At 42.1% G+C, this 144,179-nt stretch overlaps 1 long non-coding RNA gene across 8 annotated transcripts; it reads right to left on the bottom strand.

Moving 5' to 3' along the window:
- Positions 1-44,576: 44,576 nt before the first annotated feature.
- On the bottom strand, positions 44,577-141,895 carry LOC121905787. Of its 8 annotated transcripts, XR_006098464.1 has the most exons (8): positions 141,431-141,895; positions 141,190-141,246; positions 122,824-122,953; positions 122,565-122,642; positions 122,349-122,460; positions 109,238-109,286; positions 82,576-82,898; positions 44,577-44,735 (listed from the first exon to the last, which is right to left on the bottom strand). It is a non-coding gene; the product is annotated as an uncharacterized LOC121905787 (long non-coding RNA). The 8 variants fall into 8 exon arrangements; XR_006098467.1 differs by lacking the exon at positions 109,238-109,286 and having other exon boundaries at positions 141,431-141,894; XR_006098465.1 differs by lacking the exon at positions 82,576-82,898 and having other exon boundaries at positions 141,431-141,891.
- Between the last annotated feature and the right edge of the window lie 2,284 nt (positions 141,896-144,179).

Raw genomic sequence — 144,179 nt, 5'->3', positions numbered from 1 at the left:
CAGGCAGCAGTGAGGAGGAGAGAGAGGACTGAAAACAACAATATAAAATGAAAGGAGGGGGACAAAATAGCGAGGCGAAACAAGAACAGTTTAAAGAATTCGGTCAAGCAGATGTATGACTGGAAAGTCACTGAATTCTCCAAACTTTGGCGGTCATTTTTTGGGGGACATAATAAACGAGTGAGGCCCTTTTCTCACTTAACCTAAACTCCACCATTACCTTGGGTAACCCACTGAATCTACTACTGAATTGGAGTCTGGTTGCCTCTAATATGGGTGTGTGAGACCATCCACAACAATCAAACACAATGCATTTAGAATGTATTGGTCACCTTACTAGGTTAAAAAGAAATTAGAATGAGGTTGCATGAAATTATGGTAAAAAACATAATAATAACAGCCCCTGGTAGAACTGTGCTTTGCTGTTTTTGATTTCTTAAATACAATATTTCCAGCACCAAATGTCTGGTTTGTTCTGTTCATCTTGTCATTTGTCCTGCAAATCACTTACATTTAATTTAGTGACTACAAAGTGCTTGAATAGCTATCCAGGAAGGTTGTCTTGCACAGCATAAAAGGTTATTCTAGCTAAATCAAAGCAAAACCTTATTTTTTCTTAGATTTACATTGTAGAGCAATGAGACACTCTGGGTGTGTGCGAGTGTGACAGATAAAAAGAAAGCTGAGGAGAGGGAGTACAAAAGCACAGTCTGCTTCTCTGGGTTACTGTACAGCTTGCAATGGTTCAACATGGAAACAATGTAAACAAATGAGGCAGTGCATTAAATAATTAGAGGGTCCACACTAACAGCTTTGACTCTGCCGACAAGAGTGTTGTTGGGAGCAATAGAAAAGCCAAGCACTGATGCACTGAAGTCATAAATCACACCAAACACAAACATGCATACACATGCACACAAACAAACAAACAAACACACAGTAGCCATGCGATGCCATAGGTTGCCTTAATTTTTTAATGGAGTTTTTGTTTTTTTTTCTTTCTCCTTTGTTGTTTTTATCTGCTGTCTCTGATGACAGTCATCAGTGTTGTCAATTTATGAAACAGTACTATTTCCTCTACTGGGGAGAAATCTTTTGACAGAAAGAGAAATTCACTCACACACACACACACACACACACACACACATCAAGTCGAGAAGAAACTGTGCCATGAAGTCATATTATATCTCCTTCTAGAAATGGGGAACCCAGGGAGCTGTAAGAGAACAGTTAGTCAGACGTTTATCTAGGTAATTTATATCACCTCTGACAAAGTGATTTTTGCACAACCTGAAAAATGACACTGCCTGAGGAGGTTTTTCACAAAGTGAAATAACTCGATACTGTAAGAGCAGCATTCTGCCATTGTGCCAAATGACAAGAAAGTTGTGCAATAGTACAAGGCATAGGAAAAAAAGAAAAACAGACAAGGAAGAAAAGGGAAGGTAAAAAGAAAAAAATAAGAACGCTCGAATAACATCAAGAAATGAACGTCGAGGACAGAGAGAATGAAATGGAGTGAGTGAGCAACTGACTGACTCAGTAACAAACCAGACGCAGACCACGTGAATTAAAAAGAAACAGCCACGTACATACAATGATACTGAGCGTCATTTGCATCTAGCGTCCACATGGGTGGAGCCAGGGCATTATTTACATTGGCAAGTGGTTTTCCCACAGGATTCCACTGGCAAACTACAGAACAAGCCTCCCTCCTTCTCCACCTCTCTCTCCCTGTATCACTCTCTCTGTTTACTTGCTCCTTCTGTTGTCACGGGGACAGAGGTGAGCGACAAGCCAGGGCCAAGTATTTGCATATAAAGAGCCTGCATTCTTCCTACATGTCCTTCCTGTCCTTCTCCCACAACTAATGAAACACAAGTGACATACAGTATCTGCCAGGTTAAAAGCCATTGGTCTTAGGCCAACTGCTGCCCAGTGCATCATACTAGGCTGTGATTAAAGCACAGATATACCGTACAGTATGTGCATGTGAGCATCCACTTAAACGTGCAGGTATGGGTGTACTGTACATACATTTTTATATGCTTATGCTAGATTCATGAATGCATAGGCACATGTGGACAGGCAGAGAAACACACACAGGAAAACACTTTTTTTCTTGCAATTAATTGAGTATTCATTACTTCCAGTGCAATGTCAATTGAAAGTGTGATAAATATTTCATATTGGGCCCACTGTTTAACACAAAAAGGTGCAAATTTCCTCCTTCTTATATTCCCTAGCATAGGCAATGTTGTCTCCCAACCTGTTAACCACCTTACAGCATTCTCAGACAGTCACGAGAAACCTCTCACACACACACCTTTCATTGATTTGTTTGTGTCGGATGCTATCTCAGTTTGCTAACAAATGAATATATTAGTAACCTACTGTTGGTAGGAATAAACAATTGCACGATTTTTCACAGTTTTAAGACTGCTTTATTGAAAATTAACGTGAAAGGATGTCATGTGGGTGAATTAAGTTGGATATGACTCCATAAGCAATTTTATTTCAAAGATGAGGTTCTACCTTTGATTCTGCTCTGTTTTAAAGTCCAGTGTTCCAAATCTGTCATAGTTGTAATACTTCATCAATATAAATTTAGCATTTAAGTGTTGAATGGCTACTGGAGTGAGTTTTTACATTTTTTTTATCTTGAGTCTCAAAAACACTCTTGCATTATAATTCAGTTGCCAACGGCCATTTTCCTAAGGCTAGATAGAGACTAGAGGATGTAAACTAAATTTTAATGTACAGTGTAAATAGGGATTATCTTATATTTAAATTTTAAGTCAATATATTGTGGAAAACAAGACCATATCATATTTATCACCTCAAAAGGCACTTTACATGTCTCCTATAAGAGAATCTTGATTTTCTGGTGCGCTCTTGTTTTCTCTGTAAACTCATTTTCTTTGTTTTCAGGTTCATCCATATTGGTGTGGACATGGCCCACATCTTCTAATCCTTTCAGGACAAATAAACAGGATCAATACTGTAATATAAGTTCACATATACACACAGTACAGTGGGGTGCAAAGAGGCTGATACTTGCCCACAATTGCTTTCTTTTTGTTTGGACGACTGAGTCTGACCTTTGACCCTGAGGTGTTGTAGACATATTTCTGTGACAGACAAAAGGGTGATTGGTGGAGGGGTGCGGGGCCATAACTCCCAGCATGCCATGTTGACAAACCAGAACCCATGCTTTTCAAGACTGTTTGTCCATCCGTGCCAAGGACCCCCCGATGAGGTGTACAGCTACAGCCACCCCCTCCTATACACACACACACACACACACAACCTTCAACCCCCCAACCCATTCACATGAACACCTCTCTCGTCTGTTCGTTCACACGCAACCCACTAGAACAAAAGAGAAGAGGAGGTCATGACAAGGATCAGCAGATATTTCTGTGTCTTTGTGAGCGATGTCACTTTTTATCTGCACATGTCTATATACACACCACTCCTCCGAATCACCTTCTTGTGCACACCTGCATGTCTTTTTTTACCTTCTCTTAGGCCCATGAGTGTCAACAAATACATATATATATATATACCTTCTTTTTTCATTAGGCCAAAATACAAACTAACAGTGAAAAATCAAGTGGGTGTGAGTATTAGAGAATGCCCTCCCTTCCCTTCTGCTATATTAAATATTGAGTCAGAAATGAGCTGGAAGGTGTCTGTAAATGCTAAATAATGGAGAGGCTGCCTTCACCTGGGTCAGAGCTCTCTCTCGCTCTCTGTCTTCTCTCTGATACATTATTAAATGAGGATGCACTTCCCCATCGCAGCAGGAGAGAACAAGGGGCAGGGGGGCACCCTGTCTTCTCCACAGGAATGGTGGGGGGGGGCACAGAGGAGAAGGAGAGTGGTAGTGAGGGATAGGTGCAGATTCACAGACTAGGTGTGTGTGTGTGGGTGTGGGTGTGGGTGTGTGTGTGTGTGTGTGTGCGCAGGGAGGATTAGGTGGACACGCCAAACAACGGGTAGGAGAGACATAAGCATCCTCCAGCTTTGTCCCCCTCCCCATCTACATCCCCATCACACACACACACACACACACACACACACACACACACACACACACACACACACAGCCTTCTTGCTGAAGTACCTTGAGCCCATTTGTACTAATGACTCTCTGTGCCTAATGCACTTTATGGAGGACAAGGCTGGATATTCATTTGGAGGGAGGGAAGGGGTGGGGGAGGTGTCGGGACGAAGTGCTCTGCCATACGGTTTCCCGTCCGCCTGTTTTAGCTGGCCGATTTTTCAGCACGGGGCTCGGCCAGCACTTGGTCCAGCGGTAATGCGATTCATCACAGGTAAAGTAGGTAGGAGCCCTGATTGTCTCGAGCTTTCCTGGGCTGTCGAGCAGCCCGTACGTACAACAAGAGGAAGTGCCCGGCGGATAACTAATCAACAAATTGCAAATACAAGTCTGCTGCACAGGGAAGACCGAGTAAACTAAGGAAGATGTTCAAGTTTGACACGCGTTCACTTAATGTATTCTGTTACTCTTCATAGTGACTGATTATCTGTCTTTTTCTTCTACTGTACTTTGCTTTGATGTTGCTTTTTTTTCTCTTGGCTGTGAATATAAGTTTATCAAAACCAACATTTTGAATGCTGAACTGCAGCAATTGCCAAAACACAAGGACAACAGAGTAAAATATGATAAGTGAGGGAGTTTGAATGTTTTCTTTGCATGTGTGTGCCATGTCTGCCAGGTTTGGAGGGTTTCCCGTAACACAGTTGCCTTTGTTCGGTGACTTTTGTATGTTCTGACTCCACCAGTGGGTGTTTCACATGTCAAGCGCTCCCAGGGTGTGTGGCAAGAAGCCAGTGTTAGAAATCACACTCATACAAGGTGACAGTGCCAATAAACATCTCTCTTCCTTAGTTTTATGTGTTCCTGTGTATCTGCCTACTCTGGAGTGATAGTTACAGCAGATGAGGGAGGTTCCTATATCCTTTGAACACAGTGGAGGCCGGAGCACAGAGACCACTGAGGGTCCCACAGTTGGAGTTACAGGGACCTCCCACTCTGCGGTTGCAGGAGGACGCTCGTGCAACCGATGGTGGCGTCTGGGGACAGAATGAGAAACAAACCAGCGCAGATGACAAATGCACAAAAGCCTATTCAAGTACAAACTCACACCCCCTCTTTCTCTCCCACTTACACACAGTGAGTCGGTATAATAGTAAATGGTAAATGGACTGCATTTATATAGCGCCTTTCTAGTCTTATCGACCACTCAAAGCACTTTACAATACATGCCAACATTCACCCATTAACACACACATTCATACACTGATGGCAGAGGCTGCCATGCAAGGTGCCAACCTGCTCATCAGGAGCGATACAGCGCTTCCTATCCAAACCACCCCACAATGTTTCTATGCTCACCCATTCACACACACACACTCACACACATAATAAATAAATAAGTCATAAAGAGAAGAATTGTTTGATGTTACCGTGTGCTGCCTGGGGCCAACACTACACTGGGGAGTACTGCCACCCCTAGCACATGTGCAGACACACACACACACACACACACACACACACACGCACACATACACACACACGCACACTCCCAGGAGAGGTAACTAATATAAGGGGTGGAGGAAGATGAGGCCCTGTGAAACACCTTTGGATCTTGGAGGGAGTTTCGATACAGATTGGAGCCAACAGTGTCGTGGTGTACAAGAGCATAGTGGATCCTATGGCCCTTGAGATAAACCAATAAATCACCAGGCCAATATATTAGTTGATGAAGATTAATGCCAATAAATTGGTATCAGTGTATATGTCAGCCGATAAGTAACAAGAAATTATACGTAAATGTAAAAAATGCAGGTTTTACAGATTGAAACAGGGTAGCTATTACACAGCTTGTCAACCAGAGAGTGTTAATATTTTTATAGGATAATTATGTCATTATGGGAATGGCCTATATGACCTTTGTTGCATGTCATACCCTCCTCTCTTTCCACTCATTTCCTGTCTGCCTCTATACTGTCTGCTATCAAATAAAGGCAAAATGCCTAAAATTAAAGAGAAAATGTAAAAAAGAATAACTACTTCAAATCAGGAGGGTAAGAGTAGGTATTGTGGTTCAGTTTGGTTCATACTTTACCCTATATCACAGTGTTGCTCAGTAACTTTTTCTCTCACTTTTTCCTTTCTCTCTCCAGAGCAGTCACCCGATTGTTGGGTCTGATTTATTTTGGCACTGCTCCCTCAGTGAAAATGACTCTTTCCTGGGGCACTGACAGCCACCTGCACCACTTGCCGGGGCTTTCTGTGTCAGTTGGTGTGCATTTTTGTATAAGCTGCATAACACGTCAGTGCATGCTCAGGTGTAATTTTGAATCATATTTTTGATTGAGAATGTATTGTGATAAAGTGTACTGGTTAAGATTTAAGACTGAATGATGAAGGACGGATACATTATTAAACTATTAAGCCTCAAAATTTAAAAGAAAGAGTTCTGAATAGCTACATAATAGGTAAATGGTGATTGAATAATACATACATACTTTATATAAATGAATTTGCTGGTTGTTTAATGTAGCAGAACCCATTTAGTAAATGTAGGACAATAACCCTACATTCAGGCTGTGATGATTTGGTTGATGTGTTCCTGTAGTTTGACCTCAAGTTACAGTACCTCCGTTTCAGCGTTTCAGCAAATTACCAACTGCTAATTAGGTTGCATAAATTGGAAAATAACTATAAAATTATGTCAGAGCACACAATTGTCCCCTGTAGATGAAATAAACTTTTTCAAGCATTGTTTAAAGTGTATTCTTACAGTCTCTAAACACATAATTAATTTGTTAATGAAGCAAGGGAAACTAGGAAGCACAGAAATCTGATATGCTCTTAACAGCTGATGACCATGGATACTTCAGCCATGTTTACAAGCTTGTTGCTTGTACACATATCCACTGAGTTTCCCTGTCACTCAGCTCTGCAGGAAATTAATGGACTTCTAGTGATTTGCTGATTGTGTTGCTTGTGCTGTTAACATGTGGTTAATTCATTCAACAAATGTCTAGTCATCTTGAGAAATGTTAGATTGCTGAAATCCATTCATTGATTTACTATATTTCAGTGATATTTCAGTGCATTTCAGAAGCAGTTACTACCCTCAACAAGAGAAAATGACTACTCAGTTGAAAATAATTTGTAGGATCTGTAGAGTATGGTAGGTAGCGACTGAACTGGATATTACTTTTTGTCATTGCTTTATTTTCTTAGCAGTACATCTATGATTTCCCAAGTATACTGTGGAACTACAATTGCTCAAAGGAGAAACAGAAATGTATAAGGAGACATCAGACACTGCCAGTTAATTTGTTATATGGGAAGCAATGTTCAAGTTTTCACATGGGCTTATAACTGTTTTAGAACCATTACTGGCTAAACGTCTGTTGTATTTGTTTTTATGTGCCTTGCATTCCTTTATTGACTCAATAGGTAAATGTATCAAAAAATGTGGATCCAGATGTGCAGGAATTGTTAACTACATTATAACATTACATTTTTTTTTTTTTTCCATTTTGGGATAACATAGGCCTTTATTAGAGAGTATAGTAAAGAGATGATTTCAAACAGAGATTTGCATCTGCCGATTGGTGAAATCAGTTCTTCAATATTATACCTATGTGGTGTTTAAATAAACTTAGGTTATTAATTTATTCATAGAAGTGTGTGTGTTTAAGTCTTCCTGTGTGTTCACACAGAGTCCAAAGTGAAATTTAGATGCGGCACAATTGCATATAAAGTCAATGGAAAGATGAAATTAGACAAAACTTGTCTCAGGGAGGAACGAATTGGCACAAAAACATGTTCGTCCAAGTTGAAAATGTTTTAACCTTAGTGAAAAATTTACGCTTATCCTGGGGGTTTACAAATCTGCTTCATAAACGTACAAAGATGTGAATAAAAAGGAGAGAGAGTGGGGGAAATAATGGAAAGAACCAGAGTTTTTGGTGAGCTCTGAGTTCAGTCAGAGGCTCAGCTGAACACAGACACATAGACACACTGCCTCAGACACGGTTGGTTCATCCGTTGCTAGCCAGTTTACAGTTCATGTATTTGCAGTTCATAAATTGGATGTTTGGGACGAATCAACATGGACTGCATAAAGTCCAGCGGTCAAACTTGCATGAATCACATGAGGTGAAAATTCACTTCACTTTCTATCTTTACACACCGTTAGAGAGATTATAAAAAAAAAAACCTACATTCAAACAGTTGTGCCCGGTCAACGGCAGTGTTGCAGGCTGCGCACAAACCCAAGGATAATGTATTCAATTAACTATATTTTTTTAGCCAATATATAATGGATTGACATTGAGTAGTGAAGTTTGGCCTGTGGCAGACCTATAGCTGCCACATTTGATCACTAAATGTTAATCAGCGTTAGGCTTGATCTTCTCAAAGGGTTAGAAAAGTATCATGAAGTACACGAGAGCTGCTTAACTGTTGTTGTTTTAGTCTGTTTTTGCCTGGTGGCACTGGCCCACACCAGTGTTAAAGTCTTTTAGCTGGCATATGTTAGAATGTGGGGGATTTAATCTTCTATGCCTCATAGCTGGGGCCTCGTTGAATAATGTAAGACACACAGGGGCAGTCTGTGGCTCGATTTTACTTTTGCCCTCTTCAAATACTTACTCTTTGCCAATGGTGCTGCTTTGTGAGAGTTTTGGGCAAATAACAAGAAAGAGATGATTGAATGAAGGAACATTTTATAACTGTAGGATTGGATCTTAGGATCTTGTCTCAGTTCTTTATTATCACAGGCACAATCATAATATATTTATAAACTGAATGGTGTAATTAAATAAGGGGGCAAAATGAGGAATGAAGGCTTAGAGGTGGAAACGCGTTTCCTGCGAACTTTCCAGCGTTACCATTTCTTTTGATTTTGAATATAAATGATGAACTGTGGTGAACTCCTGTAACTACTAAGAGTCTAGCATATTCTTGGACTGTAAAGGTTTATTTCACAAAATTCTGAAACCATCCTGAATGACACACGTGGTCTGTGCTTCCCCCTCAAACACTACAGAAGACGGTGGACTCACAAGCTCAGGTTCTGACTTTACGAAGTTTAGTGTGAATACAAAAGCGGAATCTGCAACAAAAAGCTCAATTCAGTTCAAACTATGTTTTTCCATTCTGTCTAAGGAGGATTTTCCCCAAGTTGTTTCTTAGTGTGGTAAAACATGATGTAGAGCAGCCAGATGATTTTTACACTCTCTCCAAATGACCATGACCCAGCCACAACACACTGTGTGGCCAATAAGGTTAGCCCACACGCAGGCCAGCGAGTAAGGGAATATTAATGACATAAATACTCACAGACCCCTAAATATAACACAAAAGCACCCAACAACATAGATGAACTGTATAGAAAAACTTTTCACCCTTTAAAATGAAGTTTGTCTTTGCATACAACCTTGCAAACCACTTTATCTTACTCCCCAACCTCCAGCGGCAACTCTCACATGACACAGGGATGGTAGCATCTTTGAATAATCCTTCAGTTTGTTTATCTGTAATGAGTGGTCCTCGACTGATGCGTGATGCTGATAGCTAAAGGGAAACGAATGGGCCTTCCATGTTTAAACAGGAGCATTAGGGTAAAGAGGTTGTTAGGATTTGCATGGATTTTATCCTTGTGTGTCCCTTAGCCCATGACTAGCCATAAAGATTGGGTTAAATTCCAAACAAACACAAATACAGACAAGGAGTAATGGAGTCTAGTCTGGGATGGGATGATGTCTGTCTGGATGCTTTGGTTTTGGAATAGTTGGACAGAGTGGGAATGTGTGTTTATGTATGCATTTTGAATTCTGTGTACATTTCTGTGTTTCCATGCAAGATTCCTATATGTATGAATGCATGTGTGTCCTTATGATTGTGTGTGTCTATACGTGTAACACTGTGTTGTATGTGTACCATGTGTCCATTTGATGAGGGCCAAAACACACAAGTGGAAAGCTGCCCAAGGGATGATTGAAGTTGCTGACATTTTAAGGCTATTGAAAACAAAAGCTAATAGGCAGCACCACGCGCTGGAATCGTGTCTGGTTCATGTTTAACAAAACAAGGTCACAGAGGTTGTCGGGCCATGAATTCCATAAATAACTTGATAATGGGATTTTAAAACAAGCCGTCCACCAGTCATCTCCCCTCCTTCTCACACCCTCCTTCTTCCTCTCCCTCCCTTTTACCCGTAACAGGCCCTGTGTATGTGTGTGTCTGTGTGTGTTTGTGTGTGTGTGTGTGTGTGTATGTGTGTGTGCATTTATGCATGTGTGTGTGTCTTTCAGAATAGAGGGAATATTAGAATGCAAATGGATTCACACCGCATCCTCATAAACAACGGTGTTCATTTAACCCCCGACCCCTGCATTTAACTGCCCATCAAGTCATTTGTGTTGGGCAAGACATGTGGAAGTAGGCTGAGGGAGGCCAGCAGGGGTGTGCGTGCGAGTGTGTTTCTGTGTGCCAGTAAGCACACTGTTGTGCATACTTGTGAGTAAGTGCAGAGTAATGTGTGTTTACGAGCGAAACATGTATGTGTTTGTATGCGTATATGAGTGTTTGGGTGTGTGCTTACGCATGTTTGTGTAGGTATGTGCATCAGCGTCAGCGCCGGCATCTTTCCTTTGAGGTGTGGGTTTCAGAGTTTACCATTTGCAATGCTCAATTAATCTTGTCAGCATGCATTTACAGGGGAATTGAACACCTTTTAAAATGGGCCTGGCTTTGTCACTCTCCTTCTCCATCCATTATAGAAACACAGACACAGTCCTTTGGAAGACCTTCTGCAGAATGCAGCTGATTAAAACATATTAGAGGCTCCTTTAACACAAAGCACTGGCAAGGATAAAAGTTACCCTCGTTTTAACCGTTTTCATTCTAATGTCAGTTACTATATGTGGTTCAATCCGTCTCTCCTCTCTTTAGCTTTGGCTATTACAAAATTTAATTGGACACATGCACCTTTTTCACGTTCTTGTCTCTGATGATCCTTCTTATTCTTTAATTCAGCACAAAGGGACAATTTTCAGGCATTGCTAAAGTTTTATGACTCTCCCTCTTCTTAGCCTGAGGCCTTTAACCAGCAGGCATATAGCCGTCTGACCCTCTCACTGTCAGGCTCTAAAACTCTAAAAACTAGCCTGTGAGGTTTAGAAACTGAACAAAATGAGAAAGGGACAGTAGCTTTTGTTCTAGAAACAACGAACTGGGAGGGGAGTTTAAAAACAGAGAGATAAATGGAGTGTAGACAGGTGGAGGGGACACAGACCAAACAGTTCACTAGAGAGAGTGAGGAAAAATTTTTAGGGAAGATCAGTGAAGAAATAGGTTGACTCCTCAGGGAGAGAAAATTTAGCGGGAAGAGAACATGTTGGTAAGGTCTGAATCCCCCCCACTAACCAGCAGTCCCTGCCCCAGAGAGCCTTCTTAGACTCAAATCTTTCTACTGCCTCGGAAAATATATATTATACATATAGAAAAAGAAAAAGTTCAGTGAATTATAAAAAAAGATGGCAGTTCAAGTTGTCAGACCAAAGGAGACAGATGATAGAAAAATGCAGTTAGTCATGCTGTTAAAGAGAGGATATCAGGAGAGAGTCAGTCAGAGAGAGAGTGAGAGCAAACGGGACCCATTTTAAGAGGGCACACTATGTTCGGCCCCCTGTCTCTTAATCCTGGGCGTTTGTCGTGGCTAATTATGGTGGACAAGCCTCTTTATCGAACCTGCTCCTGCCATCGGCATTAGGATGCATGAGCTGTGCCTGTTGTTTTAAACGCTCTCATTAACCACACAAATCAGTGCTGTTGACAGAGTGCTTTTGAATTAAGCGTCTCGCCCCCACCACTGCGCGCCAATGCTTGCAGGGCCCAGGACAAGGAGCAATTTATAACACCATTAGCCACACTCGCCGAGGTTACAGGCATCAAAATTGTTCCCGTCTAATTATTCTTAATGGATACAGGGAGGGAGCGACGCTCAGGACAGCTTTTTCATTAGCCCTCAATCAAGCGGGTCGGGGGAGAGAGGGGTGGGCCAAATGTACTGCTCAGGCAAACGGGAAATCAAAAATAATCGTGTTTGCTTTTTTCATAATACAACAAGAATGCATAGATGGAGAGAGAGAGAGAGAGAGAGAGAGAGAGTGAGTGTGTGAAAAAGAGAGAGAGAGAGAGAGGACGAGTGAGGAGATGCAGGGGGAAAAAAAGCAGCTTGGCTCTTGACATTAGTAGAATTTTGCTATTGTCTTGTGAAGGCACACGCACACTGAGACGTGACAGTTCATTTGCTTTTACTGCCTTGCAGACTGATGGCAGGGTAAACTTATGCTGTGTAATAGATTTCCAAGACATAGTTATTGGTTAATGAATGCTGAAGTGAAAACATTTAATTGTGCAGATATGGGAGTTGCTAATGAGGTTTCGCCTATGTGCGATCATGTGTCACTGATCATTGTTGATGATTACAGAATAGCTGTATTTTATTAATGAAGTAGCCTGGTGTGATGAATAATTTAGAGAGGGACAACTAATAATTTCCAACCTCATATCAGTTTAGCCTGTGGCTGGCCAGACAATGCTCACCCTAACGAGTCACCCGTAACCAAATTGTGGCTACAACTGGTTTAACGGTGTAACATATAGCCAAGGGGCCAATCACTTACCTTCTCTCAACTATCTCACTTCAAACACAGAGGTACTCTCTGCCTGCAATTAACTTCCCCCAAAGAGTGCTCGATCATACTGTATCTGTCATCTCGCTGTGGCGGAGAGAGGAAAAAAGGAGGGAAGCCAAATAGTGAGTGTTAACCATCTTTTTACAAGCCATTAAACGGGAGGACATTACAGCAAGGCACAGTCCCTTAACGAGGACTGACATATGCGAGGAAGGCAGTTAGCACCTAACATTAAGAAGCAGCGGCCCACTGATGAGATGGGACATTGTCCATGGGGGAGGTATCAGCGTTAATTAGGGGATAATCGGCTGCGCTCTACATCTCCCCTCACCACCGTAACCACCACTCTCTCCCCCCGCCTTGAAGATGATATGGTAAAGGAAAGGGGGGTGGGCATACTTCATTTGAAGACAGTGTAATTTGCTGCTGTTATTACAGTGGAGATTGGTACTCCTACTCTCTGCAGGAAGGAAGGAGAGCCAGCTGTCAATACCTACAAGAGGATGCATCGTGCCAGGATGTGGCATAAGAACTGCAGTACATTAATCACTCTCCTGCTGCGCTCTATGCCAGTCCTTCTCTTATTACTGATATCAGAGACAGAGGAGATTTCATGACTTTACAAAAAAAAGCAAAAGCAAAACAAAAATAGCAAAATTCTGCACTCTAAGGAATACAACTTTTGTTATATTTTCTGGTTGGATTATTCATAGACAAAACAGTGCACTAAGGACTGTTTTTGTATGCAACACAATTAAAAAGAGTAAAACAGTATGAGCAAAATATAATAATATGAGCATCAGTGAAATAACAGGCTTGCTGCTTCATTGGCAATTCATTCACCACTCAAGAAGACTTTCACTGGGGCTCGAACATCGAAGACCAGTGGAAAACATATAAAAGCAGTTAAGTGATCTATTTTTACAATGACAGACAGAGAGAGTTGCATAGTTTTGCAGTGCTAAGTGAGTGCACTGGTCATATATGATGGAAGCACGGCACATGGCAAAGTCTCCCAGGCCATCCTCTGTAGCCTGCAGGGCATCCAGAGGCACTGAGAGAGACAGAATCGGTCTAAGCATCCCTCGTGCTCTCCAGTTTGGCCCATAGCACTTTGTGTCAAAATCGAGAAACAAAAGAGGAGCACATGCTAGAGCGCACACTGTTTGCACATATGTGTATGTGAGCATGTAAAGGGGGGGAGAGGACACCGTGTGAGAAAGCGACAGAGAAGAAAGTGACGAGACAAGATGAGGAAAATCCCTGATAGGATGCCAACTGTTAGACCATGTTGGAATGATACAATTTTTCACCCAAAACTCATATTGATTGTTTTCAACTGATAGGCTTTTCCTTTATCTAAATCACCGGTGTTAACTGGACCAGGATAACACACTCCTCCCCTCTTCCCACAATGCCCCTGGGCCACAGGAATGTACGGTGCTGGACAGGCCGGAATCATGCCTTCCAGCAGAGCTAGCCAATCAGGTTGAATTATACTCTCTGAGCGCCGGAGCGACATGTCAGGGGATATTCGGGTTGGACACAGCGAAGCTTCGTTTGTGTGGTCAGTCAGTGCCCTGGAGACAAATGCCTCAGCTTCCACATGTGATAGGTTGGCAAAAATGTCCATCTCTTTGAATAGCCACAGGTAACGCATGGGAATTGGGAGTGAGTGGGAGCCATACTGTGTATATTTATGTTAAGGAGAAATTTAAGGTTGACTTGGGCTTTACTTGGGCAACGTAAATCATATTCACAATTTATCACTTTTATCACATGAAACCTTGAAGTACAGTGCACCAACAAATCATGTGCATAAGGGAAATTCAGAACCTATACACATCTTTACACAAGCAACATTTTATTTCAAATCCCTGTTTTCAGCGTCCACAGCGTGTTTATTCACAGTAGAGCCATTTTTTCCATGCTATTTTCCTATATTATATTTGAAAATACTTTAATGTATAGTATTGCAAGACACATGCATTCAAGGTCTCACCAATCCAGCATATAACAGGTTTTTGATGGGGTAAAATATAGGTGGATACAGAAGATAATCAAGTGTATTAGAAATAAAGGCAGTGATTCAGCCATGCAGAACACTATTTTGCCACTGCACATCCCAGAAAACAGACAGAAAGAGGCAAAAAGCGGAAAAAGCATGGTAATTAAGTGTAACTAAAAGACAACGATAAGCAGTGATTAATATTCGATTAAAGCCAGAGGAATTTCTTTTTAAAGTAATTAAGCGTTTATTAATCCAATTTGTAACCCCTGAAGTGTCGCGGAATATGCTGAATGCCAAAATGTAACTGGCTCCACACCCTAACCATCAAAGCAAACTTCTACTTCTATGCTGTTTGCTAACTCATTCAACAGTGATGTTGTAGACAGTGCCACAGAGTGTACAGACATTCACCTACTGTATGCAACAATCCCCACCTAACGGTCTGACCATGTCTATCAGCTAACCACCAACTTTTCACATCAAGGTTTTAGCTTCACACAGCACAATAGAGCATCTGACTGAGGGCTGAATGACATTCTGTAGCACCTTGAGGCAAACAAAGGAGGTTAGACAGAATCAGTGGATAGAGACAGAAGAGAACAACACACAAGGAACAAGGACATGTACATGTTACGTGTCTCAATACAGTATGATAACTGTGGAGTCCAATATTAGAAAAATGCAAGGCAATTTGGAAATTCTTAGACCACATTCATTAATAATTCTAAATTCTGAATGAACTTTAAGTGACTTCAGATGCAAATTGTAGGTGGTCTGGGCAGTTGATTTTGAATGTAAAAATATATCTAGCTTATGAGCATGATCACAAGGTGCAGCTCAAATAGGGGACAGCATCCCATCTGTCCAAACTGATTACTAGTAGACCAGCCGTATTTACTCAAATGCAGTTCTGGTGTCAGTTATGTTCACTTGTCGTACATGGGATTTAACAAATCAAAATCCAATATGGAAATACAAAAATGTCTCCTAAATGTCTGCAATAGGGCGGCTTGTCCACACAAGGATTAAGCATCATCTGATCACTTATTATTCTTTGTTAAAAATGTTACATCTTCGAAGTTCAAGTGAAATGTTTTCTATCCTTTTCTTCTTCTATTGTAATTATTATTGTTGCAGGTGTAGTTTGCATGGCTGTATAGAATTATAAAAGCATATTTCTAACAAAACTCAGCTAAAAATGAAAACGACTGAAAATACTAAATACTAATCACTTTGTTTACCAGTAACACTGATAATGCTATCCAGTTCTAGTATCCATGAACATGGAGAACCAGGTAAAACAGGAACATAGACAGCTCTGTATTCGTGTGTGGATTTAGGTGCTGGTGTGAAGCTGTTCTCACAAAATTTGTAACAAAATCTGGCAAACAGTTAAATAAAACATTATCATGAGGATGTTGAAAAGACTGCTCTTCATCAGCCAACTAGCAAGTGTTCAAAGTTCGACATGATCAGACCACAACAAGCGTCATCTTTGTGTAGAGGGCGGTCTGCAGTGGACTCTGGTCTGCATGTGTCATCACTCACAGTAATTAAACCAGATCTGATCACAGTCCTGGTTTTGAATAACTTGATGGATGCTTTTGCCCGGTGACACGTCAGGGGAAATATCCATTTTAAGTTAAGACAGTTCACACTGTTAGCACATGTTGATGTTTACTGCTGATTTAATGAGTAGTGCCACAGTTTGTCAGACCCAGCGGTCAATGCTTTGGTGATCAATAAGCAGTGTGGGTTTGATTGTGATAGACTTATAAAAACTTAAACATTTCATTATGATTTATCAGAGAAAAATCTAAAAAACTGGTAGAGCATGATGATGAGTTCCCTGTGCTGTCTCAGGTGGCTGATAAATAATTGCACCTATTTAAGACAGTTTAAGACAGATGTTTAGACATTTGCTCCTGTGCAAACTTCAACCATCCAATAGAACAGTTACAAATTGATGACATAAAAGTCAATCAATACATTTTTAAATTAAAATTTTACAAAATGTTAGGTTTCATCTGTGCTTCATCACATTCATCTTTGTTTATTCATGTTTGCCATAGTCCAATATAATGTATGTGACGAATACTTGGATTTTTTTTTTTTACTACTTTGATTTTCATTATTAAGCACATTATTAAACAAATAAATGCAGAAAGTAGAAATGGAAAGAGTCTAAAATGTGCAAAACTCCATAAGTTAATGGGGAAAGAGCTACAGATAGCGAGCTCATGGTTCCCTTTCCCTCGCTTGCCCTGTAATCTCTCCTCTTCCCCTGCAATGTGTGTGTGTGTGCATCTGTGTGTGTTTGCAAATGCGGTCATGAGGCCTGACAGGGCACTCCGGGGGGCACAAACCAGTGCCACGTCCATCCGCTGCACTCTCCACAGTGCCACGCCACGTCCTGACAAGGTCCCGCTACCTCCTTCTGCGTAATTTAACACTACTTTCCCAGGCTCCCCAGACGAGTGAAGCCCAGACACACAACGACACGTTAAACACTGCTCATATGTCTTGTCGAGTCTACTCCTAGATTTTCACTGCCTGACCCTTTATGTCTTGTTACTCCAACGGCTTTTGGTTCGAGATGGCAGCCGATTTCAAGAAATTAACCCATTTCCACACAGTTGTCCCTGTGACACTCAAGTGCTCTGCTTCCAATATAAATTAAGTCAAAACTGAGTTTAACCTAGTTTCTTAATCTGATCTTTGTGGGAATTATTTTGTGTTAAACTTTCCATTTCTTCACCTCATTGATTCTCCAGTCACACACTATCTCAGCTTCCTTTCTCTCCCTACCTTTGACAGTTTCCTGTAAAACAACCCTGATCCTCAGCCTAAGCTCTCTGTCTCTGCTATCCGCTGAGCTTCCCTGCCTGGCCTCCATCTCCAAGCTCCCTCTCCCCACGGCTCTCTCATCTCACTGCCCTGCTTGACAGCTTCATCTGATCCACAGGACTTTCAGCTAGAATATCTGGCATTCTGCCCTACCCACAGGACTCTAAATCCCACGGTTCATCCTCATAGGGCTACCTTCCTCTACCCTCTTCTTCCCACCAGCTCTCAATGTGTGGCAAGAGTTGTCGTTTCACTCCTGACTAGATCGTAAGTAAGGCTCTCAGGGGTTAGCTCACCTGTTCTCGCAATCCTGTAATACATGGACACATAAGAGGAGGCAGAGATTGCATCCTTCATATGCAGGAAATGGTGTGTCCCCATGTAAAGCGACAGAGGCTTTTCCTAGTGGCTTCTTGATGTGACACACTGACTCACGCAGTGCCGCATCTATTCATGAAAGAACGGTGATTTTCTGGGGGGACGAAAGCCAGCTGTACTTTGTCACCAAGAAGAGAAAAGTGAGTATGGATCTTGTGGCACTGGATAAATTAATCATGTCTGACAATCTAAACTTGACATAATATCTACGCTGGTGTTTTTATAAATCCTACAACAAAAACTGCTATTGAAAGACCACAGTATATATTAAGAACAACACAATTTCAACACAAGTGAGATGAAAAAGTGTTTTTCACCGTAATTTGGGTTTTCATAGACTAAACGATGAATCAAAACATTAATTCACACATAATCCACAATGTAAAAATAAGATGGACTTTGGAGATAGATTGGAGCCCTAATTATTTTTGCCTTTTGGTGTGATCCAAGTGCTTTTTGTTGCTGCTTAGCCATGTGCCTCTTTCTCTTCCTCTACCATTTCTTTATTCCTCTATGCTGCACTTGAGAATAGCTTGCAGTGAGACTCCACTGACCTCATCACATAGTGTTGTGCACTTCACAGATAGAAGAAGTAGTCAAGGCAGAATAGCTGACATGTCGATCCTGGGAGTGAATGAGATACAAATTACTGTAATGCTTTTCTGAAGAGTTAAAATGCGTCAAGATGGTGTTGGTGTACCGTACTTTATAATAGATGTGGGCGTTTTGATGTGCATCACACACTGTCGGCTAGAATGCCTTGAGAAGCGAATCACTCCCATCATAAATTTTACTTCACAATGCACTGCTTTCAGTAGGTCACTGGCCCAAAAAAAGCTAAAGTAAGTTCACTTTGAACAGTGTAATACTCTACAGTAACTCAGTTAAACTGCAGCATTTTAAGTTACAGCAACTGAAAACAGTTTGTATTACAAACATGAGGTCAAGAATGTCTTCCATCAATTGGTCAGGTGGAGTGTGGATCCCTGCAGGGACATTGTAACAGATCTGGTAGTAGAATTACACTACACCAGAGCTGTAGACTTTAGACTCGAGACCTGGTCTCGAATGAGACTTATTTGTTACAACACAGGGTCTGCAAGGAAAGCAGCACAGCAACAGCAGCTTCAGTCCTCTCTCAGTATCTACACTGGATGAGTTCAGGCACAGAATTGTTGTGTGGTCATCCATGTTTTGGCAGTACTCAAGAGCCCAATGCCACTGTAGTTATGTGTGTAAAATGAAAGAAAATAGGTGCTTTAGGTCTTTTTATGGGGGGGGGGGGGGGGTCCTTATCTGAATAAAGGGTCTAAGGATAAGAGGTGCCATAAGCTGTATGACTGTAAAACCCCTTCAGGCAAATTTGTGATTTCTATTTTGTTGGGCTATATACAGTAAGTAAAATTGACTGGACTTGGTTTTATGTCACTGTTGCACACATAAAGCTGAATCCTACTGTGTAGACACAGTGTTAAATAACAGAAATGAAGACTTGAGACATGACTTGGACTTGAAAGCTGTGAGACTTCCCTTAAGAACCTAAGACTTCAAAGCAAAAAGAAAGTCTCAAGTTTTTGACCTCTTAAATTCAGGAATTTTTTTTTTTCAATGACTCACAACAGCTCTGCGATACATAGTATTATATACACCTTTGCAAAGCACCTTGTGCCATAACTTATAAGTTCAAGAGTTTAAAGCAAAGTGTAAAATTGTATGAGTGAAATCCAACAAGTTTGTGGGCACACTCAAGAGCGGAGGAAGCTTTGGGACAATAACTAGTATTTTAGAGGTAAACAGACAGTAGGAACACATTACCCTGACTAGGCTTGGGCTGGCCAACTCCTCCCCCTTCTGGTCAGATAGACATACCCCCCTCCCATCCAAACACATGTAGACACACACTCTCTCCATCTCTCTCACGTACACACACAGCCTCTGCAACCCCCCTCCTTATTTAGCCAGACAGAGAGGGTCCCCACTGCCCCTAAGCCCCTGTTAAAACCACTCCTCACCTCCCATGTCACTAGGCCATGTCTGTCATTTTGAATCCGCCCATCCTTTCCCGCTCTCGCACAGAGGGCCAAGAGGTTAATAGGGACCGAAACAATGGTCCAGCGCAGACACAACAAACAATGGCCCGTGGGAGCAGTTTGCCTATGGGCTGCATCATCTCCCACCATGCACTGCATGTTCTGTTTCTGCTTTTTCCCCCACTTAATCCCCATCTCTCCTTCTTTCTCTTTCTTTCCCTCCCTCACTCTGACAGTCCCTGTCAATACCCTTGTCTCCTGGACAGTCATTTATACCTATTTGCAAGGTTAATTGCCATTTCATTGGCTGCTATTTATATTATAAAAAGCCTTGTTAGGAGACTAATGAAGTGACTGTGAAGATGCTGCAGAAAGGTAATTACCACATACGGTTAACAGTCGGGTGGTGTAAAGGGAAAAGGATGTCGCATTGTCATTTCAGTGGCAGAGTTGAGCGTAATTGTTTCTCTCTGCTGGTGTTGGGAGGGTGATAGGGAAGGAAAAAGCTGTTAAATATCCAGTTAGACAGGTGTGTGAAGCAATGGGGAGGGAGGCACAAGGTCCTCAAGGTGCAGTGTTACATATGTGATGTGTATATGTTTGAGAGAAAGAGAGACAGAGAGAGTATGTTGTCCCTGTCTAAACCCATTTTACCTCATTCAATTCATTTCAAAATTACATTTCATTTACAGTGTATTGTAAAACGTGAACACCTTACAGAGAAACAGTTGGGTATGACAAACAATTAATTTATGACATCAGTTATCAAACAGTCAAGTTAGAATAACTGATAGTTGGGAAATCAAGGTTATTTTACATCATCCTGTAAGAACGATGTCACCGCTTCAGGCTGTGGTTTACTGGCAAACTGAGCTAACTGAGTGTTGTTCATAATGCATATCTCATTATCTATCATTATGTCATTACCACTATCATTATCTTGTGTGTGTGTGTGCACATGTGAGGTCAGTAGGGAGTACAGGCATACAGAGAATTTGGAACTAATGGGAGATCAAATTACACAACCATCAGAATACAAATTTGTTTTATTAATTTAGTTTTGTACTGTTGAGAGTAAAACAGCCAATGCATGTGCACATACTGTACATACACATGAGCAAATACTAATATATTATAGTTAATGATATAATAATATACAGCAGACAATTGACACTCCTGACAGAAATAAAAAAATATAAGTTTACTGTGAAATGTTCTTGAATAAAGATGAACTAGTCTCACCTGCTGGTTGATTTAGCCTAAATGGCCTTTACCCAAGTAGATGTACCTGATCAATGCCAAACACTTTCATTCAAGTTCAGCTGCCCTCTGATGGACATGTCCTAAATTCAGGTGTGCAAAGATATATTATTTTGCACGTCTGAAATGTGAAGACTTACGTATGTAAGACATATTGAGCCTCAGTGGACTAGAATGCATACTATATAACTGTAACAAATTTTGCTGGTACGTTGGTGTGTTTTTAAAAGGTGAATCTCCCATTTTACATGTTTTATTAAGAGAACTGATACATCCTTCTAACATATCTTTAATTCTGTCTGTTAACCACGTTAAAATATCGGTCTATCTTCACTGTCTAAAGACAGTAAAACGGTAAAAATCTTTTTTTAATGTTAAACAGATGGGCAGCCTTTCTATGATGACATTGCTTTTATATTTATGTGGACTAGACAGAGTCCAGACCTAGACAGTGTGAGAACAGCAAAAGACAGAGAGAGGGGAGAGGTGAGAGAGGGAAGATGGAGAAGAATACAATGAAGTGGCTTAGCAGGCTGAGGCTTCCCAAATCCTTCTATGTGCCCATACGGCGAGCTAAAGCAGAAAAAGAGTCAACTCTTCTGTTTGCTCAGCAACCTAACCCGGCAGGGAGGAAACGGCAAGAGAAAAGGGCCCAATGTGTCGGGCGGTTAGGATGGGATGGCAAGCTGGTGTAGGGATACAGATGGGGTCGGCAGAGGTCACATTGTTGATTTCATTCTCTATTTTCCGTCAGCTTTGCTTTTCCAACCATTCACCTCTCCTTACACACACAAACTTGTTTTGCACGGCTAACACACAGATCTATAGACACACACACACACGTACCAATCCTCTAGAACCCCCCAGAGAGAAGTGATCAGGGGGTGTCCCCTCCAAACACATCCTCCCACCTCCACTACTCCCCCCCCCCCACCCCCTCCACCCCCTCACTTATTCTGCTCTGCCATCGCGTTTTGTCAGAGTCAGCAACAAAACGGACGGTCAAGAAAAAAGATAGGGAGAAAAAAAGGGAAAAAAAGAGTATCGATTAGCCTTCAGAGCTCCACGTGGGCCACTTTCATCGATTAGGAACGAGAGAGCAGCAAAGCACCAGCCATGTTTCTTCTCTCTCTCTCTCTCTCTCTCTCTCTCTCTCTCTCTCTCTCTCTTCCACTCCCTCACTCTCCCTCTGTCTCTCCGGGGTCCTTTGTCCATGAAGAGAGCGATATAATGGCCCTTTGAGAGGAAGTGAAGGAGGGAGGCAGGAGACGGAGAAGAGAGGCAAGGGACAAAGTGGAGGAGGAGGGAGAAGGAGGAAGATGAGGAAGAGGGGGGTGATGGCTGTAGTGTCTAAAGCAGGATAGGAGAGTTCAGGCCTTGCGGCGTGGGGGGGGGGGAGCGTACGGAGAGATGGGGAAAGGGGGGAGGGAGGGAGAGAGAGAGGTAAAGAAAGACACCAAGGCGAGAAGAGAAAGTCTCAATGACAAAAGGTCGGGGCAGCTGGGCTTAGGGCGACGGGGACCAAAGGGAGCAGCGGGATAATCTGCTAAAGCCCAGAAAGGAGAGATTCAGCATGCGCGCCACCCTCGTAGGGCCTAAGAGCAAATTTGCACATAAATAAGGAGCCAACTTTGCTTTGAACGGGAGGTCGAGGGAGAAAGCATCAGAAAGAGAGAGAGAGTCAGAGATACAGAGCGAAGTGCTGGAGCCTCAGCTGCCTGCTGGCTGGTCGCAACCGGACCTAGACAAAGTTCAGCATTTCAAGCTCTGCAAGGGAGGGCTTTTCTCATGTTTGAAAAAGTAAGCAAAGATATTTATCACTTATTCGCCCCTCTACCTTAGTTATTCCTCTTCTCCTTAGCCTCTCTGGGCCCTGAGCTTTCTTAGTTTGGCCCTCAAAGATTCCTCTGTCTTCTGTGTCGACATCCCTGGACTCGGGGGACAAGTGTGTGTTTTTTGAGGGCTGCAGGCTTTGTTGTGACTGCAGTGTACCTCTGAGATGCCAAGCCATTAACGGTCACACACAAGCACAGTGCAGAAAGACAGAGATGCACACATGAAAAATAGAATGGCTGTGTGCAGAAGGATGAAATTTATTGCTATATACACTGATACACATGCCATACAGAAAATGTATACAGACCAATAAAGCCTGTCAAACACACGGTTTATAAATAATATAATGTACAAAATATTAGTTTCAGCTGACTTATATTGAGTGGCTCAGAATCAATATCCCAGTTGTTGGATCAATACTTGAAGATCCCTTTTAACCTAACCACTAACTGAAAAAATATATGCACCAGTCGAACACACACACACACACTCGCAAATGTATGATATTTATAAATGTTCTCCCAGACACTTTCAAACCTTTGCACAAATTTATATGATAAAAATCATACTATGCAGATGCTTTACAGCCTTAATTGGATTAAATTTTCTTCTGGAACAGCTCCATAATAACCAGTTGTGTAGCACCTGCTAACAGGTCAAGTATAAATAACAGCCTCTTTTGTATTGAGGCACTTATTCTATCATTCATAATCCTAAAGAACATTTTACACAGCTTCTAGTAATGTGTTAACATCAAACATTTTCTTCATAAATTATGGTTTTCTTTTCAATCAGGTATGCTGTGCTTGAAAAGGTGGTTCTGGGGGTTGAGTTCTTGGAGAGAAGAGTGATTCAGGAATGAGTTGAGCCAGTGCAGGTACTTATTGATCAGCCTTGGAAGTTATGAACTAGCTGTCATTTCCCTTTCATGAGCAGCTCAATAGGTATTGACTGCAGATGAAAAGCGTGTGCAAGTATGGCCGGCCTTAAGGACAGGACAAAAAGAGGAGACGACGAGGAGAACTCAATGAGGCCAGCATATGGGCCCTTGACATGTGCTACATTATTTTATGTAAGGCCAAGCCTGACACAGACACACAGGCAAACATCCAGACCCCTATAAGCACACAACATATCCAGTGGCACATACATCTGGCTAAGTGGCCTTGCGCAGTTCGAGACGTGATGAGATCACAATAAGAACACATAGTCATGTGGAGAGGGAACAGGAGGGAAGATAAAGACGGGGATTGAAAATGGAGGGTGAGAAGGGGGGAGCTTGGCGGACAGAGGTGTATAGATGAGCGGCATTGTGGGAGAGCGGGGGATTTGTGGAGGTGGCGTGTGGCCACGTCACTGTGCGCAAGACCTCCAGTCGTTGTGTGTGCAGCCAGTGGACATTGACAGGCATGTGTCGCCCACTGAGCACCATCCAGATCACAGACACCCTACAAGGCACAGATGAAGGGAGGGCTTTGGGCCTCCCTAATCCCAGCTCATCCGTGTTCCATGTTCCGCGGCTCCCAACCATGCTTAGCAGAATTTCACGCCGGAGTCTTTCCGCAAACCTAAATCCAGCGCGCTACACTAAAGGGATAAGGCCAGGGTGGCAATAGGATGAGCAACCTTTTGTCGCTTACAGACACCTCTTGGTATCTTTTGACTCTGTCTTTGCTATCCTCTTTCACATCTCTTTTTCACTTCTAGTCCTTGATCACAATTCAGACTGTTTTTTTCTTGTTTTATACAAACTTATGTATTTTCATTCTAAGTTTTTATCCAGCTCACTCCTATCCTTATTCTTTCCCTAATGCGAGCGGCCTAGTTCGCTGAAGAGAAACCATCTCGTCGGCCTTCCCTGAGTGAAGCGAGCAGAACGATGTTTGTGTAGCGATGAGGCACAGACACAGGGTGGGGGTAAAGAATGGAATTAAAGAAAATCAAAAAGGGAAGAAGAACTAAAGGAATGAAGGTAGATAGCAACCTCCCCCAGCAATCTACTTTACTGAACAGGAGCGCCCACAGAAAAGGAAGCATGGTTTGAATTGCTGCCATCCGATGCCAGCTGATGCCATCCCTCTCCCAGAGACACAGGCACATTGCTGCGGGCGCAAAGGGAGCAAATTCACACCAGAACTAAGTCTTCCTGAAGAATGGTGAAGCAGGAAAACAACAACTAAGCATGTTAGTTTCACCTCCACAAATATGCATGTGTGTTGGCAGGGGAATGAAAGATGAGTGGCCCTTTGCAAAACCTAGACAATTACAACAGAGCAGCACTGTTGTGTGCTGCACAAATAACGCCTCCCCAGGAATCACCAGTGACAGGAAGCAAATGTGAAAGCTGCCATTGGATTTTTTGTGATGAGCAGAAGAATGCCGGTATTTACTGCGTGTTATCTCAAAACCCAAACACATTAGGGGCTATTCAACGCACAGAGGGTTGAATCTTTCAGCCCATTCATTCTGGGCATTTTCATCATTCTGTTTGTCTTAAGGGCAAATTATCCTCTTTAGATTGGATTTGATTCTAGACAGTCTGAGAATCAGCATGATGAAATACTTCACTATAGTTGAAATCCTATAAGGAATGCACCATTAGTTTAAAACCCCTAGTATAGCATGCTCTGTACATTCACAGCCAAGTTACACTTTGCAGCACATGACAGACCCCAAATCTGAGTGATACTACCCCAGCACACTTCTTTGTTGTTTGTGAGCCTGCAGTTACCTGCCTATAGCCTTCTCACACATCCTAATTACAAGATAGATAGGCCTTTCCTCGCAATATAGTGTGATCGCTAGCCTGTCTCCGTCTCTGTGCTTGGGCATACAGCTGACTGCTGAGCAGTTTACTTCAGCTTTGATAGCAACAGCATCAACAGCAGGACCTAATGGGGTGCATGACCGAGAGATCTGAGCACAGGCCTTCCATATGCATCTCCCCACTGCATCACAAATCTCATGCAGCATTACCATGGGCCTGGGAGAGAGGGGTAAGCTACGCTACGCTAGCGATGTTCAGTCACGTAGCATCACAGTAAATGGGATTTTTCAAATTTGTGTGTGCATGTGCATTCTTGTGTGTGCGTGTGCAAAATGTGAGCACAGCCTCTTTGGGGTTGTAATTTGCAAGGACTGTGTGGAGGCTTCGCTAGTGTGTGTTTGAATTTCGTGTGTGTGAATGTGGGACTGAACGCGTGTGTGTAGAATATCATTATGCGTATGCGTGTTTGTAACCGCCTCTGTGCAAGTACATGGTGAGATGTTGTTTACTGCCTCTTCGGCGGCTAGACTGCATGACGGCAGCCAACACCGGGGGGGTAAAATAGCGAATGGGTGAGGGGAGACAGTGCCAGGGTTATATAGCGGCTAACTGGGGAGCTGTTTAGTTTTATGTTAATTGAAGGGGCTTACACAGAACTCTATTGACAGTTAACATGCCCTTCAAGGTGTTCTTTGTGGTTCAGCACTTCTGTCAAGACAGAGGCAGTCATTTTGCTTCACCTTTATTTATATGCTTGACTACTCAGAACATTATGGAACACTGTGGGGCCCAGTAATAGATGTAGGAGGGGGGCAGGTGTGTGTATGGGAGGTCAGATGCCTCACAGACGACCCAACCAGGTGTCTGGATGCTCTGTGAGTCATCCAATGGGGGAGGCTGTCCAACATGGGGTAACTAGGGGTAAGGGAAGAATAGAAAATAATAAATTAATAGCTATCAGAGTTTTTTCTGGATATTATGCAAACCTGACAAGGTGAGGCGACAAGTAAGAGAGGTTAGGGTAGATTTTTCTGTGTAAGGTCGTATGTCTTAGAAAGGTAATATTTGAAATAGAACCTTTTTTGACCTCTGCAACAATCATTATACATGTTGACCTAGATACAAATAATACCAACTGAATTTCGCATATCCCCATCTGTACGTTTCAAGCAGAGAAGCATATTTCATTTGAATTCATGAACACACTTGAAGACTGTTTTGATAAGTGGAGTGTGAGTGTCACTGCCATTTCATGTCTAATTGGTTGGGCATACATCTCTAGACAGGACCAGACAGGGTTTCCCACTCGAAGATCAGAGGGCTCAAATACCAGCCCAGTCTTCCATCACGCCACCAAGGTCACCTGTCACTTAGCATCCCTCGACCACTGTGCATGTTTGATTTGGTTGACACATTAACAGACAACTGTGACATTTAGTTGTGGATGCTAAGAAGACTATGCCCTTTAAACTCCATCTTCACACTCAGCAACCCTGTAATTCTGCCAGAGCAGCAACAGGGCATGTTTTAAAAGTGTAATCGCCAATTAGTAAGTGATTAAAAATGCATTGGAATCAATTAGTATTTAACATAAGGTGAAGTTAAACCACATACCGTAGTAGCCTCTGCTGCTGTACCACCACCCTACACCCCATTAATCAAATACATGTAAAACTCATTATGCAACATCAAATTAGCATCAGCACTTTCACGCTAAATGGAAATAACAAGGCTCTGATACTCCAAACATTGTCATTTTCGGTCAATAAGACAAGAAAGACCTCCCAGTAAAAGGACAGTAATGAAGTACAACAGGATAGAATGAAGTCACTATGCTAATATTAGCTTGGTTGAGAAATGTCAAGCTAGTGAGGTGCGCTACATGGCTACAGCTAATCATTTAGGTTAATTGAGGTTTCCAGAAAGCTAGGTCTTGTAGATTCCCCAGCTCTGCCTCTTGTGACTGCTCCCCCACAAAGTCTCCCACATGCCAGTAGGGAGAGGGAGGTACCCACTCTAATTATGTAACCCACTGTTATCATGGTATGACCTACCACTAATTGGAGGAGATGCCCATTGATGCTACAAGCTAAGGTGGGCATGGTTAAACATTTTTTATACCTCACCCTAAAAATAAAAGATAACAGTTTCATAAGCCTGACTTTAGTTTTAGAGATGATTGGTAAACTTATCAACAGGACAGGAAAGTCGTTCTAATCACTGGGCTTCTACAGAGTCTATTTTGTTGCCATCTTGTCCACCTTTGTGCCCTGGTCATGTTGGCAAATCAATAACTCAAAGGTCAAAATGTGTGTGTGTGTGTGTGTGTGTGTGTGTGTGTGTGTGAGTGTGAGTGTATGTGACCCTGAGGTGGCTGACCAAAAGCCAAGCATACACTCCACTCTACTATGGCACAGGAACCTGAGCACATGCATAAACCTGCTCGTCGTGCAATAAAGATGATTTAGCACTGTAACTCTACCTGCCCGCCACAAGTCTTAGGTTTGTGTGCCTTTTGATTAATCATGGGCCAAGAGGGATTTATTGTATGGGGGATATTTGCCTCAGCGATTTAATAATGGTGGAGGAGGAATACAATTAATCAGAGGGGGTCCACACATGCCCCCCTTCTAAAAAATGTGTAAAATTAATGACTATGAATATGTATATTTGTTTGTGAGATGCAGTGTACAGTGTGTGCATACTTGTATTTTAGCTGCATTAGTGCGTACAGTGCTCAATAGTAATCTTGTGCTCAGTGAATAACATTGCCCATTGTGTACTATGAATACAGTATATATCTATCTCATGGGTTGCCTGATATCATTGCACAAGCATGAGTTGGTGGAACTGCTTATTATTGTGTTTTGATTCGGCAACTATGGGTCCATCAAATATCTTAATTCCCTCAGCCCATACACATGTGCACACACTAACCGATAGAGAGAAGACACACACACACAAAGAACACCACATACCTTACTTTTCCCTTCCCCTGTGCAGTGAATACGCTCTCAGGCTCTTGCAGGTATGGGAACCTCCCTCCCACTCTCATAATCATGTACGAGCAGCCTGGCACTATAGAAAAATAATGATGTGCCGTCCTGTTGGCTCATTTATCAGCATGTTTTACAACAGGCGCCGGGTGGAAGTAATTAAACTCTGCCATCATTACAATGAGCCAGGCCCCCCTCTTAATAGACACCCAATGAGACACTAGAGGCCTGCCTGGTAATTGTAGCTCCAACTATCTCTATCTCTCTTTCTGTGTGTGTGTGTATGTGTGTGTGTGTGTGTACAATCCCCTTGTTTCATGTGTAGTTTTAATTAGTGAAGAAACAGAGCTGATAAGCAATCGAGAAAAAGGGAACGAGCAAGCGAATTAGAGAAAGAAGGTTAGGGTCTTTGCTGCACTGAGTGTCTCTTTGACCCCTTCGTTTAACACTGGACAAGTAAAATTAATCCATTCAGTAGAAAATGTGGATTACAAGTTGACACTAAGAATCAGATCAGTGAACCAACATTACCTCATACAAAGCAATATCTGATCATGCGCCACCATCTAAACCTTACAGAGCATTGAGGCAGCAAAGACTGTCTCAATGCTCAATGCTCTCAATGTTCATTACTTTGAGTATTCATGGATGTTAACCTACCCCAATGCAACCTGCTCAGAAAGACTGAAAGAGGACACTGAGGAGGAAAAGAAGAGAGAGGTTATGAGCCCATCCATTCGATAAACAGATAAATACCTTCCGCGGATAATCTGGCACTTATAAGATTTCCGTAATAATCTAATAAAGGCTCAAATTGATCTTCTCTGGGGACCATGCAATCCTGGAGCAATATAGAATGCATATAGTAAGTACAATGTGGAGTCTCCTCTGTACGTGCTTTTACATCAGTGTTCTAGGATATCATTAAGAAACTGCATGGCCTCCAAGGCTCAACATGGTTTAAAAAAAACCCCTCCTTGCTTGCATAACAAAGAAACGCTGCAAATAAAATGAATGAAATCTGTCTGCTCCAGAGACTAAATTGAATGACTCAGGCAAGTTGGCATGGTCAGACTGAGATATTTTAAGATCATCTGTCATACTGAAACAATTATTGGTGCTTTTCTCAAGGATACATCAGCTATTAAGATGCCTGATTGGAGATTTACATTAGATCGCCTGCCAGCTTGCTATGCACAGTAGTTCCTTTACCATACCTATACCATTTAGTATCACTTACAGCTCTAATGGCACAATTACCCTTCACCACCAGCACTAATAGTGCTCTAAGAGAACCTTTTGACGTAGGGCTGATGTTATGACCCTCGTACATACCCCTTCAAACCCCCATCTAGCTCCCACTCCAATGTCTGCACTAAGAACCCTCCAAAGCCCCTGCTCTCTAGATATTGATTAGGCCAACGACCCCAACTGCTACCCCCACTCTCTAACACCAATCCTCCCCCAACTTATCTGGCTCCTTCCTTTACCATGCTCTATCCAGCTACCCTAATCCCATGATAATCAAATAGGCCCAGACCGGCTCTTCAGTGCAGTACCAATTAGCCGGTGAACGGGTCTGGGGCTAGTGATAGTGGTACCAGCAGAGGTGGCAGCAAACAGAGTAGTATCCAGGGAGGCTGTAAACATCCATTAGCGGTTAACCGTCCCTACTCATTTTTCCTCCCCAAAGCTCTCTCATTAGTGCAGTGAGCCCTGACAGGTAAACAGCACTAATGGGAATGGCCTATCAATAAACGCCTCGTGTGTTAACAGGAAGTGGTAAAAGGGGGACCAAAGATACAGACCAACAGTGATAAAGAGGGGGAAGAGGTGAATTCTCTGATATAAATAGCTATAAACATAGGGAGGTGGTGTGTTATAGTGATAGATATTGCACTGTGTACACATTGTGTTTCTGGGCGCTTTGCTTGGAGGTGAGAGGAATGTACTATTCCAGAAACAACTAGGCAAGAGAAGTAGAAACAATTTTGACCAAGAAAAGATCTAGGACATCATCTAATAAAATATGATCTGAAGTCTTTTGAAAGTCACTTTGATGTGACTCTGGCAATGTTGGCATATAGTTGCCGTGTGCTAGCGAGGGTACTTCAAGGCATGACCTCAGGTGTTTCCAAGACTATGTTTATATGTGGGTATTGCGGGCTGCAGAACGCGTAACGTCCCTTTGTGTTAATGGTTATACTTTGTGTATCGCTGCTCACATGAAAGAGTGAGGAAAACTGGAAGGTAGGAGGAGGGAGGGACTTAAGAAAAAGAAAGAGAGAAAAAGAGAGTGAGGGTAGGAAGAAGGGCTGAGGGGGCTCGGGAGAGATGAGAGAGAGATGTTATTTATGTTTGGAGCAGGTTCACTCCAAGTTCACCTTACCATGAGACGTCCCCGGGCGGTGACAACCATACTGCTGCTGATGTGTGTGTCTGTGAGCGTGTGGGTGTGTGTGTGTGTGTGTGTGTGCGATCTCATGTAACTGCTGAGTACACCCATGCTTGTGTATTTCTTTATCTTTACATAAACATGTGTACATGGGAGTGTGTGCATATGTGTGTCTGAACTGAGGGTCAACCAGTGAGCAGTAACATCTTAGAGAGGACAAAGCATGTAGGGTGGATGCACTACATGCACAGTGTATCTGTGTGTGCTCCGTGTGTGTGTCAGGGGCCCATTACTAAGGCTGTGGAGCACTAAATCAGCAGTGCTACTGCAGTGGATAAAGCCAATGATACACGGATTACAGCCACACTCAGTCTCTACTACCCGCATTTATCCACAGCCACACAGATAAAGAGACAGCACATGCATGTGTGCGTATGTGGGCATGTGTGTGTGAGTCTGCATATGGGCCTGTGCCTGCATGAACATCATCTGTGTGTGTGTGCCCGTGTTTGCATAAATGCTTGCGTGTAGTTTAGTTCATCTGTGTGTGTTAGGGTATCTGATTCTACACACTTCCTTGGACTGAAATGTGTGTTTACACTAATAACTGAGAGAAAGAGAGATAGGCTGACAGATAGACATAGAGAGAGACATTTAGAGCAAGAGGTAACTGCCATCATCAAGCAGGACCCTGTTTGAGCAGTTGTCTGTAGCCCGGGGTTGTATGGACTTTAATCCACCGCCAGCCTGCTCCAATAAACAGCACCTTATCCATGTGAGCCCACATTTACCACTTCAACTCCCACCACACAAACCCACTGGCACAACACTAATTTTTATATAAAAACATATTTTTACAGCTTACAAGTGGATGGAGGCAGCAGCAGTTCCTGATAAAAGTAAAGGGGGGAAACCTGAAATTCTGAAAGTAAAAGTTGAATAGAGATTAAAGTAAATTGAAGGTGACATTTGCAACATTAAGCATTTTTAATCATTCTAGCAAAAATATTTATATACACTGTCTACATCCAAGATCCAAGTATAATCCTGTCTCAGACATCCCTCCCAGCTCCAGCCTTCTCCTCCAACACCAACCTCATCCCCAGTCCAGTGGTAGACCTCCACTGGTCTAATTACATAGGCTGACCTCCCACAGGTCGCCTGAGTAAAGGCCCCCTAAAGATCAATATTCATTCTTTTAGATCTGTCATCTGCTTTTGACACTATCGACCACGTTCTGTGTCTGCTCTCCCCCTCTCTGTTCTTTACCCCCCACCCCCATATCAGCGCTTGAATTGGGCCTATACTCGCTGGTACGGAGAGAACTGGTAATTTTGAATTTTGCCAACTTGCATACGATTACTTCTAACTCTGTATTGACACTTACAGGTGATGCAAGGGATGCAAGGCACTCATATTGTAGTTATTTTATAAGGCAAATTTCTCATTTTCCAGCCAAAAGTGAAGGGGATTTATTTTTTCTGAGATGCAATATGTGACTGGGTTCTGATAGACAGCTGGTAGAGAAAAGCATGGCCTCTTGCTCTTACCTCCAGAATCATGTAGAAGTAAATGGACAGTCTTCACTCCAATATGAAGATAACACATAAGCCATCCTAATGAGAGTGTGGGCTGGTCCACTCATGTCTGGAAATGACAAAAATTAACACAGGCCATCTTGACAATTTATCTTACGTGATACATTTACCCAGAAAAGCTGAGTACCATTCTGGTGTTCATTTAGGATAAAGCCATCTTTTTCATATCAGTTCAAACTTACTCCACATGTAATGCACCCTTTCAGGAATAAACATATGTAAGCATGTCAAAAAAATACTGTATACACAAAGGTATGTCACAATCAAGTATACTCCATCTTGCTTTCTCTAACACTCTTTCTCTTCCACTAGTAAACTTGAAAGTTAACTTGATTATTCTGCTGTATGTATTTAAAATATATTCTTTATTTTTAAATGGGACTATGGGGAGGTTGGGGGTCGTAGGGGTAAGAGGGTAAGAGCCCAGCACCCTGAGCTAAATTCAGACACTCATCTTTCCACCTGTAGTGCATCATTGACTTTGGCTGGGCCCGCTGGCCTCATATTCTCCTCAGCAGTGTTATTGTAGATAAGCACCACGTGGCTAATGAACAGAGAGAGGGCTTGTTGAAGGTCAGCCTCTTCATTTAGGGGCCCTCCAATGGGCTGGCCCACTCTGCATGGCTAAACGCATCATCATAATAATGCCAAGGACCCACCATTTTAAAACTCTTGCATCTTTTTTTTTCCACCCTCCAATATCGCCTGGCATCCTTTACTTTATGTATCTGATATTTCCCTTCATCTGAATTATGTTGATTTTCCCGTTTCTTTTTGAAAGGCTTTTAAAGGTCTTGGCAATTATCCCTTTCTGGATGTGCTTAGAGAAGGATGCTGTCCATCCTGTGTCTGCTGATGATAGGAAAACATGATTTAACACAATCAGAGATGCAAAGCGAGGCTGGATAGGGGTGCTGATGTGACCGAGTGCCAAGGCCGGCCAAGGTCATGTTCATCTGCATGATTAAGGGAGATGAATTCTACCCTGACCTCTGGATTATGCCAGGAGGAAGTAGAAGACTGTAAATATGTGTGTCTATAACCTCTTCTTAGTGTACAAGTGCTGTGTGTCATTTTTTATTTATAATTTATAATATTTTCTTTGATATCTTTTCACTTTATTAGATATATTAGAATGTCATTTATCTCTTTCATTCATTCCAAACTGCTCTAAACAAAACTATCTCCTTCCTTGATTCTTGATGATACTGTGAGGTGAATAGGGTCTTTCTGTTCCTCCTCCCCTCCCTCCCCCTCCTGGATAAAAGGGGAGGTGGATGTGGTCTCCCCTGCTCTCTACTGTCCCCTCCTGGAGGGACCAGGCAGCTGGTTTCCACACACTGACACCTGCCCATCATACACACAACTTACTCATTAGGATCACACTCTCCCTTCAGAATTTAGAGAATACAAAATTGTGTTGTTTAATTGGGCTTTTTCTCATTTATCTGATTTAAATGAACAATGCCCTCCTGAAAAAAAAGGGTCTCAGTGAAGGAAAATTCACCACAAGAAGCAATAGTTTATGTCTGCATTAATAGGAAGTGGCAAGGAAACCTAGTGTACTAAACTTCTATTGTTTTTTATTACCAATTCAGAGTTGAACTGTATATTTGTTCACACTGTGTGCTTTTTTAATCTATCTGCTTTATTGGCCTTCAAATAATAAAACGTGAGTACCCTACAGCAGATCTTTGCTGAAAGCATTCATTTAAGGGATAAATTTGTGTCTGTAATAAGGAAAGGGTGACAGTGCCCCCCTTTAAGCACAGTATTGTGTGTACTACATTACAGTAAAGTATATTGCACTATAACGTATACACCAGGTGAAGGTTATTACTGTAAAAACCAAACACTGAACAATAGTGCTGTACTGTAATTTTTGTCCTGGTCTCCGATATTCCCAGTACCTACTTCATGTTTCTGTAAGTGTCCAGTCTAGCTCTACAGCCAGCCCCAGTATGCCAGCTGGCTGGGGGAACAGCCAGAAGCCTTATTTACCCCCCCAACAGAGTCCCCCCTATGAATACTAATGGACCAATGCTACCGGGGCCGCGGTGAAGGAGAAGATGGGAGCAAGGAAAAGGAAAGATGGAAAGAGAGAGAGAGAAAGAGAGACAGAGGAGTGTTGCTGGAAATGTAGGGGGAGAGAGACCCCTCTTGAGATTTCACCTTCCTACACACTCATACACACAAACACACAGCACCCCGAAACGCCCTCTTTGCCCTACCTTCACAGTTAACGAGATGCAGGGATCATTTCGTGTGAGAAAAAGGACTCCTTTAGGTTTGCCTCCTGAATTACAATGCTCATTTGATCATCATTGTTTTCTAAAAGAGCAAGGAAGGAGGGAAAATACCACTAAATTATTTTAGGCAAATCTTTCCCTTTCTCTGCTACCTTACTTTCCTTCCTCCCAACTCCCAGAGACTTCCAATGTTCTGCCAATGCCCCAACGGACCTGAGAACGATGGCTAGAGGAAGGAGGGAAGGAGGGGGTGAAGGGGGTGTTGAGAAAGGAGAACAGGAGTGAGAGGCCTCCACAGCAAAGGGCCAGGTGTCAATCACCTCCTCAGGTGGGCTTCTGAGACATTATACCAGGCATGTACCGCGCACTACCAATATCTAGGGGAATTAAAAATACACTGGCAGAGAGCAGAAGAGAGGGGACGAGAGACAGAGAGACAGTGAAAGAGGGGAATGGAAAAAAAAGTAGGAGAGCAAATGGGACAAAGGGGTTGTGCTGGGAGATGGGCCTGGATGATGCAAAGGTTGGAAAAAGAATTCAAAGAGTGCAAAGTAGATTCACTGAAAGTCATTACCTGCCACAAATTACCTGGGCAACAAGCTTAAAATAAATAAATAAATCAGTTTGCATCAACAACAGAGGAGAGCGGGAGAGACTGGGGAGATGCAGACGAAGAGCTGGGGGGAGAGGCAAGAGGAAGAGAGGGTGGAGGAGGAGGACGGGAAGGAGGCGGAGGGGGGCAGTGGCTGGAGAGGGATGAAAAATCGATGGACAAACAAGTGAGAAGGCGCTTGCAAAAAGGAAGCCAAAGGGGGGAAAAATTAAGCATTTAAAGAAATTCTGTTTTGGTGGTGTGGAGGAGGATGAGAAAAGGAGAGAGAGGGGAGGAGGTGGGAAGCCGGGAGCACAAAAGTGCCTGAGGGTGGGGGGCTGGTCGGGAGGGGGGAGTGAGTGTGGCAGAGACGGACGGACCACAATGCCCTGCAGCTCGATAGGGTTGAGTGACCACATCAGGTCTAGAGGCAAGCGGCGAGACATGGGCAAAACCTGATGGCTTTAAGTCAAGAGGATTAGATTCAGGGTCTCTCTCCCTCTCTCTTTAACCCCCTTTTCCCCTCCACCTTTCACCCCCTCCCCCTTTCCCCTCTCTTCATGTCTGTTTTGTGGACTGCTCCAGTGCAGGTCGTCCAATCAGTAAAGAGAAGGACCAAAGTATTACTAATAGTCTGGTTTTAATGTTTCAAGTGGTAAACCAGAGAGCTGGCCCGTATGCTCGGCACCAAGGTAAACAGGTCAATAGTATTGATCCTGATTCTGACTCTCTCCCTCTCTCTCTCTCTTTCATACACACACACACACACACACACACACACAAACACACACATACAGCCTCTCAGCTCAGAAACATGGAATGCATTAGAAGCTTTCTGCATTGCACCGAAGTTGAGGATGGAGAGTTGACACATTCATACACACAAACACACACACACACACCTTTTCTCAATATTCACATGTGAATGTGAACAGCAAAGCACACCCTAATACTGAAATCCCACAGGCTTCAAGACACCTTGATGTTGAACAAAACAGACACATACAAAAGCAGATTGACTCCTTCATGTCGTCATGTCTAATTTTACTGTGTCTAACAAAGTAAAATAAAAATATGTAGTAGGTAGCGGCCTACACTCAGCAGCAGCAGCTACACCCAAACACGAGGGCAGAGCAAGTCATTTGAATACAGATTCCTATTGTCCTTCTTATGTCAATAAAACTCGCAGTGCTAAAGAACTAGCGTGGTCAGCAACATTATGAGACTAATTAGCATTTTCTTCTTTCTTCTGCTGGTTGATCTGTTTAAACAAGCCTGGGGGGTCTGCTGTACTTACTGTAATTAAAGCAAAAGGAGCGACTCTTGCTTGAGAGAAGGTACACATAAAGGAAGGCTTCCTCACTAGAGGGACCTCGAAACTGCACAACTAAGTATCCCAGAGTGGGTTTTGCACAAAGAAATACAAGAGGCTATACAATAGGTAAAGCTGGCAGGTTAGTGTAGTGGTTAGTGAGTTTTTCACCCAACGGGCTTCAGATTTGTCCCTTAATATGGCCATACCTGTCGAAGCATCCCTGTATTATACTTTTTTAACCCCTAGCAACTCCAGGAGCACAACAAACTTGCTGAAGCTGCACCCCAGCCTGGCAAAAGATAATTCCCTTTCGGCAATGAATAAAGAATATCAAAAATGATAAAGGAGGGAGCTGCAATAAGTACACAGTGTGATTGGTGAAAAAAAACGGAGGAAGATAGGGTTTCTTGCTTGCCTTTTCTTTTTCTATACTGCTGAGAAAGTAAGTGAAATAAAATTAAAAAATAAAAGTAAAGTCTTGTAGGAAATTTTTCTTAGAGAAACATTGACAGATTTTTTTGGGCGATGTGAAATCAAACAGACAACTCCACTCCTCTGATACTGCTCAGTCTTTTCTGGCTGTGGGCCATGTTAGCCGTAGCGGTGATCACTGAGGCATTAACAGAACAGCATCGACACTGATGTAATGTAGCCACTCTGCTCTAGATTATGACACTTAGCATGGATTGAATAACCCTTATTATGGCGTTCATTTAAGCTAACATGAGGCAAATTATAGGCTATCATGACACAGATACCACTGCTGTTTAGACAAGAGCTGACACTAAGGAACTGCTGTTGCGTGATTTGGCTTGATGTGATTGATGCAACAATTTGTCTAATGTGAAGCATCTCTGATCTGAAGGATGTAATTATTTCATAAGTGTATAATTATTTCTGAAAAGAGTTATTTTGGAATGAATTGTCCTCAAACTTCATGATTTTTTTTTTCAGAATCACTAAATATTTTTTCAAGCATGCCCCCTCATTCCCCGCTAACACACTCACACACACACACACACACACACACAACATCCAGGAGCAAATGAGAGTGTCTTCTTTTTCTAACGGCTCAATGCTCTTCTTGCTTGTTACAGCACTATTCCTGCTCAAATAGACTGCTGAAAAGTGGCTGCACCCAGCCCTTTAAACATACGCAACTGCCACTGCTGTTTCTACACACATATGCAGAGAAACATAGATTATTCGTTTGGCTCGCTCTTCAGTGGCAAAGCCCTCTCCCTTGTCCTGCAAGGCATCTGAGCCTTCAGCAAATCCTGGACACTGCAGCCTCAAATCCACAACAAATAACTTGCCCATGGTCATTATGAGGCCAACAATTAGCATGTGTATAATTAATTTAGTTCATTCATTTTTAAATTCTTGAAAAGGTCTTACAATCACAAAACCTCCGTTAGTTTAACACTACTTATTCTGCTGTGCGTTGTAGGTAAACTGAATATGCAAAACTACACATAAAGAGTGGATTAAATAAAGAAGTAAAGAATTTGGTCTCAGTAATGTTCTAGCACACACAGCTTTGAAGGGCACACCCAGTCATATGAGTTCACAATAGAGATATATGGTTTACACACAATTTCTTAGTATGTGCCATACCTAGAAATGGATCACAGCAGAAACTTTTCAGAGAGGAAGGTATTAACAGTTTGACAAATTGGTTTAATGAAGAAAATAGGCTTTAAACTGTGCAATCGTTTGCATCATCAAATTAATTACAGCGATGAAAGGCCTCTCAAATACAAAGGAACAGGAAATTTGTGTGCAAATTGGTTCTCCGTGATGCTGGAAAAACAGATTCTGATGGTTGATATTTGTTGTGTTTTTATTTCAATAAAGATTTTCTCAGGCGGTCCGGAAGTTCTGCAGTATTTGTAAATGCCATGTGAGAGAAGTAACGCAGCAACAATTACATGTAACAAACGCAGTGTGTATGCATGACAAGTCCACAGACTGTCATTCAAAGTAGTCCATACAGGATGCATTGACATGTAAACAGTGTGTGTGTTTGTGTTGTGACATGTTTGTAAACACGTGTGTGTACATTGTTGTCTGTTTCCACATGCTTACATGATGCATGACGTGTACAGCATAAGTACATTTATATGTGTGTGTGTCTGTGTGTGTGTATAAGCCCTAGGGAGAAACCTTGTCTTAAGTTGCATGTGACAGCCAGCCATCCTGCCAGATCACAACCTGTCAGCCATGCAACCCAGCCCCAGCCACATCCCCTCTGTTCCTCCTCCTCTTCCATCCTTCCATCTCACACTCTCTCCATCCCATCCTTCTATCCATGCTGCAGCCTTAAACAAGCAGCAGCACTTATCAGCCAGAAAAATAATTGGGAGGTCTGCCGCCTGTCCTCCCCTCCGTCCATCCGGGTCGCTTCAGCAGTGTCAGCTCCCATTAGGGAGAACGCCAGGCGCTGGGGCAAAGTCTAACTATCTCTATCACTGACTCTCTTCCTCTATCTGTCTTCCTTTCTCATTTTTTCTCATTCTATATTATTAACACTCTATCAATCTATCCATATATCTATGCTTGGTCATTTCAAGACCCACCTGAGAGTCATAAGTTGAATAAGAGGGAAAAACTCTAGTCTTGGAACTTGTAAACACCAAATAACTGAATGATCAAAACATATTAACAACAACAATGGAAACCTGCTGTGTATCTGGGCTTGTTTCTCTCCTCTGCCTTTGCATGAAAAAAAGTGAGAGAGGGAAACATGGATCCTCTCCCTCAAAGGGTCAGCAGAGAAACAAGGGATGTGTTGTGCAGGGTGAAGTGGACGGCATTGTGTGTGCTCTCCGGAGCATCAGTACGATGTCACTGTCATGTCACAAGGCCGTCTGAGCGTCTCGTGCAGTCGAGCTGGCTGGCAAGTAGGGAGAGAGAGAGATAGATACAAGGGGCCAGTGGGAGTTGATGTTGATGTTGCACCGCTGTTGTAGCAGATATGTAGTGGCATGTGTGCGTTGTGTATTTGTGTGCATGTGTGTGTTTCTACACTGAGGAGCCATGACAGGGACAGTGGTTCAGCTGTCATTTCAGGTGCCACGATGCGATTGGCCGGGGCTGACAGGTCAGGGGGGTTCATGTCCGACAGAGCAGCGTGTGGGCACCTCTGTGTGTCTGTGTGTGCGTTGTAGTGCAGAAGAAGACACCAGGGTATTACCTCCCAAACGTCACAATCACTGAGCCATGTGGCTCTACCTCTCCGCATAAGCCTGACATGCTGTGACCCTACCTAGCCCACTGGTATTTGGGTGTAATAACCCTTTATTGATACACAAGGGAGAGTGGCATAATGTAAAAGCAGCTCTTATACACTGAAATCAAGTCTATTTACCTATGATACCCTGGGGTAACTGACTGCATATGACCATCTATAGCTACACAAAAAGCCTTTAGGCAGAGTGAACTGTATGGTCCTCTATTTATACCTTTTACTACACTGGTACTCAATGATGTCCTATAGGACCCTTTAGATGGTCATCTAGAGTGTCACGAACCCTACACAGTTGACTCTTGCATAAGCAGGGGCAGTTACTAAACCTCTGACCCATTTCTGAATATATTACACACCTAACTACTACTCCCACACACGTGTCCCCCTACGCCAAGATACCATTTTGCCCTTGAGCCACTCTCTGCCTAAGCTTTCCCGGTGCAAGTCCAAGTGGCCGCAACTGCCTCCCACAATGCACGAGGTGACATTGAGAGGCCCCTGAGTCTCAGCGGATTTGGGGTATCCATCCGGCTGCCTGCGCACAAATAAATAATGCAATGGCCGGCTAATGCAGTGGGCCCTGACGCAGTGGCTGACGTTGCCTGCAGCTACCTTTGGGCTGGAAAATAATTACCATGCAAAAGAGGGGGGAAAAAGGCCCCCATACATAGTGTAATGGGCTAAAATGGGGTGATACAATGCAGCTGCCCTCCACGCTTCGATGCCTCTCTCTCTCCTGCTCCTTCTTTTTCTCCATCTCTGTCACTCTCTAACTCTCGCTCTCTTTTCTCTGCTATACACAGTAGCCACTGCCTAGCCAACCAGTGTTGTCCATTCCTCTGAGGGGCTCAGAGAAATGAGAGGTTGTTAGTGGCACAAGCCTGATATTAATGGATCCGGGGTTTCCATTGACACACTGTCACACTTGTTATTGAAGATACTCACAACAAGAGTTGGATAAGCAAAAGAGGGAACTTGATAAACAGTTTTTATTCTAAGTAATATGATCGTCATTTGTTATATTCAGGGATTTGGACTGTCTCTCATATGTGAGGAACATGCTGGGAAGAAGTGTACATTCATTAGCGGTGGGGTTATCATTGTGAAATATTAATCTTGAGATATATGAATACAGTTTTGAGATAAAAAGTTATACCAGAAAGGCACAGGCCCCTAGTTTCCATGCAAACATGTTCTCAACAGTGTGTAGTATTCCAATTAGGCTTTGGCATTGACATTGGCCTCAGTTTACAGTGGCGCAAACAGACGGGTCGGTATGTTGACTAATCCAGTGCGGGCAGAGATGTGCTGATCATGAATAGAGGCTGATCAATGTACTGCTGTTTACACAGGCCTAACAGTGTTTACTGAGACACATTTAAACACAGCCCTCCTGCTCTCATCTATCAGCCCAGATATAGGAGCGGGAGCAATGATGTCATTTATCTTACCCCTGAAACAGACGTTTCCTCCTACAGTGGTTATGATGCACTCAGAAATGTTGTGACAAGAGGAGTACATTTTTGTACTCAAGAGTACAGTGCTCCCAGATGTTATTACCACAGGTACATTTCCATGAAAGATGTGTACCTTTCCAGTACATTTCTTAAGGAGCAAATTTGCGACAAATGGCACTACATTGTACCCAGATCTACACATTTAAGGTGCAGCCCCGATATGCCAAAAAGTACATTTCTTTTCTCTTTTCTGAGTGTGGATTAAGTTTGGCATGCACAATATGTATGGGACCAAGTGAAAAAAATAGCTAATGAGGTAAGAGTCAAGTGTGATTTCTCTGATAGGCTGAATATTGATGGTAAACAGACATTGACAGAAATTAATCTTGAAATTAAAAGAGTGTCATAAAGACTGAATTTGAGGCTGAATTACTTTAAAATCATGTTTAGTTTCAGTACTGATGCTATCATATACACTTGCTGTCCAGGTTCACTGTCCCAAAGAAGAATTGTCTGCAGCACTAGTAAAAAATAGCAACAGGATTTATTTGGCTCCTTTAATAACTACCACAAAAACACTTGACTGAATATGCTTTTGCACATAAATGTTCACTAGGAACTTCCTCTAGCCTTCCTCATGCCTATTCAAAGGAGTCACCATGTCCTTCACACCACCGGTCCAAGGGCAATATACCATGAAAAACCAAGTCTGCCAATGATCTGCAGCAGCCCTTCCTCGCATCTTGACCCCCCATCATCTCAACCCCACTTTCTGATGAATATGTTGGGGTGGGGGGCGAGTGCCATGGAGACCGTCGGGCATCCAGGGATCGGGGCTTGCCGCCTGCCACCAGGTCCCCCTCACTCTAGGGGCCTGTCAGTCAAAGCAGAAAACTTCCCTTTGAAGCTCTGTCAACTCTCTGGAGTATCTCACTGCCCCAATCTCAGCCCCCTCCACCTACTCCCCAACACTTCCAGGCTCCACACCTCCATCCCCCTCCATCCTCCCATGTGCTTTCGTCCTCTCCCTCTGTTGCTTCTTCTCTTCCCCTAGTGACCCCCTCTTGAAATCCGCTGTCCACTGTCCCCAAAAAGTTATCCTCATATCCCCCTTATCTCTGTCTCAAGCTATGCAATCCAAAAATTGAACTTTGAAAAAAAAGAGTGGCACAGAAAGAGCTTAGTTTCACTTTTGCAAACCAAATAAGGTTTAAAATGGTAAGGCGTCATGAGAGAGTAACTCTTAAGCCCCGAGACAGACACGCAGGGTGAATCCCTCTGGCTCGCTTGGTTCAACTGTGAGTGACACTGACGGCTCTGGCGTGTTTTCCCGTTTGAAAAAATAAGAAATGGTAAAGAAAAATGAAGCTGCATTCACAATTCTGGCACATGTCGCTTCATAATCGCTGATTAAGACATATTTTTCACGCAGATCAGGTGCACGCAATAGAAACCAAGGCAGCTGTTGGTGTTATCAATTAGGGCATTGTTGGTTTTATAAATCTGAATCGCAAAAATGATGAATTTGACTTATCAGCAGCACCGCTTACTGTAGATGCATGAAGCCGAGGTGTGGGGAGGATGTGCTAAGTGCTGATGTTTAAGAAAATGCTTTGAAGGCACATGTATCATAGAGTGCCGCTCTCCAAACCAGAGCATTAGACTTGCTGATGGCTTGTTTAAGAAGTGATGAAATGCGTATTAGATTTGTTGTGACTCAAACAGCTGTGTTCACACCTCACACTGGCTTGTTAGTGTTGCCAGTGGATTTCAGATAAGTGCTCATTGACTTCCTAGTTACCCACGCTAAACGCCATAATGTGTGTGTGAATGCACGCATAAACGCATGTTTTCTGAGCGTATGTGTGCTCATGTGTATATTAGTTTAGTATTAGTTACTTACAGAATATGTGCACATGTGATTTGAGTCCATCTGTGGAAGTGTATTAAAGTATATAGTGTGTCACACCTCTAAAAAGAATTAATTGAAAAAGGGGGAGATAGATAGCTCATGCCCAGGGCTGCTGAATATGAAGTCTGAGGCTTAAAGAAAAGTCAGGAGGGACAAAGATAAAGGAGGAAGACTCAACAGTTTTCTCTCTAAGAAGCCTTGACCCATATTCATTGAGACAGAGGACAATTGAGGTGTTATTTGCTGTTACCTCAACTGGCCAAGACTGACCAAATAACCAGTGCTAGCTGCTAATTAGCAGGTTTTTAATTAACACCCCTGGTATCATCACTTTCCAAGAAGTCCTACCTTGCATCAATCTGCTCAGCAGCTTTTGACTCATTCTTACATCAACCTCCAGTGCAACTTTCTATTGTGTACTCTCAGTGGTGTCACCAGCATCCATAATCAATTTGGGGCCCTCAGATTGGACACCTAGGCCATTAGAAAAACGACAAGCATCCATCAACCAAGTGGATCTACGGGTAGTGAGTCACATGAAACCCATAGCAAGGCATTGTGCATTTGACCCTGGGAGTCTGTTTGACAGCACAGCGTCTCTTCCTCTCTCTCCCCCTCTGTGATGGTGCTGAGGTGTTGCCCCCTCATCACCGACACGTGGCTGGCAGGCCAGCTCATGGCCACAGGGTCCGCTCCTTTGAATAACGGCAGGTTGAGACATAATCATCTTCAGCGAAGAGAAGATTCACTTTGACCTCATCACCTCCCTCTCCTCATTCACAAGCCCTGAGAGAGATGGAGGGAGAGACAGAGACAAAGAGAGAGAAAGAGGAAGAGAGAGCGATAGAGCAAATTACAGTGTGAACCCAGAGGCCAAAAGAGACAGAGGGAGCGATTGAGGGTAAGGATAGTTAGTTCTTGCCTTTGATGCTTAACTCTCGTCGACAGTGCAAAGACAGAGAATCATAGAGATGTGCAGTGAAAAACCTCTCCGTGGGTTGCCGTGCTACAACCCCAAGGCTGCACAATCATTCTCACATGTTAATGGGCTGCCATTTGGCTCCTAAATCAACTGAGGGCAGGAGACTGAAGTGAGCAAAGCATAAGACAAATATTCAGTTCATTATAGGAAGCCGGTGGAATTATTAAAGTATGAAAACATTTTAAAAAATGACATTTGTAAAACTTTCGTATGATAAAGAGACATCTAGCCCCATGTACTGTACAAGTGCATTCACAAAAACACACACACTCAAACTCATACATGTGGCATAAAGGGGTACACAGTGGGGAGTACCAATGCAATTGATGAAGAAAATTCTTCTCATGTACCCCGTCCCAGTTTTAGACTTTTCTCTCTCTCTCTTTCTCTCTCTCTCGCATGCCGTCTCTCTCTCTATCTCTCTCTCTCATTCTCTCTCTCCCTCTCTGGTCCACTAACCCAGTTTAAAAGCAAGCAGCCAGACACCTCCTCCTGCAGTTTGTCTGGGACAGTAGACAGCCCTGTTAGTAGGACTAGGCTTCTAATGAATACATTCTGACAGTGTGTGTATGTGTGTGTGTGTGTGTGTGTGTGCGTGCAAGTGCATTTATGAGTGTGCGCCAGTGTAAAGCTCCTAAAACTACTTGCAGATTGAGACCTCAGTTCACACACACTTGTCTGTAAACACAGCCTCCTCTATATTACTCTACACTATATCCTTTCACATTTATAGTGAAGCTTTCTCATTATAACTCAAGTTTATTTGTGTTGATGTCTCCCTAGACCCAAATTGTGGACTACCTACTACTACTGATTAGGATTCATGGGTTTTTGCATTCACAGGAGACACCGAAGTTGTAGATGATCCCAACATAATTGTTTGAATTGCAAATCGTAAGGCAGTATTAGGATTCCTGTGGTCAAATGAGTTGAGCTGTTTAAAGTCCTCACCATTCACAGAGAGTAGGAGGTGGTTCACTCATGAATATATACTAGCAAAGTAGCATTTAGGATTCAAATGACTTGACTTGGCATTTAATGTTTTAATTGTCTGTGAGAAAGAGTCATTTCACCCTAAAACGGATCAGCCTGTTGCTGTGTAGTTACTGTAGGTGAAGAGACATATGGAGTCACACACAGTGGTTAGCCACTGATGAAGGACAATTTTTGAGTTAATTGATTTTTATCCTCTTATTAATTTCCCAAGCTTTCTCTCTCTCTCTACATCTTTCTCCCACTCTCACTCCCTTTCTCCCCCTCTCTCTGGCTTCATCAGCAGGCTGTCAATAGGCTTCTCAGCCACACTCGATCTCTTATCGCCACAGAAACGCCTCAATCAAATCCCAATCAGTCATTCATAGCGCCCATCAGCACCCAACTCTGCAAGCCCTACACACACACACACACACACACACACACACACACACACACTCACACACAGAGGTACTGATGATAAATGAAAAATGTGAATGCAAACACATTTACACTCATATATAACTTTGTTATTATTGAAGTTCTGGTTAATCAATAGATCCAGTGATCATATACTAATTAGTCCTAATTACAGTAAAAAGATTAGTTCCTTTCACTGGAGAAAGATGGCAGGACAATATTTGTAGCACAGCAACTTAAAACTTCAAATCAAATATCCAAAAAAAATCCAACATGCTCCCTTGTCTTAACATTTCTGGTTTCTGGCTTTAGAACTACACTATTCTATGAAAAACATTTCATGAACTGAGTAGTTTCTTCCTGTACATGAATACTTAAGACTGCATCAACTTTTTCTTGACATGACATGATTAAGTATCGTGGTCATCATCATCATCATCATGTTTTATTCAAATACTCTTTTTCTAATATTCTTCAATGCAACATGATCCATTTTGTATTATTCATAAGGTCAATCAATACTTTATTTCCACACTAGAGGGTATAAAAATGTACACATTACAGAATATGTAGACCCTTGAATGTCAGACCTCTTCTACATGCACTTCATCTTTTATGTGCTCAAATCAGAAATAAATCCAAAGACAAGAGATGGTTGTTAGTTTCACCATTTTTGTGCAATCACTAAGAAACTTTTTTTGTTAATTGCAACTTTCACATAACATCCATTGCTGATCAACTTCTATCTCAAACTGAAAGCAGCCCTCAATATTTTTTATATTTTGTAAATTCAATGTATCGCTGCATTCTCTCTAAAGAATCCCATGTAAATACATCCTGTAGACAGGGCATCCACCCTCCCTCTCTAGCTCCTACCTTCCCTCCCTCCATTCACCCCTCGCTTCCTCCCTCCCTCCCTTCCTCTCGACATGTACCAGACATAGTGTCTTCCCCCTGTATGCAGCCCCACCCATGTCCAGCTCACAGTCCCAGCCAGCATCCACCAGCCCTGTTTTGTCATCATTAAACCTCCCCTGCTCACCCTGCTTTCCTTAATATATGTCACCTGCATGGGGTTGCCACCACCAGCAGTGGAGGGGTTAACTCTATTTTGTCCAAGACCTCATGCCTGTGTGTGAATATGTGAGTGTGCGCATGTGTTTGTGTGAGTGTACCAGTCCGCTTTGTGTACATGTCCACGTGGGCCTGTTTGTTCACTTGTTTATATGTGTGTGTCCACGCAGGCCTGTGGTCTGCTCAATGTGTGTGTGTGTGTATGTATGTGTGTGTGTATGTAAAGGAGAAATTTGCCTGTCCTTGCCTAAGTGAATGGCTAGGATTAAGCTGACAGCCCACCTTAGTGATGGCGAAATAATTGGTTGTTCAGCTCTGTCCTTGTCAGAGCGCTGACAGTTCTGCAGATGTCCTGTGCGGTTCTCCAAAGGTTAGGCTCAGCTGGGGCCGCCATTCATTAATCATTCCGCTCTGACAGTGCACCGAGCAGCCTGCAGCTGCCACCCCGTCCCCCTCAATTTCTGTCACCGCCTTGCACCACCACCACCACCAATACCCCCCCCCCCTCTGCCCCACGCATCCCCCTTCTAGGTCTCCCTCCACCCCCATTTGTGCTTGTATGTGTTTGTGTTCCCCATTGTACACACAAACAAGTATGCTTAAACATAAATTTGCATGAAAAGTCAAGGGATGTACACAAGCAACAGCATGCCCCGTACATGAGAAGTGTGAACTGGACAAGTGGTAAGGTAAGGATGTAAACAAAACACACAACCTAACAGGGACGTCTTCTCTGCTAATGATCTCACTTGCTCTTCTCTCAAATTTATCGCTCAGCACTGCAGCCGGGAAATGGCCAACTCTCATGTGTGCATGCAGGCAAGCATGTTAATCCTCTCATACTATGTAAATAAATGCATGCCTGCATTTCTCATGGCTTTTCCTTACGTCACGAACACATTACGCAGTCCAGGACTTCACTAACCAGTATTAACCCTTATGGACTATTAACCCAGTGATTCATCATGGATAATAGCTCTCCTAAAGCAAGCTAGCTTATGCATTGTATAGTGAGACTCCAGTATGAGACACTGTGGCAACTGATGTTTTATGAAATATAAATAAGGGCCATATGTTTTTAACGTGCAAGTCAACTTATTCAATTTCAAAGGCCCAGCTGAAAATTACTATTCTGCGCGAGGTCAGACACACACTCTAAAATTACCTCTCATATGCGCTAACAGTTCTGACCGTGTCAGCAACATTGTCTTGACCCCTTTCCCTTGCTCACTATCTAACGACCCTCTCAACCTATTTTGTCCCTCATTCCAACCCATTCTCCTCCGCCTCCACAACTCTCTCAGGAGTGGTGTTTCCATCTCGGCCTTTGGTAAGGAGGGGGCTGAGGGGATGGGGGTGGAGATGAGGGAGGGTAGGAGAAAATATAAGAAGGTACAGAGAGGAAGGTGGTGTGGAGGTGTCCATTGGGCACTAAGTGGTGTGAAGAACTGAGATAAATACTCCATTATGGTCTACCTGCTCTTCAGCATTGATTAACAGCTACCTAGAGACAAGTGACTAGCAGCACTGAGGAAAAATTGAGTGGCCAGAACCACACTGGTTCTCAAACCAACATTCGCTCAACACACTAACATAGTGTTTGCTAAGGTGGGTGAGTAGAGGCAGTCATTAAACAGCTATTTCAACTGGTGTTGAAAGCAAAATTGAATATATATTTTAGTAATAGGCTTGATATTGGGTGGCCGTTCCTCAAAATATAAATTTTTCATACTACTTTCAGAAGCTTTAGATAATATATATGATTGGATCCATATGCACAATAGCCAGGCAAGCTAAATGTAGGAGGGTGCGAAAGAAAATGCAGAGGTATTTTCAGCGGCTGGGCAGCAGAAGGTCAGATCAATAAATGAAAAAAAGGGTGCTTACAGAATATGCTATTGCAGCCTCCCCTTTCTAATGCCTACTTAAATGTTAAAGCAACACTATAAATGCCTTAAGAACTATGCGTCCCTATAATGAGTGCTTTGGCCTTTTAAATAAACACAGGTGTATGCTCTTAAACTTTCACATACAATAGTAATGAATAAATGATGACTTATTTCTACTGGCCACTTACATATCATATACATATCATATGTATATATTTCTGAACTTCTTCATTAATACTGAATATCAAACAATATGCTTCTTCTTGATAGGTTACGATAGTTAAAAGCTGGTAAGATAGATATTGAGCAAAGAAGATTGAGACTGTGAATGCAAATAAAAGCAGTGCCTAACCTCTGAAGTGCTACTCAATTCCCTACATGTAGCATTAAAGTATGGGGAAAAAAATGCCTGGTCATAACACAATACCCCTGTGTGATGATAATTGCTGAATATGATATTGTCTATGGCCATCGCAAAGCCTAACACGAAACCCATCAATGACACAAAGTATTCTATCGTTTATTCTAAAAAAAACAATGGGATAATTTCACAAGCCCATATTGACCCTCCACCTACACATCTGTCTACTCTCTGAATAGCAATTGTGGTCCCAGAACCATGGTGGGCTATGTGCTGACATCAGCACAGAGACAGGGAGAGGGCTGGTTGTTAAAAAGAGGAGGTGGGTGGGGTGCCCCGTTGTGCAACTCTGAGGAAATTCCCTCTCTTAGTCCGTCAAAACAGTATTTTTCCCTAGAGACAAAGGCAGCTACAGCACATACTGTATATACTGCACAACAAAACAGATGTGGATATAAAAAGGTTGTCAGTGTACAGGGAGAAAAGCATAGTGACAGGAGAGACCGTCATTTTATCGCTTCTCCTAAGAAACTTCATTTTTTCGTTAATATGCGATGATGTTGGTTATACTGTCGCCCCACTGGATACAGGAGGAATGGAGATTTATAGTATTAATATTCTATACATTATGACCATGCCAATGGGTAATATTCTGGCAATTACACTAATGAACTCTCAGCATACAGTGCCCCATGTTAACATCACAGCTTGAGGGTGGACATTCTTTTAAGCTCTAATCTAAATACCCAAGTCTGCAACCCACATCCATCCATATCAGTCATTGGTTAGTATGTTATACTAAAGCACCCCAATCCAGGTGCAAGGACATCTAAAACTGGAAGACATATCACCTCTACCAATAATGGGCATGCAAAAATGACAGATTCTTCTCGAATTCAAAGGGAAACATAGCAGGGAGTATCTTTGATTTGCCCCTCGGAGATTACCTATGTATCATAAGTGTATGTAGATCATCCATACCACCCCCCTTCTCCCCCCAGTGACTATAGTATTGGAATAGGAGCGCAAAGGGGAGGCATATACAGTAGATGACGAGCTCCAGTCACATGGTAAAGCCCACGGAGGATCTCATCAGCCTCTATGTAGATGTGTATGCTGAGTGAGTGATTGCCCATGGCTGGAAATTGGTGTAGAGGGCTTCACGGGGGAATTGGAGGGACGAGTTTTCTCTCTCAATCTCTCTCTCTCCCTCTCTCTCTCTCCCTCTGTCATGCACACATAGGCACACAGCGGCGAGAACACACTTATACAGGCACACACAAATATACACACTTATTGGAAAACACCTACTGCAAGACATGCACGCACACGCGCTCACAACCAGCTCAAACACAAATCTCCCTATATGCACATGCACACCGAGCCAGGATGATTAAGGTCCTATGCAGAGGAGATTGTGAGTGGTACTGTGCTGTGGCTGCCTGTTTTCCCTGCTGAATACAAGCCACTAGCTCAGTATTCTCCAATGGGGAGGAAACCCGTCATCACAAATGCAAGATCAGGGGTAATTACGTTGTAATATGCCACATGAAATATTTCTTTGTAGGAGGAATGGGATTCCCTTTGCTTCAAATTTAGAAAAGATATATTCCACACAGCTTGGCTGCTATTTTTGCAGCATGTATTTAAATTTGCTCTTTGTATTTTTAGTACGAGAGATGTAATGGTCTACGCTGCTCATTTGTAAATGTTTTATGTCTCTGCAACATTCTTGTGTCACTGTCATCCAATCCAACTGGCACAGGAGATCAATCCTGCTACAATATTGATCAATGATTCTGATCAGGTGAGATTATAGGTATTGCAGAGATATCAATGCGATGATGGATGATTGATGATGCAACCACAGCAATCGATCAATGGGATATTGCTGATAAGACTCTCTCTGTACACCCTTGCATGGCAATTTGCATTGACCGCTGCAGTCTGTAGATCTATCTTCTAATATTTATGTACAGTATGGGCCTAATTGATACAAGTAGTTGTTTTTATTTGGTAGATTACACTGCATTTCAAGATGCTATATACCACAGCACCTGAGAGTGTATGATAACCTGATTTTTTCCAAATCCCGGATGAGCTCACATATTTGATTTGTCAAACCCGTGTATCTCTGCAGCCACATATTGTGACCACTGGCCCATCAAGTCCCCCCTTGGCGGATTAGGGCACGGAGGGTGATTTGTTACCCTTTTGGGAAGCTGTCTTGGACGCTCATTTCCCCCTGCTGCATATTCTGCCCCTCAGCCGCCATCCCCCCACACCACCACTCCTCCACCCACCCCTCCATTTTGATGAATAGCCGGCCACATGAAGGCGAGCAGCCGATCTCACCACCAAGGTTACGGTAACCTGGGCCCCGCACCTGGGGGCTACCTGCCTCCAATTAGCACCGCAGAGAGAGGGAGCGAGAGAGGCAAGAAGGGGAGTGGCGGTCTGTGCTGTGTGGAGTGGCAGTGGGGAGAAGGAGCAGTCCAAGGATCCCTCTTTTATAGGCTTTAAATCTGCATGGCAATTTCTGGAGACTGGGGCTGGATGGGATTCTGATTACTCCTCCTCCGTAGCCACCACGCTCATCCTGCCAGCCCCCCTCTCCCCAACTTTCCTCCAGCAGGTTGATGTCTCCCTGCCTAGCTTTTGTCACTGATCACCCAGCCCCTATATGCCTTGATTACTGGCTGAGCAGCATTATGGATTGCTCTGAAAGACAGGAGGGACTTATCCCAATGAATCTTTCTCCCCCTTTAGAGTGCACGGGTGGCTAGATTTCAGGCGTGAGAATATGAATGAATTTATTTGTCTGTTGATTGAATGGATTGAAGATTGGTTTATTGGCACATTTTGAACAATATCTATCTGCACACAGAGATATATGAGGGAGGGAATGGGGCAATTAGTGTAAATGAGCTGTGTAAATGCATGGATACATTCATAATGTATCTACTCTGATTCATAATACATGGGGAAAAAAAGTTATAATACCAACTCAGGCCCATTTCATAAGAATATACATGTACTGTACGAAAGTAAAAGGCTGAGAGCACACTCAGAAACCCTACTGCCAATTACAAAGTACAATCCTCACATTTCTCATGCCCTTCTGTGACCATCTTCTCCAACAGCCAGTGAACCCACTCGCCTTTCCACGCCACCTTTCTTCACAGCCCACAGTCTGAAGGCTTTCACTTTCTCACAGCCACAGATGCCCCCCCCCTCCCCACAACAAGTGGCCAACAAATAACCCCCATATTAAAAAAATATAATCCATATCTAGAACTGGAGAGTGAAAACATTCTAACTCTGACACTATCTCAGGCTCCCACTTTTGTGTGCTTTTATATTTGCACACAAAGCCCGAGCGCAGCAGTTTTCTTTCTCTTTGTGGGGATGTCGGGTTTTCATCGCAGTCCAGCACCACTAGAGAACACTGTCTCTGCCAGCGATTAGAGCCCGAGGTACAAGAGGGCCACTTCACCTCCAAGATTAGAATGAAACAAAGACTGGAGTCTTTGTATTGTGCCAAGAATGGTAACAGACAGGAGAGAAGAATGGTAGGAGCCAAAAACAGACTTGCTGGAGAGCTGACTGGAGTGACTTGTCAGGAAAAAGGATTTCAATGCCCCCCTAATGAGGCAATTTACAAAAGAAACAATAATAATAATTTGTCTCATCAATGCTTACACGATGAAGACAAGACAGGATTAAATAGGATCTCTATGAAAAGAGAAAGCACCCTTTATTTTTGCTTAGAGAAATTCTATTTCACATCCTCAGAGCTTCTATCTTTGCCATATCAAGTGTAACCTGAGCATACAGATCACAGTGCTACACCTATGGCCTTTGTTACCTTCGGCCAGTATTGTAGATTCAAAGCACTCAGCCACCAGGGTCAAGGCCTTGCTGTGTGGAGAGGTGAAGGCAACATGACCCGCCTCTGCCTATTCTACTGCTCTCTGCTTCTGCTGCCTGCCTGCCTCCTACTTCTCAGCTCCATCCTATTTATTCCTGGATGTTTGTAACTGTATGTGTGTGTCTGCATGTCCGTGTTCTTTTTTTTTTCTCACATCTTTTGCTTGCTCAGTCAACAGGCCTTTGGCTGCCCACCACTGGTTGCTAATTGCTGCTGACATTGTTTGGCCTCTCGCTTCTTAGTTTAGGACAAACCCCTCATTCATGTGCTGCGGACAGCTCGTTAGGGCCGACCCCCACCTTCTGCATCTCTCTCTCTCTGTCTCTCTATCTCTCTCTCTCCCTCTTTCACTGACCTCCTTAATTAACTGGTAAGGCGCTGCTGGGAAATTTGCACACAAAGGCCTGGTGTCTAGCCTGTTAGCCTCCCACTACCCAAACACCCCTTTTCCGCCGCCTCCTCCTTCTCCTCCTCCCTCTCTCTCCATCCCCATCCTCTGCCTGCTACTGTCTTCATCCCTGTTCCAAACAGAGGTCATTGTACAGTTGCAGAAAAACAAAGATAAAGTGATTCAGTACACACACGGCATTCGCACACATTCACCCATTCGTTCATTCTTTTCCTTGTCTGCCAGCAGCCCCTCCTGCTCTCTGCTTTCCCCTCTTCTGCTTTTCTCTCCATCTTTTCTGTATTAATAGCGGACCTCATTAGAAAGGCTTGTTTGGAAGTGGTTCACTAGTGATACACTCTTTTAAGTTGTTGGTTTGCTTGCTTTCACTATTTAGTTTTATTGCTATTATTCTTGCTCTATCTTGCCTATTCGTCATGCCCTCCCCTCCTCGCTCTCCCTTTCAGGAAGCTCTTCGAGGCTTCAGCTGTTTTTGTGGTCCCAGCGGAGGGCTCCCCAAGAGCAGTTAGCTGGCTGTCAGGAACGAGGGCCCTCTAAAAGGGGCCCGTTCAAGAATGCTGGGGGCAAAGAAGTGTAAACAGGTGGAGACTCTCCATTATATGGGTCCCCCCTCTACACTCACACACTCCACCTCCGCCTGTCTCTTTCTATCTTGCTGTCTCTCACGCACAGCCAAACACACACACACACACAGACACACACTCTTTGACATTCCACCACCTAACCACCAAGTTTTTTATTGTGTGTGTGTGTGTGTGAGAGAGAGTGAGTGTGTGTGTGAGAGAGCTATCTCTCTGTTGTCTGAGCTGCTGTTGGACCACAGGGCCTCACAACAGCATCCCACATCTCCCCAGGGTGCCTTTTCTTTCACCCAAATACTTTGAGAGTTTGAATGTATGTATGTGTGTGTCCAACAGGATCCATATCATAGCCATTCTCTAACCTGCTCTTCTTTTTCCCATCATTGCTTCACTCTCTTACTTTAGGTGGTCAGCGTCCTTGGATTTTTTTTTCTTTCCCTCCTACTTTCTCTTCTTTTTTCATTACTGTTTTCTTCTATCTATTCATCTCCTCACCCTCCCCTCCTCATTTTTTTAAAATTTTTTCTATCGCTCTTTCTTTCTTTGGCTCTAACTTTTGTTCACTTTGCACTGAGTGGAAGGACTAAAAATCGACTTCAAAGTAATTCCTCAAAGTTTTTTTGTTTTTTGGGTTGTGTTTTTTTTTTTAAACGGTTTTTGAGTATACAAGCTGCAGCTTATGTCATGGGTGTTCATTACTAAAGATGCATTTCAAAATGACTTATCACTTCAAATGTTATTTTTCAATTTATTATAATCTATATTCCACCAAAAGTACCTAGTAAACTTGCAAAGTTGGATTTGATTTGATTGTTTACTGCAAATTTCTGTATTTCATTTGGTCATGACTTGCTAATATTTCAACTATCCAGTAAGAACAAGGAATTATTTCTGACCTACTTGGACATATTTTGTGTCTTTACAAAGTCCATACACTGTGATTGTGTGTGTGCATGCATGCATGTATATACATATGTGTGTGATGCGCACACACATTTGCCTGCAACAAACTACTGATGATGGAATCCTTTACGGCTGAGGATGGGTGCAGGGGCAACAGTAAGAGAAAGAAAAAGAGAAACTAACTTCTGTTCGCCTGGGGAGTACTCTGCAGCCCATCTGTTGAAATTGTTCCACATATTGTGACCTAGATAAAGAAAAAAAACTTCACTCTTATAGGTAGCACTGCCTTCGTCTGTGTTTGACACTTGTCTATTCATTTTATTGGTCTAGTTGTCTCGAAATAGAAGACTTCTGCATAATTTTCACCTTTACATATGTATGATTTCGATAAATTGGTATTAGAAGAATGATCTGGTATAAAACTGAATCAAATTAAATTTAAAAAAGTATTTTACTTTTTTTTATTTTCAAGGAGCTGCAGTTTATATGTCCGAAGTTTAAATTTAAATATTTCGCAATGAGAAAAGACTATCAGAGGGAAAAAAGTAACCTGCATTTTCGGCAGATGAATAGTGTTAGCTGCACTCAACCAGTCAACCTCTGGCTAGCCTAGATTGCATTGCTGTCTCTCTTCATTCATTGAAAAGTGTGTTGCTATCCTTCTTTCTGTCTTTTCCTCTCTTTCCAAGGACCCCTGTCATTGTCAAAAGAAGATGCCCAGGGTTTTTGTAATTGAGGGGAAGATGGAGAAGCAGGGGAAAAGGTTAAGAGAGATATCCTTTGCCTGAATAAGGAGGTAAAATTGACTGGAAGAGTGTCTTTCAGAAACTCCAGCCTGACCTTGAAGGAGGACCAGGAGGAGGTTCCTACTCTCGTATGGACCAAGGATGGTAGGTTAAGTGGGGCCGTCATGGCCACACATTTACACACACATACACAACCACACACACATACTGTAAGTGCACACACAGTCACACAGAAGCACAAGAAAACACTGGTGAGAGGCTCCCATTGTGCACCTCTCTGACAATATTATGTTTGGGCAAGAAGAACATTAATTTGCCTTCTTTGAAGGGAAGTGCACTTCTCAGCCATCTTCAGCCCACTTGAGCTAGAACTGAAGTGGAGTCCCCCCTCCCCTCAATCCTTCCCGCCACCACCCACCCACTCATTGTCTCTCCTGCCTCCCCAAATGAGGGCCCCAAATGCCCCATGCACTCTCATCGGGGGGGCTTCAATGCTGCATGTAAGCTTTTGGGTTCTTGAATTACAGTATATATACAGTAATATACAGTTGTCCAATTTTCTACCGGTCTTTTTCTTTACTGTCACAGGTGAAAGATTTTTACGTCTTTAAAGATGAAGTTATGATAAACAGTGAAGAGCACATGGTGAGGCGTTAAGTTTGTCAGTGAAGCAGAGTACAGTAACAATCTAAGTGTACTGCAAATCTTTTATCCTGAAGGATCGAAGCACCGAGCTGCACTTTTGTAAAGGAGAAGCATATATATTAATATATACATTAAATTACATTATATATGATAAATTAAATTATAATATTTTATTTTTTGATTCATATCAAAATGATTGAAAACTACTGCACATGACTTATACTTTGTTTAAAAATAGCCCATTAAACATTTAGAATCAACTTATTTTTATTAAAATTAACAAATCACAGATTTGACTCTAAGGCTGTACAATTTCTATTGCATACAACACCCTCTATCCTTAAACCCTTGATCTGAATGAGGAAAAACTCCCTCAAAAAAAAAAAAACTTTAAAGGAAAAATTAGAAGAAACCTCAGGAAGAGCAACAGAGGAGGAACTCTCTCTTCCAGCACAAAGAGACTTTTACATACAGACATGTACAAAAGGTGGGAAAATATTGTATGTCCGTTTAATTTTCCACTACATTTTCAATAAAAGACTTATGAAGAGGTTTGCTCTCCCTTATGAAGATGTCAGTATGGTCTATGTCGTCTTTTAAGCTAATTGCAACAATTAGACTACATGACCTGCCCCTGGCTCCTCTTGAATCACAAAGCACTTCCAGAGGCCATGCGAAGGAGTCACCTCAAAGTAGGAAGTACAGGAGACATGGTCATAATCACGGCGCCCTATGCCGCCTTCTCTTTGTCAGCCACCACGTACCAACATTAAATTTTAAGTGTGAATGTGATTATCGCGTGGCATTCATTTTTAATGATCTTTGCCTCTATGTGTTTTAGCATGCGGCAAGGCCCGGCAAACGGCTGACTCAGGCTCTTTTCTGCTGATGGCGCATATATTTCGCATATATACATGCACTGCTTATTCCTCCTTCTCGCTGAGCCCTCCTCGTCTTCCTCCTCCTCCTCCTCCTGCTCCTTTCCTCCTCTCCTTCATCTCCATCCCTTTATCATTCTGGTGGTAGGAGATGGGCCAAGGGGATGGAGGGCGAGGCAGAACCCTTAGAGGTCTAGCTATCCAATAAGGTTCGCCAAAGGTTTCAGCGTGTGAGGAAGCATGTCCCTGTTGTCCTCTGTACAGACGAACTAGTAAGAAAATCTGGATGAACTATTAATTACTTTTTTGAAATTACACCAAGGTCAATTTTTTTACTGTATCAACAACTAGACCGTGTCTGTGATAATATCTTTGTTAAAACAATTCTTTTCTCTTTTATTCTATTCTATTATAATTTGCCAGCATGTAAATCTAGGCACACTACCTGCCCCAATCTGCCCTTGATCCAGTCTGTCAAAGAAAAGATGAAGGCTGACTTGGGGAAGATGTGGGGCCCGTAATGAGCATCCCTTCCTCATATAAAGTAACCAGTCAGACTGTAAAAAACATGTTACCTATACTCCTACACAGACTTAATAATGCCTGTAGGAAAAAAAAAGAAATAAAGGAAGGGTTCACGTGAATCACAGAGGGAGCGATAAGGCCTTGAAATTAAACAGATATATAGCCAGTCCGGTATGGAAATCAATAACATATTATTAACCAAGAGGCCACCCAGAGAGATAGGTGAGGCTTAAATGCATATATATTCATAATAACATTATTGAGATATATTATAAATAAAAGGAAAAGGGGAGTAAATACCAAGCTGGCTTTTATTAGCTGCCAGTCTCCCTGCCAATATGTGCCGTGACTCCGCTGTCCAAAACGGTAACTGTCCAACGCCAGATCAAATTAGAGAGACTGACAGGCAATAAGAAATTGGTGAAGTTAAACGTGATTCCCGCAGCCGCGCACCCAGAGCTCTTTAAATATTAGAGCGGGGGTGTCACAGGGTAGCAGAGGAGGGGTTGGGGTGGCGTGGAGGAGGGAAACAGAGCTAAGGTAACTCCTGATAAAGTTTTATTAAACCTATGTGCATTTTTGGTCCCCCTTTTCCTCCCCTTTTTTTCTCTCCCTTTTTTCCCTCCCTCCTCTCATTCTTTGCCCCTAGATTCTGATAAGCCTTGACAATGACACTGGCATCCCAAGGACATACAAACAGCTCACTGTCACTCGGTTTCTCTCTTTGTGTGCTATGTCCACAATAAAAGCCCTGGCTAACTGCCATACCAGCATTCATTCTGTATGATTCTTTAATTTTTAGTTGTTCTGATAAAACGTACATTATAAATATTAAATCAACATTTAATTCTGTTATAAAATAATAAAATCGACTTTAAAAAATTTAGAAATTGTAGCTGTAAGCGAGCATGAAAGAGCAAATGACTTTGATGATGAAGATAAAGATTGTGTGCTGTACAAATGTTTAAATCATCTGCTATTACAGTTAAGACTATTTGAAATGGTATGACATAATAAATAGTGTATCCCCTGTTCACTCTCACTTCCTTTCCCACCGACTCTTCATTTGTTTTTGCTTGTTTCCCCACCTGCCCCCGCCCCTCCCCTTTTCACTCCCAGACTATTCCTTCTCTCCACCTCTTCAGCCTGACTTTTAGCATGGGGCCACACATGGAGCACTGGTGGGCCCTCTTTTTTGGAGGACCAACACAAAATCCACTCCACACCCAGATGCAGTTTGACTGCGCCTGCCTGTGCCGCACAGTTTGTTTTCAAATGAATAGCTGAGAAAACTCGGTGGCCTTTTGCCCAGCACATATACCAGTCTCCCCCCCTACCGCTACAACTACTATACTTCCCAGCAGGTCCATCTCTCTTCCTCTTTCTGTATTTCTGACTGGCTCTTTGAACCAAGCATGGGGCCCGGTGCCATTGTAAGGCATGCCTTCTTCCTTCCCAAGTTTTGTCTGTGTGTTCGTCAGCCCCATTGAGGGCTCCCCAGCCCTTTTCCAGTGTACAGCTCCTTTGTAGCCTCCAGAAAGGCCTTCATCTTGCACTTGTTTTCTTCAAGCCCCCCCCTCCCCCATCTACCCCTCCTTTTCTCCTCTCCCTCCTCCTGCCTCCCATTGGAAAAAGACAGGAAGTGAATGCAGATGTCGGACCCACCTGAGCTCATTGCTCATTCTCTCTTTCTCTTGTTCTCTCTCCCACGCGCTCTCTCTTTCTTGCTCACTCATTTTTTTTTCCTGCAGACCCCCACGGCTGAAGCAGTTGCTACATCACACTCCGAACACACTGACATACTGAACTTCACAGTGGAGGCTGTCCATCACAATAGAAACATGCTTGTTTGTTGTCTCTTTCTGTTGCCTTGCTGTCTAAACCTGTACTTGTCTATGATGCTGCAGCATGCAGGCAGGTAAACTGTCTTTGTCTTCAGTCTATGCCTTCAAGTCTTCGTAAGGGGGAAAATATGGATTTGCTTTTGTGAATGAACAAATATTATCTGATCTATCAGTTACACAAGGATTCACCTCCTCATGGATCATGCTTGGATATTTCTTCACAGTTTTATATCTGTATAATATAAAAATAATGTAGAAGACGTAAGGCAATCAGTCACGTAAAGACTCTAGCTCAATCAGCGCCTGTCAGGTGCTGATTGAACATCTACCAACAGAGTGGATGCACACAGCAGAGGCATTACTGGAGGGCAAGAAAAAGAGAGAAACAGACGTCTCTGCCAGGATAATTCCCTGTTGTTTTGGCACTGCCGTGCAACCACCGGGCCTCCTCAAAGCCCATCAGGGGGTACATGTGTACTGCTGGACATATCCGCTGCTTGGCATCTTCCTGGGAAGAGTACGGGACAGTACCCGCACTGCCCCAGGGATCAGGGCAAGAGGGCACGCTGCCTGGTTCAGACACATGATGGGCGTCTGGCTCCTGTCACAGTGCCCACTGCCCAGGCAGGGCAAGGGAGGGAAGGGGGGGGAGAGGCCTGGCACAGGGCACCGGCAACTGGTAAAGTTGGCACAGGGGGCACATAGCATTCTTTCACATGCCATTGTGGCATTCAGACAGGCGATTTTTTGGCAGGAGCTCCTGGTCCTGCCTCTGTTGTCGTTTCAGGCGGTCCCCGGTTCCCCAAACTGCAAATGAGCCTGGAATTTAGTAGGCCATCTTTTAGCAATGTGTTGCCATGACTTGTAATGGAGGCCAGGACAGAAGGGTCAACAAGACCTTTGTATTACAGAGCTTTAATTGAAGGGCAAAGTCAACAGAATTTCACTGCTAATTGCCATCTTTGTACTCCACCCCTATTACCAAATAAAATACATATGAGCCTTGTGTGTGCCCTCAGTGAGAAAACAGTATCAATCAATCAAACCCATGCAAAGCAGAGCAGTGTCTGCAAGTCTGCAAAAAATGTCATCGATACACTTCTAAACGGACAGCAGTTTCTTTTTACTGAATTATAACGCTGACATTCCTGTAACAATAGGAAAATCGTGTTCATGATTGCATGTTTCTTCCTCCTTTCACCACAACACCTGAGCTTTCCCATGTGGCATTGCTGCTGCTGCTGCTACTGCGACTGTAAAGGTAAGCACTGTGTTGTCTGTAAAATAAATAAAGGCAATGGACAGCAAGATGAGGTGGGGGTTGTAAGATGCCAAGGATGTGTGTGAAAAGAGAGGAAGGGTGGTGTCAGAGAGAAGGGGAGAAAGGTTGTGTACATTTGTGTGTGCCAGAAAAAGAGAGAGTGAGAAAAAGCAAAGAAAGGGAGACAGAGAGAAAGAGTGTGAGAGAGAGAGAGTGTGTGTGTGTGTGTGTGTGCACACTGGTACAGAGATGGATCACCAGTGCTTGTATCTTCTCCGCGGCCATGCCTAGCAGCACGTCAGAGGCAGCCTCCATTTACATTAGGGAGATTTAAGCTGTCTCAGGCAATGGTGACAAGTCAAGGTGTTTCACTTTAATTACACTGGGCAAGGTCACCCCCTAGCTGGCTCACCCTCACACAGGAGAAGGAGGAGGACGACTATGAAGAGGAGGTGATGGTGGTGGTGGTGGGGAGTGTAGGGTGTGAGCTCACGCCTGTATTTACATTCTCATTTTCAGCCCCCCCCTACCCCACCCCCCCATCAACCCGCCATCCTTTAATACACCGCTACTGACTCTACAAAGTATGCACCATATGCACACACACACTGGAGGCACACGTTAAAAAAAAAAAAAAAAAAAAGGTGGCCATGGATTTAAAGAGAGAAATATCCTGGAGATAATATACATCAGGGCACACAAACACACTGTAAACAAACAATAAATTTTTCAGCACTCTCAAACAGAATACAAGCACACACATACTACACATTCCCCAGCAAGCCCGTTTGTTCCAAATAATCCCTAGTGACAAAATAAACGCCACGGTGTATGAGGTTATAGCCTTAATGGGCCATACACCATTGAGGTGACATAGTGTATTACACACCCTTAATATGACACCTATTGCCTACTGCGCTTTTAGCCAGGTCTCTCTGCCTTTTTTCTCTTTACCTCTCCACTCTAGCTTGTCTGTCCCGGGGCCATGGTGTTGTACAGTGGAAGTGACAGATTGTGAGTTCACAGAGTGCCTTTATGGTGTGAGTTAACCCTGTCCTGAGAGGCCCACAGAGGCTGGCCATGAAAGAGAGAGGAAGAACCACAGTCCAGCCGAGCAAAATTTTTGTTTTCTTCTTTCTCTGTCTAATATCTGTCTGCCTATGTCTTATTTTTGTACCCTTATCAGTAGTACTCATGTACTAATGATTTAAAGTACCAGGCAGAGTACAAAAATCAGTACCCTTTTGTGCTGTCATCTGTTGAAAAAGCAGGTTAAAGTGGTAAGAGTCTACTATGTGATAGATTTTGGATGTCTTATTTTAAGAACACACACACACCATCTTGTAGTGTGACCTTCAATATCCCATACATTATTCCCCAAACTATTTTGGATATCTAAGATCAAGTACTGTATTCTGTAAAAAATAAAAACACTTTTTTTGAAGAGATTATTGTAATGCTGTCTGTATGTTTTGTTTTTATTGTAATTTATATTTCCTTTTGTTATGTCACATAACTAAACCGATTGTATACAAAGAAACTGTGAACAACCACATACTGTACAGTATGTCTCCAGGATGAAGGAACTCTTTTGGGAATAAAATCTGGCATATTGGAGTTGTGACTTATTGTGAACTGAAAAATTTTAGAAATTAACAAAAGACCACATTGACACATTAAGCAGATTTTTAATACAGTTGACAAAATCAACTAAATCTTTTTCTAGAAAGCACACTCTATAACCCTCTACTCATTTGTGTGTGTGTGTGTTTTCCACAGAGATTTGATGTCAGGCTGTCAGTTAAAAGCAGCCTTACCTTTCTTATCAGCATCACAGCTTTATCCATGAAAGCTGCAGTTATTTAAAAAAAAAAAAAAAATAGAAGGAGCAGGAGGGTGGGAGTGAATGAGAGAAAGGGGGAAAAAGAAGAGAGACAGGAGGGAGAGGGAGAGAAAAAGAAGGAAGTGCCTTCGGGGGAAGTTATTAAAGAAGGTGCAAGCTGGCTGGCTTGGCAGCAGTTCAAAGGGGGTGGATCCCCTTGCCTCTCTGCACCCAAATGGCAGTTGCTGGCACCACCGCTAAACACACAATGCCTTGTGGCAAAACTGTGTCTTTCATTGACAGATGAGTGGGGAAAGGCAAGGAAAGCAAGGAGGGAGGAGGGAACACAAAATGCTGCTATTCGCTCCTTTTTTGAGGTGGAGAAAAAAAAAGATTTAACCTGAAAGAGGTGTTAGCCCCCTAACCAGTAGTGAAAGGCCGAGCTCCACACACAAACACACACATCTCACACACACACACACACACACACACAAAGAAAATGTGGTTCTAGCCATTCGTGGAGTGTCGGGAGGTGTGAAAAATTATGAGAGTCATTTTTGTCACAATTATAGCTGACTGGAAGTACAAAAAGTCAAAAAAATATGAGGATAACGAAGGAAAGAAGGCAGCAGTTGAGAGTCTAAACGAGTTTTATCTTTACCATGGTTTAGTAGGGTTAAACTACACTGTTGGAAGGTGATGATAAAATTAAAAGGAGAACATCCAATTTACTGAGCACATGTAAAAACATACATTAATGTGTTGTTTTTTTTCTCTGCTTCCTGACTTCATACTTCCTCACAGGCACAAGGTTAACAGATTTCATTGGATACAGGCCCTTGAGCTTCAGTCAATACTGCTGGTCAATAGTTCTTATTAATAAATGGATTTCAAAGGATTTATTTTATTCAACTGAATGTAAAACGTGCAGTTGAAGCGTGTCGCTAAGCCAGGCTATGCTATCATTATACGGACAAACTGTACATCAGTGACACGGGGCTTTGGTTCTGTACTGAATATTTGCCACTTAAGAAATGTAAGATGCAGTAGTGATCATTTACTTTATATATCCGATTACAGACAGCCAACGATCGACATCCCACACTTATACTATTCACATGTAGACAGATACACACGACATGCATATTCACACACATGCACCCGGACTAGTTTCTCTCTCTCACAACCACACAAACACACATTGAGAACACATACATGAACAGCCGCACACACCGTCAGGCCAGCTTATAGTTAGATTTATACATACATATATAATCAGCAGCCTATATTGTAGCCCTGACCCTGCAGGTCTAGAGCAAGGCCAGAGAGATGCATCTGAAAAGTCTAAAGTCTAAAAGCATCAATAATGACCTGTCCCATCAACCATTGCAAAATCGCAGGCAAAGTAGAGGATGATCAGATGGATGGATGGATAGATGGATAGATGGATGAATGAAAGTGTAGAGTAAGAGTCTTATAACATGTTAATCATGTTAGAGTGATGACACTATCCATAGGCGGCGCCAGGACATTGTGGAGCAGCACCATGTGAACACACAACCAATAACGTGTTGCTGTTTTTTAACAATTAATTAAAGAAATAAAAAATGAAAAAAATACTTTGATGAAGCTGTTTATATGATTGCGTTGATCTAATGCTTTCTCAGTCTTAAGTCTACTCTATTTCATGTTGTAAATTGTCACATCATATCGCAAAATGTGATGCAACAGTATTAGCATTGTAAGGTATTTCAAGAATAAAACATGAACCACTGAAAAACTGCAAACAAAGTTGGAAATAAGTTTTGTGACACACAGGATTAAAGAGCTGGGTAATCCGAGGTCTCCTGCATTACCGGCAGTTCTAACTGACCAGAAGTGTATAGAGGCTGCAGATTAATTAACATATGTGTCCCGCTGCCTTCAGATGGCTGCAGAGATTTAATGACCTGAAGAAGAAGCTTTTCATACAGTATAAACCAGCTGTGGACAACAGATACAGTCAGATTCAATCATATTAATTTATAAATCAATGCAGACTCATTTACTTCTTTAACCACATTAAACTTTATATTTTTTTATGTTGATTTAGACGCATCTATTGGCTGGGGAGTGTTTGATTAAATATACTTTATTTATATTTTAAGCATTATTCCGTTATTTCTGTGCATTTGCTGAAAGAAGTTAGTTTGCTCTTGTTGATGAAATCACTGAAGTGCCAGCAGAGTGACATTGCTTCAGAAACAAACATGGTTCTGAGACATCTATTCTCAGCACAGCAACACCAACAACTCGCTTTGCACTGCTTCATCTGAATACCCCCCCCACCTACCCCCCACCTGTTTGTTCCTCTCCTCCCACCTCTGCACCGTGCGTGCTGCGCTTGGCACCAAAATACACAGACAGGCAAAACAAATTCAGGAAACGGTCTGAGCGCTGCTTGCGTTGGTCGTTATAATCAGCAACTAGAGGCTTCTGTCTCTCCCACTTGGTCTCACAGCTGTCTCTCTCACTTGCTTGCTCTCTCTCACCAAAATAACCTGTTAGCTACTGCATCCAAATAACAATCAGTAAGCCAAGTAATTCACAAAAAGCTTCAGCATAATATTTCCATGATCATTTTGGGGAGGCTTAGCCTCCCCCAGCCTCTTATTAGCACCGCCTATGACACTATTTCTGTTGGGATTGAAAAAAAAATATGGTGTGATGACATAGTTCTAGTGGATAAAAACAAGAATACATTAATACAACTTGATACAAATGAAATATCATTTCTGTCACACAGGTGTGGTTGAAGTTAAAGGTTTTGTTTTTGTAGGCTTTTTTAGACTATTAAACCAGTTAAAAGAATAGTTCAGATTTGATTTGATTTTGGACACACAATGAAAATGTTTTTAGAACACTCTTAAACTGCTCATGCAGTATTCATGCTGAAGTTAAAAGGTATGAGCTCTGACAGACAATTTTCAGGGACAGTTTGCTGACGACAGAAGTGGCCATTAAATGCCTGTTCAGCCTTTATTGGCCACTTCTGTCTTCAGCAACTGCACAGAAGAGGCCCTTTCAATTCTTATATCACATGGGCTCATTTGCTCCACCTCTGGTTTTGCCTGGCAGTGCATGATGGTAGCCAAAAAGGCATATGAGACTTCTGTAGCTTTGGCTTGCCAGCTGGCTACCCAGTACTCCTAGTAGAGTACTATCAGGCCTGGCAGCGCCATTATGCTCTAATACGGTGGAACGAAAGAACAATGTGATTGGACTATAAGCTTCAGTTTATCTGGAGCGCTGATCCCCCCACTGTAAAGTGTGGATCTCTCTGCAAATATGTCAAGATAGTCCATCTCTGGGGGGTGGATGCATCTGCACTAGTGATACAAGTCAGCCAAACAGGCTTGTATCACAGCATGGTGCTGGCCATTTCTCCTTCTACTCCTTTCAAGTAGGATAAAGAGCTTATAAAACAAAACCTGTATGGAAAAAGACAGTGGTTACATATTTTAGTTCTACATTTAAAGGCGAAGTCCTCAAATGAACCATCTTACCATTCCACTAATAATCACAGAACTAGAGTCACAATATGTAACTATCTTTTATGTGCATCTTCACATCTCAGTCATCAGTATTATAAAACACACTCGTATTCCTTTAGCAAGATGATCCAGTTATGTATGTTGTATCTGTGCTTTCATTATTTATTGTTTCAATGTGGATTATACTATGTCATGCACTGACAGTGGTTTTGTGTCCCGGGTAAGTGAAAAGACAAATACTCCACTAGAGTAGACAATAAAATCAGTTTATAATGCAATAGAACATGACGCTGCACCATCTGCTGTCCTGACAGGAATTCTGATGTAAGGTTGTAAGGTAACACAGTAAACATCATAGATATCATACAGAAAAACATGCACGACAGCAGGCAACATAGAGGAGATTCTTCACAAGATAATAGTATCCACACTTTAGTTTGGTGTGGTACATGAAAAAGTCAGAGCAAAAGTCTATTGTGATCTATTCTTCTCTCAGCTACTAGACAAAATATTGGTTTTAATTTTGGGAAGCTCAACTGGGCCAGACAATGGCACACCAATTCTGCCCTGAGAGTGTTGAGGGTATCTGCATATCCTCTCACTGTGTGTGTGAAACAGAGACAGTTGTCAAACCATGGCCAACTCAGTCACGCTGCCACTGAGCTCCGAACAATGACCTCAATGTAATGACAGATGACACATAGGGTGTGCGGATGCAGCGCAGGACACGACCCAAACTCCATCTGTTACTCTGCCATATTAGAGAGGGATTCACTTTTTAACACGCCGCACTGTTTGAATCTGTTGGGACACAAAAAGCGTATTTCCTTTCAATTGAAAAACTCTTTTTCAAATGATAGAGATTTTAATGTTGTAGCTTAAATGACAGATTTTATGCTCCACTGTGGGTTGAAAAAAAATTATACTTTTGAGTTTCTAAAACCTTCACAAAGCAATTAGCTGTACTCTAAAATGCAAGGCCCTACAGCTATCATTACAGGTGTTTTTGTGAGTTACCAGATTTTCATTGAACAACTGAGACAATGTGTACTGAGCTGGAACGATTAGTCGATCAACAAAAAAATCTTCTGATAATCAATTAATCATTTAAAGTCATTTGCAAGTAATAATGCAGAACATCCTCTGATTCCAGTTTCTCAAATGTGAGGAGTTGCAGTTTTTCTTTGTCTTACATGGCAGGACACTGAATATCTTTGGGTTTTGGACTGTTAGTCAAGAAAAAGGAAGAAATTTATTGATATCACCTTTAATTTTTTCACTATTTTCTGACATTTTATAGAGTATTTAACCAAAAGGTACATTACTTGACAATGTAAATAGTCATTAGTTGCTGTCCTTAATATGTGTGCATATATACATACAAGATACACAATTCTGTAAATTATTACAGAATAATTAACAATTTCTGATTCTTTTTAATAAACAATCAGCAAACACCCACATGATAACGTGCTCTGAGCAACTTAGACCTTAGAACAGAAATGTTAATGTGTTGTCTACCTACTGAATTCTCTCTTTATATTTGGCTTTTAATACAAGATGCCACAAAGAGATTGACGGTAGACAAAAGAATTACAAAAGAATGTGTGTGTGTGTGTGTGTGTGCGCTTGTGTGTACCTGTGTGTGTGTGTGTGTGTGTGAGTATTTGTGTAGGTCTTACCCTAAAAGACCTGTCATGAGTGAGGGATTTTAGCCAAATCAGCAGAGATGAGAAGCTTTTCACGGTGAGCACAGCTGCCAGTGCAGGAGGCTGGAAGGGTAACAGTGGTTGTTTTAAATGTATTTTCTACAACACTTTCTCAATTAAAGGCCCTTTTTACACATAGCACTCTGCTAATAACATAATGGTGAGTAGAATGTCATTGAGTGGTGTAATGTACCTAAATCCCTCACCACCATTTTTAATGCTTTCATAATTGAAGCCCACTTTGGAACGTAGTGGCACACGGGAGGCAGCAGTGGAAAGGCAGTGAGAAATGATTTGTAAAGATGTCCGCGCTGGAAATAATAACCAGCCTTGGTGCTAATGCAGGGCTCTTTGCGAAAGGGGAGGGAAAAAAACATGTTGCTAATTGAGTTTGCCTGAAAAAAGACATTTAAAACTCATCATTTCATTTTACAGTCCTTTTTGTGGCACATTGTGTTTAGAAAGGGGAAGGGGAACACTAGTGGTGTTTCACATCCATTTGGAGGTTAATGGTCAAGTTTCAGGCTTTTAAATGTGGTAAAAACTACACTGAAAGGATTTACTCTAATTGCAAAAGGTGATTTTTTTTTTCCAATACTGTGAACTCTTGCCATTCAAAATGTACCAACAGAAATTGCTCCGCTTATGCAAGATAAATACCAGTTTTAGTCTTTTTTGCTTGCAATCAGAGTAATATGATAATTTTGCCAAAACATTTTGCCTGTATTTAAAGATATTTTTAAATGATCAACACATAATTCTTGGCTAAATTAGTTCTGAAATGTACCCAAAATCACTTTCGGCTTAGACTTTTGCGAAATAAACCTCTCACTTTTTATTTCGCATTTCTTTCTCTTCTTTGTTTCCTAGAAAAGAAAAGGCAGTTTGGAGTGGACTGCCTCTGATTTGTGAGTCCATCCTGAGACTATACATTACCTTCCACTACAATGACCCCTAGCCCTGTCTAAACACAAGCCTTAATGACTCATGGTTGGTGGGCACACTCCTTGGTTATAGGGCTCCGCAGGCTGTGGCCGGGGCAAGGAAAGGACACTAGGCACCAGGATTGAGTGGACTCCACACAGACATTAGTACCCTTGCTTCTGGGTTGTATTGCATCAATGTCAATGGGTAAAAACATGTCCTCCATCTTCAAAACCACACCCTGAGGGATGAGAAAAGCACCTGCAGACCCCTTATCTATCAAAAGATAATGGCCAAAGTCAAATCAGTCTTTCTCTGAAAGCACTCAGCTGTTGCGCCGTGGCAGGATGTGGCAAGTCGTACAAATTAGCCGAGGCCCCGTTACTCGTAGATAAGCTATTGTCCTGAAAGAGCACTACATCCTTTTTAGCTTTCCCTGCTTTTTCCCCTGAAAAAAATGGGAGGTCTGAAAAAATATCCCCTCTATAGAATGAAACAAGGAAAAGGGAGCTTGGGGTGAGGGAGCAGGAAAATCATTTATGGGAGCATGATGAAGTGTCTGTTTCTCCTGGCAAAAAACAACTTAACAGCTGCCTTAAGAGAAGGAGTTGTCCTATAATCGTAAAAGCTTTTTTGATCATTTAACCCGCACATCCAATCAATCAGCAGAGGAAGCAGACATGCAAGCATACACACACACACACACATACAAGCATTTTGAAGAAACTGCACAATACACAAGCGATATATAACACAAAAGGTTAATAGCTGAGAGAGAGAGACTGGGGAATACTGAGAAATAAGTAGTAAGATGTATAGTAGACACATTGGCAGCAAAGATTGACCAGGGATCTATATATATATATATATTCTTCCCTGCTACTTCAGAAAGAGTAGTTGTATTTTGAGATGTAAATTCACATGCAGCCTGCTGTATTTGTGTGTACAGTATAAAAAAATCTCAGAGCAGAGAAGACGTATCTGATATTTAATCAAAACAACCTTTCTTACGCTAGCGTTTGATTTTATTTGCTGCTAAACACTGCTTCACTTTCTCCTCCAATTGGTTTTTAAATCAAGGTGATTTATGCTTACTCAAAGTAGCGGAGTGACACATTCATTAAATACACATAGGAGGAGGAGAAGTCGTAGGAGTTTTGACAGATGAACCTGATGGCACTGAGAATGGCACAGAACCTCACCAGCTGGTAGTGGACCTGACGCCAACTGCCCATCTAGGTTGGCAGCTTGCTCTAACATGCCAGTCGAGACCTGTGAGGGCTCAGCTCACGACCAGTATAATGCCAGAGGGTATCAGCTGCCAAACCTTCACAGTCAGCTCTCAGATGGAGCAACTGAGGCATTAAATCTAATGAGAAGGAACTAAAAGTAATTCAGAACACAACTGAAAATAATAGAAATGGACATTTTAACTAGATCTAATATAAATGAGCAGAAAAGCTATTTGTCTCATTTTTAAGATTAAACTGAATCAAAAGAACCTGAAAATGTTGAAAAGGTGGTTAATACATGATAATAAATGATTTCAGTTAAACCTTCATATGCATTTGAGTCCGGCTCAAATCCAATATAAGCTCAACTAACGATTATTTTCATTATCGATTAATCTGAGGATTATTTTCACAATTAATTAATTAGTTGTTTGGTTTATAAAATGTTAGAAAATGGTGAAAAATGTCGATCGCTGTTTCCCAAAGCCTAAGGTGACGTCCTCAACAGTCTTATTTTGTCCCAACAAAAATTCCACAACCCAAAGTTGCTGTTTACTGTCATCGAAGACTAAAAAAACCAGAAAAATCACATTTGAGAAGCTAGAATGAGAGAATTTGGCCATTTATTTCTTAAAAAATTACTCCAAACGATTATTCGATTGTCAATATAGTTGGTGATTAATTTCATAGTTGGCTACTAATCAATTAATCGGCTAATTGTTGCAGCTCTACTCAGTTCATCAACACAGAGGGCATGGACTTAATTACACAACTGCTCGGTGCAAATTAAAGACCATGAAAATGTTTCCTGAAATTAGTGAGGTAAGTTATAAATCAATAAATTAAATGCATAAAACTAATCTCATGTACTGAAATTCAGACATGTCTTCATGCATTTGCGAGACTTTTGGAGGTTCATAACAACACTTATGGCTAGACAACAAGCTGGGGCGAAGGAGTTAGAGCGGGTCGTCCAACAATCAGAAGGTTGGTGGTTCAATCCCCAACTCCTCCTGTCCGCATGTCGGAGTGTCCTTGGGAAAGATACTGCCCAAATTGCTCCCGATGGTTGTGCCAGCTCCCTGCGTGGTAGCTTGCCGCCATCGATCTGTGTGCGTGTGAATGGGTGAGTGAGCAGCAGGAAAACATTGTAAAGCACTGTGGATAAAAGCACTATATAAATGCAGCTATTTACCATTTATATACATTTGTACATTTTACATTTATTTTTAATTTTTAGAAAAGAACGGGCATATTTTAGGAATAGAGAGGGAGCCGCACTAAGGTCATCATTTGAGACAATTTGAGGGCCAGCCAAGCTTCTTTCAGCACCGGGGTAATTATTAAGTAAGAATTAAGTAAGCAAGAATATAGGTCTAATTTAAGAAGACTTAATGACTTCTGTAAAAATACAATACAAGACATTTTTAGACTTTTTAAGAACCTGCAGACATCCTGCAAATAGACTCATGCTGACACATGCTAGCAGAGATTCCAACCAAAATCCAGCTACACAACGAAAAAAGAGAGACAGATTAAGAATATTGAGGGGGGTGTGGGGTGTGGAGAACAGCAGAGAAAAACACAGACACAGAAAAAGAGAATGGGGGATCCAGAGACTTGTCAGTCATGGCAATGAACACTGACAAGCCAACTCTGTGGATAATGTTTCTGTCACTGAGCGCTCTAATCACAGTGTTCTTAGTCAAAACCAATCCCCTCGTATCTGTGCACTCGCAAAGTGGCGGGATGTTTATAGCGAACAGCTGAAAGAAACATACAAAGAGAAGGTGGCAGACCCACTCACATCTCTACCATTGTCACCCACTGTGAGTAGCACATGGAGTAGAAAATGCAAGGGAAAAAGATACAGAAAGAGGGAGAAGAGGTAGACGGTGTACACCAAAAAGAAAGGAAAAGAAAGTGAAAGATGGCAGTTTTTAACACACCCAAGCAGGTATTGCCTGTCAGAACACATTGCCATCCTCTAATTGGGTCATTTTTGATACCCCCTGCCGCACGGTGCCAGCGTATTGATGGGGAGGTGTCAGGGTGCCAAGAGCCTGCGAGGCCTCACTGGCACCGAATCAAAGCAGGCACAAACGCTGCCCGCAGACAATCTGGCAAGCCCGAGCACACACAGGCGCAAGAACATCCAAAAACATGGCCCCACAGCTCCCGCCTGTACCACCGGGGCGTAATTGGTACATGGGCATTCCGGAGCGTTTTCAAAGGAGGGAACTTAATCCACATGTGTACTATGAAATTGGCTATTTTGTCCCAGCTTCCCCCCTTCTTCCTCTCTTGCTCTCCTTCTCACCCTCCCCCAGTTTGCAACCCTTCCACCGATTTAGCACTCCAAATACATCTTGTTTCTCTCACAGTCTCTCCGTCAACTATCAACTGCCACTCTATCTTTCTCTCTGAAATCGCCCCAGGTTTGACCACGATGTCTTAGGCTGTGAAGGCGGACAAGGATGCCTAATCTTTACTCGGCGCTCTGCTTGACAAGATTTCACTCGTTTGAGTTTGTTTGTGTTGTGTTTGGGCCTGTGTGTGTGCGTGTCAGTATGTTTGTCTGTACTGTTAAGTATGCAGATGTGCACAGCCTTAAAATAAATTGAATTTGTTCGTCGTGCTTGCACATAAAGCTGTGGAGTTGGGTTTAAGGGTGTGGGTTGTGGATTGATGCTTACAGTTGAATGTGGGTGAGCCACAGCAAACACATCCCACTCCTCTTCTTAGACTCAGAATCTTTAAATCTGAATACTCCCAAACAGTAACATCCTCTCATGTGTTTCTTCTGTTCTGTACATTCCTACGTTGAAGAACACTGTCGCATCTCCTCTTCCTTTGTGTGGTGGAGTGTGCCTTCCAGCCAGCCTGGCATTGACTGGCACATGGAGTAAACCGACTCCAGCTGCTTTCTGACCGAGGGGAAGTTGTTTAATTAACCACGCTCTGGTTCCAATGAAAGGGTTGGTTTCGCCCCCAGCTGTTGACCAGTCTGTGGCACCCCGGGGCCCTGATGGCGACTGGCATATCACCCCTGGTCCGGTCCGATCCACATTTCCCAAACAAAGATGGACTCTGCCTGTCATGCCAGGATGTATCACGCCTGAGCCCTCCTTCATAAATTAAACATGAGATCTGGAGGAGTTCTTTTAAAAAAGGAAAAAAACCCAGAGGATGTTTCTCTGCTCAGATTCACCCACGCTGTTTTTCTTTCCCTTTTTTTTTTTTATATGACTCGGACTCACTCAGACATGGAAAAAAGGAAGAATGGGGAGAAGGTATAAACAGGTGCAGAGGTGAATTAGAAAACAGTGCCCTCAAAGACTTTCTCAAGTGTGTGTTTGTGAGTATGTATGTGTGGGCAGTCCATGGTGGCCTGAAAGAGCACTTCAAACAGCCTTCTGATGGTTGTCTGGACCTTTCCATGTGCTTTTGGGGATGCACTCATATGTATGAAATGAACTTAGCTTTTAAGCATTACTCATCCTGTGTGGTCTATAACTCTGGTGCAGGTGGATTAGTGAACATAAAGTTTCACCTTGAAAGTTTGTTTGTTGGTTTTTAATCACTTACAAATTGTCTTCTCTACTATCAGTGTTCACTATTTAATTCAACACTGAATTGAACTGAATTTGACCCTTGGGGGTAGATACATGCAGACACAACACCACCGTTTCACCACCTTAAACATACTATGACCCACCTAATCTTCCACTCTTACCACAGCCGTGAATCACAGGGCCGGTCGCCACCAAAGCCATTAGACGCAGGGTTTGTGTGTGCCTTTGTGTCTAATATACATTTTGGAATTGAGAGAAGATCTGGTTGAATTAAAGACGCAAAATTTAAAAAGCTCTTAGTGCTTTGGGTCAGCAGGGACAATATGGAGCAAAAGAACAGATTTTTGTCACAAAGCCCGAACAGTGAGATGTGCACCGTCAAACTTCCCTTGACCATAAAGGACTCTCCCGTCAGATTCATGAAACTCACTCTAAAATTTTGCTTGAAATTAGCTTTAACTATGACTTTATTCAGACACACATTCATATACATATTATAGATTCTGATATTTTCGAATGATATTCCTCGTTATTTCCACCTTTTTCCCCGACTTCTAAGTGTAGAATTTCAACAGTGCTAATTGTTCTGTCAGTGGGTTTCCACTCTGTTCCCACTCTCGTTCTAAATAAATCAGCCTTCACAAGAGAAGTTGAATATCAAAGTGACATTCTGAAAGGTAATGTCACCACCTAGCCATAGTGGAAGTCTCTCTAAATCTACTGAGAACTGGAGCGCCACCGAGAGATCATTCCACCAACATCCGGATGACAGGTCATACCATCGCCGAGCATAATTGTCACCTTTGTAAGTTGTCATGCATCTTGTGTCCTTGATGCCGTGATAATGCACACTGGAAGGGTATCATGTCATCACCTGCACCCCTCAACGAATCATGTGTGAACAGCCAAGACACAAAGCACATCAACACCCAAGAACAAAGCAATAGGTCTTTTTTGTTTTATATGGTTTTAGTTTTTCTTACATCTGCACAACTCCCGCAAGAGCACTGTGATTGTGGAAGATCTTCGAACCTTCGCTGGACTGCCTTTTTCCGCACTCTTCTATTGCCTGACTCATGCAGCCTCCAACACTCATCCCCTATCCACCTCCCCATGTCATTTTTTTTTTCCCAGTGAGTCCATGGCAGAGTCCACGGGAGCCCCATTTGCCGTGACATATGGCGAACACGGCAGGCACTGCAAGCGAGTGGCCCTGTCTTGAGCTGTGACTTAGTGTCGTCCCTCAGTGCCTCTGGCAGCACAGGGACAGAGGGATGAAGGGGATGGAGGAAGAGGGAGAGAGGAGGTGCAGAGACAGAGGAAGGGTGGGAGTTAGGGCAGAGGGGGGATTCGTGCCAGAGTTTTCGCCCTGGAGACACACTGGCAGTCCTAAGATTAGAGGGGTAATCAATCTCAGCGTGGCGCTGGCCAATCCCACCGCCCCATGGCCTGGCAACCTGGCCTCCTCAGGTGGGGGCAGGGCTGCGGGGAGCAAAGGAACATTGACAGGAGGGACGGAGAGGAGAGAGAGAGAGATGAGGGGAAAGAATATGCTTTATTAAGAGTCATTTGTCCTTTAACAAGCCTTGGTGCTGGACAGGTGATGAAGCATAGCACCACAAACACATATGATTACTGTCATCATTGTTTACTGGCTTAGCTGCCTCTGTCACCTCACTAGGGAAACCTTGTTTTGGGTGCTCCTAACACAAAACACACACACACATGCCCCAAGCTGTGCAGCACCAGTCTTGGTCATAGTTAGGGCTGAGCTGATCTGATACTCAGCATCTGTATTAGTCCAATATAAGCAAAGAACACTGGATCAGTTTGAAAAGTGAAAATACAATACATAATAAACTACGACACAGACTTATCCTCTTATATCCTAAATATAAATTAAATACTTCTATAGGCACACTTTGTGCAAACGACCGTCATGAGAAGTGGCAACACGTCATGTGATAACAGTTGCCACAGCAGCTGCCTGCCATCATCATGTCAGCTATGTTATTTTAAGCTAAAGAATGTCATTTTCTGCTAACGGAGACAAAAAACAAAACAAAACGACAGACTGCAAAGAGTGCAATATGAGTGTTTTAAGGGGCGCAATAAATGTTGGTTAGCTTTAACACCACAGACAACATAAAACAGTTTCAGAAGCATAATGCAAAGAAATATGATGAACTTTTACAAGTAACAAAGGCCAAGAAGAAAGATGTGTCAGAGCAACAAACATTGTTTGAAACAATGAAAAGGAAACTGTAAAAAGTGTGGAATTTATTGTGGTGGATGGCTAATCCACTTTTAATGGTCAGAAATGCAGGTTTTTTTACATGAACACCTCAAGTCTTGCTGCACACGCCAAACCAAATTGCTTGTGTAACACTACAGCAGTGAGTACTGTGACATATGGAGCTCAAACATGAGGCATCCTGTATATCATTACGAAGTCTGAGAGCACACTGGAGTCAAACGAAAAGTGGTACTCCAGGATTAATAGTTTTAATTAAGGTAATACTGTTAAAACTAATTTTGAGAAAGAGTGTAGTTCAATAAAAGGAAGCACCATTATTAGAAAACTAAGTCATGTTTTGAAGGTGTCTGGTGTGCTGATTTACAGATCAGTTACCTATTACTCTCAGAAAAAATACATGTTATCTGATGTATAACAAACACCAGAGTGCAAATTATAGTGTTTAATGTGTGATCAAGAAGAGCGGTGGCCCCTTTTCCTGCCAGTGGTTTTAGCAAAGGTCTATAGAGCATAGCATCAGCTAATGAGTCACAGAAGACTGTGGACTGGTTTGAATTACTCACAGTCACCTTTACTAATTACCATCAATGTCTCCTAAACTAGTGAATGCATGCAAATCAATTAATGTCTTCAATACTGCAGAGATTAACTAGAGAACGAGATGTAATATAATGCAATAAAGAGAAGACTGCTAAAGGTGTAACGGGGAAGAAAAATTAAAATAAAAGAAGAAACACCCTCATGAGGCCTTTTACAGATAAATGAAATAATTAGGCCTAACTCCCCAGTGGCCTTTACCATTTTATTTTATTTCAAGGGAAATAATTAGAGATTTTTTTTTTTCTTTTACAAAGCTTCTGCATTTTTTTTCATCTTTAATCTTTAATCAGTGTGGAACATTTCCCTTTGGGCAATAAGGTGCTTTATTAGAAGATGTAATATTGTGTAGCATCTTGAGGAAGCAAGCATCATGTTTTAACCAATGTAAATGCTTCACCGCTGTAACCTTCTTCATCAAACTAATGTATTTATATCTGTAACAACGCAGGTAGTTGTGAGGTAGGAAAGCTTGTTTTAATTGGACCAACAGGTCTGAATCGAGTCCCATCTGTGGTGTGGTAGGGACTTAATTATAAGCAAACATGGCTACTATCGATACACCACAAAACCGCAGCGAGGAAGAGGGTTAAGAATAATCTTGACGCCCCGCGGGTCATCGCACACTGTAAACAACATGGATTTATCCAAAAACAAGACAGAGAAGAAACAGAACATAACAAGTTGTATGAAATCAATATGAGCCAAAGCAAGAATCAAAGCTGGAATAAGGAAAATCAGGCTAAATTGGACTTTTTGTTGTGCTTGGTCAAAGATAGTGCAGCTAGAGATGAACCTCAGGAGAGAATGGCAATAACAGAGTAATACTTTAGAAGAAATTGAGGGCCCATATCTAGAGAAAGTAAATTCAGGTCCTTATGACCCTACACAGTGGACAAAGGCTTAGGTTTGAGGTACATTCTCTGGCCCCTCTCATGAGCCCATAAAGCCATTTTAAAGTAGAGACAGCCATGACTGCTAAGCCAAGGGATTGAGGGAGAAATTCAATGTCTCAGCGTGTTGTTCGCCTCCAGTTGTGGTCCATAACATCTAAGGCTAGCTGCTTGGCTCATCTGTGATCCAAGCTTCCAGGCACTTGCATTAATTGAGCTCATAATTGAATAGTTGTCTTCATTAGTTCCAGTCCCCTGCTTGCGAGTCTCGGTTACGGATTACTGGGGAAATGTTTGCGCTAACGTCTTCATGGAAAGCTTATAGGTGAACATTCTCATCCTCCTCAGCTCATCATTGTGTCGTTATGTCACTGATGAGGAACGGCTGTCACTCACAGCTGACCAGTGACACAATGTGTGTTCCCGTAGCAACCGTGGCTTTTCAAGACACCAAAGAGACACAAAACAGCCATGAGGAGGCGGCTTGTTGAATGGAAACAATCGACCAAAGTCATTAATATTCTTGTGGAGGTTCAGGCTGCTACACAAAAGCTTTACCTGCAGGAAGGCTCTTCCAGCAAATATCACCTCAACGTTAATCTCATCAACGCATCCAAAAATAATTCACAAGATCTATAATTTATAATCAAGATGTGTGATTTGAATTCAACAACACATTTCATACTCATATAGCTTAGAGAGGCATAAAAAATGATCCAAATATCCAGGAGGCATGGCCAAGTTCTGGCAAGAAAAATTCCAGTTTGATTGAGAGGGAAAAACAGGTACACAAATAAACAGCATACATAGAGACAGGCCAGACATCAGCACTGTGATGTGCTTGAGGTCGTGCAGCATGGTAGAGAAGATAAAGGGAAATTAAAGGAAAGGTCCCTGACCCTCTCCGATAGCTCTAAATGCCTTGCAATTTTCCACAGGAGACGAAAATCCTCCTCCACAAATGAAGGGCTGCGTCTGACCTCTTCCAAGAGCGCAGGAAGTTTAAGAGAGGTTGACAAAAAAAAAAGCAAGACTCAAAGAGAGGCGAAATGGTAATTTGACTTGCGAACAGACATTTCTAACCCCTTTAAGGTGCATTTTAATAAATCCTCTGCAATTTGCATCTCCTGCGCCCAGCCAATTATTATGGCATGCGTCAGATTGAGGCAACATCTATAGAAAGTCTGACACTGTCAAACGGGCAAACAATATGAAGCCTAAAAAGGTGGCGTCCCAGCAAGCAGGCCCAGCTTTCACGCAAAGACTTAAAGACAGTTGTTCCCCTCATTAGAGCATCATTTTGCAATAATTATCTTTAAGTGCTCTCAAACTTGGAGAGGTGAAACAAACTGTGCAGAGCTCCAAGTAAAATTATGACGGGTAACTAGAAAAAACCAACAAAAGTGGTCGTCAGACATGCGCTGCATTGACTGTCAGAGCAAATCAACTTCGCCCTGGCGCTGACTGACATATTAAACAAATTTAATCAAATGAAATTTAGGTGTGATTTGTGGCTGGTGATCAAGCCACACTTTAAATATCTTCCACTGTCTGCCACAGACACCTCACATATGTCTACCTTGGAGCACAGACACCTTTCTCCTCTCACCAAAACGGATTCACCCATTTCCTGGTACCTAACAACTTCACAAATAGGAAGTGACTGCGCCGCCCTGGAACAAACAACGCCCGAAAGCATCAAAAATTGATCTTATATGAATATTCAACAAGGGAGCACAAGAAACTGAATTCCTCATTTTCACCTTCCTTCCTTTCCACCATTGCAGCTTTTTCTCTAACTGCATAATTAATGTGTGAACAGCAAAGTGTGAATTTGTTTGTGTTGCAAAATAAAGAATGATGGGAATTTATAAAAAGACGACAACTCCATTCCTTTGTACTCTTTAGAAGAACATTAGGGTAATCAGAGAAGGAGGTGGATTTGTAATCCATTGTGGCTGAAATTAAAGGATGTATACATATATATTTCTGTCATTTTTCCTTCACTTATTAATCTGTAACATCAGAGAACTACAAACCTGCCTTGTCCTTCTCTGGTATGTGACTGGCTGGTGTTTTTTTTTTTTTGAAAATACAAAAGAAAAAAAGCTGTGAATTCTTTCATAAATTCCCACCATACTATATTATGCAAAATACATTTACATGTATGTGTGTATATAAATATATATATATACATATATATATATATATATATATATATTCCCAAACAATATTGTTACTTTTACATTACTGTTGAAAACAAAGTTAGAAACTGAATGTTTAGTAAAGCCATGCAATGCAAGCTCAATGCCTAACATTACTTCAATCCCTTGTTTAGTCAGGCTCAGCACGTGTGGTGTGACGTAGGCTCAGCAAGACACACAGCACACACGCACACACACACACACACAAACTGTGTCCACCCACCGACATTATCTCCTCTGCTTGTTAATGGGGACAGCTCACACAAACGCCCTAGCAGAAGTGAAAAATCTCCAGCCCCTTGCTCAGATTTGTTCCCCTGACATCAATCGTTGATCCTGTAATTTTTCCGACCTTTCGGGGGTTTTTGCCCCAATCGTTGATGTGCTTTTAAAATGTATGTTTGCCATTTGCCTCCCAGTATACAATTGGGTATACACATAAAACAGAGGAGAAAAACAACTGGTAGTCAGGGGTTTTGCAAGCTAAAAGGATTTTTTTTTCTCCAAAAGGTACATGGATACCCTGAGGAATAGATTTACTGGCCTAGAATCGACTGTCAAGATTTGATACATTCTGAAGTTTTGTAGAGATTTATCTAGACAAATTAATGCATTTGTGAGTCCTTCCCATATATGTGCGTGTGTCTGTGAAAAGGGAGGAGGGAAGTGAGAGCATGAGGGAGTTAGTATGCTGAAGGTAAGTCAGTGGGCCGGCAGGTAAGTAGGAGACAGAGCAGAGTAATCAGGCTGCCCATAGCCCAGTGGCACAGAAATCACACACACAAACACACACATACACACACTCACTCCTCCAATCGTTCATTTTCCTAATGATCCACATAGCAGCAGGAGGCAGGAAGCCATGTTGACTGGTAGACCTCTGCTTTAACCCTCACTCAGAGCAGCATTACTAATGATACTGTCTCAGTCTCACTCGGTACAGTGTGTGCCAGTTTCTGAACTTTTTTTGTGGTATTCAAAGCACAAGCTAAAAGTTTACAGCAAGTAACACACTGAAAATTCCTTTTTGCTCATTTGGCTTTGCTTAAAGTCTTTTCACTTGAAAATTAAACGTAATACTGAAGCTGTTTAACATGCACTCCACCACCAGTTCACACCTGGACCACCATGAGCTCCTAGTATGTCTGTTACCACATACAGCCTATGACCCTCCTCTCACCTCATTTCTGCTGACCACAAATTCTCGGTGAATATTTCTGGGAGGGGTAAAAAAAAAAAAAAAAGGGAAAACTTTAACCCACGCATTCCAGCAAATATCAGGACGGCCGCGGAGGCGAGGTGGCCCTGGGTGGCCATTAGGATGCAGTAAGCAGCGTTTCCATGCAGACACCATCTCCACATGGAAAGGTCACCTCCCTCCCTTCGCGGGTAAATACGCAGACGTATACAAATGCTGTTGCGTGCTGAAATGGCTCACCTTAAGAAGGCATTAGGCTCTCTTTCACTGAACTTTACATCCCTCTCGTCCATTATCTTAACTATTGGCATTTCAACCTCTACCAAAGTAGTGAAATGCTTCCAAACGACGCAAAGCCATTACATCCACATCTTCAAAATCCAAGAGAGATTTTCATTTAGCAGAATTTAAACAAAAAATTTGAAATAGTTTAACTAGCAATATGATTTTTTTTGATTGCCATTCAGTGATTTATGTTTTGTCTTTTTATAAACTAAATTGATGCCACTGTGCCATCCTGTACGTTGTTATTTTTTTGAGTAAATTTCACTCCAAGTGCTTGAAAATATCAAATGTTTAATGAGATTTTAAAACTAAGTATACAGTCTACTCAGCTGTCTGTCATTGCCATTATGAAACAGCAGAGCAATAGGGAGTGACGCTGATTGACCAACAGTTCATCCTGTTCGACTTGAGATGTGAGTCAGTGTTGTTCTGTGCGCTTTTATTCCCCTTTGAGTTCTATGCGCTTAAGGTTGACTATAAGGCCCTTAGCACCCAACATGCCTACTAGGCCCTGCAAGCCTCGCTGCTGTCAAGTCACATCTAGCCAGTAGACTAACCCGTAATGTCAGTGCCCCGTGTCCACTACCAACACACCTGAGCTGGGGCACGCCTTCTACTCCAGCCCCGAGCGTAGCCGGGCCTAGAATGGGCAGTGACTGTTGAAGAGGTGCAGGGGGATTAGGTCATACTACAGGAAGCTTTTTTTGTAGAAATGACGGGTTTGGCAGAGGAAGTGGAATATTTAGGACAAGGCTTCTCTTTCTTCTCGTCCAATTCTCATCTATTTCTGTCTGTTTTTACATTTTTTGTATAAAAATAGAATATTAAATGCCAGTAGGTTAAACATGCTGGGTGAATGAAAAAAGCCTCATTCAGATCTTGACATTAAAGGATATGTTCATATTTTGTGAAGTCCTTCTTAAAACACATGCACATATGCAGATAAATTGACTGTAACTTTGGAAGACGCCCACTTGATTTAGTTTAGAATGCATTTTTACACATGATGTGGACTGTGGATTTTGTTCCCCATCACTTATATTGAAATCGCTGCAGAAAGGGATTCTTTGCGACCAGTATGGGCAGGAGGAACAATTATAATAGCCAATTGCTCTCATTGTACATCTGGACTGTATTGATTGAGCACTGCTTTAAGACTTGGAAAAAATGTCCTTTAATTCACTTCTTCAGTGCTATTTATTCATATTTATTCTACTTATCTTTTTTTTCTAAGCTTCACAATTTTCTTTGTGGATGGGAATGAGGATTTTCTTACCTTTAAATTCTCATTTCTGTGTTTGTCTTCGACTTTCATCCATTGTCTGTCCCCCTTTTCCCCTTTTGTTGCCCGTCTTTCCTTTTTTCCTTTTTGTTATCTCTATCTCGCCATCTCTCCCAGTCCCAGGGGATGGCCTTCTTACCCCTGGCACCAGATCCCAGTGGATGCACGAAAGCTCCGCCAATGCTGCGCTAGCAGCTCTGTGGTTAGCTTCTCGCGCTGTGCCGAGCCTGTTCCCGTGGCACGCTCTCCCAAAGGGAATTCCCACCAGAGACAATGGGCAGCTTACCAGGGTAAACAACAGCCTCCTCCATGCCAGCCTGCCACAAAGGCACAGACAGAGAAAATGGAAGAAGTGTAAATATAGCACAATACTGCATGGTAGCAGAAAAACCAGCCACAATACACAAAGCCAAGTCAGACACAGCCTCTCAGTGCTTTAGACATTTAGAATCAATGGCAACACAATCACACTCAAAATATGTAATTGTGGCTCCAGCTGCCTCTTTGATTTAGTCAAACAATTGCTTTAGTTTGCTGGAAAAATCTATAAGAACTAATTCTCAGTATCACCAGTAGGAAGAAAAAGAGTCTCATCAAGAAAATACAATGAATTATGGTGCAGTTGGAACCCAAGTGCAGTGAAAAAAGTAAGCCTGTCTGATGTCACGATTATGTCAAAGCATTTGTGAGAGGGGCTGATATAAAAGGATGGTTTGGTCTTGAAATTCATATCCACTTACTGCCAGAGCAGGCCTGTATACCTCTCCAAGTAATGGCTGTTTACAAGATAAAAGAAGAGGAAAAATAGCCACTTTTCCCTGCTCAGACATGAAATCCTCTTATGAAATTAGGCTGATAAAAGGGCCTTGTGACGTCGGCCATTTTTCCCCATGTCAAGAAAACCTTGCCTGTGAGCATTATTAATGGCATCCTTGTGGCATGTCATTTTTCTACATCACCAACGCGCTCCTAACAACAACAGCAGAGGGCTGGGCCTGCTAGGCGCTTTGTCAGAACAACAGTGAAGTTACCATGCAGCCCTGTCAAGCTCCCCGAAGCAGGTACGACCTGGGAAGAGCCACAAAACACACTTTGCCGTGTGCATAAAAGCCAAGGGTTAATTTTTGTAGGTTCCTGGTTGCCTTCAGAGGGGGTAGAGTGGAAAAATGAAGCGGGGTTGAAACAAATAGCAGCGTCGGGAGAGACGTGTGGCCTTCGCTTAAACAGAGCCATAAATCAGCGGACTGACATGGAGAGAGCGAGGGAGAGAGAGGGAGTGAGGGAGAGAGAGCAAAACCATAAGTAAGACAACAACAGCATAACATTACCAATGTTTAGCCCCACCAACCTACAGGATTAACTCTTCCTATACTTCTTTTATACTGTTTATTTCTGTTTACTTTCTCTTTTTTTCTAGCTAATACAGCAAGCATGTCTCACTATCTTTTCTTCTCAGGTGGGGTCATATGCGAGTGTAACCACTCATTCACGTGGCCATGTTGACCCCTAGCCTTTACCTTTATTTATTCAAACACATACCTCCAGCATTGTGTTTGAGATGCACAGGGGACATACTTTACAGAACAAAAGCTGCTCATGGTTAAACCATAGAACACACCTCACGTACATGTTTTTTGAGATTTCTTAAAAAACCCATGCAAAAGAATTAATGTGTGCTTAAACTTAAATGAGTTTCTCTGTACAGATGTCTGTATACACAAGTGAGTGTGCACGTTCATATAGAACGTGTGCCTCCACCTGACTGTGCATACAGCATCTACCAAAACATAGACGCAGATTAACAAGCCTCTTTGGAGCTGCAAAGCGGAAGGGGGTGAACATGCATGTGGATTACATGTAGCGAGCATCATCTTGCAGTGATGCTTTTAATGAAGTCCAGTGTGTTTAAACCTGCATGTGTGAAAAGGCCCACACCGCGTTAGGCTCTAGCATGCCAGGCCATAAGGCTTGCCAAATCACTAATACATTCTGGGTCGGTCCGTAACCCCAGGTAGGGGCAGAATCTAGGAGATATCTTATGCACGGCAGTGCGTGTTCCAGCTGCGACCCACCCTGTGTCACTCATTTTGTCCTGACTTGTGAGGGATTACCGCAGTGTGGGCTTGTGCTGAGGTGGCAGAATAGAAAGGGATAAAAACGAGGAGAGGAAGCTATACCAGGCTGAACATGTCTGTGTTTTACATATAGGCCGAATCTCCAGGAAACCTGTAGCATTTAGATCTGATCCTGCTGCGGGAGATGTTAATGTATGTCATGTATCGCTACAAAAGTGTGTAAGAAAGAAAAGAATGGAAAGATGGGAATGTGGGTTTTATAGAGGTAACATGGTAGAACTGGTTTAGGTAAAGCTGGATAAATAAAATAGGATAGTCACAGGCATTCCAACCGCATGCTTTGAAAGTGAACCTAATAGTGCGTTTTCAACAACAGAGTAACAGGAAAAAGGAGATTTAGTGTGTTTGTGTGATATAGCAAAGCATCCAATTGCCTCCTGGATTTTCACAGTTTAGGCGCAAAGTATGTGCAAATTATTTCATTCACCTGACACCAAAGAACAGCGGTCGCCTGGCACTTTCAGAGAAAATTAAATTAAGCGCCCAGAAAATTTTAGAGGAAAACTTGGAGGATATAGAATGGATTTATGGCTTTAAATCTGATGGAGCTTGATACTAATGCGGTATAAATCCTCAGCTTTCATTATAGTATTATATGAAATGCATTGGAATGGAGCGATGGATCCTATTTGACATTCCGTTACCAGAGCAGTTGTGCACAGCTTCACACTTAAGCCCTTTAAAGCTAATACATAAATGTAACATTACATATAGCTGCACCGCTCAACAGCAGTTTTTTTTTCTGACTGAATCAGCAAACACATGAGCTGATTCTCCCAAATGGTTTAATTACTCAAACAGATTGAGGAGCGTAATGATGTTTTGCCTCTCCAATGGCAACAATGCTGCTAATCGGCTCAGCTATTATTCTGACAATGAAAATGAATCATAAGATGCTTGTTCCTTTTTTACAATATGTTAATGTTGCACACTGTAATCGACTGGGCTCATGGAACGATTTAGAGGAAAGCACTGCGCAGTGAATGTGTTCACAGAATTTCCATATGTGACATTGAGATCAAAGAAAGGATGCCACAATTTGTCTTTCTCTTATAATTTGAGGAACTTCCATGTTTGGAGGGTGAGCTGAAGTGAGGATTCTCTTTTTCCCCCCTTACTTGTAACAGACTCATCCACACACATAGACACTAATTTACATAGTCCAAATTATGAAAACTAAAAAATGGAAATATTGATTACAGGACTCCCTGCAGAAAAAAAAATACTTTTTGGCTGGATTTCAACAGTGAAATGAGAAGTCACTCAAAGACAAACACAAACAGGCTTTCCAAATGTATTTGGAGAATAAGGGAATTTCAATTTGTCTTTTTTCCAGCGCAGATTATCATCGATGCATCTGACTCCTACTCAGTCCACAGCGGGCCACTGAGGAAGACTGGGCCCTCACTAGTCTGTCTGTACTGCAGGTGGTGGGTGCTAGATGGGGTCTATTTTGTCCTGTGTCATTTGATGTGGGGGGACGGCGCAGATGCATTGTGCCCTATGGCGTGGCTGTGGCGGCAGCACGTATGGGCTCCATTGTGCTGCGATTATGTAGGACGAGCACGCCGCCTGCTAATCCGCCTGTGGGAGGGTGCATGCCTGTGAATTATTGCACTTTCGTAGAGAAAAAAGAGAAGAAGGAAGAGAGAGAGGGAGATGAGGAGCACAGGAAGACGAAGGAGAAGAAGAGGAGGAGGAGGAGGAGCGAGAGACACAGAGAGAGAGAAGCCCCCTTGGCTGTGATTATGAAATGGTCTGTCACAGATTAAGGCTACAGGGATGCAGGCAGAGATGAGCCAGAGCCTCCCACAGACACACTGGCTAGTCAGGCTGCTTCATTGAGCTTACCTGAGGTTATACACGCCTCGCATCCATCGATGGATGTACAGCGCACACACACACACACACACACACACATACTGTGAGGAAAAAGAGGGAGGAGGGGAAGGCAAGAGAAAATGAGAGGGAGGGAGAGATTGAGAACGAGGAGAAAGCGTGAAAACAAACATGCTCCAAATAGGCTTGCAATTGAGAGAGAAGGGAAGAAAGAGGAAGAGAGGGAGAAAGAACTGTGCCCAAGGAAAAACACAAGAAAATAAAAGGGAAAAGGGAGAGAGGGAGCTTGAGAAGGCTGGCAGTCACAAAAGGCAGTGACTAAAATAAGACCTGTGTGGCTATTGTCTGTTACCAGGAGGGCTTTGGTGATAAAAAGCCCACGCTATTTGTCTTTCTTTTGCCTTGCCCTCCTCGAGAGCATAGATACCTGGAGATGTTTTTCCAACCAGAGATAGAGGAGCGAGTATGTCAGGAGAGAACTGAGTGCACTATGTGTTCACAAAGTGGAGAATTGGGTGTCTTCTGCAGGTTTGTATAATTATACTGGGAGTCTTTATCCTAAGTATCTATTATTTTCACGGCTGGCAGATTCAGAGGTGTGCAGCTTTGTGAAAAGGGTCAGAAATACTCAACTCTTTACTGATTGATTGACAACTACAGGCTGCACAGTTCTGTCCAATCACACGCTCCACTGTCAGGTTGATTCTTCCTCCTGCTTCAAGTGGGAAAGAAAAGCCGTTGCCAGAGTTTGTTACAGCAGAAACATCCGCATTTGATTGGCAGGCCGGCCTTCTTTCAGGACAGAAAGAGCCAATCAGTTTAATTAGCCCAATGGTATTTCCAGGTTTTGTATCTACAAGGCTGGGATTTGTGAGTAAGGATTTAAGTTTCAGGCTTTTGTTTAAGGATTCACTAGGGCTTGCAAGTACTTCACTGTAAGTCGGACAGGAAGTAGATGTGCATCAGACAAGCAATGGTAAGAGTTTTATACAGGTGTAGACAGGTGTTATTTTCCTCCACATGTGTTGGGAAGAGGCTAAAAATTAGTCATATGGTTGTCTACAAGAAAATTTATCTCTGTTGGCCTGACACTGAAGACGTCAGCATAGTTCAAACAGACTGCTTGTCAGATCACATCTGAAACTACTTTCCCTCCTCACATTTCTGATGTCATGGATTGGGGTCTGTATCCAGCAATTTTTACAACTTTCCACAACCGACAATCTGACAAGTACGGACACTTCACACAGCAATTAGCCCGGGGTGTGGAGTTGAAAAAGTAAGCAGGATTTGAACTTCTTTCTCAAGCTCTTCTTCATGCTTAAACATAATTATTTGTCACTTTTCATGTTCACAATCAAGTGCAACACCATGAATGTAGTTATTAGGAGAGACTGTCCGAAAGTGCATGTCATTATCTCCATTTGTACGATTATCATATCTCGCACCTTTGAACCACCAATGAACTATTCTGGCTTTTAGATGTGTTCAAACAAAACTTCATACAAACAAGCTTGTTTCAAGCAAATCATGGCTTTAACCTGGTTAAGAATTTGTTCCCACTTGGGCTACCAATGCCAACATGAAATGCATACACATGAAAAAGTGCTTTGGATTTACCACCAAATGGCACAAGCTATATCCTCTCAATGAGACAGGCTGGATAATTGTAAATCTACTTTTCTTCAATTTTGTAAAACGACCAAAACATAAGTAGATACTGTATGTTATCACCATGTTTCCTTGGAAAGTAAATAGCCACTTTTTACATTTCTATAATAACATGCTCTGTTTGTCTCCTCAAGCAAATTTAATTAATTTGCATATTCAGTGTATTCATCCGTCCTCCCATAAGCCTGCTGACTGGATTTGCAGAGGAACTTAAGGACACAGGACAGCACTTTAAACAGCATATTAAACATCTGACCCTATTGTGCCCATACTGTGACATACTACTCCTTACTCATCAGACCATATTAAATGAGGGACAACCCTTTGAAAGTGGTGAGTTATTACAACATCTCGGCCTGACATGCCTGTGACAACCCAAGCTGATGTCAGATAATTGCCCTCGTGCTTGCCACTTAATGAACATAATTACCACGTTCTTCAGTGTTCACCCCGTGATTAATTGTTACAACATTTCTTTGTTGGGTTCCGACAAATTACTCGTACCACCGTTGCCATTTTCACATCAGGCAATCATAAAATACGCAAGCAGGTGCTCATAAAGACAGCCTAGAGCCACTTGAGAGCCATGTTGGGATTATTGAAGGAGGCAGAGGAAGTTAAGGACTCACCAATCAGTCAATTATAATCATTGGGGAAAGGTTTTTGAAGCTGCCATTTCTCTAGGAAGGGGATCTTATGAGCGCTGTATCTGGGAGAAGGCAGTACATGTCAGTTAGCTGTACACACACATGCACAAACACTCAGAAATGCAGTGCCTTATTCAGAGGCACACACAAATAATATCAAAGGATCTAAATAACTACAAATGCTTCAGCAATCATTGGTGCGCACATATAATCTCTTTGAGCTCCATGACACCTGTCAACTCAAACCAAAACGTGTCCATACAAGTCAAACGGAAGAAGTTCTCATCCAATTCTTGGGCTCGTGTTTGGGGGCAATTAGCTTGGGCATATTTCACAGACGACCTAATTGAGAAGCTGTCACCCAGTTAAGCAAGGCTTGTCTTAAGAGCATTTGCTTAATAAGCCATGGCCTAATGCAATAAGGTGCCTATTCCCAATCAGCCATGACAAAGTCTAATTTATGCCAGGCCAAATGAGCAACGGGAGAGGGAGTGTAGGGGCAGACTAATGATCATGACCATTGGAAAGTGTGAAGAAAAAAAAATACAGACTCTGTTTGGAGCGATGAGAACCATCCCACCCAAAACACAGTTCTTTGCCCCGTTTGAGGAGGAAGATGAAGAATATGCTCAGCGGACTTAAGCGAGGGGGCCCAAGGGGGCTTAGTACCCTCAGTTGTATTTTTTGCCCCCTCTGTTTAAGCTTTATGTATCTATAGAAAAATAGCAAAAACAACAAAATTATAGGCCATGGTACATGTTACTATATTAGCTGTTGTTTAAGAACAATGGATAGCAATGCTGTTGTTTCAGAACCATGGACAGCGCTGTTTGTTGTGTGTAGGGGTGTCTGTCTGTCTGTCCGTCCATCCGTCCGTCTGACAGACAGACAGTTAGATGTTCCGTGTCTTAGCCTGCTTGCTTTTCATGGTTGTAACTAGAACTTTTGGCCCTAATTCCATTTTCCCCCCATTGTAGCAAACCACAGACAGAAAGGAAACGACAAGGACGTGAAGGGACAGTCAGAGAGAGATGGAGAGACAGAGAGAGACAGAGAGAGAGAGAGAAAGAGAGAGAGAGAGAGAGAGAGCTGCAAGCCACACACAGCTGTTTCAACATGCCTACTCTTGCTGATTTTGACAGAGAATCTTTCATAAATTCAAAAAATATTTAGCGCTCTGCTAGTGCCACATTCTTATGTAAGTGCTCTGATTAATAAATGTATTCTTTGATTTTGAAACAGTAGCCATATGTTGTTGTTATTCAGCCTTTCTGAGGCTATTGCATGGTTAAATCAATGAATTTTATTTTATGAAAAAAAATTGCCATCTCGCAATTTTTAACAGCCCCCTCAGTCACTTCAATCTGGCGCTGGGCCTGATGCTCAGTAGAGCCTCATGTCCAGAGGAACGTGCTTCTTTTCTTTGCTTCGCACCTCCATGCGCATATATTCATGTATGTATACGCACAAACACAGTTTCATGTTCAGACACACACAGACACATGTATACAGTACGCACAACCCACAGCGCTTCTGTGTGATTGATTCAGCGAAGCATCAGATCGCTCACTGTGACAAATAGCTGGCTGACAGCCGAACACAAAAAAGCCCACACCCTAACACCTAACCTGTGAGGGGGACTGGGGGCAAGGGAGGGGGCTGACCTAGCAGCAGGCCTCCACAGCTGTCTCCATCATACCTCCTTTTCTCTTTCTCTAGCCTCTTTCTCCCTTTGTCCGATTCACTTTTTCTTCATTACTCCCTCCTTCTGTCTTTTTTTTTTCTTTTCAGCTTGCCTTTCTTACTTTCTGCCTTTTCTTTCCCTTCCTACTTCTGTATCCTCGTCAGTATCTCTGTAAGGTATTCTGTCCCTCCCTCTATCTCTCTCTCCCTCTCCTTCTCGGGGAGTGATAGATTCCCCCTCAGTTCATTTATCCTGGAAGCGGAGGAGACGGCAGTGTGATGTGATCCATCTCGCCGGCGATGGAGGGAGCGCTGCGTCCCTGATCACAGGCCCTATCAATCTCACTCATAGGGGCCGGATCAGCGCTGCTGTCAGACAGCAGACACACATGGCCTGTTTGCCTGCCTAGGACTTCCTACTGTACCTAGTGCACTAGCACTCACTGGGGATCTGGCTGTAGCTGAGATAGGGAGACCCACAGAGGGGATGTTGCTGTTTCTGGACTCCAGGCATGGAGATACTGTAGTCCTACACACCCAGAGACTGCTGGCAGGACTCTAACAGAGGTGAAATGAGATCAAAGCAGATTTTATCCACTTGATTTACATGGGAGAGATACTGTTTGGAAAGTTCAAATACCATTTCTCTTTTTAAGTGGATTGTAGTGGATTTTATGACTGAACTGAAGAGTCACTCTCTACTTTTAGTTCAGACAAAATGAGACAAAATCATTATTAAATTAAATGATTAGTTGACCAACTAATCTGCAATTGGCTTTTTTTCTGTTTTAGATCAATGTGATTTAAATATTGTTGCATTTTGGACACTCAATTTGAAATTATCACCTTGAGCTCTTGGAGATTGTGAAGGACACATTCCCTTTTTTGACATTTTATGGAATGAATGATGCAAAAGAAAGTTTGATTTCCCCCATACTGTCAGTACTGGGTTTATTGCAACATTTTGTCCATAGACCTTCAGGCTGCAACAACCAATCAAAAATGAGTCCGATTACAAACACTTGAGAGAATTACACCATGAATTTAAAAGAATCCCTAAAAAGAGTTATCTTAAGCTCTAAAGAAAAGAAAAAAAATACTGGACAGACAATGCAAAATAAATAATTCTTATCAAGAAAAAAAGTTCAGATAGGAGAGGAACCAGGAAAGATCGGACAACAACCAATCCAAGTCACATATCCAACGTGGAAATAATCTTTATAAACCTGAAGAAAAACAAATCATAAAGAATTTATAGAATAAATTAAACTTTTAAACATTTATTAACCAAAAAAAAAAACAAAACAATAAATCCATTAATTGAATAATTAATGGTTAAACAATGGTTTGAACCACTCAAACCATTCACCCACCATGCAAGCAATAACAAGAGCCCTACACATATTTAATGGGTTTTCGACAATGAAATTAATATTATGGTACTATTTTCATACCATTGACTCAAATATTGGCAGTATGAAGATTACTATTTGAGCAGTCACGTTTCATGCCATGTCTGACCATATTTCCCAACACACATGCCATATGCTGTATCAAAACACATCAAACTCTCCTTGACACTCAAGTACACAAAATCACCCTCGCCCATGACATAAAACCACCCTTTACACACACTCCCCTTTACACACTCTGACACCCCTCAAAAAACACTTCCCTGCTGACGTGTAACACTCTCATGCACTCATCCACAGACACTTCATAACCTGACATGCATCACCCTGACACGCACACACATGCACACATCCACACACATCAAAAGCAGTGGGCTGTAAAGTGCTGTCCCTATCCACCCCAGACAGCGTCGACCAATCAAATTAGGCCTGATCAAAACATGCCATTCAAAGCCAGGGCTGGGGCAGGAGGGGGGTGTGAGGGTGGTGGGGGGGAGCATTCAGGGGAGCACAGCCAACGCTCTGACCTTGGGAGCAATTAGCATGACCAGAGAGAGAGAGAGACAGAGACAGAGACTGGAAGAGAGAGAGTAGGGGGGGGGGGGGGTTGAGCGGAATAAAGAAGGAGGTAATGCAAAAGCACCCCCACCTCACTGGATCTGCAAATAGGGGATGGAGCCCTCTGAGGGCCCACTCAGCACAAGGCCCTGGTCTTACCAACCTCCACCTCCTCCTCCTCCTCCTCCTCCTCCTCCTCCTTCGCAGCCTCTTCACCCGAGCCCCTTTAACTCCCCCGCCACCTCCCAGAGTTCCCTGATGCGAGCCCTGGGCCCGGGTCTCCCCCTGAGGAAGCTGAGGCCTCATCCCTGTGTCTTCTTCAGACTTGCTCTCATTAGATCCTGCGTGTCATATTTGATTTTGTAGGTCATTAGGTGGCATAGAATCGCTATGTGTTTGAGGTAAAATAATAGTGTGGTGGATTTTTTTTTTTTTTTACATATTGCAGAGTTCTTTTGCTAATTTAAAATACAGGATGAATTAACCATCGTAAGATCAACAATGACATTGAGCTCCTTGGACAGACAAGTACACACACATACCTCCTCTACATACATATTCATTAATTATCCAGCAATTTATCAAAACAACAGTGAATCAGTATCTTCAATCGTAATATCGATATCTACTTCCAATCTTTGATAATAAAGCATTGTCTATCAATGTCATCAAAGTACAGTGATCTCCCTTTGGGTGCTCACTTTACAAAACCTGTTTCCGTTGAAAGGCTGCAGCGTTAACATTCGCCAGCTGTGTTTACACAACCATATATTCCTCCAGCGTAGGAACAGCGCTCGTGACACCCCACCCCAATCCCTCCAACTCCCCCTCCCCGATCTACCTGGGAATCTAATTTCAATTGACTGCCAGACAGAGGAGGTTTGAGGTTAGAACCATACAGTAAAACGGCTGGGCAGGGCCGCCTAAGAGAGGTGCGCAGGTTCAAATTGTTTTCTATAAGTCACCTCTACGGGGGATTTGTGTTTATCCCTGGCCATTGATTTGTTGCTGGGGTTCATTGTGTAAGATAGGGAGAGAAGGGGAAGGAAGGTAGACCAAAGAGGGGAATCCAAGAGAGGCCAAGAGAGGGTCTTCGTCCTTCTCGTGGATCTCCTGAGAGAGGTGGTGTGAGAGAGGGAGAGAGGGATACTGATGGAAAGATGGAAAACGTGTTAATTATTTTATGTACCATATATTTAAGACAATGTACGTGGAAGGTTTGAGCATATGTCGTACTGAAATTATTAGTTGCCTTGTTAAGATTGTTTGAAAAGTTTAATTGTTTAAGTCGACAGCAGAATCTTAAATATGAGGATTTGCTCTGTTCTATGTATCGAAAATGTATTATCTGTGGGTTTTGGACTCTTGGTCAATCAAAACTCTCATTTTTGGTCCTCAGAACATGTGATGGGCATTTTTTTTACTTTTTATTCAAAAAATTTCTTTAGACAAAATGATGAATCAATGCTGTAAAAAAACTCAACATATCTTCTGATTATAGACGCATTAGTTGCAACCCTAAACGTGTATACATATATATTTTGTGTACTTATGATTGAGTTGATATGCATCTGTTTCCCTTGGCTACAAAAAAACTTGCCTTAGAGAACAATAAGGTTAAAAAGTTGAGTTGAGTTTCAATTTAAGAGGTTAGTGGACTAGAGTCTGTCCCGTGTCTTTCAGTAACATAACACACTACCTCACAGTCAGCCAGGCTTCTCTACCATATCATGTGTCACTACATAGTCATTTTATATGTAGCTTTTTCTGTGCCTTTTCTCACTTTCACCTGGCAAATTCCCAAGCAGGTTATAATATTCATGCACATACACACTAACAAACATCATGCTTTCATTATGTTATGCTAAATACTTTGGCATCAATCTGACTTTGTGGTATTATTTTCTTCTTTTCTTTTTGTCTATTCTAGTTTTGTCTTTCTGTTACAATAGGATATTCCTAAAGGGGGGGATTTCCGTTTCACTGTATTGTTCTACCAAGCTCTTGTCATTCTGCGTCTGTTGTTCTCGACTCATAATGCTGCTGTGATGCTCGCCCCATGACTCGCCTGTTTCAGTTTCACTTAGTGGCTTAATTACCACTGAGCGTCTTCAATGCAAATGACGAGAGACAAATGGAAAACAAATACAATCAACACACTGTCTTATTAACCAGGTTGTCTCCATGTGTGTTCTGTACACTACAGTGTGCTGATGGAGAGACTGTGAAGTGAATGTAAATACAGGTTTGCATATGCACACAATACAACATTGGTTTATAATTGGTAAAAGGTAAAGGGATATAGGAAGCATGACGCAAGGCACTATTAGGCTCATCACTTAGTTTGAACAAAGTAAAAAGAAGAGCAGCCAAATGCAAAATAGAGGGGGCTGCAGTCTACCACTGCATCACTGGATTGGTTTTTATGTTAAAAATGGAATTCAAACTTAAGAGTCGAGAAAAAGATGAAGGTAAAAAAAATTATCATTATAACCTTTATTTCAGCTCGGAAACACATTGAGGTAGAGACCTCATTTACAATGTAGCCGAGAGGGCTGGTGGTAAAAATATATACATACACAAGAAAGAAACCAGATGATTACTTTTAACTGCGACTGACAATTAGTTTAATTATTGATTTATCTTCCAACTATTTTCTCCATTAATTGATTAATCATTTGGTCAACGAAGAGTCAGAAAATAGTAAAAACTGCACATCAAAATTTCCTAAAGTCTAAGCTGACATATAATTGCTTGTTTTGTCTAGGCAACAATCCACAGCCTAAAGATATTAAGCTTATTATCAAAGGAGTTAAAAAAAAAAATCAAATATGTACTATTAAGAAACAAAGTTATTTGGCACATATGCTAAAAAAGTATTCATCAAAATAGTTGTTGATTATTCTTTTGCTGATTGGCTACACAATAAATTGACTTTAATTTCAGCTTTAACATCAGGTACATTTAATTCCACATATTGCACATAAGTGCATACCAATATCTTAATTTTTTAATTCATAAAATAGAGCATAAAGTCTTTCCCAAGCGGGAACTGTAGCGTCATCACAGATTAAGTTTAAATATTGACTATATAGCAGCATTCGTACTTCAAACCCCAACTGGTGAGAAGTTACAGTGGTGAACTATTTATGGATGTGTTTTGGTATATGCTTGATCACTCATGCATGTTGTGGATTTCATCAAGGAGTGTGTATTCATTTGTGTTTGTTTAGTTTGGGGAGCTAGCCTCAGCTTGACAGTCATCTTGAGGGGCCTGCTTGCTATACCCATAAACAAGATGGGTCCAAATTAGCCGCTCAGAAAGCCTGTGGCCTTGAGTGGTGCTGTCCTACCCCCCAGCTACATTATTGAGCAATGCTAATGATGCAGGCTCTACTCATTTACTCTCTCTTCAACACCATTTCACTGGCTCTCGTATCAGATTTAGTCAAGCTGACTTTGCAGCAAGCGTTATCATTTTAGATTTCAACCCCTCCTTCTCCAAAAAAAAAAAAAAAAAAAAACACATACCCAGTGGGAGTGGGACTCTTCACTCTGACTCTTGCTGACTGACTCTCTCTCTCAAGGTTTTGGTAAGCACTGCTGCTCCTCCAGGTTTTAATAAGCAGTGGAGCAGAGGGTTTCTGTGTGTGTGTGTGGTTTGTGTACATGCGTGGCTGTTTGTATGTGAGCGAGTTTGAACGGTGAGCCGGTAACGAGACATACACCCCCTCTACCACCACCACCACCACCACCACCACCAACGAACGCCGCAACACTGTTTACTCTAGCAAATCCTGAACGAGGCCGCGGTGCTCCGAAGAGAGCTTTGCTCCTGTTAATTGGTCATTAAAAGTAGTGGTTTGTGGGCCTCACTAAATCTTTAAACAGGCCATGAAATAATAAAAGGGGAGGTTTGTCACCGCTGTTAGTTCCCCAGAGCAGGCAGAGAGGGAGAGAGGAAAAAGAAAGAAGAGCAGGACTCGGCTTTTGATCATTATCTGCAGAATTAGCATGACTGATAATAATTGCTCTGTTCATTTCAGGCCTTGTAAATACATCGTGGATGTGGGGCTGCACGCAGGCAGATGAAAGGAGGTTGTCATTGATGTGTGAGGGGGTAGAAAGAGGTGGGCTTGAGGGGAAGATTGTGGCAGTAATCATGATTAGTGAGAAAAATACAAAGTCTTGTTAGACACAGGTTCAGGCAGCAATAGCTTGTTGTTCCTCACACTGAACATACAGTAATGCACATGTTTGACACTGGGTACTTAGATGTGTGGAGATGCATTGTTGTATTCATCTCAATAAGAGCAAACACTACTGAAGAAGTTGCAGAAACAGCGATGAATATGCACACTGACAGTCCTCTACTCTTAACAGTAGTGATATAAAAAGGAAGTCAGCTTTTTCAAAGATTACAACAGCAGGATGGAGACAACAGGTGTCAAAGCATATACAGACACATGCACACACACATACACACACACACAAGCCATACCGTGTATTGTACCCTCCTAAGCCCTGTGAGAGTAATGATTCTGTTATACTTGCATGGCTTCTCATATATTGATTTGGACCAGGAGGAGGCCCCTCCCGCAGGGGCCCCATTCCTCGGCTCCTATTGTGCCTGCGTGTGCATGTGTGCAAAATACCAGCAGTTGGTGTGTCAACAGAGGCTGTGTGTGTGTATGTATGTGTGTATAGAGGAAAACGGAAAGAGAAAGAAAGAAGTAAAGAGAAGCGTATGGACCCTGGTTCTCCCTGACATCTTTGAGTAGAGACCAATCCCCCCTCACCCTCACACCTTCTCACACACACACACACACACACACACAAAAGCACGTAAAGACACATCAACACACACAGCATATGAACGTGCACACCCTCATTGTTGGGGTATCAGTTCAAGCCGTCAATAATGGCGCAGTGGACTGTGAAGGGACAGGCATGACCCAGACTGCCCATGGTGTAGAGTTTATGCTTATGTGTGTGTGTGTGTGCGTGTGTGTAAAGATCCATGCAAGCACACACCAAAAGAGACACACATACACACAGATAAAGAGAGCCTGATCGCTGACCTATATGACCTTTCCCTCTTCGCCACCCCTCTTCTGTCTGTGTGTGCACTGTCTTGTGTGTGTGTGTCCTATACAGACCCCTTTTCCACCCCTAACCCCCCTCCTCTCTCCCCGCTCGTCCACCCAAACCTCCCATTGTTTCCTCTCCTCCCCTCCATTGTCTCAGCTGAGAATGGAGGGATGAGCAGCCGATGAAAGAAGGATGCTGATGCAGAGAACTGTCTGCTGGAAGGTTCATCATACAGGCTGTGGCAAAAATAATGGTTTGCTGATGTGTTCTTTGCCAACACTCAAAGTGAGACTGCAACAGTGGGTAAAATCCATCTGGGAGCAAATTACCTGCATCACTACCATTCGTTTTTTTTTTTTTTTTTTCTCTCTTTTAATTGAAAACAAATTCACACTTTATTTAATTAGAAATTAGCATAACTCTTTTGCCTTTTTATTTAATGCACACAGACCTTGAGTAATTTTCATGTTTTAAGCTGTTCCCCCTTTCACAAGTTTTACATTTTCAGTCCCGAAAGTGTTGATAAAACAGCAGACTTGATTTATTTTCTGTCCAATCATACACATTTTCTTTCTCTTGTTTTCAATGTAGCAACTATTATACTGTGTTTTTGAATGCCATCCATCATGCTTAACCTCCCTTTTATTGCAGAACATTGAAAATGCATCTCACTTAAAGGTAACAAAACTTAAATTTGTCTTATTGCTACTTTGACTGCTGTATTTTAAGTGAAACGAACACAGGAAGGTAAAACATGATTCTACCACAGAAGATACATTTGACCTATGAAGTAATATTTTTAAAATGGGCCTGTAAATTCATATGGCAGCTAACTAGGTTTTGGCTGCCATCTTCAGGCTGTTGTGAGTATTACCCTCCTAACACATAGATATGATTTACAAGCCCTCAAGCTACACATGGTGATTGCTCCTTCATGAAAATTAGACATCCCCACCCCTAATCTCCTCTAATTTCATTCAAGGATTTGTAGAAGCCATAACCCTAAGACTTACACATAATCATTAAGTGTGGCATCTGTTTACATAAATGCACATCATCAGCTAGATTTTTTGAAGATTTATACACATCTTAATCATTTTCCTCAAAAGCATGAATGGTTTATGTCTGGGAAATGAAGAGTCACCATATAAATATATGGCATGCTGAAGGCGAAATAATCACAGTGGTTTAAACCATCACAGAGATATTCACAGAAATAATGACTCTATTCCCAAGTACCTTTCAGACCAATTCAACCAAGTTTACCATTGGAACAGCTCAGGACATATTTTTATGTACAAATCTATCTGGAGCATTAGGTACAGTGGAGAGATGTGTGTTCCAAATCATGCTCTCAACCCTCGGGGAGTTGTGGTATTAAATAAGACCTACCTTTGGAGCATTAGTGGAATTCAATATGTGCAATGTAATTATTCTGCTCAATAAGCCACTGGAGGAGGATATTCCATTTACTACAGTACACGCTCTAAAGCAGGTAGATTCAGGTGCTGTTTTATGTTCATACGATATACGCCAACATGCTACTGGTTAAAGGGAAAAAAATTACACATACATTTTTAAACAGGTTTGCTGGTAGTTTGTGATTAAGATGGAATACCATTTGTGCGTTTTTAGAGCTGTTGGTAAAGATCGAGAAAATAACAAGTCTAAAAAAAGTCTAATTATAAATAGATTAGTGTTACATGGAAAACAAATCCACAACTGCTGAAACAATTAAGTCGATCAGTCAATTGGCAGAAAATTAACTTACAACGATTCTGATACTAGATTTATTGTTCAAGCAATTCATCAAGTAAAAATGCCAAACAACCTTGGCATTTTTAGCAATCTTGGCATTTTTGCTTGAGTATATTTGGGTTTTGAGATGTTAGTTAGACAAAATAAGATAAGTGAGGACGTCACCTTGGCCTCTAAGAAATTGTGATTGTCAATTTTCACTATTTTCCGACATTTATTAGACAAAACGAATAATCGAATAATTGTAAAAAAATAATAGACAAATCAATAAGAAAATATCTGTTGCAGACTTAAAAGCCTTAACACCCATTTATCAGAGCAATACAGAGAGCAGAAAACATGTCAACAGGGATCAAGGCATATCTAAGTTTAAGTTATTTTAATGCAACATAAAGCAGCTTTAATAGGCAATGACAATAAATACAAGCGCTACAGTGCTGTGGCCTATCTGCAGTATCACCAATCCAAAACATGAAGAGCGCAAGTTTGAAAAGAGAGAGGGGAGGGGGGGGTGGTGGTGGGTGGGTGGGTGGGGGGGGGTTCTGTGTTTCATGCTGTCCCAGTTGCCTAAAGTGATTCTCTCAATAATGTATTAGAGCACTTGTTTATTATTTACTGTTTACACAGCTCAACTCATGCTGCTTTTGTGGAGTGACATTCTCACCCGTGCCGTCTGCGCAGAGCAGGCGAAACACAACACGCGGCGCAGACAGACAAGCCGGCCCCGCCAGCTGAAGCAGGCAGCCAACCAAACCGGGCGGGCAGCCACCCGCTCGACGCCACACTCAGTTGATGCAAAGGCACTGGACTGAGAAATAAAAGACATCTCGGTTCATAGGAGCCGTTGTACATGCATCCTGAGGTTGTCAAAGAAAAACACACACATGCACAGAGGGGGTTGGAAAAGGGTGGGCGTGGGGGGGGGGGGGGGGGGTTGAGGTGGTGCTGATCTTAACACTGTATTTATGCAGACACCTAACTGGCCATCACCTCACTCATCTGTGTCTTCATTTTTATTTTATTTTATTTTAAATTGGTCCATGTCTGAATTAAGAGAAGGGTAGTGCTAGGCTGTGTGATGTGTACGATAGCAAGCGTGCCAGGTATGAAAGGATATTTCCTGTACTGAAGTATTGTATGTCATGTGATGTGAGTGTTTTCTTGGCCTAAGACTTAAGTAAGAATGACATAAAACTGCTTTTTCTTTTTCCAAGGTAATGCTAAGGTAGTAAAAACAAAGAAAATCCCATATTTCTACTAAATGATTGAGAATTATTTAAATCCTTCCTCATGCAGGATGGGTTTTGATCCCAAAAAACAATATGATTTAGGGGCCTAATATTAGATCTAAATGTTAATAAAAGGTTCACCACACAACCAAAATTCAAAACACAGGATTAAAACCTGCTTTCGTTCCATAAAATCCGAGATAGAAATGTCTTCAGATCCTTCGAAAGGTCTGTTTAAATCAGTAATGTTTGTATATTCAGCAGGAAAACATGACAATAATCAATTATCTGTTGATAAACATTATTATTTTTCATCTACAACTCAAATGCTGCAATTATATATAAGTGAATATACCCTACATTGGTAGGATCTAAAAGGTAAAGATCGGGTCTTTAAGGAAATAAGAGTTATGAAAAAAAAAACATGATTTAAGTCATCACTGAGAAAGCTAAATGTTTCAATGATTACCTGCTTCTTGGATTAAATAAGTATCTTGATGTTAAATATAAAATAGAAATTATCCTCTAATTATCCTCTCTTACTTGCGCAGCAGATTCTGCATCTCTTCACAGCACATGTGAAGTGTTTATTGGGGGTAGAAACACACTTATATGAGTCTGGTAATTATGAATAAAAAAAAGTCTATCTCTGGTCATAGCAGACAATAATTACATCCTCTAGTGTAGACATTAAAGTCAATCAGTTCCCAGGCCAATTTCTTTAAAAAAAAACATAGAGGTAGACACTTGTGCGCACGCACACACACACACACACACACACACACACAAGCACAACAGACACTTACTGTACCCCAAAAACAAAAACAACCACACACACACACACACACACTCACACACATGCAGCATTTTCAAAGTCATAAAACGAGGGGACTTCAAATGCAGCTATTTGTTTGGGGCCTGTTGTCGTGGGAATAGGCAGTGCGACTGTGCTGGTTCATTAGAATTCCTTTCAAGTCGTGGAGTGCGGCCTCCCTGTGTTCCTCTCCCCATATTCCCTGACCCCGACGCATCTCCATGGGGCTGAGGTAGGGCGGGGCACAGGGAGAGGAGGGGGAGGTAAGGGTTGGAAGTAAAGCACAGTACATTACACTGCAAATAGAAACACACACACAAATAAAAACACACTTTTGGATGCCTACATACAGTGGGACACAAAAATGCACACATACTGTATCATAAACACACACCGGAAAGAGCACTTGAACTGGATGTTAAGTCATAAGAACTCACATAAAAAAGGGAGAGTTAAAAACACACCCTTGCTGCTGCAGCAGAAACACACACATTACATTTAATGCAGATAAACAAGCACGCACACACTCTCCTCTCTAACGGTGTCACCTCACACAAAAAGAGAAGAGTTAAAAACACACACTTGCTGCTGCAGCAGACACACACATTACATTTAATGCAGATAAACAAGCACACACACTCTCCTCCCTAACGGTGTCACCTCGCTGCATCACCCTCTCAGGGATGCAGGGGGGAGGTTCGCCTCACCAGGCACATCTCAACGCTCGGTCACAGGAGAGACTGCGATGTTGTGTTTTTGCCACCAGAGATAGTGGCAGGGAAATTGTTTGTGTAATGCACCTGGATCTTTTCTGGCACACTAATAATTACTCCCCTCATCTGCTGCAAGAGCAGCTGAATGTTGCCTTGAAAGTCCTCGAAATTAAGATGAATTTCAAAGCGTCTCCATCAGATGATGATTGAAAATGACTGAGTGGTATTTCAAACATAAGACTAGATTACCAGCACGTCAGCTAAGATTGCTGACAGACATAAAGAAAAAAAAAACCCTGACATCTAGTTGTATAGTACTGAAGAAGAAAAAAAAATCTGTAAATACATGAGAAATCCGACAGTAGTTGAGATCATTTCATTTGTTTCCAATAAAAACAAAACCTTTTTTTTTGACAAATTCAAATCTATATCTATTGGCAGAAAAAATCATCTCATGTAAGGTCAAAATTTGAAATATGTTAAAAGCCTAATATGATGCTAAAATACTAAAGCTGGGCATCACACATTTTCTTACAAGATGATTAACAGTGCAAAGTTATGGTATGTTATAAGATCGATTAAATGACAATGATGTAGGCATTTCTCTAAAAGATGCAGAATGATTAACTTAAGGTAAATTAGTTGTTTCCTCTCTAAAAGGATGAAAAAAATAGTTCTATTGTACGTCTAAGGTTTACTTTTCTGTAATGAAATCACATATATGACAGTTTACTTTTTGTTCTGTTTATGATCCGAATCATTACTGGACCATTATGGGATAAACTATGAGAATGACCAAAAAGCTTTAACAACAGTCAACATGTTCAGAAAAAGTTTGAGGGCACAAATGCATAAATTATTATTTTGTCTAAAAACACAATCAGGAGATGGCAAAAGAATGAACAAACAATAATGTAATGTGTGATACTATTATCATTTGGCCAGATGAGTCAGCATTTTTGTTTCAATAATTAATGACACACTCCCCTATTATTGTGATTGTTAAATTTCACTCTTCAAGTAACCAGTGTTGGTTAATTTGTTTGCAGTGTTGCCCAGTTTGCGGAGTGAAAATAGCATGAACTGCGACCTGCATTATTTTTTTTTTTCCCCTCTCAGTTTGAGTGAGGTCACTTTGGCAGGCTGGGCTCCCGGACGAGACCCCAGCGGGCGCCAGACTGCAGGGAGAGGGACGCGGAGCTGCTGCCCGTCACAGCCCACTGGTCACCTGACGGGCCCCAAGGCCTGCCAGACTGACACCACCCCCGGCCGGGCAGGAGGCAGAGAGGGGGCAGGGGAGGGGGCCAGAGAAGGGGTGTATGGAGGTGGAGGTTGGCATAGGGGCCAATCAGCATCCAATGCATTTATCTATTTCATATAGTAGGGTAGATGTGGAGAGGACACTGAGAAAAAGGACAGTCAGTGGTATGCCACTGTGCCCGCTTTTGGCATACAGCTGAGGTTGTTTCAGGTGACAGAGAGAGGGGGAGAGAGAAATCGACAGCAATTACTCAGCATATAATAGATAGATAGCAATACAAGCAACGCTCAGCTACGATAGGATTGTTGTTAAGTCAGAAAAAAATCTGTCTGATAAAAAAAACAGTCATACAGTCCTGTATTATCTGAGAGAGAAGCAGAAGAATGAGATAGAGGAGGAAAAAAAGGATAAAGGAGAGTGAAAAACTAGTTGTGTGTGTCCCAGCGTGTGTCTGAGTCTGGCGTGGAGGAGGGAGGAGGGCAACACTCACAGAGTCTCTCAGGCGTGTCCAGAGCATGAGCCAAGTACTTCTACTACGTTCAAGTACACACACACACACACACACATACACACATCCACACTCCTATACATGCACACCTACCTGCTTCCTCTCTTCTTGACACGAACATACACTCAGACACAAATGCACAGTAATGCACATGCTAGCATGCTGTCACTCAAACGTTTACCCCACTATTATAAAGTTTACACAAAGTCATACTCTTTTTTTTCCCCCTCTTTCGACATCTCCCCTTCACTCTTTAACAAGATGTCTTCTTTACAAAGGTAAGAAAACACAGACAGCTCTATTGTGTCTGTGTATCTACTGTATGTGATATTTTCTAAAGCTGTCCTGTGCTTATGTAAACATGACACTTTTGCATTCAGAGAAGTGCTTATCCTTCGACACTGAGCCAAGTTTGCAGTGCTCACTGCTTTGAATATACAGTAGCTCTAGCACTGGGCGATGGGATATCACATAGAGGGAACTGCAACATATATATGTAATGTGTAAATGCATGAGTCTAACACTTACCTTGAAGATATTCAAATTAAAAACACACTTTTCATGTACACTCACGCAGGTACACGTTATACACACACGCTGAAAACCAGCAGACATCCTTGCACGTGGAATAAAGCGATAGCTGATGAGGAGAGCAGATTGAATCTTGTCAAAGAGCACTCCATGTTCTACAGCAGAGCATACACTGTAACTTTGCAATTAAATAGTAAATGGATCAATGTTTGTATATGTTTGTGTGTGCATGTGTGGGTTTGGGGGGCCTCAGGGGCCCGTCCTAATGAGCTATCTGTGTGCATTTCTAACAAGAGCTCGGTGCAGCGCCCACGGCACTGTCATCCTGGGCCGTGGCTGACCTTGCTCGGCTGCTAGGCTGTGTCTTTTGCTATATTTATGGCACCACCACCACCTTGCTGTGTGTTTCTGTGTGTGTGTGTACTTGTGAGTGTGTACATTCACCAGTGTGAGCATTCCAGGAGGGCGGGAGTGCAGGGGGGCTCACTCAGGAAGCAAATACTGTGTATATCAGCATAATGAATCAAGTGGCAGAGAGAGAGAGAGAGAGAGGGGGAAAGGGAGAGAGAGAAAGAGGGAGGGTGGAAGGGAGGAAGGGATGGAGAAAGCCATTTTCCCTCTGCTGTTTTCTCCCCTCCCGGCAACCAACCCCCGTGGTGTCTATTCCCTCTATTCTGCATTTGCCTTCTCCCTTTTTTCCCCCCTTTCCTTCCTTTTTATTTCTTTGCTTGGCCTGATCAGATAGCTGCTCCCTCCTTCAGCATAGCATTCACACGAGGCATTTAGGAATGGCAAGTTGGACTGGACACGATGCTCGAGACCTTTTCTGATGCTCCTTGTGTGTTTAATGCCCCCTCTGTCTCTGCTCCGGACATAAGTCACAAGTATTAACCCACCAATGAGAACGGGAGCCATTTACACAATATACACACAGCAAAATGTGAGCCGGTGGCGTGCATCAAATCATGTTGAGCCACTGCACTTGCATGCATGCAGCTGAATGACCAACCAAGCCAGTTGAATCACCGATGGAATAATAATAATGCATGTGCATGGAATCAACTGGACCCCCTGTTCCTTTCTGGGCAGGGGAGACAGGCTGGTGCACACACACACACACACACACACACTTAGATACATACACAGCCTCAATATGCAAAGCTCCCCTGTGCTGGGTTAAGGGAGAGGGGCGTGCTGCTGTGAATACTCATCTGAGCCTGGCAGAGGGAGCTGTGTGTATCCCCCCATAACCTCGGGGCGAGGGGCAGGGGAGGGCGCTCCATTTGCGTGGGACACACATACACAAGTGGGAACACACACATCTGAAAACACATTTGCACACACAGAGACACAAACGGAAAGTCAGACACATACATGCTCGTACGCCAACACACACACACATAATATAACCCATGCATACACACATGCAGGCGATAAGCAAAGGAGCACTATGGGGAGGGGGCGCCGTGACCAAAAGTAAAGTTTTAATTCGGTCCTCGGGGACACTGCTTACTCATCCAACTCCCCCAAGGACCGACTTCCTCTGAAATCTATTCAAATCACATCTCTCCTCCGCCTTTTATTGCATTTCTCATATCCCCCCATCACAAAGTGACAAATCACCACACACTTCACAGAACCAACATCACTTTCTCTCCATTTTGGGGGGCAGATAGATTTGGGGGATTTTTACTTTTAAAGTGATTAGAGAAACTCACTTCCTGCTGGTTTTTCCATTATTTTCCATGAGCATTACTGTACATCAGTTCTCATGTTAGGGATCCAGGAAGAACCTTTACCTGACAGAAACACACCACTGAAATACCTGGAGTTATTTTGAAGAGGAAGGATAACTTATCTGACATAACTGTAATTGAACCTCCCTCACTACTATACACACACACACACACACACACACAGATGTACAACGTATACAGTATTTTAAGACTCACCACCACTGTCAAAGAAGGCTCACACACTTTCAGTCCCTCTCTCAAATATACATCAAACACTAATTTCATCGCACACTGCTTCTCAAAACATGAAAACACACAAGTGTAGGATCACACTCAAACGCTACTCAAGTCCTACACTTCCTGCCAGTGTTCTCTCCTCCATTCTCAATAAAGCAGGTGATGAGAGCGTCGAGGTCTAATTAGTTTATGCAGACGTATGAAGCTGGTGGGACAGGCAGCATTGTTATTATTTCTCTGCCAGCCCACTGCAGACACACACACACGCGCACACACACACACACACACAACAACAGTGACACTTACAACGTCGCCTGCCGCATCCCCGACCACGCTCATCGAGGATGGTTGAGGGGGGTGAAATGGTGGGGTGGATGAGTCTGGATGAGAAAGAGGGTGTCAGAATGAGGAGAGTCGGTGTGCGAGCGTGAGAAGAGAGGGAGAGAAGCGCCACTTGATATATTCGTAATGTTCCTTAATATTTTCATTTTGATGTAATTTGTGGCCCCGGTTTTTTAAATATCCGCTCTGTAATAATGTTTAATTTCAAGGGTCAGTCTGCCAAGGAGTATATTAAAGCTGATAAAACTCATTTTCCACAGGCCCAATATCGCGCCCAGATCAGGTTAGGAGGCCAGCCTCCCTGAATATTTCATCTTTTATCATGCCGATAATGGGAAGATGACAGAGGCGCATTATTACAATGAGAGAATTGCTCATTTTCCAGATGGGGAGGGCTGCCTGGGTGCTTGGCTGCCTGCTTTCCTGACTGCCTGCATCAATGACTGGTTGGGGCTGCCGAAAGCCGAGGGCTCCACAGAGTGTTTGTCGCAATAAAAGCAATTCTTCCGTGGGAGAGGAGAGGTGACGAGTGGAGAGGAGGACAGGAGGCACAGGGAGGGAATGGAGGTGGAGAGAATGAGAGAGAGGTAAGAAAGAAAGTGAGAGAGAGAGAGAAAAGCAACTTTCTTCAACCACCTCACTTATTTGATTGCGATGAATAATAAATGTGTGGGCTTACAGTCAGGGGGGTGAGCAATGGAGCAATAGCAGTGTGTGTGTATGTACTGTATGTGTGCTGGTGGTAGTGATGTGGCAGGGTAGGGGGCTAGGTGATAATCACAGATTTGAAGAAGGTCCCCATTCCAAATTAACCCATTTAATTGAGCCATTAGGAAAGAACAAAGCTGAGGCTATGGGGCGAGATGGGGGGGGGGGCTCCAGCCCATCAGCAGCCTTGGGAATGGAACCTGCCCCTCACGCAAATGACTAACCGGACCGTCCCTTGCGCCAGAGCGGCTTAATAAATGGACCCAATCAAGGCTGTTCTGGGGACCACCTGTGTCCCACACAGGTCAGAACCATTAGACCCACATTAGAGGGCCATGATAGACGCAAGCGCCACTCCAGCCACCCCAATAATGAGGATAATAAGAGTACCATAATGGCATATTTATGGGCTGGCTTGAAAAAGAAGACACTGGCTGCAGTGTTTTGGGTTATTCAGAATGGCAGGGAAGGAAAGAGGAGAACTCTGATTCAGAGATAGGTGACTCTGGGAGTCTTTATGGCTTTAAGAAATGTACAATACCATAGCTGGTAATTTCAATTATCAACATAATTACAGGACTTAATCCTTCACATATAAAGGTCTGTAATAAAAAACGGCGCACACAAGTAAACCAGGAATGATCAGAATAAAACTGCTCATGAGAGACCTAGTTATTTCCATTTCCACTGGCTGCGCTGTGTGAAAGATCTGTCACACACCAGGTGGGCCTATCTTGGCATTTAATATGTTAATCTGTAATCTTCCTCTTCATTCAACTATTCTACTACAGGCAGCACATTGAAAGAATGTTCTCCTTTTCAGTCTCTCTTGTGACAAGCCTTCTCCCCATCTGTATGAAAACAGCGATGAAAAATGTACCAAATACAGTTAAGTGTCATTTCAAGTTAGTTTCACTCACTCGCTTCCTCTTTCCCTCTTGGTTACCCACCAGCTCTTTCTCCAGGTGTCCAGATAAATATAAAAGGTGCATTCAGATTCAACACAAAGCTAATTTTTGTCTTCATTTAAAGCATGTGCACCAATTTTAATCGTTTTTGAAGTCCACATTTACTGCTCGCAAAAAGCCACATTCAGGGTGTATATTGCATACGTTAGCATTGGTAGGCATCATCTTTAGGGCTGGAACTAACAATAACAGTATGTTTGTTATCGATTAATCTGTGAATAAGTTTTGCTTTGTTATTTTACTGATTTCATTTGCATCTAACTGAAATGTCCATACTGTCCTGGTGTCAGGACTTCTGCAGGAAAAATAATAAAAGTCAATGGTGATTCTTGTGCTTTGCGTAGCACATCATATGTATTCCTACATACAGGTATGAAAGAAAATCAATTCTAAAATCAAGTTTCCTGTGACATTAAAACAGATTGTTTGCTGATCTGAGAGGACTACAGCAAATTTAGGATCATTCTTGTCAGGCCCTCTTCTATTTCACTATGTTTTATTGTCCATGTTGAAAGGACACTGGCAGGTGTGGGGAAGGTAATGTGCACTTGAGAGCAATGAATTATGTATTATGTTGAACTTAAGTTAGGACAGTCACACAGATGATGATGTCCTGGCAAATGAATGGCTGCCTATTGCTACAGGGCATTAAGCTCAAAGAGAAAATGGGGTGGGGGGGGATCCAAGATTTGGCAATGACAGTTTGGACAAAATAACATCTTTACAAGTTTAACAGCATGTCAGTGATGGCAAACCAGTGTGTTAGCCATTGTGGTAAAGCCCTCTAAGAAAACACAACCCACAACACAACTCACCCATCCTTAGCCACCCTCCAAAAAGGTGCCAGACACTTTGGATGCATCCCTGTGGAGAGGAAGAGGAAGTGATGAGTACCCCAAAGGGCAACGGAGGTCACCGCTGACCAGCGTGACTGCCAACAACCCCAGGGAAGGGTGGGATGGAGTCAATGTGTCTGGACCCCCATACCAATAAAAAAAAAAAAAAAAAATCTGTCACAGTGTTGGGAGGGGTGGGTGGGTGGGAGGTGGCGGGTTAGGCCGGGTGGGGGTTCGGGGGAGTGGGTGATGGTGGGTACCAGACTGGGGCACCTCGGGGGACTTTTGGGAAGGAAGAGCCATGCACCATGTCTCCTGCTACCAACCGTTGTTCCCTCATTTGATTGTGAAGCCATGAATAATGCATGGCGGATGGGACTGAAGGAGGGGGAACAATGGAGGGGCGGGGGGAGGGACCTCAACCTTAAAGGGGCCCTGCCACAGTGGGAGTCATTACCGATGAACAACCACACTGATGAGCCAGAGAGAGAGAGAGAGAGAGAGAGGGATAGGAGAAAAGAGAGATGGAGAGAGATGGGGAATGAATTGAGGAGAAAAACAAACATGATATAAAAAAAGAAAGGATGCCCATGAAACCAGGCTTCGCAAACATTTCAAGCATGCCGCTTATTGAGTGTTTTTCCCCTCCTCTGTTTTCATCATTCTGTAGATGTTTTGTTGTTGTTTTCATCTGTTCATTCATCTATTCATAATTCAATTCGGGAAAATACTCAACATCTTTTTCCTGTTTGTTTGCATTTGTTGCAGAGGTTTTTTGTAATAACTTATATCTGCACAGAGGCCTGTGGTGAGCAGATGGAGTAAACATGCAGTAACAACTTTGAATACTGCGGTGCGACCAACTTTGCTGCTCCCACTGGACAACGGGACTAGGGATGTTAATTATATATAGATGATTGGTTAAACAGCTTTAAGAAATTGATTAATTATTTGATTGGGAATATGTAAACCAACAATGTGCATATTTGACAAAACACTCTTTTTCATCCCCTAGACATCAGTTCCATATGGGAGTTCAAAATGGCTGAACTTCCATATTGAATTGCCTGACACGAGGGCTCAATGGGCACCATGAACAACCATGAACAGAGCTAAACATTTATTACTTTTATGACATGTAAGAGTTTTGAGGTTCATTCAGACTACACCAGGTGCCTGTCGCCTGCAATCCCTCGTCTAAACAGTTCACTGTGGTTGCTTCTTATTTTTCCAAGTTTTCAAGTTCTTCCTTGCAAACTTGCTCTTCCAGATTTTCCTAACAAGAATTTCCATTGTACCTACTGAATCACTAACTACGAAATTACAGTCAGAAAATGTAAAGTGTCACACAACTCTATGTTGTCTGACAGACCGACTCTGATACTGATTTTGCAATATAGCTCAGAATGTAAACGGTGAGAACATGTATTACTGTGGAGCAGAAGATGCTGACAATATTTAGAGTTGAAACACTTAGTACAAGAATCATGAAATTAGTCAACCAACAGAAAATTAACCAGCAATAATTTTGATAAATGATTAATCCTTTAGTAACAATGCTTTACAGCTAGTTTCAGCTCACTGTGTAGCTGTCTGGCCCGCAACTTTACTGATTTGGTTCAGTCCTACTGCTGATAGTATCATTACCAGCCACAGCAGACAGCTGTTTTCAGAAAAAAAGCTCTCAAAATCACAGACACAGTTAGTGACAATCTGGTAAACAGTTTTATTTATTAGCTGGAGAGCCAGATATTTCTCTCAAGAGTTGGTAGAGACCAATAAGCAATTAGAAGCTGATGATATGTCAATGCCCCAAAATGGCCAAAATAATCAGCTATTGTAGTCATTTATTAAGCAAAAATGTCAACCATTCTTCTTTTCACAACTTTCAATAGATTGATCAATAGATCTATTATCTAATATAATATCTACTAAAGGAAGGAACCTGTCTGTATGTCTGTATGTATGTCCTTTGCTTATCTCTTGACCTGTCCATCCAATCGACTCCACACTTGGCAGGTGTATGGCTGGGGACCAAAGGGAGTGTAGTGTTGAATTCGGTGCAATTTGTACACGTGATACAATTAATATTAATAAACTTTGAATAAACAAGCGATTATCAAGCACTCAGAGCCCAATACACAAATACTGTATTTCTGCGCATGAAACGAAGGAAATACTTTCCACAGGTAGATCAAAACCAGTTTGTTTCATATGCTCTGAGACCACAGTAAACGTGAAGCGCTACTACAGACAAAGCACAAATCTTTGCAGCAAACACACCCACTCAAATCCGAACTGAAGACACAGAAAATAGGAACAATCTAAGAGCTCAATATGATTGATTGATCCACTTTATTTTAGGATGCATATTATTTTATTTTTAAATACAGCCCTTATTTTGCTTGAAATGAGAAAATAACATTTATTTACATTAGAGTACTTATCATTTATAACATCTGTGTATAACAGAATGTTAATTTCTTTCATGTTGTTGGTGTATATACTCATTCACACCTCGCATCAACTGTATTAATTTTTCTATGCGTTGAAGTGGCGGCCAGAGGCCAAGCAATCAGCGTGTTGCGAATAGGCACGTTTTGAACGGGCACTGCACTAGTTATCTATAATGAAAATAATTGCTAGATGTAGCCCTGCAATATTTACACATATAACTAATTATATAACTATTTGAATCATGTACAAACACAAACACATAGACTTGCATCCACATATACCAGATCAACACACTACAGTGTACTCACACTCGGACAATGGCAAAAAGTTAAAAAAAAAACAAAAAAAAAACAGACTCATACTTGCAAATCCATGGAAACACAATTTCTTTCTGCATATGCAAGTCAATAGAGCAGGAGGTGGGTGGGAGACGGAAATGAGCACAGCTATCCAGCAGTATTGCTGTGCAATGTGTACGTGTGTGTCTGTGCAGGTGTGTATGTTATCTTGTGTGTGTGTGTAAGTGTGCTTGAGAGCCGCTCCTGCGGCAGCAGCTAAGGCGCTGTAGCAGGACTAGGTGTTATCACTCATTCTGATTCCGTATTACAGCATGACGGATGGGCCCCCGCGGGCCGGCGAGCGTCGCCGCGCGCTTATTACCGCAGCTCTTAAGTGGGAGTTGATTTAGCTTAAATAGGTTGTTTCATAAGGAGAAGACACCAGCGCTGTCACCACTGCTCTGCTCCTCGCTACAGCAAACCGCCACTCTAATTGAATAATGCCTCCTCTACATAGCTATTAGGGTGCTTAGGTACATAGTGTGCCCCAATAATTGCTTATACAACCTGGCTAATTTGGCCTTCACCCCGTGCACAAACACAAATACACACACAAAACCCACCTCTCCCCAGTGTGTGATATTCATGTTGCTGATATGATCCACAGTATGTGTGTGCTCTATGTGGGTTAGTATTTTATAGTATTCAGTGATTGCAGATCATCACTATTGCTCCAGCGTACTGGCAAAAACAATACAAATAGGCCTATATTTGAGTCATAAATTCAGGATTTGATACTGCATATCTAATTTGATATTCCTTTAACCTGAATCCAATGGAATCATTGGATTCTGAATGCTATAAAAGTGCAAATAGATCTACACTATAAAGGATTAGTGTTTCATTAGCATATCACAGGGAGATATTTGAGCATGCATGTTCCAATAATACAAGTGCCATGGTGTTTTAGCGTGGAGGTGGTTGTGATGGGAGGAGGTTCGGATAAAGGCATTTCGATTAACGAAACCTTGATCCGTTTCCCTGTCTCTGTTAGCTTTAAGAGATTATTGCTGATGCAACAGTGCAGTGGCATGTGAATTGTGTGCCACTGTGGAGTGGAACCTGTGCCAACTCTCTGTAAGTGAACAAGGCGCCATGGATTCTTGCCAGCAACAACATACTCCCAGGGAAGCCGAAGTTGGCCGTCAATCATGAGCCCTCAAATGGAAATGCACCCATTTCTCACTAGACCCCCACTTCACTCACTTTGTCAGACAGACGCACAATATTCATACACATATAAACAAACACACACACACACACACAGGGGCACTGAATGTGAGTAAAAAAGGGTAAGTACTTTCAGGGGAAAGTTTGATCATAACCCAGAATGTCTCGATTAATCCCAAGCAGCTACGCTGTGATTTCAAGACCTCATGAACAGCATGGGAATTTCAGCAGCTCTCTTGCTTTGGGTCAGAAACGATCAGGTTAGATTATAATTTTACTCACTGGACTGAATTCAAAATATATGGAGTTGGTATCTACTAGACACGCTGTGGTAGCACTTCAAACCTTTAGTAAGTCACAATAATTTGATATGATAATGATTAAAACTATCTTGAATTCAGAGTTAAATGTGTATTGTATAGTAGGTAGACAAATCCTTGTCCCACTTATGTTATAAAGCATAACACTGGGATAACATGGACTATTTTTAGATAGTTTTGAGTCCATGTTCAGTGTGAATACTTTGGACTTCCTTCAGATTCTGAGTATTCACAATAACTAAATGTCAAAAATCAGCTCTTCTCAACTGGGGGCATTTTAAGTGGTTTGTGAATGTCTTTATCAACTTAATTGACAAAAAGTCTTTATTCTGAAGTATAGTGAATTTCTGACATAGCGCTGTTATTTTGAAGTACCATTTCCCAATGCAGAGTGATTAGCAGGTATCTACTAGGCTTTTTTCACAGCAGAAAGTCTTACTTGTCATAGTATAGAAAATACAAGTGTTAATAATATTAACAACACCTCTGTTCTATTCAACTGTCCCAAGAAAACATGACAGTGTGACAGTGAGCCAGCATGCACAACACCAGGACCCTGAAACCAGAGCCGCTTAATGAATTTCAGTCATCATTAATTTTATTATTTACATCTGTGCTTTTACTCATGTGACATGTCAAAGGTTCTTCCATGAAAAACACCAATTAGCAGAGAAGGAGAGGAGAAAATATTAAACTTGGCTGTACGTTTTTCCCCCCAAAGAAACTTTCAGACTTGAAAAGGCATATAAAAGTGTATTGTCTAATATGGACCTATTGTAAGCCAGCCTTGCTTGGGAAAAAAATGTTCTTCTCTTTACCCTCATTTCTCTTGTTATTATTAGACCTGTTAAGATGTTAAGATATTCTTTTTTTTACAACAAATGTTTTGGAAGCTGCAATAAGCCTGATCAGCTCCAATTTCCATAGCACATTTTTTAATGCTACTGGGTGTTTTTTTTTTTTTAGCTCTAACTGCACATTGTTGTAAAAGTACTATTCACTTTGATGGCTTTAAGCAGTAAATTCACCTTTTATTTTTGTTTTCATTTTGAAAAATAAAAATATATGTCAAGTAACCCTATGCACAAGACTTATTATCCAAGAAGAAATGAAAACTCGGAGGCTAGGCCAGTTGGGAACCACTGACTTACATAATAAAGCAACATTGACAAAATATCACAAATGTCACAAAAAAATGACTGAATGTTAACCAACAATTTAGTGCTTGGATTTGTCATTTAATTGAAGGGAAGATTATGTTACCTACAACCTTCAATTAAAAGGTTGATATTTATAATTACACATCTTGTTTGGATCTTAACAGCACTATATGCACACATGGCCACACAAATATGCGTGTACACAAAATACTCCTCCCATACACATAATTGATCACACACAAATTCCACCCCACAAACACATTCACACATGCACGCATAATATGTTTCCCATCCACACAGAAACATTTACGAGTATACATTTGTACAAAATGCGTGCATACATGCCCATACACACACACCCTGTGGGCGCTTTGGTGTGCCACCCCGCTCTCTTTCCCATGCGTGCTTGCTGTGCCCTCTGGTTGGCGGTGATTGATGACGGCCATGGGGAGGCAGATCATTTGGGTGGCCCCATCTACACAGGACGTAAATCAAATCAGCTTCGCTAATGATTCTCAGACGCTCATCTGGCAGCCACTGCCAGAACCCTATCGGGTCTTGCATGGAGGGACAGAAGTAACATCAATAAGTCCCAGAACGATTTTATTTGGCCAACTGTTTACAGAGATTGGTGTCCATTTCCTCAAAGATTTCTAGATTTCTAGGTGAAAGAAAAGCCCCTCTGTCTAGAAAAAATCATGGCCTTCTCATCTGTGCCACATCACGAGTCTGAAATGGATGCATGTGTTATGTGTGGGCATGTGTGTGCAGCTCTATGGATATGCATGTATTTAAATGTGATGCAAGGTGATGTAATGCAGCTGAACAGGAAAAAATTGCTTCACTGGAATATCCGATATCAGCTCTTCCTAGGTGTGCATCTACAGACAATCAAACAGGTATTGCTAATGCAGAGAATGAAAACCCCAGCCTCCAAATCCTCCACACTGTCTGTGAAACACTGTGTGGATCCAATCCTGTTGCTAGCTGTGATGTGATGGATAACCCTGGCAGGCGAGAGGACCTCAGCCCTCAGGCCTCCGGGGGTGACCCATTACAACTTTTCATTAAAACGTCTGTCCGATGCACCGCCTTGATTTGTCCATAATTTATGATGCCATTACAAGCTAATTAGTGCCAGGATCCCTCTGCCCTGCTCGGCATGCCAGGCCTTTCCAGTTAAGAGAGGGCACACACTGCTGGCTTTAGCTTTGTAAGTACTAGCAAAGGCTACTCTCACCAGTCATGACTTTGTTTTGCTTTTAAACTGTGGTAAATACAGTACACTGCCACATCAGAACCACTACTAGTGTATCCCAACACTGGTATCATTAACACAAAATTTGGGATCATTTTCATATAGTATAACATCACGCCAGGTGATGGTGCTAAAAGTGTGACTGAATGAATGAGTCTGTGAATCAGACATCTGTATTACAAATCACTTCACAAGCAAATAGTAGTTGGAGGATTACTTGATCCATGGATTTTTTGCTGATGAAGGTGGAGTTTCTGTTTCTGCAAGTGATGCTCTTTTGTTCAGCCTTTGCGGCTATTACTGCTCATGCTCATATAGACAGTACCAGTCAAAAGTTTGGACACACTTTCTCATTCAAGGGAATGGTTAAGTGTGTCCAAACTTTTGACTGGTACTGTTTGTTGAACCACTGTTAATCAGTGATGTGGAGCAACAATGCCGATATTTTATATGACAATGCTGATGTGGTCATTTAAATCTGCATTCCTTTGTCTTTACTGTTATTTGACCCGAGCAGAGGCCTTGTAAAATTTAAAATGTGCATCATCTGCATACAGAACAAATGTTTACCAGTAGCCTAGCAGAGCAGAGAGTGACTGTCCTCGGCAGCTTGTCTATAAGATTGGAGGGGAGGGGGAGGAGGGTGGTCTCATCAAAGCCAGTGCACCCATGCATGAAAGTCAATCCACTGCTTGTGTGTGTTTTATTTATTCATTAGTGACACGCGGCTTGAAAAGGAAGAAGAAAAAAGACAAGAAAGTTCCATTCAAATAAGCATGGCATCCCTAGAGCGGGATTGTAACAGAGAGAGAGAGAGGGAGAGAGAGAGAGAGAGAGAAAGAGAGAGAGAGGGAGAGAGAAGGGGGGAGAGATAAATGCGTGTGTGTGTGTGTGTATCTGGCTGTGTGTGGAAAACAGGGTGCAAGAGGAAAGGGAGATGAGGGAAGAGCAGAGTGGGATGACTTCTTTTAATTTGGGGAACCCCCCGGGGGAAATCGAGCCTGTGAACACGCAATTATGACAGTCATCAGTGAAGCGCGCACGTGAGAAAGTGGGGCGCCGGGCGTAAAGAGAAGGAGAAGGAGGAAATGATTTGAAGTATTATTATCATCTCAAGTCTTAGCCACCCCTCCCCCCACTGATCACTCACATACACATGCAAGTATACAAACACACACACACACACACACACAAACATGTAATCCAAGTGCTTCATTTTGGAAATGAAAGATGTAACAAATACCCGGGTAATCTATTACAATTAAATGATGGTTTTTGGCGCGGGGGAGGAGCATGACCATCATCATTGGCCAATTATCATCTTATTATGGGTATTAAGTGGCCTCATATTAGGGTCAGCACCTTCATTTCAAGGGAGAAAATAATTGTTAACCTCTGTAATAGTGATACACAGAAACTATTTAACACACCCCAGGGGGATCTCATACGCCTCGCACACACAAACTGCGAGTGCGTAGGCTGGAAGTTCAAACCATTTTTCAACCTGCTGTGGCACTTTAGCAGATTTTTGCAACAGATACATCAATCAGTGACCAGTAGTGTCACATATTTTCTGTAAGTATATGATATGATATTTAGTTGTGTATTGTAGCCTTGCTTTTAGTGCTATGCAAGCTATTTGTAGCTTTTTTTTTGTAGCAGTGTCAGCCACCTGCTCCCACACTATTTCTTTTCCATGTGAGCTCTGATATACATTGGCTGTACTGTTAAACTGACAGTGAAATGCTGTGACAGCAGTTTTAAAATTTTCCACTGTCCCCTAATTTTTTGCTCGCGAAAAACGGTGGCACTAACACAGTCGTAGTGCCATTGTCCTCTGGCACCGTTCTGCTAATTTTGTGGGTCACAACAAACCCATTTGCACCATGGCAAGGCAAGGAAAGCCAAGTTTATTTGTATAGCACATTTCTTACACAAGGGGAAATTAAAGGTGTTTTACATGATGCATTCAAACGTTAAAAAAGTAAAAATGGCATAAAACATTAAAATGCAGATTTTTTAAAGAATAGAAACTTTAAAAGAAATACAAAAGGTGAAGAACATAGACATAGATACAGGACAGGTAAAGATGTAAGGGCAAGATGGTTAATGAGCAGTACTTAAGGTTTAGTCAAAGCCAGTGCAGATAAAAGTTTTTAACCTGGATTCAAAGATTGGAGCAAGTCTAATATCATCTGGAAGTTTGTTCCAGCTCTGTGGTGCTCAGTAACTGAATGCTTCTTCTTCTTCTTGCCATTAGGGCTGAACTTTTATTAAGCAGAAATGCCAACCACTCTATGGTTACTGCTTCTCAAATATGAGGATTTTTGGCTTTTTTCTGTTTCACACTATTGTTAATGGAATATCTTGAGGTTTTGGACTGTTGGTCGGACATAAGACATTTGAAGACATCATCTTAGACTATGAAAAAGTATGACGGACCTTTTTCACTATTTATGACATACATGTAACAAAAACTTGCACTCCACCTAATCGGACACAATCTAGAGAGACATACTGTCAATAACAAAGGAGATAAAATTAACTTTTTGGGGTTGAGAATTCAATATTGCTGAACACATAACTAAGGTAAAAAATTCTCACTAGACTGAACCAGAATGTTTTTAAAAATAATCACATCTTTGACTCATGGAAAAGTGCAATAAACTTGTAGGAGTTTGAGATTTGGCAGCCTCTTTAAAAGTTGATTCCCTTTCAAAACAGTGTAAGCGATGAAAATTGGAAATCCTCTAAGGATATATGCAGCGCTGCACTTCCCCTCAACGGTCCACAAGAGGAGACAAGAGACTCGGTAAAGTGTGTTTTCCAATAACTTTTTCTTTTGAGTCAGGTAAAAACCAAATCCATTTACCTTGTAGATAACAGTCAATTTTATATGAATGACTCTCCTAAGTCAACCTGGGGTATATGATTTTAGGAAATCGCTATTTGCAAATAACTTTCAATTCCTTTCCAGCTTAAATCAAGTTTTTCAGAAAATTCTCTTTGTGGTATATTGCATCTGGCTGAGTGGCCTTTATTGCGCTGGCTCTCAGGTGGGCTTTTATATGGGAAGGCCGGACCCCGGGGTCCTGTGTCGCCTCTGGCTTATATTAAGACAGACACCGAAGTGACGATCTCCCCCAATAGCCTGACTCTCTCACTCAGCGATTCCTCTAAGTGAGTTACCTGTCTAGGAAGGTCGCTTAGATAGAATGAAACACTCACTTGTCACTTTTATTAACCCTCTTATACCCCCTTTCCCCCACCCAACCACCCCAACACCCCCACCCCCCCCCCCCCCCCCCCCACCAAACCCCACAACCTCGTACTATCGCTCTAACCCTCTATTCCCACCTAACAAAATCCCTATCTTTCTTTTCTTTTCTCCCCTACATTAACCCGCAATTCTCCCTATCACACCCCCTAAAGCCAAAATCATCTCCGTTTTGCATAATGCTCCACTTAAACTGATAGCAGTGACATGAGCAGGAGGGCACTGGGAGTGAGATGGAGAGAATGGGGAAGTGATGAAGCTTTGTCCTCTCTCGCTCTCACTCACTCTCACTCTGTCTCTCTCCCTTTGCGGCTGGCTGTATATGGAATCAGCTTTGTGTCAATCTCGTGAAAATGTGAGAAAATAGTAAAAAAAAAAAAAAAAAATCCCATCAAAATTTTAAAGAGCTCTGTAGGTGATGACTTCAGATTGCTTGTTTTGTCCAACCAACAGTCTGAAACCAAAAGGTATTTAAATTATGATATAAAACAGAGAAAAGAAGCAAATCCCGACATTTGAGAAGCTGAAACCAGAAAATGTTTTGCTTGATTATTTTATTGTTGTTTTATAATTGTTTTATTAATTTCCTGTCTATTGACTTCTCATGTAAATGATCATTTCATCCCTGATTTTTTAACTCAGCAGTTAAAGTTTGTGGATATATTCACTTTCAAGACTATTCCATATTTAAACCACCCTTAAATACTCAATAAAAATGAAACACTATCTTGTAACACATGGACAATGTGTTATCATGAATCAAAATCACTTTGACGACATAATAGACCTCCCGCCTTACATCACATCTCCTCTTGCTTCCAAGAACCACACTTGACTAACACAAGCCAGTGGTTGAAGGGAGTAAAGCTTATTAGATGGATGGGCAGGGTATACTATGTACTGTGTGTGTATTTGTGTGTCTGTGTGTGTGCTGACAAGGAAGAGGAGGGGTGGTGAAGTGAGTATATGGCTTCATGAGAGCAAGCCTAGTGGGGGACTACATTAGGAAGGGGTTGTGTCCTGCTCATGGGACAAGGACCAACTGCGACCTTGTGGATAATAACAGCCACCAGGGGTCACAGCTATGGAATCAGATTTCTGTCAATACCAAGCCGGTATTTCCGGCTCTGAAAAGTGAAGCCAATTGCTAGTTTCAAGTCTTCAATACAGCATGATATTCATTTTGTAAATTATGGTCCCATTAAATTTAAATTTGACAATAAAGCAGGGTATGCTATAGGGCGTGGCTACGTAGCCGTCACTATTTGAGTATGTTTTCAGTTCATGAAAGTTAATTGCAAAAATTTGGTCACCTAAAAGTCTTGTTCAGCATTTGGTTGTTCTAAACGACCCTCTAAGGAGTCGGATGTTCAGATTTTTCAGTAAGTACATTTTGTTTTAATGGTTTTAATGGCCCATTTTTCGCTAGCAAAGATTAGCATTAGCATTATCACAGTTAACGATAGACTGTAAATGCACCGTGCTAACCAAGCTACTGGCTAGCGTTATGGTCAGCTCCACCCTCTCATCCAAATATGGTCACTTCTTATAACTTCTGGCTCCAAAAAGCCAAGATGGCGACAGTCAAAATGCCAAACTCAAGGCTTCAAAACATGAGTCCACAAACCAACAGGTGACGTCGCAGTGGCTACACCCATTATTTTTATAGTCTATGGTCAGTACAATCAAACAAAATTTCTTAAAATATCAAACAAAAATTAGAATTTGAAAGAGAATAAAACTCACTGAAGCAAAAAATGTCATCTCAAAAGTAAAATGTATAACTTGCAAACAAATTACCTGTGTAATTGTGTAAACTTACTTTTTTGATAATTAGTTCTTTTGTTTACAGTTCCCTCTGCTTCTTTCTCACTGATCAGACTTTTGCCCTCATTGTCAGCTTTGCGGTAATGCTGCCAGCTCTCTCGTTTGCACTGCCTGACTGTTATGCGTGGGCAGGTTTTTTTCAGGGGTGCATCCCCATTGGCTGATGAGGTTTGAGTGACAGCTTAGTGCCCAAGACATTGTTTTGGGGGACAAAGACACCCCTAAACAGTGGCACTGAACATTCACTACCCACTAAACTTTACTAAATTCCTAAAAGATCAATAAAGTGTAAGTACTGATCATATATGTTATCTGTGCTGTACTAGACATTTTGTGTTTTGTTGTGTTTTTTTAGAAGTAAAGCTAAGCTTTGCTAAGTAAGTTAGCTTCTACCTTATTAACGTTAGCTAACTTGCTATCTGTTGGGGCTGGGTGATTAATCAAATTTTAATTTCAATTACAATTTTGGCTTCTAACAATTATGAAAACAGGATAATTGAGATGAAATGATAATTGTGCTGCTTCCGTTTCACTATGATGCTCTCGTTTTGTCTTGTGTTATATATCCAGCGCATCGTGTGCTGAAGCAGGTGGACAGCGCAGTGAGATACAGACAAGCAGGACGGAGCTCTTCCTCACAGGCGAATGTGTCTGAATATAACAAACAGTCAAACGTTCAGCAGTGGAAACTGACTTATTTAGACAGGCTACAGGCTACTTTGTTCTAGTTTCAGTCAGACTTTGGATGCTATTATTTTAGATACAAGGATGCTTCGCTCCGTTTAATGATCTCTCCTTTCATCCAGCCGCTCAGCGCCGTGCTTCGGCTGCAGTCTGTTATTGTGCACATGCTTACTTGTAAAAAAAGCTGATTAGAAACCTAGACACATGTATACATAGCAGAGAAATCAATGTTTTCCAGTGAGTAAAATCTACCTGTAAAAACCAGATGTCTCTAATCCCATACTCCGATTATAAAAAGCAGGTTACTCCTTCACATGACAGTTAAGAAAATCAGCTTCTGGAGAAAACCGACTGTAACCTGGTTACTCGAGTGCATGTAAACACACTGCAGGATAATAAAAGTCAATGATCTCTGTCAAACCTCTCACTTCTCAAAGTACCATAATGAATTATTATTATAGTCGGCTATAGATCACTCTCCACACAACATGCATCTTAACAATCAAGTATGTATGAGAGAGGAGAGAGAGAGAGAGAGAGAGAGAGAGAGAGAGAGAGAGAGTTAATTAAGTTAATTGTAAGACAAAATATATTCATACCAGGACAATGATCCATGCTGCATTCTTATTCTGCAGTTTCAGAAGGAGCAGGTTGATTTGGCGGTGTGTTTACCATGTCATCTCTCCTCCTTTTCCTACCAAAAAGGAGTACCTAAAGTAAAAACAAAAGTAATGTACAATTAAGACTGATCATGGCAAAGAGAAAAACAAATTTAAAAACAACTAAGGAGTGAAGGCCTAATTATTTGAACCTACGGGTTTCTGGCTTTGTTTTGTGTATACAAAACACAAAGGGCACAAAATCAGGACTACCCAAGTCCATTAATGCCTCACCTGCAAGTAAAACACACACACACACACACACACTCTTCATTGTTTACTAGCCAAATCTAATACCAGCTAACACTGGTTATCAAACATTAGCTACATTAGATTATTAGTCTATATCTTACAGACAATTGTTAATGTAAACCAGGCTTTGCAGTGAAATCAAAGAGCAGATAGAAAACTTTACCTGATGATAAAATGGGTGCTACAAATGTCAGTCCAGTGGTAGTCAACACGTTTAATAGCCTGCAGCCATAGACGCCACCGGTTGCTCTAAAACAGTCGTGATCCTGTCAGAACTCTGTCGAACTTGAGTCCTGTGAGAGAGATTTAAATAGTGGTTATCATTTGATGTACTTCTTGTATATATTATACATGTTACACAAAAGGTGTTCTTAAAAAAGTGCTCAGTGTTAGTTTATTATTACACCTACATTATTCCAAATACTTTCATGCATCTGTGTCTATTTTAAACTTAGCTCCTTGCTGTGTAAAATGAGACAGTTGATTGTTTAAGTTAGTTTATGTTGTTTTCTGAGCCAGTGATAGGACAAATCATAGTTATGTAGATTTCTATGTCTCTTTAATGTGTTGATCTGACAAACTTTTAGAGGATAGTGTTGTTTGTTCTTCAATTCAGTGTGATGGCAATGTCACTTTGTGATGCTGTTTTGGTACACACCTGTGTGCTGTCATTCTGACATAAATTGTCATGAAGACATACTATTCCTAGACTAGTTGAACTCTTGACCTTTGTTTCTATCTGAGGAATGTCCACTAACCTGTAAGGTTAACTATAGATATTTTCAGATCCTGTACAAGGGTACTTAAGAACTTCCTGAGCGCCAACTTGTCAGAGAGAGAAAAGGTAACTAGGTGGTATGTATTCTCTGTCTCTCAAAAAGATGATGCATTGTACTTCTGATTGTATTATTTGATTACATGATTTCATAACCTGTCAATGCTCTCTTTGTGTGTTTATTGAATGATTGAGCAATTCTCCTCAATAGTCCGTTGTTGTCGATTCTGACAACCAAACACACAACAACCAGACATTTTGATGCTGGTAACGGTTTTAATTCGATGTTTAAAGCTTGCTAACTTGTCCAGATGGCTGGGGCAAAACGCCACTTCCGTTGCCAACATGCACACGCACATTTTTGATGACATCGGCTGTAAAAAGGTCTATGGGACAACTCCATTAGGTTAGACCTCACTCAGCCTCCACTGATTCCCATGGCAAATTAGCACATTTTTTTAAAAAAAAGCTATCACATGCACTTACATATCTAACCAAAAATGGAAACAGGCCCTTATGGTCAGACCCATGCGTCCGTTTGCATGTGTGCTCCTTCACGCACAAGTGCACACACAGTACACTAACAGTGAACCTACTTAGCTAACAATCGTTATAGATAGCAAGTTTGCCAACATTAATTAGGTAAAAGCTAACTTAACTTCAGTGAGTTTTATTCTCTCTCAAATTCAAATTTTTGTTTGATATTTGAAGTTTTGTTTGATTATATTGACAGAAATCTGATTCCATAGCTGTGACCCCTGGTGGCTGTTATTATCCACAAGGTCGCAGTTGGTCCCTTGTCCCATGAGCAGGACACAACCCCTTCCTAATGTAGTCCCCCACTAGGCCTGCTCCCATGAAGCCATATACTCACTTCACCACCCCTCCTCTTCCTCTTCAGCACACACACAGACACACACGGTACACAGTATACCCTGCCCATCCATCTAGTGAGCTTTACTCCCTTCAACCACTGGCTTGTGCTAGTCAAGTGTGGTTCCTGGAAGCAAAAGGAAATGTGTTGTAAGGCGGGAGGTCTATTATGTCGTCAAAGTGATTTTGATTTATGATATAAGACATTATCCGTGTGTTACAAGATAGTGTTTCATTTTTATTGAGTATTTAAGGGTGGTTTAAATGAGGAATAGTCCTGAAAGTGAATACATCTACAACTACTGATTAAAAAAAAAAAAAATCAAGAATGAAATTGTCATTTACATGACAAGTCAAAAGACAGTAAATTAAGTAATTTAAAAAATAGATTAATTATGTAAGTCAAGTAAAAATGCAGATTAAACTACTTATTAATTAATCAAAAAATTAGCAAATTGATTTTTAATTAAAAAGCAATGACAACAACGTAACTTTAATGTCAACTGTCTATTTTCTCTTGATCAGATGGTGCTGCCTTAGTCATGAATATTGAGCATTATGTAAGTTTCTCAGGATGAGAGCATCTGCCAGATAAATGTGAATAATAATATCTGCAAATTTTAGGGGGATATACAAGATTTTCACCAAGCCGCAGCATTTTGCATATACACAAATGACACTGTCGATTCTAAATGAACTTATCCCAGCTGTCAAAATTCATTCAGTTTACGTATACGATATTAACAAGAAATAATGCGGGAATCTGAAAAGAGACTTTTCAAAGATTTCAGAGAGAAAACAATGAAAGAGACTAGGACTTTTGACATCTCTATCTATCTTTCCTCGTGTGACATGTTCTTAAATATTCCAATCGAGAAGTGGGCAGAGACACAACACAACCTCATGAATTCAAATGGCGGATGCCCGGAATGCCAATGGTTTCAGTCTTTCCTGCTGCTACCAATTTATATTTTCCATATGGGTCCTTAAACGACAAATGGAAGTCAGTCCGTGCCCTTCTATCCCTCCCTGCTTCCCCCCTGGGGACAAAGGCGGTCAAAAGTCAAGGAAATTCTGATTCCTCAGCACAGCACACCAAGGGCACCTAAACACAAACCAAACAGCTCCCACAATGCCTCGGTGTTGGCAAACTTGGACTCCCTCCCTCAGAGATCTGCTAGTATTCTAAATGGTAATTATTACACACACACACACACACACACACACACACACACACACACACACTCGCGGGCGTGCATACACACTACCTGGACTGTACAGATGAGATGCAAAAGACAAAGAGGAGAAAGGGAGGAGTTCAGGGAGAGGCAGAAAAGAAAATGAGGTGTAGTAAGAAAAAATGGAGGAAGTGTAGCAAACCAGAAAAAAAGTGGGAATGCAAGAAAAAAAAAAAGTGGTGGATATGTAAATGTGGAGTCAGAGAGTTCAGGAGGAGAGAGGAGGTATAATGTGCTGAGCTGACCTGGGGGCCGCGGGGCTGAGTGTCCAGGGGCCAGTGGGGGACGGTGGCCAGATCTCAGTGGTTATCATTATGTTGAGGGGGAGGTCTTCGCCGTCCTTCTCTCAATCCCTCCCCCCCTTCTATCTCAGACTCCATTTCTCTCCCAGGGCAAAGGTGAGGCGGCCTGGGGAGTGGTGGAAGGTGAAGGGTAACACAGGGCGGGCGCGGGGTCGGTGGCTGTCGTTAGCGATGCAGCTTGACCTGCTCACCCATAACTTGAAGTTTTACTCCCCAAGTTTCTTCTTTTTTTTTTTTTTTGTGACACACTGTCTCGTTCTCTCACCGCTGCAAGACCAAGCCGGGATAGATAAAAAGTCCCCTCCTGAATTTTAATAGGTGAAAATGTTTCATTGAGGGAACTTATTGGGGGAAGTTTGCCAAAAAGTCTTGGATAGAATCAAAAACAGAAATAAAATAAGATGATGAATTGAATCAGATTCATTTGAAAGGGAAATGTTATGCAATTTTATCTATGTATCTCTGCGCACTATACAAATATAATAAGGATGCACGATAATATCAGTACATCATTGGTATCGGCCAATAAAGGCTTTAAAATGAAATATTGGCATCGGCCCGAGATGAACATTTTTGCCAATTCGTCATCTTCTCTTCTGCCGCCTGGCTGTGCTTCCCTCTGCGCACTGTTTCACCTTGACGATCCCGGTGCTTCCTCCGCAGGCTCAACTTCACTCAGCTGCCCAACAGACCCACTGCTTCTTCTCGCTTTAACCTGAATAACAAACCGGGGGTCAGTGCTCTGGTTGGATCCACACAGAGAGCCGGGGCTAGCTGGAGGGCTAGCGGAGACTAGCTGGCTGTGCTTCCCTCTGGCTATGTTGCGGCTAACGCTCTGCTAGCCTTCAAGCTAGCCCTAGGAAAACACCTCTGCTGACAGGATGTACCCCTCTGTTTGAAAAAAACTGCTTCGTTTTGGATTATAATGACGGTTGGGAACCAGCGCATTAGGTGCATTACCACCACCTTCTGCTTCAGAGTGTGGGTCAGAGATTAAATCCTATCCTGTCTGTCTAATAAACTCGAAGAAAACTCTACTGCTTGACCCGCATTGGCAGGTTCCTTTAAGTTTTAATGCTGAGCTCTTGAACTCCAGTCTTTTTGTTTGTCCTCATTCGTTCTTTATTCATATATTGTCTTTCTGGATCATACTTTATTATGCATGCATAATAGTCTCCTGAAAAAAATATGAACATATATTGGTATCAGCATCGCCAATCGGCCAAAATGAGTTGGAAAATATCGGCATATCGGTTATTGGCAAAAAAATCCATTATCGTGCATCCCTAAAATATAGTATAATTTCATCTTTGAAGAGAACTCTGTGATGAGTCCTATGGTTTTTTGCAGCTACAGAAGTTCAGTAAATGATTCGAGATTAAATTAATCTTATTTCATCTCATCCAGGTTTCTAGTGCCAGATGATTCTACAGATTCTAGAGGTTGTAAAAAAAGGGGGCAGAAAAGAGAGAAGACAGGAGTTCAAGTGGGAGATGAGAAGGTAGAAGGACCCTTACACCTTAGATCTATGAGATCAAACATACACACACACACATGCCTGTCTAAAACACATGGCACTTTCCACAGATTAGAAATCATCTCAGTTTACAAAAGCTTTGCTCCACAAAAGGTGTTCTTTTCACAGAGGCAAGGCCGCCAGGCGCAAAGAAGAGCCCCAGGCCCTTTCATTGTCAGCTCTTTCTTTTCTTTTCTTTGCCGCCAACAATACCACCCTCTTTATCAGCGCAATTACAGCACAAACAGACTCATCATTGGCCCAACTGTCCTCTCCTCTCGCCTCCATTTCCACAAGCAACCTAATTAGTCCTAAAGAGAGAAAAGCCGATGAGCAGAGAAGAGTAGAGAGGCAGAGAGAGAAAAGACCAGCTATCATGTCCATTTGTGTGTGTTTGGAACAGCAATTGTATTGTGTGCCTGTGTATGACTGTATTTTTTCCCCTCTCTGTTTTTTCCCCTTTCTTTTTTTTTGTTGTTGTCCTCACTCTTTCTATCTCCTTTTTTTCCAGAGAAAGAAAGCCTTCAAAGGAGCGATTGTGCGGAGCGGCTGAAGTGGTCTGTTGGTAAGCGGACAGCAGAGCAACACAACAAACATGGCTGGCACTAATCAGGGCCCCGGCTAATGTAAACAATGTCATTTTTTGCCCTTAATGAGCCAATTTTCCACAGATACGAGAGGGCTAACAATTGGGGCAGCGCCTTTGATGTGATTCATCTGAAGGTTTGTTTGTGATCGCTTGGCACTTTTTGTTGGAAGCCCTGCGCCCAGCTGCTTTCATCTACCCCTGAAAAGGGAGAGCCACGACTCACTTGGGTACAGAGGGGGGGTGGGGGGGAATAAAAATAATAATTTTCTTTTCTTTCCCTTTTTTTTTTTTTTTTTAAAAAGACAACCACCCTCCCCCCTTTTATTATAAACTAGTCCTAATCAGCTGACCAGCCTCCTCCTTCTGGTCTCCCTCCCCTTTAGCCACACATACACACACACACACACACACTTCTGTGAACACGCATACATATACAAGAGCGAAGGAGCATCGTCCAGGAGGGATAAAAAAAAAAAAAACGAGCATCGTTCGTGCCGGGTGTCTATAGCGATCAAATAGCGAACTCATTAAAAGGCGCCCTGGTGTGCGAGCGGTGGACACTGACAGGGCCTTCATTAACATGGTGCTGACAAAAGGTGAGACAGACCAAAGAGGCAGCCGGCGGGCCAGGTGTGTGTGCCGCGGCGCCTTTCAAGATGGCACCATAGCCAGAGGCAGGCGGGCTGGCAAGCACACTCCATCAAATGGCATACTGACCAAGAACAAGCTTGTTCTGGTGAGAGAGAAACACAGAGAGAGAGAGAGAGAGAGTCTGATAGAGAGATAAAGTGTTTTTCTGTGCGAACTTAATCCTCCAAACTTCAAGTCGAGCTAATCCTGTCATATTCCTTACGAGCAAAGATCCATTTCATGAAGCAGATCACAAAAGCAAGGCTCTCCAATAAGTTCCTGGATCAGTTAAACACGTCTTGTGCTGATTATCATAATAAAGTGAACTCTTCAAAGTTCAGAAAAAGGCCACAAGAACACACAAATAACAAAACAAGAAAGGGGAGAGAGGGAGGGATATTGATGCAATGAAGGTAGTCAAAGGTAGCGACCCAAAGGCAATACATCGCCTCATGTCCAGGCCTATTCCAATCAATCACTGGAGCTGAAGTGAAGTCAACTCCAGGCTAGTCAGTCAGCCAGGCCCCCATTTCAAGCACATATATACATACACACATACACAAACACACACACACACACACACACACCTCTGCCTGCCTCTCTGGCCATGAGTCAGGGGCCCTCTGGGGCCAACCACAAACACACACCCTGCACCTGCTGGGCCCTGCAGTTACCAGCTGTCAACTCCACGTGTTCTGTGCCGTCTGTTTAGTGTGTGTGTGTGTGTGTGTGTGTGTGTGTGTGTGTGTGTGTGTGTGTGTGTGTGTGTGTGTGTGTGTATAAAGAGTAAAGGGTTGCAGCAAAGTTATACACCTCAGCTGGGCCATGAACAGAGAGGATGGAAATGATAAGGGACCTTCAAGGACATTTACCTGCATCCCACAAATGTTCAAATCCAAACCATCTACAAACAGCAGCATGTTTTTGTTTGACAATTGTTGATTTTTGTGTTTATTAAATGGATATGAGCAGTTTTGTTAACCCATAGAAGAGCATCGAATCCTTAAATCACATCAGACATTTTGAGATTTTAATGACAATAGCAACTTATACATACTGGAAAACCTTTTAAAGATTAGGGCAAAGGGATATTAAACTGTTAAACTCCAATTAGACAATTAATTTATTAGTTGCTTGGCAGGATATTGTCAACATCAAGCAAAAATGTCAAACAGTGGCTGGTTCCTGCTCCTCAGATGTAGGGATTTGCTGTTTTTCTTTGTTTTAATTCATTGTAAACTGACTAACTTTGATTTTGGACTGTTGGTCGGGCAAAACAAGCTATTTAAAGACTTCTCTGGGCACTGGGATTTAGGGTGCCTGGGGGTTTGAAGCTCTGACCATGAACCACAACGTCCCTAATTGTGAGTCTGACCAGCTGACCTTTGTTGCATATCATTTCTCCCTCGTTTCCTGTCACCTTTCTACCATCGACTATATAATGAAAAATATCAATCGTCCCCAAAAAACTGTAAAAACTTGTAATGTGCATGTTTTCAGATATTTTACAGACTAAACAATTATATATCTTTAATAATCTATTACCACTTTGCAGCCTTACATCACTGCTGTTACTGCATGATATGATACTACATGATATACAGTAAAAAAAAAGTGCAAACTAACAACTGATGCACCCAGTAACAGAACAAATAACTATTAACCAGTAAAATGGATCGTTTTGGTGGAAAAATAAGACACATTATAGTGTTTACCTCTAGGGCATGACCTTAATCCTGAGCTCCTTCCCCACCTCTGTAAGGGACAGAGAGATAGGAAGCCAGGCTCAGGCAACAATGAAAAACATGTCTAGTTTGGGGGGGGAGGAATCAATAATGTGTTGTGATGTGAAACTGATTCCCCACTGGATTTCGCCGTGCTCTGTGCAAGCCTATTCTCTGTGTGGCCCTGAGGTAAATAGTGTACTTTGTTACAGTGTGTAGCAGTAAGCCTTGGAGACCTGTGCGCCGATTAAGCCGTACTGGAGCACATTAGCCCAGGCCATGTCATGGCAGGCTGAAACAGGCATGGCATGGAAGGGAAAAAGGATGAAGAGAGAGAGACCACCAGAGGGAAAGAAAGGGATCAAAAGAGAATAAAATGAAAGAAAAACCGGATGCAAGGGCAAGGAGAGGAGAGAAAATGTGAGGGGAGGAGTACAAAAGGAATAGAGAAAGCATAAGAGAGAAAAAAAAAGTGACAGAGAGAGAAGAAAGAGCGACAGAAATGACATTTGTGTGACTTCGTGTCATACAGAGCTTGTGCGTGCATCATCATCATCACACGAGGCGTCATTCCTACACAGATGCATTCTCACGTACCGAGAAATGTGTAGCAAACCCAAGACGCTTCATGGTGTCACTGCTGACAGTAAAGAGAAAGACAGTAGGGATGGCTAACAGGAGTGATAGAAGGGTGGAGGAGGATGAGAGGAGGAAAAGAAACAGGACAGGGGTGGAAGAGAGTGACAAATTCCCTGCTGATGACTATTTACAGGCTATTCCCCCTCACTGCAGAAACCTGAAGCCTCAACCCCCTTTCTCATTTTCTCCTCTTTATTTATCCCTCTGTGGTAAATTTGTCACTTTTGCATAATCGTGCTATACACTGGTGTGGAGTGGTGTGAGGTGCTGGTGGAAGTGGGATGGCAAGATGAGCAGCCCAAGGTGTGATGGAGAAAGTGGGGAGGGTAATGGAAGGGAGGACAGAGAGGAGTTGATAGTGGCAATTCCTTCTTCAATCTCTGAGGGAGAAAAAAAAATATATCTGACCATCTTCCTAACCACCATCACCCCCCAACCCCCTCTCTTGTTCTGTCCCCCTTTGCCCCCTGTCACCCACCTCTCCCCTCCATCCCTCCCTCTTGTACACCACCCCTCCTCTCTTTTACTCTCTTCTTTCTCTCCTATGCCCACCCCTCCACATACCCCCCCCCCCCTCCTTGTCTCTCCAGGAGGCAGTTGTCAATCAAGTGCGTCTCCCACAATCCCTCTGGAGCTCATTGTGCCCGCGGTCGCTGGCGGAGGCAGGCGTTGCGAGGCGGCGGAGAGCCGCAGATGGAGGGAGCGCTGTCAATCATTGTCACTAATTATTAATTTCTGTCACTCAGGCCCCCGTGGCAGCCACATAGCGGGGGCCTCTCACTCTCCGTCTCTCTCCCTTCCTTCTCCATCCTCCTCCTCCTCTCCACTCATTCAGCGAGTCGGTCTGCATTCCCCCTGTCCCTCCCATGTTCGGTCCCTCTCTGCCTCCCTTGTCCCTCGTTAAAGTCTCTGCCTCTCCTTCGCCTTTGCCTCTTTCGTTCGGGTCGCCTGTTGTTTCCATTTCTCCTTCCTCTCGCTCTCTTTCACGCTGCAGTCCATACTCTCTCCTCTCTCTCTCTATCTCGCCACTCCCAGGGTGAGTTGATTTGGTATGCCACCCCAGCCGCAAAAAGTTCAACCTTTCATTATGTGGTGCACGTGCACTCAGAACTGCCCCCTCTCCCCTCCTCTCCTCTCCTCTCCCATCACCAGGTCAGTCCCCTTGACTCTCTGCTCCCTTTTAATTGTATTCTGCCCTCCACCCCTCTCAGCCTCTCGTTTTCCCCATCTGACCCCCCCCTCCAACGCACCGCGTCCGACTTCTCCTCTAATTCCTGAAGAATCCCAAAAAGACATTAAAAGGACCTGCTCAGCTTCTTTTTTTAAAAAAAAAAAAAAAAAAAAAACAAAGACTAGCCAGGTCTCTGCAAGGTTCTGATTTGATTCGGTGAACTTGGTGTTTTCAATTTGCACACTGCCTGTGATGTCACTGTGATGGCGGCTAATGAGGGAGGCCTGACCCGCATGTAGTTGCGACTGAGAATGGGGCCGGTCCACTCCGCTAAGGGTTCTGATCCGCTCCCACCCTCACCTCATTACCAAAGGTGGTGGGTTGGGAAGCAAAGAAGAGAGAGATAGAGGGAGAGAGGGAGCAAGTGAGAGAGTTGGTGATTAGGAGTTAGAGCACACACGCACACACACACACACACACACACGGTCATTCACATTCATGAAAACACACTGCATACACACAGGCCCACATCCAAATATTCCCATGCCATGTACGCACACACAAATGCATGCACGCTTACTTATACTAACTCACACACACACGCACATCTACGTCACATCATTATACACACAATCAGGTGCATTCATCTAATAATATGCCCACATAAGCATTTTAAGTAACACACACGTACACGTAAACACACACATGCAGCATCTCTTATTTTATACACACTCATTTACACACACACACACACACACACGTCAAATAACACCTGCACACTTTTTGCAGTCACATTTTGCAGCTCACTTACATAAACACACAAATGCATTCACTGTCCCTTAAATTTACACACATGCACATGATTTCACATACACACAGTCAGGTGTACACACTCTCTTCAAAACACACACTCTACACACACACACTATATACATCTCCTCCCCCGTCTCCACCAGGATTACTATTCGCAACAGACCTATGCTACTCTAATGAGGGGCCAAGGAACAGGCCAGCTGGACACCACTGATCCCTCACCTCCCTCCTCCTTCCATCACTCCATCTATACCTCTCTCCATCCACCCATCCACCCACACACACCCCCCCCCACAAGCCCTTGCATGCCCCACAGTCCTGCTCTGCATACAGCCATTAGCACCCCTCTACCCCTAACCTTCTGTCTCTCTCTGCACCCACCAGCCCCTCCTGCACCCTCCCTCTATCCCTCCTTCCCTCCCTCCCTCCCTCCTAGTCCCTGTCTGCCTTCTTTCCTCCGTCTACTCTCCTTCCTGTCGCTCTCTTTTTCTCGGCACCTGTCACTTTTCCCTGTCTTTCCCATCTCTGTTGTTTCTTTTCTTTCTCTTTCTCCATCTCCTCTTTCTCATCTCCTCTTACCTGTCACTGTCTTTCTCTTCCCATCTGATTGTCTCTTTACTCCCTTTATCTACCATCCCTCTCTCCGTCGCCAGCCACCTCTCTCTCTCTCTTTTCCTCAGCGTGTGTGTGTGTGTGTGTGTGTGTTTGTGTGTGTGTCAGCATTCAGCACCTCAGTGGAGACAGGGTTTATTGGGGTAATGCATTTATCACTGCTGCAAGCCAGGGCCTCACCTCCTTCTTTGAGCCAGTGAGTAATGAAAATGGGATCACTTCTGACAACACTCTGCAACACACACAAAGACTCACACAAATGCACTCCTGCGAACACAAACACGAAAACGCATATCCATGCTTATCGTTACAAAATGCTCGGATTTAAGCACACGTGTTGATAGACAACAACACCGGTGCAACCCCGAATCTCCAGAAATAAGCAGGCATAAAGACGCTTGCATGCATCAGTGTCTCTTTCACATGAATTGGCAATTTCTAATGAGATGGCCTTTTGTTACTGATTCTTTGTTTTTGAGAAATTGCTGTGAAAACAGTTGCTTTGTAGTTAATTGATCACTCTGGGCAGCTAATTATCAGTGCTGCTTTAATTACACAGGGATGAGAGGCACACAAGCTGGAGACTATCCATGTTAATCTGTGAGGAACAGAAATAGTTATGATATAGCCTAAATCTCAATAAACAGGGATATTTAAATGTCCCCCTGAGTTAGATTATCTTCTCATCTGCCGAGACAGGTTTCATTTTGCTTACTTAATATCTCTTTGGCAGGAATGAGAAATAGATCTATGGAAACTATGAAGACCTATAGAAGATCTAAAGTTGGGGTTATAGAGATGCGTAACATTTCAACAAACTCAATGTCATGCTCATATACACAGGACTTTGATCAGCTCTCTCACAGTAGACTAGTTTAAATCGTGGTTTATACTGTCTTATTGCCAAATCCTAGTCTAGTATAAAAACAATGATACATGTGCAGATTATGAACTATGCTATGGTGACAGTGTTTCTAATCTATCTCAAATATATGTTTGGTTTCTTTTAACTTATCAGCAAACATATAGAAGTATGTACCTATGATAAGCTAATGGACGATGTTTAGGTCGGGATCTATTCTTGAGTGTATCACTTCAGTGCTGACAGTACTCAGCCTCAACCTGAAGTACTGCATCATGTTGCACTGGCAATTACACTTAAGAGTACACTTCTGCATATTAAATCAAACTGATTGTTTTTTTTTCTTGGACAGCTTGTGCTACAAATGAAGCCTTAATGATCCCAACCCTTATCTGAATGCCCCTGGTTGTCTTCAATAGCCCCCGAGCCATAATATGAAACACCATCTCCATGAGTTCCATCGTTTACTGAATTAAAAATTACAAATTTCAAGTGGAATTGAGAAGCAACATATCCAACTATTTCAGCAGTAGTTTTCTAAAGAGAAAGAAAGCAGGTAGGGATCAAGTGCTAATGGCTAGGGGTGCTTGTCTAATCCCATTTGGTCTGGCAGTGTCGGGAGAGTGGGGGGAGGTCTTCACCAGTTTAAAACGATACCATCACCACAGGTATTCCAGCTAGGCTCTGATTGGCCTTGACAGAAGAAAACATCGCCGCAGCAAACAACTCAAGCACCTCCCACTACATCAAACTCGAGAGGACAAGGTCAGATCAGCAGCGACATAAAGTTTAATCTTAGAAAACAAACTTCTATTCAAACTGCACCCTTAAACGCAGTGTATCGTAGCAGAGGAGAGCGTTGCTAATACACCAAGTGGTGCGTGGAGAGCCTAAGTCAAAGGACTGCTGACTAATGTGCCGAAATGGCTGGAAATACTCTGTGGTATTGCAGATGGCAGAGGTATTTGTTATTCATATGGCCCTCAAGGTGCATCCACAAGGCTTGCGTGAAAGTGTGTGTCTGCATGTGCATGTGTGGATGTCTATGTGTGTATGCTTTTGTGTGTGTGTGCTGCATCCACACTGCTGAGGATGCCATTAATGCTTGCTGCTGATCGCCCTCCCACATTTAAATAACAATAGTGCAGTCAGAGAAAGCATCGGTGTGAATCCAACCCGCAAAACACCCAGGAGCTGCAGGCCCCACTCCCGCTGTGTGTGTGTGTGTGTGTGTGTGCTTATGTGTGTGTGTGCGTGCATGTTTGTGTATATGTGTGAGTTAAGGTGCACTCGCTTGCGCTCAAACATCCACACACACATGTGAGCCTGAGAAAAGATAGTAAGACAGACACAGGGAAGGGGAGAGAGTAAGACAGCAAGGGAGAGAGAGTGAGGAAGGCTGCAGCGGAGACTAAAATACACGTAGTCCCTGTGTTGTGCAGATAGGTTATGTGATGAGAAACTGCAGGTCCAGGGAGCTGCCCCATTAGCAGGTACTGGTGGCCCTGGATCTCTGTGTGTGGATGAGCTGCCTGTCTTATACATTGAATATAGCACTGAACCAGAGGTGGACAGTCAGTACTCTACTGACTGTTTTATACTTTGGGGAATATTATTTTACTCCACTTAATGATGAGACTAAATTAAATTATTATATGTTCCAGACAGGATTTCATAACAGGGCTTGTTGTATTTGCTGGCCAAAATGTTCTATATCTCGGTACAATTCTGGACCATCAATTGAGCTTCTATTAAATTACAACTATTGGAGAGTTGGCAGTTTTCAAGTGAGTCAGTCAGTCTTAGAAATTGTTTATAAAACCCTAATTAAGAGTCTTTTAACATTTCTCTTGACATCAGGTTTCGTCACCTGAGCCGTGGACTTGGGAGCAAGCTGGCTAGAAAAGCTGCCATTGCTAGCAAATACTATTTTTAAGTCTTTTATTCCAATCAGCATTTTAATCTATCATTTTATGTTTAAGTGTTTAATCCTCTGTTTTAAGTATTACATTGTATTTTCACCAGTGTACTGTAGTGTACTTTATATACTTTTATGTTACATGTTCTTATCCTACTCTTCTGTTTTGGTGCGCTAAATACAATTGTCCACTCTGGTGACCAATTAAGTGCAACTGTATTCAGTTTGACCAAAGTCTGAGTTTAAGATACTTGATTGGTTAAAATGGAACCAAGCACAGAGTTAGTGAATGTTTTCCGTCTTAATTCTTCCCCTATAAATAACAGACAATTCAAATTTTCCTGTTCGTATTAGGAAGTGACAGTAAGTGGCCTCATTAAAACAGTCTTCTTTAACAATATATTAGACACAGCAAGTGACAGCAGTCCTTTCCTTCAGCATTTTTGTCATTACAAAATCACTTGGACAGCTCATTATGACTATCACTAAACACACCGACATTCATGCAGTGAATGCAGTGAAAATATAATATCACAGACAATGCCAAGCAACAGGATTATCAGATTACTTTCAGCCTACAGGATCCACAGTTATGTTAGTCCATCTAAACACCATGAAACACACAACAAACAAAAGCAGAAGCAGGTCCACTCTTTACCAGTTTGTAATTCTGACATAATAAACGATATCCATCCATTATGTATACCCACTTATCCTGTGCAGGAGAGCAGGGAGCTGGAGGACACACATTGGACAGATCACCAGTCTATCTGACATATACAGACAAACACATCACCTATGGACAAATTAGAGAGTCTCCATTTAAGACGATCAAGATCACTTTATTTGTCCCAAGGGAAATTTGTCTTGGACATAAAGGCTGCCACATAAAAAATACATACAATTATAGTGCAGTAACAGACATTAAGTGTATAGCACAGACAAGAGCAGATATATAGTACCTTCAAATATGTGCAACACAGCACTTCATTTCACACCCTCCTTATGTCCTGAGTTTATGAGATTTACTGATAGAGGGATGAAAGTTTTTCTACTTATTCAGGCATCTTTTCCTGTATTTAACTGGAACCCTGTAGCGTCTACATGATGGGAGCAGTTCGTATTGGGAAGGGTCAGCAATCATTTTCCCAGCCTGTTTAGTCTTCTCAAAGAGCATTTGAAGGGAGGGATGTTACTTCGCCCCCATCAATTTCACTGCTGTGTGGACCAGTCTGTTTCTATTTGTGATTTTAACTTAACTGATATATTACCAAACCAAGCTGAGATTCTGTAAAGTAATAAACTCTCCATCACAGCATGATAAAATAACATCAGTACCCTCTGTCCAACCCCAAACACCCTGAGTCTGCATAGAGTCGCTGTTGGATCCTAGTGCATACAGAATTCACATCGACACTACAGTCAATACTTTTATGTAGACTAAACTTTTTAACCTCCAAACTAAAGCCAGAAATGTCAGTGTCTGTATCCATAAGTCCCAAGATGGCAGTATCATCAGAAAACTTGACAAATAAAGTGCTGGGATGACTGCTTGTACAATCATTTATATATAATGTAAACAGAATGGGAGAACTCACACGTCCTTGATGAACGCCTGTGTTAATGACTTTAGACTCAGATAATGTCTGGTTCACTCAGACCTGCTGAGTCCTGTTGGTCAAAAATGAGTGATACCACCTGACAGGGTCTGACATAACCGATGGCCTGATGGCCCGAGGCCAGTAAAAGTTTATGCAGGGCAAGTTGATTGGCAGTCACTGGCTGATCCATGCCAATCAGAATCATGGGTATACAGTTTAGGGTGAGGGGAGGACATTTCTCTTCATTTGATAACGTTAAAAGTTAGACTTTTACTGTGACTCGTTTTAAAAAAGACTGTGTGAGCGAGCTGGAAGCGCAGGCAAGCAAGAGGGAGTGAGAGAGCAGCAGTGACTGAGCGAGGAGAGTGAGCCAGCAGTAGCGACAACAAAGCAATGAATGAGAGGAATAAAACGTTATTTTCTGATTGTTTTACGGCAGTTACGTTCTGAAGCACAAATAAATAACCATCAAAGACTCAACAGATGATTTACTGTGGAGACAGACGCCCTTAGTTTCCGTTTCATTTCCCTCCTCTGCATTTCTCCTTTTCATTCATTCATTCATTACGATTCAACTCCATGTCTGTAGTGGACAGGTGGCTCGCGGAAGCAGACAGAAGGAGCTCGGAGTGAACACGCACACACAAACAAATACCATTATGTTCTGTGCTGTACTATCTTAACAAGTACATTTCTGCAGATCTCTCAGCATTGTCTCAGTTCTTGTCACAAGAGTTTATCATCAAGGTCATCCATACTCACTGAAACGTTATAAATTCTGCTCTCTTCTCCCCATGTATACCACACTCTACACAAAATATGGAGAAACCTACATTTATACACCATTAATTTACTGATCCAATATGTGCCTAATTTTATATTTTGCATATTTTTGTATTATATCACCGTTACATATCCATAACTAAAGGAAAACAATCAAATCTAAAGGCAAATTCACTGTTGTACATATTATGTATACAATGAATAAATCACCAAAATTATGGAAAAAAAAGAGAGTGATTTAAATTTTGGCGGCTGGGCCAGTGAAAATATAGAAGGGGCCAGTAAAACTCTGATCTACTGGCCAAGTGGGCCAGTAAGGAAAAAAATGGACACTGACCTGATGATATATAAGACATTTGTCTGAGCTGTGTATTATGGTTAGTATTGCATCATCAGTACCACGACTATCTTTATAGGCAAACTGATAAAAATCTAACTGTCCATTTATGTGTGACTTCAGCATTATCTTTTCTAGACATTTCATTACAATAGAGGTCAGGGCTACTGGTCTATAGTCATCATTTTCCTGGAGGTACAGGCTTTTTTGGAAGAGGAGTAATGATTGATTGATGGAACTGTATGTGAATCAACAGACCTTTGAAAGACGGAGACCCAGGTTGGTGTAAGTTCCTCTGCACATGATGCCTTATTGGTGTTTGTTCTTTTAAATAGTCTTGTGACTTCTCTGACACAAATGTCTATCCTTTGGAACACAATCATCAATTGTTATCATGTTAATGACGCTGTCAAGTTCTAAAGAGAAATCATGTGAATCAAACGTAATGTAGAAGTTATTCAAATCATTTGCCATATTATTGTCATCTGTTGTGTGCAGCGGTTTCCTAATGGGAGTCATATTTGTAATAGATTTCGTAGTGGCCCACAATTTCTTCGCATTATTTGCACAGAAGTCCTTTTCAATGGATTCCCTGTCTTATAGCTGTGTTGAGTTTCTGGTTCAGCTCTCTCTGTGTTGATCTTAGTTGCACTTGGTCCTTATTCCTGAAAGCCTTTCTAAGTAATGTAGGAGTTGTTGGGACACTGGTTTTTTTTCTTTTGAGGTATCACGGCATCCAAACAGAAGTTAAAATAAGTTGTGATGACTTCTGTGGATTTGCTCAAATCAGACTCATTGAATATGTCCCAGTCTGTGGCCAAGTCAGTGTTTCCCCTAGAATTTTTTTCCAGCACAGACACAGAGGTTGACTCACATTTCAGAACAGTGCCGCACAGAGGCTCCCAAATGCAAATGATTATTGATTTCCAAATGAAATGATATTTGGCATTAAAGAAAAGATTTTTTTGGCCCGGTGGGGCCTCTCGTTGGCCTGGTGGCCCACCAGGTCTGTACAATTATAGGAGAATCTTACAATATTGTCAGTGGACCAGACTTAAAGAGTTTTAACAAGAGGTTTGCTCCTCTTAAAGAGTGAACGGTGGATGGGAATGAGCTAAACAGTGTTGTGATCAGAATTGGACAGGATATGTGTTGTATATGTGTTCTGAATATTTCCATAGCATTTGTCGAGAATTGTTCTATTTCTAGTGTCACATTTAATATACTGTTCAAACACAGTTAAAGACAAATTTGCAATGATTGAAATGAGCACGGGAGCATCTGGTGTACGTTGCAACTGTCTATGTATGTATTTATTCAGTCTTTGGACCATGAAAGGAAACCAGACTACCTGTAGGAAACCTATGCAGACTTGGAGACACACTTGGAGAAAAGAAAGGCCCAAGCTGGCCAGTGGAACTAGTATCACAAATCTTTAGAAATAAGGAATTCTAGCACAGCAGTAATCCATGACAATATATCCATAAAAGCAGACCTGTGTTCAGTTTAATGCAAGGATAAGCACCGGGTTAGCACTCACAGTAGGGCTTTTTCAACAACAGACATTTTGACTTTTCACAGACGAAAAGCACAGGTGTGTATTAATAACAGCTCCTTTCTGTTCAGGTGCACCAGTGAGCCATGACGGTGTGACAATGAAGAGCCAGCATTCCCGATACAGCAGCTAAATGGAATTTAGTATTCAGTATTGGCAAACTCAAAAGTCATATACACTCACAGAGCACTTTATTAAGAACACCTGTGCAATCTAATGCAATCCAGTACAACAGCTCTGCCATAAATTCTAGTTTTACAAGGTTTATTTTCAGTTTTTGTTGACATTGTCAGAAAGGTGATAATTCTATTTTATGTTTACTATTGAGATCATAGTGGGTGGTGGTGGTGTACTGGACTATATTTGTTAATGTATGTGAAGCAATGTCAGTGTCAACAATGTCATCAAAAACTGAAAATGTATAAGCTTTGTGAAAATAGAATTTATAGCTGGATTGCATTAGATTACACAGGTGTTCTTAGTAAAGTGCTCCTGAGTGTACAGTTATATGCAATGAGCAAAAATTGATAAATAAACCACACAACAGAACGAAAACAGGAAAAGTGTGACCCCTTGGGGAGGGATACTTACCATAAACGCATCCTAACACTTCTTTATTTATGTCCTATTATCGTCTTCTTGGCCCACCTGTGTAATGAAGTAAAAGGGCCGTTACCTTGGTAACTGTAAGGTAGCTGTGTTTAAGATAGCTCTGGATTAACTAGCCTACTTTATACACACCTACAATTAATTATTCATCTAATTAGCGCCGTAATTAGCACAACAAAAACAACCACCTGTACTCGGATAACTGTTGAAAATACGAACTCACCGAAGGAAACGTGAATTTCTGGACAATTCACGTCGATGAGGCGGTGTAAGGCGTGTGTAAAGTAGCAATAGTAAAGTCTCACAGGGAGCTGAAGGGCTGGAAAAGTCCGTCAATACTCATCCAAGATGGCGTTTAATTTCGTGTGGCCTCTGCTGGCCATTTGGGTTTTCTTAGAGAGTTTCTTCATCAGTCTTTCCTCAAAGCTCAAACGTTTTGCTGGGTTTTCTGTCCATAATCCAAGTTTAATGAGTATCTGCTAGCGTGCCAGCTAGTAAAATTTGAACACCATGTCATTTTGATACATGTATAATATAAAAACGACTTTTAAACAACACAATCAATTATCCCTTTCTAATACGTAGCCTATTTTTTCAGTTTGTCCTTTCACTCTCCACATTTGAAGTCCTATTTCTTTTTATTGCCATATGAGATGTTTTCTATTGATCTAATGATGCTTTACTAATCTTTTTTTCACAAAAACCTTTATTGATACATCACATCTCACAGTTTAAGAATTAAAAATTGGTTCAGATAATTAACAGCCTGATTTACACCACCTGCAAATCTCCTCTCCCCTGGTAGTTGATATAAGGAGGGTGATCAAATCAAAAATTGTGAATTTAACGAAGTGATGGAAACACTGTGTATATGTTTATTTATAAAACAACCAAAAATGATTTATTTGGAGCCCTACAGAGTCGTGGAAATCTTTCATTTATTTTTTACTGTTGTGTTCTTTGTTTGCTGTGTCCAACAACTGTGAAGAAGAGTGGATAACCTTTTTTACTCAAATGTGTGTGACCACACAATATACCTTTACATCCACATTTACATAACATCTAAATAATGTGTCTTGTTCCTTCTGACCTTTAGACAAACAGCAGCTGCACCCCTCAGTCCTGTATCATGCGCATGCTTTATATAAAGCTGACTCATTGTTTGTAGTTTTTGTGGACCCAAAGGTGCACCTCATAAAGTGGATACTGAGAGTACATAGTTAGAGATGTATACTTTTGTATCTCTGTCCAAGATGTGCCAGTGCATCCTGTGTTAAATGCAATAAAAATTTTAAAAAAACTAAAATCCTCTGACATAATATAATTCCCTCAGATTCTACTCTCACTGCTTGGCCTTTTTAATCATAGGTTCCATTCTGCATCAGCATCTTTCTATCCACTTTTCATCTTTTTCCATCCATCCTACACATTTCTGGCCCTGCATCCACAACCACTGAGCACACACACACACACACACACACACACACTCAGTTACACACAGCTGCAGGATGCAGTCGATCTCCTCTCACCTCTCTCTTACACGTTTTTTAAAATCTTGCCTGTCACAGCACCCACTCACTGGCATGCATATACGCTCATAGAAATACTCTGACATAGACATATTGTACATTTTTGAGAATATGCACACAGCCTGACTGATCCCGTTCACATTCTTTCAAGTAGAAGTCACATCACTGTGAAATAAAAAATTTAAAAAAAACAGTTCACATAAATAAAACACTAAAATTCTCAGATGTCCCTTTGAAGGCAGTCAGCAAATACATTAAGAATACTTATAAACATCTCTCCACATGCGTCTTCTTTTATTCCTCTTGTGATGTGCCACAATTTGATGCCAAGCACTCACAAGAGCACAGCACACATGAGAAGCAGAGAAGTAAAGTGAGGAGGGAAGTAAAAGTAAAAGTGGGATGCAGCGGGTGTAGATGAGTCAAGAGACTTTTGGAAAAAAAAAGAAAAGAAAAAAGACAGAGACAAAAAGAGTGAGAGGCTGAGTCTAATAAGAACCAAGAGACGGCGTGCTGGTGTCTTGTGGTGCCATTTGAATACGGGGCAGCAGCAGCTGGAGTCTGTGTCGAACAGCTCTGCACTTCACACAGCATCACCATCAGGAGAGCATAGCGCTGGTTGTACTCTGCTGGAGTCTTACACTGCTTCACACACTCCCACAGACCAGTCTCTATGTATGTGTGGGGGGGAATGACTTGAAGCTCCATGGTTCTCATTACTCAGCCACTGTAATGTGCTCGCCTTTCTAGCTTACCGTATTGGGGCTGGTGTTCTCACTGTTGGCTTACAGAAAAGGAAAGGACCAGCCTCACCTCTGTTCTGAATGCATTAGCACACATCACATTTTCAATCTGGACCTCAGCACAGGTTCCCCAGCAAGTCTACTGCATAGTAACAGAGTGTATGTGAGCAGGTGTGTGTGTGTGTGTGTGTGTGTGTGTGCAAGAGAGAGAGAGAGAGCAAGGTTGCAGCAGAGTTTTAAAATACCTATACTCCTGTTCGGTGCTGATAAGTTGTGTTATGAGAAACTGCCGGGGCAGACGGCAGGGTCATTAGCATGACTGCCAGATTGAGAGGTAGGAGAGGAAGGAGGGAAGCAAGGAAGGAAAGAAGGAAGGGAGGCAAGACAGAAAGTAATTACATCTAGGTTTCCAATTTTTTTTCTAAGGAAACAAGCAAGCATCCAGTCATGAGTGTACACATATAATCCAAAGAGAAACACAATCCTCTGACCTTTCATTCTGGCTTTCTTAGCCACTTCCTCACTGATGATTGGCATCTATAAAGTCTGCAACATCTGCCTACTGTCATCATCTGCCACCTCAAAAGGTCCACTGATTCCCTGATGTTCATAATGGCAAACCTTTAATTTTAGTATCCATGTCCGTTGCCCATGCAGTGGTCTTACATGTTATTGTATCAGTTTCATTTAGTGTGTTCAT

This window comes from Thunnus maccoyii, chromosome 10, assembly GCF_910596095.1.
Source record: "Thunnus maccoyii chromosome 10, fThuMac1.1, whole genome shotgun sequence".
In the NCBI taxonomy this organism is placed as follows: domain Eukaryota; kingdom Metazoa; phylum Chordata; class Actinopteri; order Scombriformes; family Scombridae; genus Thunnus; species Thunnus maccoyii.
The sequence above is the reverse complement of the archived record's forward strand: the minus strand, read 5'-3'. Positions and strand labels throughout refer to the sequence as shown.